The sequence below is a fragment of the Echiichthys vipera genome (assembly GCF_963691815.1).
Source record: "Echiichthys vipera genome assembly, chromosome: 1".
Lineage (NCBI taxonomy): Eukaryota > Metazoa > Chordata > Actinopteri > Perciformes > Trachinidae > Echiichthys > Echiichthys vipera.
The window spans coordinates 15,625,113-15,769,291 of NC_139826.1; the positions used below are offsets into that span (position 1 = coordinate 15,625,113).

Sequence of the window (144,179 nt, forward strand, 5' to 3'; positions counted from 1 at the left end):
ACACCCTGGACAGGAAGCCAGTCTATCGCAGGGCACATAGAGACAACCACTCACATTCACATTCATACCTACAGGCAATTTAGAGTAATCAACAAACATTACCATGTGCATGTCTTTGGACTGTGGGAGGAAGTCAGAGAACCCGGAGAAAACCCATGCAAACCCAACACAGAAGGGCCCATGCCAGGATTCGAACCAGGAACCTTCTTGCTGTGAGGCGACAGTGCTACTGTACTTTCATGCTGCCATGCTTCCACTCATCTACCCTATACTACCAGCTGTGCATATATGTGAATGTGAGCGAGTATGCATGTGTCCATCACGCCGAACATGTGTACGGTATATGTATGCATATGATGATATGTGCACAGATTTTCTGAGTTCTACTGTGTTTTTACCCTGCTGGTACAAACTGGTGATAGCCCTAGCTTGAACCCCTTTTTTATTTCTCCCCTGAACAAAAGAAACTAGAATTCAGCCCTCATTAATTTTAATTTCTTCTTGTATTTTCTCATTAACCACATTTTATTTAAGCAACTCCTAGGAATGACATGTCTGATTTGCAGCCCACTCTCTGGAGTTGGTTGTAACAGAACCAGTAATATTTCAGCCCACATATAATATTGCTGACCAATTACAGCAAGAAGAAGCTGACTCTAATCAGAGTGCCTAACACTTGAAACAAACTCCCTCTTCAGACGAAACCTTTGTCAGTCTTATGAGTTGCAAAATGTTGGGGTTTAATGAGCAAATCCAAATAAAAATGGAAATTTTGGGGACCTTTGGTCCAAGCTGAAAATGACTGACACTAGGAATTAGAAACTGACTTAAGGGAGCATGACCACTGTATATACAAGGTCAATTCCATGTTGGCTTTGACTATATCTCTGCTGTGTGCTATGCAACCATAAACTGCAGTCATTCAAAGAAAAATGATTGGAGTGTGTGCCTCTACCAAATGTTTGTTGTGATGGTACAAATTGTCCACCAGGAAGAGATGTAATCAGCAGAACGACCTGATTAGTTTAAGAGAAGAGTTTGCAGAAAGTGGGATGTATACAGATGTTTATTTTGTTGGTGCAGTCAAGTGAGCAGACAGATGTTGCTGTCATCAGATTAAGTATGCCATATGAGGGTGTCTGTTGATGTGATAAGGCAACCTCTGCAGCTTTATTAAGGAATAGTATGTTGTCAAAGTGGACCTATGTATTTCCTTGGGATAAGATATCCTAAGAAGAAATTAAATAAAATATATGTGTGATGTATCCTTTTATGTTCTGAATGTTCCCTGTTAAGGAGATCAAATGTTGACAGTAGAGGCTCTTTATTTAGTTACTGCTGCTGATGAGTATTACTCTACTTTAGGAAAGAGCCTGAGTATGATGGCCGCACTGCCTGGAGAGAGGCCTTAGCTCTGGAGAAAAGGGAAAATGGGAATAATGGGGAGACAGAGGGGAGGTTGTTCTGACAGGGAGGGATTGACGCACTCTTTACATTCATATATTTCTATTATGAGAACCCGGAAGAGCCCTTCTCCTCCCTTAGAAGTGTCTTAAAGTGTGTGTGTGTGTGTGTGTGTGTGTGTGTGTGTGTGTGTGTGTGTGTGTGTGTGTGTGTGTGTGTGTGTGTGTGTGTGTGTGTGTGTGTGTGTGTGTGTGTGTGTGTGTGTGTGTGTGTGTGTGTGTGTGTGTGTGTGTGTGTGTGTGTGTGTGTGTGTGTGTGTGTGTGTGTGTGTGTGTGTGTGTGTGTGTGTGTGTGTGTGTGTGTGTGTGTGTGTGTGTGTGTGTGTGTGTGTGTGTGTGTAGCCATTGACTTGCCCCGTGTGTATCTTGTGTATCACTTTACTGCGTTAAAGTGGCACGTAAGAGTCTCCTTTGTGTACATTTTCATGCCACGTATGTATGCACTACTATAACATATCTCTGTACAGTCCCTCATGGCCAAATGTATATACTGAATGTATTGTATGGGGACATAGAGGCATCAAGGTTCAAAATAAATAAAATTGGGTTTATGAGTTAAGGTGTGATATAATGTTTCAGTGATCATTTTTTCAAACATTATTTTTTGGAGCAAAAGAAAGCCCCTTCCTGTATCTTCACCATAGTTACCATGGTGAAGCCCCTCAACAAATAGCGAAGAGCGACCATTGTTTGAGTCAAGGACTAAAAGCTGCAGCTATTATCAAGCCAGTGCTCCAGCACGTGTTGTCCTCTATTGATTCTCTTTGTAGCACATATTTTTTGTCACTTCATCAAAGAAGGAAGATGTGTATCTGTCTGAAGCTTTCTAGTCCATATTTCCTACGATACAATTTGGTTTTTTTTTCCAATAAAGAAGTTTATAGCAGTGTTTTACAAATGCGGGCTATTTTTTCCGTGCTGTAAAGTGAGTAAATCATGTGTTTCTTGGCATTTGCAGAAAGTCTTTGCCTCAAGTAACATATTTAGAGGACATAGCTCAGACAAAAAAGAAGATTTTCACTGGTAACACTTTATTATATCGGTGTGTAAAATCATTTCCTCCAACCATTTGCTTAAGTATTAATTATAGGAAAAAATGTAAGATCCTGTAGAATTTTAAACAGAAGTATTACTCATTTCATAGTCAAGAGTATATTATACTAATTTTCAGGTTCTTGCTTGTATTTTGGGTTTCTGTTAGAACATTGTTTATAGGCTTTAATGTTAAAAAAATGTTTTAAAAAAAAATTCTCTCATACTGTCTGAATATACACTCACCGGCCACTTTATTAGGTGCACCTGTCCAACTGCTTGTTAACGCAAAGGTTTAATCAGCCAATCACATGGCAGCAACTCAATGTATTTAGGCATGTAGACATGGTCAAGACCAGGGCTGCCCAACCCTGCCTTTGGAGGACCACTGTCCTTTAGTTTTAGGTTTCTCTCTGCTCTAATACACCTGAATCTAATGCTGTGCATGTTATCAAGCAGCTGAAACTTGTCACAGGTTTGAAAATTATTAGACTCGAGTGTGTTAGAGCAGAGAGAAACCTAAAACATGCCGGACAGTGGCCTTCCAGGAGCAGGATTGGGCAGCCCTGGTCAAGACTATGTGCTGCAGTTCAAACCGAGCATCAGAACGGGGAAGAAAGGTGATTTAAGTGACTTTGAACGTGGCATGGTTGTTGGTGTCAGACGGGCTGGTCTGAGTAATTCAGAAACTGCTGATCTACTGGGATTTTCACGCACAACCATCTCCAGAGTTTACAGAGAATGGTCCGAAAAAGAGAAAATATTCAGTGAGCGGCATTTCTGTGGGCCCAAATGCCTTGTTGATGCCAGAGGTCAGAGGAGAATGGCCAGACTGGTTGGAGCTGATAGAAAGGCAACAGTAACTCAAATATCTACTGGTTACAACAGAGGAATGCAGGAGAGCATCTGTGAACACACAACACCACCTACTTTCTAGCAGATAGGGAACAGCAGCAGAAGACCACACTGACACTTTATTAAGCACCAGGTATGACTTGACACAGGACATGACTTGGACTCAAGTCATGAATTTGATGACTTTTGGACTTGAAAATGTAAAGAGACTTGGAACTCGACTTGGACTTTAACATCTATGACTCGTGACTTCACTTGGACTTGAGCCTTTTGACTTGACAAGACTTGCTACTTTCCCCAAAGCCCAACGATTAAAAAGTATGTTATTAAGGGCCGCTCGGTATCTTTTATTGTGTCTGTGCGTGTGTGTGCTGTCGGCTCAACATCCAATCAAATCAGACTCACGTTGTTTTGATCTGACAGCATCCATCCAATTAAATTGCAGGATAACCAATAAAGCGGAACTGTCAAACAACGCGTCAGGTGAAAAAAAAATGTATACAAAAGATAGTTTCGTTTGGGTATAAAAATTACGAAGTGGTGAACAAAAAACGAATTGCAGTATGCAAAACATGTGGGTCGATGATTACAGACGGAGACGCAACAACTTCCAACTTTGTTTGACATTTGAAGTCGCACAAAGAACAGTGCCCTTAGTTGAAAGTAAGCTAATGTGTATTGGCTAAGTACCTTTTCTGTGCCATGTTGTTAAATCAATGCGGGTGTTAACCATAGACTGTATAATTGAAATGAATGATCATTGTACAGTCTATGGTGTAAACTCATTGTTAACGTTACTTGCATTCATACTTATAAGCACGGTGGCATCATACTACGTCATCATCATGCACAAATGACTGACAGACTTTTGGCCAATTTAGTCTTTTGCAAATTCAATGCAGCGTGGGGCCCTGAAGTATAAAAAGCACAACCATGTTCATTGTTATGTTCATGTAGTTTCTAACACACACACACACACAGACACACACACACACACACACACAGACACACACACACACACACACACACACACACACACACACACACACACACACACACACACACACACAGGCAATATGAGATAAGACCAAGAGAGGACATAAACTGCTGTGGAACTAGTTGAATTGCAATATGCAATGGAAATACAATGTTGGCACTTTTGTACAAATAATTAGAGTCGTAGTAGAAGTTAAATGTTAAAAATGGCTGGATAATAGTGCAATGTCAGCACTTTTTTCCCTGCAATTTCAATTGCACTTATTTTAATGAATAAATAAATACAGATTTTAAAAGCTTACATGATCTGGGTAAATACTGTATAAAATATCACTCTGTGGTTGAAATGACTCAAAATTTTAGGACTTGACTGTCTTGACTCTGGACTTGACTCGGGACTTGAGGGCAAATACTTAAGACTTACTTATGACTTGCAAGACAATGACTTGGTCCCACCCCTGGTATTCACCCTCTGTGTGAAATCGTTTCAGCACATCTCCCCTCCCGATCTGATCTGAGTGGTCAGCATTTCCGGGTCTTCTGCATCTGCCCTCCATACAGATGTCCTGATGGCTCATTTAAGTCACAGTTTCTGAATACGGGCTGTGTGTATTTATCTGTGGATTGAGCACTTACTACCACAGTATTTATATAGCACCTCAACCTGATTTATAATCTCACTTTTTCACTTTCTCTTTCTCACAATATGGGACATTTAGTTCTCATTTAATTTATTGATGGGTATGTTTGTCTTTAGACTTCTTTTTTTCCTCAGCTGGTCATCTAAAATGTTCTCATTCAGATGATCTGCTGAACAAAGACAAAAAGACTTATGCCTATGCCAGAAATCATTTTCAATTAAGTAACTGGAAGTACACCAACTGAACAATGTGTCTTTTTTCCCTATGATTGTTGAGATAGGGAAATACCAAATCCATGTTTTATGGGTGCTTTGCTACTATGACAAAAACAATAACAATGTGTAGGTGATTGTTTTGATTTTTTGTATTGCCTCTATCCTATTTCCCATGCATAAGCTGTACTTTTTGCACTGCCTTATTTTCTGTGATAGTGGATACTTCTCAGCCGCACACATCTCTAGAATAGAAGCTATCACACCCCCATGGGGTTTTACTGCTTCATGTAAATCTAACTGCTCCAGCGTTTAGTTCTGTTGGAAAATTTAAAAGTGATATACCTAAAAAAGGGAAAGCCCTTAAAATCCTTCTCAGAACTGTTGCATTGTGACAGCACATTTTGGCTGAGAAATATCTGGCAGAGCACAGGCAGGGGGTTGATGAAAGGAAACGATGAACATTCACAGCCTCTCCAGTCGTTTGATAGGCAGAATCTGTAATGCGCACACCTCAAGTTTGGCTTCAGTGTTTCTGTGGCTCAAACTGTTAGCATCTACGTTTGTCTACGTGCCATTGTGAACATTTGTATGATGGCGAGTGAAATGATACACATTATTGCAGCATTTGTTTCTTTTTTGACCACTTTTCTTTGGAAGTAGCTGTGTAAATTTCTACATTAAACATTGAGACATCACAAAAATGCAAAAAGAGAATTAGTACAACATTGTTCACTTTCAGCACTGTCCACACATGCTTACACACTGAATTACTTGTGATCATTTCAAATTCAATTGTCATTTTAGATTCAGGAGTTTATTTTCCTAATATCACCCAATTCAATTAAATCCAGCACCTCAGAAAAAAAAAAAAAACGAGCAAAGCTGCTATTTTTAAGTTTCTCCGAATGGTTTGGGCATGGTATTTGCCTCTTCCTCTGATGCAGCTCTGTTCTCCTCCAGAGAAGCTCATCAAGAGTTAAAGCACCTGGGATGAAATGCATCAAAGACGCTTTTGTGGACAAAAAGAGTGCTGGAAAAAAAGGGAGGGAGAATAAAAGCGTGGCTTGAAAGCAATGAATGGCCCACAAGGGGATGGAATGGCCTCATGTCCATCAGAAGCTCATTTCATATTCCGCTCAGTCACGCTAGACAGAAAGCAATCTCAGGTAACAGACCTTATGTTAATACCACATGAGTTGCCTCCTTTCAGAAAGACAAAGGCAGATGAAGAGCATTATGCCAACCCTATCCTCTCCTCTTGCTGTGGCACGTCAGAGGATTTCAACTGGAGAGAATAGTGTTGGTATTGTTCCGATTGTCTGCGAAGGCTTGATTAGAGGAGGCTTTTGCACCGTTTCACAAAGTCTGGCATTGATGATTTCTATTGGCTTAGCATATTGCCTGTAATGACATGGTGCAGAACCTTGCTCATTACCTGAATCTCAGGTCACTATGGGAGTAATTGGGCAGATTTGTGCCAGCTTCAAAGCTCCAGCCTTGATTTATTAGGAAAGGTATCTCGGCACTTGTTTAAGCCATTTCCTGTTCCTGCTCAGAAGTGTTTTTTTCCACAGATATAACACAACGCCTATGACGTATGCATCCTGTGATGACTGCAGCAAAGCCAATTGAAGAGAGACTATATTCATCTAAAACAGAAATCAAGTGTGAGAATAGACAGACAAAGAGAAATATCAGTAAGTTTTCCTTGTTTCTGCTCCCTCTGAGAAGTTCCTCTGTGAAGGCGAGTGCCAGCAGCAGGAGCAATACTCCACAGCTCTCTCCCATACAGAAGCCCTGACAGGGATGTTTTTTCTGGTAATCCACAAGTGTGATCTAAATTGTTTTCTCCCAGCGTTTGTGAGCTAAGAACAAGTGGGGAAAAGGGTTTTGTCAGGATCATTTTACTATGTTTGTTTTGTTTTTTTAATCTCATCTGAGACAACAAGTGGAAAAAAGTTTTGGCAGGTGATTTTATTTTGTCGGGATCATTTTTCTATCTCTTTTTTTAATCTGTGACAACAAGTGAAAAAAGGTTTTGGCAGGTTTCCGCTGTTTTCACAGATGAAAAATGTTACACCTGTTCTTAATTCATAAACACAGATGAGAAAACATCTGGATCAGACTAAGAAACTGCACTCATGTTTTGGATTTTCCAAAGATATTTTGCTGCCATCGTGTTACTTTTATTCCTATAATTTTAGTGGGATAAACATACTCTAGTTGGTTTTGAAAGAGCCACGTCTTATATTGCAGAAGAGGTTTTAAAAGAGTCGACAGTCAAACAGTGCAAACTGTCCTTATACTGTACAACTATACTTATATACCAGTTCACAGCGTATTGCAATAAGGTTGGATATAAAGGATTTAATATCAGCCAATCCCCTTGGAGATTACATATATTCAATACAAATCTCAGAGTAGAAAACAAAAGACCTAAATATAGTGCGCCATAACAGCTTTTCTATACCAGATGTGTACACCATCGAGTGTCTCCATGACAACTCCACATGATTTTCCACAATAAATTGTTTAGAATAGCCTGAAAGCTGCAGTTATGAGGCTTGTGATGGTCATTGCATAAAAACAGACACATTGGACTACTGTTAAATGTATGTGTGCTGAAACACATACCACATCTAATTTAGCAGATTAACAAAGAAAACAAGTCTAAATGGAAATCAGTGCAAAACTAGTCCACATTACTACAGCTCGGTTTGATATCCCACTGTTTTTATCTGGGCAAGCGGTCTGTGTGTTTATTTGCTAGAAAGGCAATGGCACTTTTATTCACTATTGTGTTGAAACCATGGCACTGTTTCCTTTAGCACAATGGAAATGCTTTATTTTTAAAATACCCTTGGAGACAGTTGGAGGTGGAAATTGCCCGCAGGTGTGCATGCATATAAAACGGTAATGGGGACAGACGGACACAAAGCGCCATTTGGGTGCAGTGCTCATGAAAGGGCAATCCACTGATTGAGCTGTCACATTCACAGATGCAGTAATAAAACTAAGCAGGGCAATTACTGTAGATGGAGAACGGTAGGTAGCAGAGGGGGGCACGCAATATGTCCTCCCCTAAAATACTCTGATGGGAGACAATGAGACAAAGCAAATGTAGCCTCCTGTAATAAGGCTGGGGCGGGGAACAAAATGGGCGCGGGTGGGGGGGCTCAACTAATGGTAACAATGCCCTGACAAGCACAGCAACATCTCACTGGATGTTAATAAAGCCATCACCTTATCTGTGCAACTTCTTTTTGTGTTACTGGCAGCCTAAGCATATTGTCTTCTTTGACAAATAAAAGCCTGCAGCTACACACAAAACAACAATGTATCAAACACTGTTCATCAGAGGGCAGATCAAGAGCATGATGTGAAATTTAGGAAAGAAATAAACAAGCATTATGTCTGTTAGGATGACTTGTGATCATCAGTCATGATTGGATGGAAATAAACTACTGCATTGCCATCTAGTGTCCAAACATATAAATTACAATTGGGTAAATACAGTGGTTTTTGGAGCACTATACAGCATGAGGCCCATGTTTTAATATTGCAACCCTAAACTAGATAGATAGGTAGGTAGGTAGGTAGGTAGGTAGGTAGGTAGGTAGGTGGGTAGACAGACAGACAGACAGACATACAGACAGACAGACAGACAGACAGACAGACAGAAGTCAATGCCACCTATCAAACAAAGGTAAAGAGGCTCAGGGGTTAAGCATGATCCCATTTATTACATGTCTTGTCGCATCCATGGGAAAAAGCTGTCACGGCTTTTGCGGAGCTGAGATGTGATACTGTATGCAAATGGAGTAAACAAGGTGATAATAAAAAAATGTCTAGGCAGCAGGATGACAAGCCTTTTTCCTGTTCTCTTTCTCGCTCTCCTCTAGAAAAGCTTTTGTCCGTGGGATCTGCACTCAGAGTCCTGGGCCTCCAGCAAATATGAGCTCCAGGGCAGCCTGGATGTCACCTTCTGTGGCCTGCAGCACCCTCAGCATCAGCTCCTCATCCTGGATCCCCATGTCCCTGAGCTGCTGCATCTGGGACTGCCAGCGGCCCTAGCAAAACAAAAAAACACATTCGCTGAATAAGTATTTTATCAAAAAGACCAAGACCATTTCTCCAGAGCAGAGTATATGAAGCGCAACACATTTCCACTCCTGCCTTGTTATAGCTCCGCATACTGATACCCCAAAAAATACAGGTCAGTTACCATTTAAATATTATTTGATATTTCAAAGTACACTTCCTCCATGAACTAAAATGCGGGATTTAGTCTGTGAGTTTACAGCCTCACCTGTAGAGCAGACATGTTGGAGGCTTGCAGAGCCTGCTGTAGAGCCTGGCTGAAGAGATCGTTACTGACTGGGGTCCCTGCTGGCATAGGGGCTATGCCACTAGAGGGGTCTGCCTATTTTTCAAAGACAGGAAAGAAAGAGTAAAGATAAATATCTATCCATAGTAATGTGGCCAGGTTATGTGAAATCATGTTTTCAATACATATATAGCTCTCTAATGTTTCATATTTGAAAGTAAATTATACACTGCTTCAGTAGTTAAAGGTCCTATATTCTGCTCATTATGCTCAGGTTCGTACTTCTAGTTTGGGTTTCTACTGGAACACTTTAATGCAAAAAGGCCCAGTCTGCCCTGATTGGTCAGTGATTCCAGGTCATCTGCGCTCTTGGTATCTCTGCACTGTCACTGCAGCTGGGGAATGACTGTAGTGGCACTTTCTTCCAATATTTGTATACCTTATTTTGTGACATCATAACCGTAAAGAAGTCCTGCGCGGTAAAAGGCAAAGTTTCTGAACACAGGCTGTGTGCATGTCTCTGTCGATTGAGCATTTTCATATTTTTGCAGTATTTATACCGCACCTCAACATGCTTTAAAATGAAAAAAAGAAATGGAAATATCACTTTAACAATATGGGAAAAATATACATGCGTTTGTGAATCTTTTTCAAAATGTAAATACATCTCACCTGGCTTGAAGTTGTTGGAGTGACCGCACTGCTGTCAGGAGTGCTGGCGAGGGCCAAAGCCGTTGCCAACTCGCTCTGTGTTATTGGTCGAGGGCCTGTCGCCCCACTGTGGCTCAGAGACACCGGTCGCATTCCCACTGAGCCTCCTGCTCTGTTGGAGGGACCCGCTGGGCTCCCCTGTTACACACATGTAAACACACAGAAATAGCCCCTAGCATCATCAGTTTTCCTATACATGATATCTGATTTTGAGTATCAAGCAGAGTAACTCACAGACTGAAAATCTTCCTCATCGTCAGACATGCCCTCAAACATGAAGCCCCCTGACAGATAAAGAGTTATTAGTACATTTGTAGTGAAAACACAACGAAAATATTGCTTGGAAACAATTTTTTATGTTAGAATCTTGTACGTACGCCAAACGATTTTCTGCCACAAACAAGTTGTTACGATATCTGGAGCTTGTCCACAAATGTTTACAACTACCCTCTCTTGCTTGCCATAGATTCTGTCTGTTTTCACTGCACCATTGTCCTTGCTCACCTGGCATATCGCTGTAAGAACTTGCAGAGACATTGCGAGAAGAGCTGGCACTGGACTGAGCAGGCATACTGCCCGCCACAGAGTGCAGGACCAGGATGATGGCATTGACAAGAGCTGGGTGTGTACCGATCAATCTACGAAACAGACAGTCGGAGTTATAGATATGAATTTACCATCCACTTGTGCTGCACTCGCTTATTATGCGTGACATCAGAACCAATAACAAAGTAAAAGCCACACTCACACATCCAGCATGTTAGGGTCTGTGAACTGCACAAAGAGATCTTTGTCTTGGAGCACCCCTGAACAGATAAAAGGGTGTGAGGGGGAAATGTTACTATTTGCATATTTGTATGGTACAATGAGATGGGGTAATGGTATTAATAAAACTCAGCAGGTCTTACCTAGTGCTACTGGGTCTGACCGGAGTCCCGGTGTAGCCACGATGATCTGATCCAGAGACTCTTTATTTGTCAGCATTTTATATACCTACATTAGGGGAAAAGGCAATACAGTAAGTCCCACTTTTAAATGTAGCAGCAGCATCAGTAGTAGAAGATAAAGTAATAGTAACCTAGTTGCTCTAGAAATACAGTAGTAGCATTCAGTGATTGTTCATATATCTCAGTTTAGCCATATATGGGGCAACCATTTCTTCCCCACCGGGCAGATTAGATTCAGGTTATTAAGAAGCCTGCAAAAGATTTAAATAAAATAGGAGATTTGATGGTATTGGATAGTGGGACCTTGATGTTGTTTGTTAGTTGCCAAGGATGATATCCCACATAAGCATTTCTTCAATATTTTCAGGTGAAAAACTTTACTGGATCGTCTGAAAACCCGTCTTTCTATTCCCCTGTTATCTAATTTGGAAAGGGACTGCTATGTAAAGGGCATTATCTCAAAATTGTATGTTCTTTTGGTTGAGGGATCCTCTGAGTCTCTATTAAGATTGAATGCCTGGAGAAATTACATGACAAGAGGATTTTCCTTTTGGCAGACTGGGAAGCGGCATGTGCTGAAGCGCAAACTCAATCTGTCCACACTTGGCTCAGATTGCTGCGATAAAATTGGCTGATGAGGACATATGTGACACCAGAAAAACCAGTGTATAGTGGCGCTGTCCCAGACCTGTGTATTAGATGTGGACCGGAAAAAGCAACCTTTTTTCACTGTGTTTGGGCAAGTGATGAAGTGAAAGAGTTCTGGAAGAAGATTAAACAAGCTATGGAGAATATACTGGGCTTACAAAAAGCCTTCAGCCAAGTGCTATGTCTGCACCCTGATGAACATCGTTCTCCTAGGAAAGATATTGTTGCCTTTAGTCTTTGTTTGTTTGTTAAAGAATTGTCCAAAACTCTACCTCTGGAGAAGAGAGGAAAACACTCACTTCTTTAAACCTTTGGGGTCCATTTGTTCAGTGTTTGGAGAATTTACATCTCAGTAATATGATGAATAAGGAAGGTGAGGTATAAATGTAAGTGGTCTTCTGTAAAGGCCTATTTGACCACCTTTTAATACGTATTCTGTTTTATACATACTATGTCTTTGAGCTAGACACAATGTACAAAAAATTAAAGTATGACACAAATATAAGATGGGAACCCCTGTAGAAAACCGTTGTTGCGCGCATTTTATTCCTCGTCATTGGAAATAATTATTAATGAAGATAATGATGTTAAAAAAACTATATTGAGTACTATTGGCATTATAAAACTACTAACTATAATACCTAATTAACCATAATTAGGATTAGTGTCTATTGCAGATCTGACATAAGGTGAGATGAGGTACTCACTGATGGTGATACTGATACAGCATAGAGCTCAAAAGTGACCGCCCACTTTTGAAACAGCTATGGAAGTGATTTTCCTCATTAATTTACTCCATTGGTGAAAATCCTTCTACAAAGAGTTTTAAGCCTGGAACCAAGCCAATGAAACTACGCGATGATTTATGGCCACAAAACATTTGACTTGGTGCAAAAACAAATTTGGAAAATGGAAGAAACGGCAAGGGTACAAGACTGTGTACATGTATAATGCATTTCTGCACTTGAAAAACCTAATTCACTTTTCACTGTGTAAGGCATGAGAAAGCTTCCAAACCCGACAGGATACAGTTCATTGCCAATGTCAGATAACTTAGACAAGTTTGGATTGAATAGAGGATGGACTCCATGTCCCCACCTACCCTCCTCTAGCTTTAAGGCCAACTACAAATGTGCAAATACAGTATGTATGTATTGCAATTTTTACCCCCCTTGCATGTATAAGTTAGATTATGCAGTGTTTCCCCCCAAAGTCGCACCCTCTTCCCCCTGCCTGATCTGACGCTCCCTCCTCCCATGACACATGCGTTGAGAGAGATGCTGCATTCAACTGCCATGAAGTCTGAAGTTTCGCACTTTCAAATAGGCAAAATGTCGGAGGTCCAAAACTTCAGACTTCCCATGGCACTGGAACGCTGAACGAGCAGCTCTAGTGAAACGGAGCGGGGTTGACAGGCAGGAAGCTAAGCAAATCATTTTATTCAGACAGAATAAAAAGATTGTTCAGACTTTTATGAGAAATATGAGAATTGAATATCGATGAGTTTTAACACCTGGTGGTTTTCTTTTACATTTTAGTGTGCCATACGCTTATTAAAAGCATTTTAAGATTACAAAGGAAAAGTGTAAAAACGCCAGAAAGGTAAGAATTGCTTTAAGGAACAGTCCCTGTTTTCCTAAATATATAAAATTAAATTAGAAGAGTAGTTAAATCTGATCACAAGATGTTAATCTGGGTGAATTTCAGATATATTGTAAAGTCAGGTCTGAATAGAAGGAAACAAATGTACACCAGTACACAAAGCCTAAACCTATCGCCCCTCAGTTGTAACAGAAGGCTGAGATATTTTACCAAAGACTATCCAAATGAATACACATTTTATCCATTTTCTCAAAATGATGCTCCAAAACTAAGTCCCTAAGTAGATCAGGCAGGGAGGGGGGGCACCATGGGCAGTACCGTGTTGGCCGGTCAGTTTGAGTGTTTGTTTTTAACTCACTGAGTCTCTGTAGGCGGAGTTGAGAGAGTGGAGAGCAGCATGAAACACCCTGAACTCCCTGGCTGCGGTTGCTCTGTTCACAGGCTCTAGAAAAAAAACAACACATGTTCAGATTCAGACTTTCAGTTTAAAGATTTAACATAATGTATGTCAATACCCGGATGACAAACAGAGACCTGAACTGCTCTCGGACTCTGGCCAAGTCTTTTTGAGGATGTGTAAGGTGGATCCTGGTTGAATCCCACAGGCATCCAAAGTTAGGTCGTCCTTAAGTTTCCGCCCACAGTGGACCAGCTCTGACACATGAAAGGAAGTAGAACATTTTAAAGGACAAGTAACCAATACGTACAGGACATACACTGACATAACACAAACACACAGACGTTTAATATCATGTTCAGACGCCACAGCTGTATCATACCTATTAGTTCAGGATCTGGGAGGAAGTCTGGGATCTGTGCTGCAACGAGCTGTTTTAAAGTAGCGATTCTATATCCTCCAGGTGGAACATCCCCTGGCATCATTTCTGGAAAGTGAAAGATGGATTTGGGGCGATCCACCAGCTTCAAAGACAGGTGCCAGTCTGAAGACGCCATCTGTACCTTTTTACACAAACAGAACACGACTATAACACGATGGCTTGGACAGTAAACACAAGCTAGAGTTGATGCGTGATTACTGGTGTAAGCCCGGGGATCTTAACGTTATCATTGTGTATTGTAGTTTAACTATGTTTGCATTTGAAGATAGGTCAAAGGACTGATGACACTTCTATTATTGCTCAGTACCATATGGTATACTAAAATAAATGTTAGATGAATAACATCGATTGTTTTAGAGGAGGGACTCGGGACACTATCCCTGTTTTGACATGAAAAGTTATATTAGCAAATGCTGCTGCTCAACCACGGTTAGCTTTTCCTTTGCTAAAAAAATAAAAAGACAACACTGGCCGATTCGCTAAATGAAACGTTGGGTATCCGTAAAGTAGTTTAGAACAATCCCATGATACAATCAAAATAAATATCAAACATAAACGCCAAACCAACTGTAATCTTGATATACCAAAAAGATGAACCGCACACTCACCGATTATTGTTGACACTTGAATCACTTCCTGGTTTTAGTCACGTGGTCTATGTAACGTTTACTTGCACGGTCCAAACAAAGGAGCTTTGACTTCCCAGTATCCTTAACTGTATTTTTAACCACAGGCAACATTTCCCCCTTCTCTCTTGTGCGCCTGTGCACACTACACACACACACACACACACACACACGTACACACCTCGACACAAAGGGAAAACCGTTCAGGCAATTTAAATCACTGCCCCGGCAGAAACATTACATTATTGTGCCCATGCATATTTTTGCTTTAAGAGTAGAAGATATTTTTATATTTTTTTCCTGTGCAGCACACCACACACACACACACACACACACACGCACACGCACACACACACACACACACACACACACACACACACACACACACGCACACGCACACACACACACACACAAACACACTAATTGATTTCCCTGCTGCATATTCAAGATTTTCCAAAGTTGTGTCATGTCTCGGGCAAACGTCATTCCAGACAGTGCTTTTTTATATGACATTGCATGTCTCATTTGAATCCACATTGAGCACCGATTTTATTAACTAAAAGTGGTCTCTGCTTATTCTCTGCCACACATCCAAGCCAATGTAATGCAATAATGAACTTTTAAAAACTAATTCCGCAGACAACAACTTGTCCTAGATGGTATTAGTCAAATCACCGTATTAATCCAAGCCAATATTATTATGAATTCAGCCATATGCTTAGTACAGTATAATAGGTAAATGCGTGTTGACCATTGACTGTATAAAAAAAAGGTGCTGACTTAACGGCATAGGTTGCAGTGATACGTTTAAGGACTATATGATAAATCACTATCGGCTCTTTAAGCGGTAGAGACATTAAAAGTAATTGTGGACACCCACAAAGCGTACATTTATAATACAGTAGCCTATGGAGTGTGTGTTAAAATCGAGGTAGACGTGTGTTCACAAATGGTTAACCTGGGGGTCGGGACTCTCGAGACTCTTTCCTCCCCTTGGTATGACATCACTGCTGGACAAAGCAGCAAGGAGTGGTTTCTTTGAAGAGAAGCGTCCCAAATCAAATGAGCATACCCACTCACTCTGAAAACGCACCCTTAAAGCTTTATTCGCCGCCTAAACAATCTTTTATCGGGTCGGCAGTTCTAGTGTTGCTTTGTTGAGAGAAGATTGAACTACTCTGGAAATTAACATCGGCTGTGCTGGTCAGAAAAAAAGAGTCCCCCCCCCGCTGGATGGTTGGTTGTTTTTCTAAGTTTCGCCCATCCTGACATGGTAAGCAAATTGTGTTTGAAAGCAGACCACGACATAACATAAATGTTGTCATATGTAACGTCAGGCTAATGAAAAAGAAAACTAAACTTCGAGCCACAGCTGTCGGGGAGCAGACGAACCCCCTGAACTCAACTCCGGGCAGGGTAACTGCTGCAGATAGTTGGCTCTATTCATTCGCTCTCGGTCATGTCTGCTATTAATTTTGTAGTGTTAAAGCAAGACAGAGGCCCGCTAAGCTATAGTAACCTACACTGTTTCACAGATGATCAGGTAATAACATTTATGAATGAAATGGACTGCGCCCCCATTTGACAAAAAGTCAACACTGCATCAAAGCATTTAATCTGTAACGGTAACTTCCCTAACTCAAAATGGGGACATACAAGCAACAGTTCATGCGTTTACATTTACTGGCAGCGACGTACTTTATCCCCAGTGTTGGACTGAGGTCATATCAGTCAGTTTTTTTCTAATAAATTCTCACCCGGTGCTATACACTTTAACGTGTATAGACTTGTATAACTTAAGAAGAAAAAATAATCAGGGAAAAGTATGCTTTCTTCTCTCTCCCTTTGTGGATGGGATGAACTGTGCCAGGATAGGTTTGGTCACAGTGGTTCCCTATTAGAGGGTCAAGGCCCAACAAGGGGTCATAAGATATCTGAGGGGTCAGTAGATAGGCTGATTAACAGGATAGAAAAGTGACAAAAAAAACAACAAAACATTTTCTGGTTCACTGAACTATGCTATTTTTTTACAGACTTGCCACAAGCAGAAAGGTTTGGGAACCACTAGAGCTATTTTCACATATGGATCCCAAACAATGTCTGGAGAATCAAGTCTGGAGATAGTCCAGAGTTTCTTTTTCGCAATTGCCACGCACATTCGGGGATTCTCTGTGTCAGATACATTTGTACTCACTGCACATACTCTTTGGGTCCACTTTGGGTTAGACAAGGTGGGGTGGATAGCCCTGGATGGAGTGCAAAGGAGGCACGACATGACGTAGATTACACCGTGTTGACGGAGCCGGGTAAACAATCAAGTCTCTTGCCGTTCTTTGAATTAGTGTGATGATTTTGGTGTCAGTCCTTACCGACAGAAGTTCCAGAATCTTGTCCTCTCACCAGTTAGACTTTTTCGTTGCCGTTTTTGTGCAAATCACCCTTTTACTTCCCCAACATATGTTTGTTTCCCACTGCTGCTGTTGTCCACAGCGTAATCTAAACGTCATCAACACGCCTATTCAGTCTCTGTGAATACACCGGAGAATGAGTGGCACTATTCACTATGGGTGTAAAGATTCACGATATAAATTGAAAGCCGATATTAACGTTTAAGATGTAAAAGATCAACACTAGACTTGCAAGACTCACATCGATGTCCGTATAACATTAGAGCAGCGTTTTATGGTTGCTTGTGAGGAAGAATAACATGGCAAACACGGTTTACAGTGCACCATCACTTCTAAAATCTAAAGTTTGGAAGAAATTTGGATTCTATAAGAAGGAAGGAAAACAAGACAAAATTCGGGCAACCTGTAAGGTCTGTTGCACGGCTATAAAGTCCAGCGGCAGCACGTCAAATCTTAAAACTCCCCTCATGAGATGGCATGGGGAAAGCTACATAGGTGACAAGGATTATGTGGATGCTAATAACGTTACAGCTAGCACACGCAAGAAGACGCAAGACAAAGCAATGAATTAGCCACAACTTCGTGAAGTCTAAGGTAATGGCTCATTTTATTGCTTAGGACCTAAGACCTTACAGTGGAGTTGAAAGTTATAGTTTCCGTGGCATGATAAAAAAGACAGTTTGTTTGTTCATACAGTACTAGTCTTGTTTGTCTACCTGTGCATATTGGAAAAGTGACAAACTCAATGACATATTCTTCTGAAATCATAGATTTGTCTTCCATTTTTTTCCCATGCCATAATGTGAAGTAACAATAATGTTTTTATGTCATATCTATTTGTAGGTAAGCAACAGTGACACTTCGTATAGAATAAGCATATTTTAATTTATTATGGAAAATGAATGTCTTCAATAAACAAATACTGAGAGCTGTATCAGATTGCATCGCACTGAATCGAACCACACTAAATCATTATTTTAAAAATGCATCGTTCCCTGAATCGTATCGTAACCTAAGTATCTAGATACATATTAGATTGTCTTATAAGGGAAAGATGCACACCCCTACTATTGACATATGGACTCACTGTGGCATTGACACAAGGGTCTTTGAACTGTACTTGGGATCTGATTTGAAGCCCCACTCTTACATTTGCATTCTCACATGTAATATGTAATGTCTAGATAATTTCAGGCTCGCAATGCACATGTTGAAGGGCCTATAGGGTAGGAGATGCTGCACTCTAGGCTGCAATGAGAATCTGCTGGTAGGTTCAGTGTCCTATTAAATGTAGGAGGATGCTGTTTTTACCATGCAGATTTGTGTACTAGGAAATAATTTATGATATAGTGGAGAGATAATGATGTTATTTGACATGTGCAACATGGTCTACCGCTTTGTGCAGGAATGTGATTGTTGTTAGGCAGTTAATAGTATTATTTCATCTCGATATTATTGCACATATGTCAAGCTGCCATAAGATAAAGGTTACACTAAATTGGCTCTTGTGACTTTACAAAAGCAAGATGCTGGAGTAGCCGTCACGTTGCATACTGATCCTATACACATTTCTGGTCTTGATCAGCCTCAACTGCTAATTATCAAGGGGCTAAAATATACAGTCTGGTACTGTATTCCCTTGACTATTATTGAGTTCCTGTATGACACTGATGCATGCCGAGTGCGAATGGTAAATTGAAGTTTCAGGAATCGTAAAGAAAGTTACTAAGTAAAACTTTCACAGAACATCTGAGCCATAAAGTTTTCTGGGGAAGTTTATGGTGCTTTCCTTTCTTCAGTTTGACAAGCTAATGTATAATTTGACCAAGTAATGTATTGATTGAACTATGGGGAACATTTCCCTGCATGAAGTGAATCCAGTCATCCCAGAAGAGGGCTTGATAAATTCTCACTACTGCTGCCATATGGGTTTGAAATGCTCACTTTCATCCCATGATGCGTTCCTCGGTGCGGCTGGTGAATTCCAGGTTGGAAATGCCCCTATCGTAAAGGCATGAATGGTTCCCAATGGTTTGAGGAGCTTGGCAATGGTGCCAGACATATGCCAGTGAAACATTTGAGCCTGAAAGGTCAGTTAGAATCATTATATTAATAGAGTTTAAGACTGGCCTTGTCAAACAGGAGAGGATTGGACTCAAGAACAGTAGTGTCAGTAAAAAGACAAACTGTTACTGCCACAGTTACCGATCTCTCGGAAGAATACTGCAATGGTACAATGACCATGGCGAAATAGTAAATCTTAATGTTCTGTGATACTTCAGGAATCATTTCTCTTTCTTTTGACCTCAGTAAGAGGCTTAATAATCCTTAAAGCAGTGTCAAAATGAAATACACTGGTCATTGTGTCTCAAAAGCTGCCGACCAATCACTAAAGGAAATTCAAGACATTCACACTGTCAAACAGTGTCTTTTCCATTTTAATGGTCTTTAACTAACAGAGCACCGTTGCTGGTTGATTCCATGAACAGCATTGAATTCTGAATAAAGAGCCAGCAATAGTTTTGATACATGTGTAATGATTAACAGATTTTTAAAAATACATCTTTCTCCAGTTATAGTTTGTTGTATAATTATATTCTTTAGGTTGGAGGTGTAGTCAACTTGTTTTGATCTCTGACAATGAACTGAATCGTTAAAAGTTAAGTTGTAACATGAAAGGAAGAAAAATGCTTTTACATGCTGGCATGGGGTCGGTAAAGTACTTGAGTCATTCAGTAAAAAACCTTTGATGGTGTGTCGACACCACAGAGTCAGACTGAGGTTTGGTGTGTTGGCATATTTCAGATCATGCTTTACTTTGTAGAAGTTACATATATATTTACAGAAACCTTTCCCTTGTGAAGAGGATGGCTGAATATTTATTCCCACTTTTGAATGTCTGCGCAGAGAAAACCCCATATTGTCTGCCTCAGAGGGTAAATATCTTGGGAGATTCAGGTAGTGTTCAAAGCGTCTCTTTTGAGTTGGTCTCTGGCAGGCTAGGCCCTCTGAAAGTCCAGAGAGCAAATGGTGAGTGTGCTGATATAGAAACTTGGTGATGAAGCTGCACTCCTGCCCACATCCTCTCTGCTGAAGCCATAAATGGAGCCTCGTGTAAAACGTTTTTGGCCTGAGGTGGAGCTACAGCTGTTAGCAATTTTGACCAAAATATTAATCAAGAATATAATCGGCAACTGAAAAAAATAAAGTTTTGTAATGTTTAGGAGCTAACTTTTTCTGTCAAAAAAACTAGATTTAATACAATCAGTCTTCTTAACAACAGAAACTGAAAAAAAATATGCAAGTGGCAACATTGTGTGAAGTTACTTGGAAAACTAAATGCCATAACTCATTCTGCTACCCCCTTAAGACAATAGTGGTGGTAATAGACCCTATTGTATTGTCTACTAACAGCCATACAACAAAAAGAGTGGGAGAAGAATAATTTTGACCGTTTTCAATGCTTCAATGTGGAAGTAGAACTTTTTAAAGATCTAAAAACTTCTAAAAACACTAGTTTGGATCAAAAAAAAATTCACAAATTAGCACATTTTATTGTGGACATGGTCAAAATAGAACTAGAAGTATGTGGAAGACTGGTGAAACACCAGACTTTTGTCCTGACAGCAGATGTGGTGGTTGTCAAGTCACTCCCCTGTGTAACACTAAGCAGCCAACCACTCTGTCGGCTTATACTAATACCATTTTCTAATGGTTGCTGTTCATCTTGAAGGCTTAAATATGTGTTTAGTTTAACTTAACTTTTCCCATTTTGATGTATAGAATTTGAAATTTAGTGACTCCCAGTGGTAGTTTCAAAAAAGACACCCTCACTGAGAGCAAAGAACCCCTATAAGCACACCCAGTCTGACCCAGGGACACTGGGCACTGAGATGAATGGGATTAAAGCACCACCCCAGGATTGCCTAATTTACTACAACTTTTTTTCAATTACAATCATTTGAGAGTTGAAAATTATTTTATCAACCAAAATATTCATCTTTCAGCTCTCACACACTCTCTCAGGGCACAGACGCCTGCCTCCCGGGTATTTTTAGAGGAATCGAGGTATGAGCTGACTGTGAGGACATGGAGAACTCACTAAGAGGACCTGAGTGTAAAGAAACAGAAAGGAAGCAGGCCCATGTACTCTTGTGCTAAGAAATGATGTCACACAACAGTTTATGTCCCTGCGTGGATTGTTGTTCCTTTTCTGCTTATATGTTTAGCACATTCTAAGAAAGTAAAGATACCCAGAGATATCCAGTGACTTAAATGGCTGTAGAATCTGTCTAGATATATTTATTGGTGTGGTAAGAAGTCTTTCTCGGTGTAGACTCTCCATTTGGTTAAAATCCTGATTCTGTTTTATAATCCGGTCTTTAAGTCTGAGGTAACACCCTTTCAAAATACTATTTTTTGGGTCCAAATGCTCCGTCAAACAAAACAATCAAAAATGGCCGAACCTGTGAACCTTTTACGATTACTTCTTCAGTGAGACACATTTTCATCGATGGGAAAGCAGTAAAATGATAATTCTGTTGTTTTTCTTCACTCTTTGAATCTGTTTAAACAACAGGGATTGCAGCATTGCGGCATTGTAGAAGTACAAGGCTTGGACCGTCTTGGACCCTAGTACTTTGAAAGGATGTTACGTCACGACTATAAGACCAGATAGATAAATCTTCGATTTCTCAGTGGCCTTATTGTTTTTATGATAGTTTGATATAGACTAATTTGTTCATGTTGTCATGAGGAGGTCTGAAATTTGCCAAACTGCTTTGCATTCAACCCAGAAGACATGCAACAAGCAAACATGGACACTGAAACAGATAAAATTAATTTACTCTTCATCTTAGCTGTTGTACCGTTGTTATACCCAATTATTTTTAATAGGCGACTGTAGAATATTTTATCTAAAATACAAATATAAGTAGTTTTTGTCCCAACAAATACAGATACAAATAGTGACCTCTACCAATCCCTCCGAGAACAATCTCTCATAAATATTTCATGCGTGCGTGGTAGAGTGGAATTAGACGGAAAGGGATAGTTTTGTCTATCTTCTCACTCATAAAGTAGTGTTTTCCCTCCGGAAAGCAGAGAGGATGACTTAGCTGTTTCCTGTCAACTTTGGAAGTCCCCATTTGTCATCACAGCCCTCTTCTCTCTGAAAGAGAAAAGCCCTGAGCAGGCCAGAGAAAAGACTGAAATAGTCACCTTCAGACATAATTTCAGATAAGTTTGTAAGTCACAGAATAACCTCTACTTCATGAAATATGTTGGATTGTCTCAAACTCCACCCACCAGTGACCAAGCAAGCTGAAACAAAGTCATAGAAGACACCCCTCTCCTTTTCTGTCACTTCTTAATCACCCTTCTATCCACACGGCTCCTTATTTTGCTTTATGATTGTGTTCTGTGTTATTACAATCTTCCTCCTCCTCAGATGTCTGTGTTTTTTCCCTGCAGCTCTGTGTCTGAAGAAGTTGATCTGCGGTTCGAAAACCACCAAGGAAGACCATGCTGTCCCTCCTGCTACCTGCAGTGCTGGCCATCCAAGCTATGGGTGGGTGTTGCCCTTGTCCATGCCCTGCCATTAGAGCAGAGTCACCGCAGTAGGAAATGCCACTATCTTTTAAACAATACGCCCTGCAAGGCCTATTAGTTTCAACCTTAAAAGGCTTCAGTGGGCAAAACAAATGTTCAAACAAGGCTACTCCCAAATCAACATGCCAATAGTTAAAAAGTTATAAACCCTCCCCGTTTCAACTCTCATCTATCCGAACAAGTTGACAAAGAACATATTCTTATTCATGTAGACGTCCTGCCTCAAGGAGTAAAAGAACACTTTTCATTTTAAGTTGGGTTTATACAGGGTTACAACTCTATGATATGGGGAGTGTTATTTTTAATAGTTTTTAATAATTCAGCTTGTAAAACAGAATAGCTTTGACCTTTTCCAGACAGGTGAGGAATAAAGCTTGGGGTTAGGGTGAGGCCCTCGATGAAAAGTGCTAGAAGGGCAGTTTTTCTGCTGTGACTCAGGGTTTGCGGTGAAGAAATCATCCTCTTTTATTTATAACACTGGGAAGCAGGATGGCAGTCGATGTTGCAACTGAGGATTCATAACTTACACACTCAAAAGTTTTACTTCAGTAGAAGTGGTGCTTGAAGAAAAACTTGTGTCATCATAAAAAAGGAGACAAATAGCCTGTGCAGGCTTGATAACATCTCAAGACACGGTGAATAAAAGAAGGGAATTAGGCGTGTCAGAAAAGGGATCAACAGTGCATATATTTTAACACCACCATTTCCCACTTGGTGTGTTGCTGACACTTGATGTAAATTAAAATCTCTTAGTGGATGATATTCTTTTATGTTAATGTATAGCCTGAAGAAAGAGGAAGTCAACTTTGAAAGGATTCTCCTGCATGCCAAAATTAGATTCAGCATACTTTGGCAAACCCACAAAGCTCACAAAGAAATTTTATAGTCCAAAACACCATCATTTAAAAATAGCTATTTTTCGCCTTTTGTGCTCTCTGGTTGAGCTGACACAACCTCCTATCGGCCATCAGTGGAACATTTCAATCTTGAGTCAGTGGACCTTAAGTGTCTTCAGTTGTTCATTAGGGACCTATTCTCTCCCAGCACAAATGGGCCTGCGGCCTGCTCATTACTGGCTGTGTGGCATCCACTGCCTAACTCGCTCCTCTCACCAGGAGGGAAGAGGAGGAGGTGTCAGGCACTGATGGAGCTCTTTAACTCACGGGTAATGGGCTATTGTAGCTCACACAATGATTCAGTTCCTCTCTGCTTACTGGAGCACTAAGTGAATTAGTTGGAGTCTAGTTTGATTCTTTAGTCTGTACATGTAACACTGTAAGATGATACAAAAAAACGCTTTATGGAGCTTGTTTAATTTTGTGTAACATTAGTAACTTCAACTGTGCTTCAAAGAGTTTCGGGGTTTGGGTAATTTCAGATCAACGCAGATAAATTAATTCTGACTTAATTTTTCATTCAGTGTTAATTAATATATTTAGTGCAGTGGCATGTACTTGGTAATATTTTGACCTGACAAATGAATTCACTCTTTCAATTCTTTGAAATTATTATCTGGGTAACTAATTAATGGTCAATTTGGTTGCCTTTGATTTATAAACAGCAATGTTTTGCTTCTGTTGGCCACCCAAACTGAAACCCTACAGACTTGTGTAATTATATATATATATGTGTGTGTCTGTGTGTGTGTGTCTGTCTGTCTGTCAATATGATTCAGGGTCTCCTAGGTCTCCAGGTCCCTTGCTGGGATTACTGGCTATAATCTTCCTTGTATTCAGCTGTGTCATTGCTCGATAACTCCAGCAAGTGCCCATATCAGTAGATACGATTACACTTTGTGGTGTATGCCAACACACTTCCTAGCGTGAGAACAGTATTTGTGGAAGAAAAACTCACAAGGACAGCACATGACATCACTGGCATCCCAACGCAGTAACTTTGTCTCTGTAGCTCCCAGCTGTATACTGACTCAGTAGTCAGATGATGGATCATTCTCTGCCCTGATGTTACTCACACGGCACTGCACAGCTGTTGTGTCATGGCAGCAGTGAAGAGACTTGTCTGTTAGTGGTTCTTGTTTTTCTTTTGTTTAATGCATTATTAAGGAAGCAAAAGTGAGAAAAAATGTGCTACACCAACCAATTCTGGCTTTGACCCTTGACCATGCTGGTTGCTTAGGTTTTAGGTATTTTTTTACCACATTCATTATAACCCATGGTGGTTATAAATGTCAGTAAAATTCATGAAATGTCAATATGTATGTACAGTAAGGACCAAGCCACAACAGTACCTAAGTACAGTAACATCTTTGGCTCACTCCAGCACAGCACACGGCAGTGTCAGCCAGTGGCAGAGCTAACAGGAGGCTGTCTAGCTAATTGCTTGTTGTTGTCATACTCTCTGTTCAGTTAGCAAAGCCACTGGACTGCCAGAGCTCGCCATGCGTAGCTCTTAGCACCCAAACACTGAAAGACAATTGTATTCATGGAAATGCAGAAATGGAAAGCTGACCCAATTTCACTCTCAGTGATGGGAGCTGTAAGGTAATTCAAATTAATTAGCATAATTGGATAGAATGCATCTAGCATAGTAGGCAGCAGGCATACATCGTGGCAGGGCTCCAGAGCGTGAAATAGCCTGCTCATGCCTGCATCTCTGGTGTACTTTTTTAAAGGTCTGCTAACTACGAATGCCCTCTTCCTGTCCTCCTTTTCTCTTCACAGCAATTGATTCTGCAGAGAGGGGACACTTTAGCCAGTGCACAAATTCAATTTAGGGTTATTACCCCATATCAGTGATGTTCTTGCTAATTTGATTGTGTCCAGTGAAGTATCCTTTTAAAAACAACCGAGGACAGGCTCAACAAAGATTGGTTTCGCCGCAATGCATACATAATGACCAGTCTCTGTTGGCTTGCCTCTGTCTCACCGTTTCCCAGCTCTTCTTTTTTCTCACTGTGTGCTCATTGAAACAGTGCATTACCCAACAAGCACCTCATGATTATTTCAACAAGTCCTAAAAATGCAGCCTTGTGGGATCGTTAAAAAATTGATACGGTTAATATGCAGAGATTGCAGATCTGGAGGGGAAGAGGGGCCTGGAGCCATATGCAGGTTTGTTGTGTGTCTAGTGGGCTGTGATGAATGGGTTGAACAGATGCTGATCTGTGCTTGGAAAGCATCACGGCTACTGACTTGCTGAGAAAGCAACGCAGCAACTGACGCAGGGAGACACCCACCTCCAGGGTGTCGCCTCAGTGATGTGGCGGTGGTGATGTCAGGCATGGGGGCTCTGTCATCGAGACAACGCACAGCTGGCGATAAACTGACCCATGCTTAACCTCGCCTTCCTTCTGGTGCAGGAAACCATGAATCAGCAAAGGATGAATTTCTGAGAGCCAAACAATATTTTCGTAATCGACAGCGGATGGAAAACACCTGCCTCGTCAGAGGGATCAAAGGAAAAAATCCCGTCTTTCTCATCAACTTGCTTCTCTGTAATGATGGTCATAGTGTATGTACAGATCAATGTAGCCTTCCATCATGAGTAATTAGTTGCACTCAAGTTAGATCTGACCCCCTGACCCTCCTGCTACCTTGGCAATTCTTCCTTGTGCACCACCCCGCTCCTCTCTTTTCCATCACTAGCCTCTCGTTTTAAAGGTTCTCAGACTCGAAAGCCAGCCTTATCTGCTCACTGTTCTTCAGGCAGCACTATTATCTGACTGTCGGAGCCCATTAACAGGTTATTGACAGGATATGAGATGGCATACATCTATGAAGGAAACAAGACAGAGAGAGCAGAGATAGGGAGTAAGAAACAGAGCGAAAAAAAAGGGAAAATAGCACAATAGTGAGTGCCATCTTGATTTATGATATTGCTGAAAATAAGCAAGTCAGAGTCCTTGTCTTCCCTATCTGCCATCACCTGTATCTTCCCCTAAGTGACGGCACTCGCACTGCATGATGAGTTCCTGGAGCTAAAAATGGGAAAGGAAGAGATTATGTTCAGAGCTTAATGTTGAAAGTGACCCCTTTACATGGCAGAAGGCTTTAAGTCTCCCTTAATCTCATCCATATTGTGCCTCTTTCACTGAAGGGCCAGCTGAAAACCGCTGCTCAAGACACAGACTATTTTTCCCATTGCTAATTTTACAAACAAATCATGCATACTTAAAAACATTCCCATCGTTCCCTTTATGTTTTCCAGATGCAATATTTTCCGAATGGGAGTATTATGGATATTGACATCTGCTTCTACTCCTGACAGCATGAAATCAAAAGCTAGCTTTCCCCTCAAACTTTTACAGGGATTGGATATATCATAAGAATAATTGGTATGAAAGGACTCACAGATCCTTTGAGCAAAATCCTTTGATGTTCAGGTGGTGCAAAATGTCCAGAGTGAAAATCTGAAGAGCTGTATTTACATTCTTCAACAGAGGGGGGCAGTGTTGTAAAGGCATATTTCTACTGCTTGTCTTCTTTCACGACTAAACCCTAATGTCATTGCAGTCTGTTAGTATTGCACCTGTTTACTTTGCTGTGTCAATATTGCCTCCTCCAGTGCTAGTGCTTGTTTTTCCCCATGTGTGTGAAATCATATTAATAATTTCTCCCATGTCATAGGTTTCAGAAGGGCTTTAGACATATGCTTTAAACTTGTGTATTTCTATTTAACAAATGGCTCCACTGATTGTGTAAATTGCTCTGTTCACTGTCTGCTATTGAACAGTCACCATTTTTAGCTTTCTGAGGAGGAGAGGCTGTGAAGTGCTAATCTTGGTGTGGTTGTTGTTGGTAGTTGGACTGAGTCAAGTCGGAGTGAAGTTGTACTTGCATATTGAGCTGCAATGTCCTGAATTTTTGTATTTAATGCATTGCATGTTAAAGGGAGAGTTCTGATTTTCTGAAATTAGGTTGTATGAGGCACTGATCTATAGTTATTGTATTACCTACAGTAGATGGCGGTTGACATGCCCCCAGTTTGGTGAAGCAGGCAGGAATCCGGACATGGCTAAATAATGTACTGCTGTGGATAGTGGCATTAGTAACACATATTTTAGCCACCTAAAAAAAATCTTTATCTGTTTAACTGTAAGCTATATTCAGAATATTTTCATCGCTTTACCCTGTTGTCTGACACCCCTGTTAAAGTTCACATGGGGGAAACTGGAGCTGTTGTCTGGGCTCTGGTCAATGCCACCAGGCTCCATTGACAAAAACATTTTTTTTTACTTCACAGAACTCAGGAGTTGCTGATTAGAAACTAACAAAACTAACTATCCGATTGAGGCAGCAGTAGACCAGCGACTCCTTTCTTATGCGAACTGTCAGTGGATTCTGGTGGCTCTTACGGGGTGGCCAATGTCCGAAGGGTCAGCGTTTCGATCCCCGCTCTGCCCAACTTCTGTCATGGTTGTTGTGTCCTTGGGCAAGACATTATACCCACCTTGCCTCGTATGAATGTGTATGACTACTGTATGTTCGAGGTGGTAGGAGGACGCACTGATTAGCAGCCAAGCTTCTGTCAGTCTGCCCAAGGCAGCTGTGACTGCTATCGTAGTTTACCACCACCATGTATGTCTGTGTGAATGAATGGAACCTGGAATCTGTAAAGCGCTTTGAGTACTAAGAAAGGCGCTATATAAATCGAATCCATTATAGATAACGGCTTCCGTTCCCCCCACATAAACTTAAACAGGGCTTTCTGATGGCAAGGTAAAGCTGTGAAAATATTCTGAATGTGGTATTGACCTTTTTAGGTAGCTAAAGACAGCTACTATCCTCTTGCCTGCTTCTCCAAACTGGGGTGTGGCAAACCGCCATGTAGTGTAGGTTATACACTGACTACGGACAATTATCTAATCTTTGCTTATTATAGCTGTCTAAATGTCTGCTTGCCTATTGCGCGTGTGTTCACACGTGTGCATGAGTGCGTGCGTGTGCATGCGCGTGTGTGTGTGTGCGCTTGCGTCGGCCCGGACACCTGTGTACTTGCACTGTGTACATTTGTGTATTTGCCTGTTGCTGGTCATGCTGATGGGAACCTCTGCTCCAGAGCAGCTTTGTAACAGCATCTCCATTGTAGTGTCAGAGTACCTTGTGTCCAATTCCTCAGACAGTGTGTTGCTGTGGAGCTGTCAGGAGTCATACAGGTGTGGAATATCAATGCGTTCTCTGGCCTGTGGGTGTCGGTTTCTGCATGAAATTGTGTGTGGTGAGGGTGTGTGTGTATGACTGGATATTATTTGGAGTTTATTGATACTGCTTACTGATAAAAGCTCACTCACACTTTTACCCGTTTCTTTTTCCAACTCTGCAGTCGACAACTAAGGAATTTCATTGTAATACATGTCTAATCTCTTGTTACTGCTTCAACACAATAGGTTTTGTGTAAAACCATTCCTCTAGCTGTTTAGTCAATAAACAACAGCTTAAATAACTAACATTTAAAAAACTGACTTGCACTCATACAGAACTGATCATTTCTGGCATGAGCAGGATTAGTTTTTTGAAATGCAGAGTTTCTTTGTTTTTTTCCCCCAGAAGAGCTAAGCTGAGAGAATTTTGCAATGATCAACAGTTTGATACAACTCGACCACTGGAGCATGCCGTGGCTCATATGGATATAAATTTAAGATGATCAAAAGACTGATTTCAGAGTCTGAGAAAGACACACACTTTCTCTCAAGTCTTTTCTATCGAATTGGTTTAATTTGAGTATTTTAGGCTTGAAATGTGGCCATAGATAGTTTGATTTCATATCAGTTAAGGCATTCTAAATGTGACCTTTTTTCACAGTGGAAAAAAACTAAATGACCATACAAACTTGCGCAGCACAACTTCTCTTCCATCCATTTGTGTCCTCAGTATGTTTATTTGGTCATATAAAACCCTAAATTAACAATTTCCATCTAAATCAATACTTGCCCCCCAAGCTCATTTTATATCTCATTGTTTGTGTGTTTATGCTGTGCTGTAATGGTATGTCAGAGAAATTACGTGATCATTTGGCACCACTTCTTGAATATTATCCATAGCTCTGTGTACGTGTTGGTTTGTCTGAATCAGTGTGTGCTTGCTGAGGTCCTCCATCGGTTGACTCACTTTTGAGGCTGCAGGATGAGAAGTTAAAAACATTCATAGTACACAGGATGAAGCTTTCTGCAAATGCTGCTCTCCCAACACATTTAGCTGGGTGCTTGCTTTTGTATTGTATTTCTTGCCAGATGAATGGGTTCATTTTGGTACATTTTTTGCAGATTTTGTGTGCCTTAATTTTTGTCTTTCTTTAGTACCTTTTTAAACTTTCCTTACCCAACATTCACAATAAGTCTGATTTTTACAAAGTAAAAACTGTTAGATGTAAGATTAATGACCTAGGCATTTATAGAAATACACAAATTTATTCAGTGAAAGTACAAATACAGCGGAATACATTTAAAATTATTTTATTTATATTTTTATGAATTATAAGTCCATGTTTCACCGAAATTACTTCTTATTCAAGGTTTTAAAAAAATCTTTAAAATACACAGTTGTTTCTTTAAATGAAACATGAGGGATAGGGGTCTTTTGAAATGCACCTTACTGGATGTGGCGACCATAGCTATTCAGTTTATGCTAAAATTGTAAGAGCACATGTATTTTCTATAGAAATAAACAGAAAATCTGATGTGCTTCAAAGCTTTTGATGTAATCCCTTCAAAATACATTCAAGTTTGTTAAAATGTAAAAACCAACATATGTATGATTCGTTTTAGTTAATGTGTTCACTGCATGCACACATCAAATCAGTCAAATGACTGCCTATCTATATAACTAGATCAACTGCTGAAGGCTGTTAATCACAGTCCAGTTGTCTGATCTGTGCACATACTGTGGTTAAGCGCATGTAGGTGAATGCATGTGACCTGTATATGCCAGGATGATGTGAGGTATACTGGATTTAATTTAACAGTCTTGGAAGTCACCCTGCATTCCCCTCCCTATATAAGCTGTGATCCTCCTATTTGCTGTCTGCGCTTGCATCCCACGCTGCCTCTGTCTCACACTCAACCTCCATGCTTAGCTAGCTAGCATCACTATACAAATAGGATGGTAGAAGCCAATCAAGCAGCATTCCATGCCTTGCACACCTGAGGAAAGTATGATAGAAGGAGGTGTTGACAGTGATGGGTAGTCTTGAAAGTAGAGTGGAGCGCAGTGTGAAGATCACTTGCAGCCTTTTCTAGCCAGCCCTGTGCCTCACTGCTAAGCGGGGCCCGTTGCCAGCGCTTGCGAAGGCTGTAATGAGTTTATTTCATGTCGGCTGTGAAAGTGCCCGTCTCTGTCTCGCAGGCACTCAAACAGAGCTGAGGCCCATAAACACAAAGTGCAGTGTGTAAATCCCCTCAGCTTGACGTCACCCAGCCTGTCCTCTATGGCTTCTGAGCGTCTCTTTATCGAGAGGGTGAAGGGAAAGGCGAGATCCCCACTCACCCCTGAGAAGACACCACAGGCCTGGCTACAAGTTACAGGCCAGCTCCCTCAACAAAGGACCACTCATGTTGTAATCTTTAACCTCTGCTACTTACACTTGTCTCTTCAGAGAACGCATGTGTTTTCATGTCGAGATCAGACCTGAGGAGAGATGATCAAACAGTGAGCAACCATACAGATCATGCTGTTTGGTGTAAACAGCAGCAGATCAAAACCAGCCAAGTGCACAGTGATTTGCTTTGGCTCGTGGTATTTCACCTCTGACGAATAGGAAATCAGATGTGCGCTTTCCATGACGTCAGCCAGCCTAGCTTGCCCTCCTCTCCTGTCCAATCCCCTCCCCTCGATGCGATGCAAAATGTTCCCCTTGAATTCTCTTTCCAAGTGCAGGTCAGTGTCTCTACATAAGATCCCTGTGTAGAGCTGCGTCCTCCCTTGGCCTTGGAGCAAGTGGTAAGTCACCAGTAAAAGAAGCAGTGAGTGAAAGAGGAGCAGGGCAGAGATGTGGAATTAGAAAGAGAGAAAGTTTCTATCATTCTCTCCTCTCCAACAGGGTCCTTCTTGAGGGATTACTGTGCAAGGCTCCAACACAGCCTCCTTGGCTTGTTTCCGGATATTATCTTTAAGTGTGAGCTTGACGCCGTCCTCTGTTTCCCTCTTTCCCTTCCCCCTTTCCTGTATGCACTCAGTGATGTGAGTCATCCCAGGCTGCTCGGGGAGTGATTTAATTGCTCTCTCTCCTCCTCCTTCAACATGCACGTCTCAGAGAGGGCTGTCACTGACCCTCCACTCTACTACAAAAAACACCGGCGACCTATTCATTACGACAAAGGTTGGGCCACCTCCAAAGACAGCATAAATACACACTCAAGAAATGTGCTCAGTTATCCCTATTGCTGATGGCACAATACCGCCTGCTCCTGCCATGCTTTGCCCTGATAACTCTTCTGTATTGTTTGTCGTGCTGTAGCCCAGCTGACTGAATGTGGGCACAATACGGGCAATAGAAAACCCCCACAGCACCAGAAGAGCTTTTGTAATCACAGTAAAGGGGGAAAATCCTCTGCTGTTGTCATCATGATGGTCAAGTATTGTTGTGTGACTCGCACTTTGTTGGTATGAAGGCTTAGATTTGTTCCAGGTCAAAATTGTGGAACAACACTTTAATTTTCTAAATGTTCATCTTGTTTATTACGTTATTTTGATTTAAAACACTCATCTCACTCTGATTTTAGCTTGCTTCTCTAACCTTTAACCCACACTTTAAGGCTTTTCATGAGCAATTTGGGCCTCCACACCAAGGTTTGGATGGTGCATGGGGTATTTGGACAGCACTTTTTTTGTCTCGCTTCTCTGCACTTATGAGGTGAGTCAGTAGGTGGCAATGTTCCTACAGATGAGTAGGTTATATGGGGTTTGATGTGGAGAGGCTACCTAGCTGGGCATGGCCAAATGTGATTGAAAATAGGTCTGCCCATCCATATATGAATCCTTGCAGATGAAAGACTTGTTTGTTGTTAATAAGGGGAGTAATTATTGCACCTCCGCAGCAGTCAAATCTCCTTCACAGCAAAGTATTTCAACATTGACGTTGGCTGTGTTATAGACAGAGCTCAAAAAGGGGTGAGGAGGCTGAAATGCTGCCGTGATTATAACAATTAGAGAGGCTGAGCATGAAGTAGAGTGTATTGCTCCGGGGGCCAACTGGCTTTTTTCCCCATCCCCTGTGATGCTTGTGAGCGTCTCAGAGATGTATAAGAGCAGACAGAGATCAATGGAGAATGCTGACTCTTGAGAATACTATGGATGTACTCTGGACTGCCTGAGATGGCTACTAATCCAGAATGATTATGCAGTGTACTCTTTGCTCTTGGCCTAGTCTAGACAAACAATACACACAAGCAGACGCTCACACGTGTACGCACCGATGCGCAGAAAAATCAGCTGCCTTTGAGTAGACGCTTTTGATATGAAGCGGAGTCACTTTTCATTCCCCCAAAAGCACATACTCAAGAGTTTTGCTGCAGTGATTTTAAGATCGATTTAACTAAAGCTACACAGATGTTATTGCTTACATCGCTGAGTTTCAGCACACTGAGCCATCGCCAGGAGGCAAAGCTTATAGGAACATAAATAAAGTCCTAATGCTTACCTCTAGATCCCTCCTCTTCCCTTTTTGCTACATCCTGTCTCACCCACCCCATGCTACCACAAACAAAGTGGATGTTTCTGAAGCAGTAACCGCATATATTTCAAAATACTGCATTGATTCATTTATTTTTTCAAAGACATTCATATTTGAGTAAGTGTCAGTCAGCCACATTTGAACACAGTACACTGAATAAATGCTGGGATTCGGTTAATACTAACAGACCTGGGCCAAATAGGCTTTACTAATTCTGTTAATTGTCAATTTTAGACTACCCAGGTGACAAGTTCAGTGTCAAGATGATTGCAAGAAAGATTTTGAGCGTGTTTGTTTTCCATGACAACTTACCTGGCATTTTCACACATACCTCTCTATGTAGATAAACACACGCACACTTCTTTATCTAAATTAGAGATTATTTTTAGCTTTTTTTAAACATCACCCAAAATCCAAAGACATGCAGGTATAAGGTTAATTGATGACTCTAAATTGCCCGTAGGTGTGAATGGTTTTCTGTCTCTGTTCGTGCCCTGCGATAGACTGGCGTCCTGTCCAGGGTGTACCCCGCCTCACGCCCGATGTCAGCTGGGATCGGCTCCAGCCCCCCGCGACCCCGACAGGGACAAGCGGTTGAAGATGAATGACTGAATCACTCATATGTCCCGCCTCCTCTTTTACAGCTGTGATGGAAGTTCAGGTCCCGGAGCAGCCAGTGGTGGCGCTGCACGGCAGGGATGCCATGCTCAACTGCTCCTTCACCCACGCCAAACCCTTCAACTTGTCTGATCTGAGTGTCTTCTGGCAGCTGACAGACACCAAGCGCAGTGTGCATGGGTACTGGGGGGGACGCGACCGGCTGGCGGACCAGGCCGATCGCTTCGCCAACCGTACCAGCCTGTTCCCTGCCCAGCTGGGTCTGGGCAACGCTTCACTCCTTCTGAGTAGGGTGGTGGTGGCTGATGAAGGCAGCTATACCTGCTTCGTCAGGGTGCAGGACTACGGCAGTGCTGCTCTGCTGCTGCAGGTGGCTGGTGAGTAAAGCTGTGATGTCAATCTGTAGCAACACTTGGACACTTATAACCGAATGTGGACGCACACATTTACAAAAAACACTGCCCTAACCAGGGACGGACCACATATTAGCCTCAGCTAGACACCCCATGTAAAAAAACATTACATTTGCTGCATTGCTTTTCCCTATGGAACAATTTATATATAATATAATGTATATATTTGTGTTGTCCCCAATTGACACCAAGACTGATTTAACATGTCAACGTTAAAAATTAGAATTTACCTTTATTCTCTTTACAATCGATAAGTCATTTTATCAAACAAAAATGTCACAAAAAACACTACTCAGTAAGAGTAGTGTTTTTTTTTTTATTTAAAAATATACATAAAAATAAAATAATTGAGAAATAAATTGATACTAATTTAAATTTTCAGTTACAGTCCTAAATATATATATATATATATATAAAGGGATAATCCAGCAATTTAGTATTTAGCGCTTCCATCAAGTTGGGTGATTCACAAGAGACTGATTTAAACATTCAAGCCCAGATATCTTGACTTTGTCAGTGGTAGGGCTAAAGCCCAAGAAATTGCCTACATTTCCCATGATGCAACCTAAAAGTGCAAGATAATTACAATGGTCCCAAGAACTAAACAAATAAAGAAGAAATGCTGTTTAAAGGTTTCGTTCTGTACAGTATGTTCAATACATCCACTACACAATGGATTAATGCTGTTTCATTGGCTAATGTTTACGTTGTAGTTTCACTTTACACTTTGCATTGATTGTGTGAAGTGATTTGACCTCAGCACTTATACACACATATACACTAATAGCATGCAATAAAATGTATTATACAATTACCTATAGAGAATGGGATTTATGATTATTTCTTCTCACAAGACGTAAGCAGGTGATAAACAGTTTGCTCAGGGCTGCTGAGCAGTGCTTTTGGTCAATAAACGCTGATTGTGGTCTGTCATGGTCAATATCTGCTGACTTTGATTATAAGCTGTTGTTACGGTCAATCAGCCATTACTAACATCTTCTCTGCTGTGTGACTACATTGCCCGCCTTCACAACTGAGAGCCTTTTATTTATTTATGATGATACTGTCTGCCTTTTTCTTCCTTCTCCCATTTCTATATCTGCTGTGAGATTGTTCCTGTATTCTCTGAGGATGGATGCGCATTAGGCTGTGTTAATGAATAACATTTTTTTCTCCTGGCTGGGGAGAGGGAAAACAATGTCTCCAACAGTGACAAATTGGTTCCATTTTATGCATTAGATTTATAGATGTTCTATTTTTCGACAACATTTACAGTTACCGCTGTAGACTTCCTCCTTGCTGTGCAGAAAATGAAAGGAGTCCTTGATTGAAATCCGCCTGTCAGTCAAATGGACAGCTGGGGAAGTTGGTGTGTACCACGTTAAATCTGTCTTTGAGTCCACTTTTCAAAAGCAGCTCAGGCTAACTTATTTCATTTTGCCCTCAGCTCCACCTCATTGTTTGCTGTGCAATGATTGGTTCTGGGAATTCAGTAGCCTATTTCTCCGCTTCCTCTGTACTCATGTTTTAGCTCAAGGGATTGTAAAAGCGTGATTTCAGCCAAGGCGGATGATTCACCCCTCACCTCAACGCCTCTACGCTCTTTTCCATGCGATAGGGTGAGTCGTCCCAAATCTCTGAGCCTGCCAGTTGTCTCGTAGGACTGCCCACCTCCGCCTCCTGGCTTGCACAGTATTCCCTTTCTGGGGATGGCTCAGTGCTTTGGGTCTGTAGAGTGAGTGGCGTTGAGAGTGCAAGGATGCAGCATTAGGATGTGCCACAGATGCTGTATGTGTCTGTGGGATCTTAAGCACAGCGTTATGCTAAGCTCCCTAAATATAATTAAGAATTTAATGGGAATCATGTCAAACAGTTCCAGGGGTGACTCTCACTGCAGAGAATCTAACTAAATTCAGTTTGTGTCTGCTGCCCCCTTGTCCCCTTACCCTACCCATACCCCCCCACAACCCCTACCCTCCTCCTCTTTGTGTGCATTCTTACCTTTTTCCAGCACCCTACTCTAAGCCTGTAGTCACTTTGGAGTCTGAATCCAACCTGCGACCAGGTGATGAGGTGGCCCTGACTTGCATGGCCTACGGTGGTTATCCTGAAGCTGGCGTGATATGGAAGGATGGGGGCGGGCGCAACCTGACAGACAATATCACCACTTCATTGGTGGCCAATGAAGAAGGGCTGTTCTCTATGAACAGTGTGCTGAGAGTTGTGCTGGAGCCCAATAGCACCTACAGCTGCGGACTGATCAATCCACTACTGGGCGAGGAGGGCTACGCCTTTGTCACAATCACAGGTGGGTGTGGGTCTTCATCTCTCTTTCTAGGTCTTTCAGTCAACGCTGTCACCTCTATTCTGGGTTACTACAGTGTTTGAATGTTACCAGCTCAGACTAATCTTGTTTTCAGTCATGCATAAGCAGAGTTTCTTATTAGAGTCCGGTATGCTTTTGTAAATCAATCCATCAGTCAAATTTTATGCTGCGGAGACTCAACTTTTTTCTTGATCATTCTAGGTCTCAGAACGGCTCAACTCCAACAAAATGAATGAAAAATAACGCCCAGTAGTAGTTCAATAAGCATAAACCATCAGTCCTTGTGCATCGTTAAATTAGATCAGTGGGTGATCATTTCTCTGATCACAGTCAAAATAGCTATTCATCACATATTTCAAAAGACAATATAGTAATAAAAGATTGGGCTAGATGGAGTGATTGGTCCTCTAACAGCTATCTGCAGGAAAAGTGTGCTAACCAGAAAGTAGATTGATATGTTTAACTTTCTCTGATTGTTTGATGTCATCTTAAACTGGGTGTGTGACTGTACCTATGTTTTAGGTCTAATGGCCTCCTCAAGCCGCACACAATCACCACCCACCGCCCATGTCCCCCCGGCCCTGCTGGTGTACTCTATGTGTTAAGTGCAAGGAGAGTGCCGTGCAAGGTGGGCCAAGGCTGTGTCTCTAATGGGAGCAGCACTGTGTGAAATGGCTCATAAATAAGTAGAGGTGGCCTGAGCCTTCTCTCTGGGCTGAAGCTTGTGCTGGAGCTCGTGCTGTTGAGGCGGAGGTCGAGGCAGAGGTCAGGGAGTGCTGCTCCACTGGGCTGGGAAATGACTGTGCTGTCTGAAAACAGGATGGCCGATTGGCAGGGCGGCTTGCTGGACGGTTGAGGGAGGGTAGCCTTTCTAACAGTTTGGTTGGCCTCTTTCAAAACAGCACAGATAACCAGTCAAAGAGACCAATGGGGGAGTGAAAAGGTATTAAACACATGGTAGTGAAATATGACTGGAAGGTAACAGTGGTAAAATAGTCTCTGGCTGCTATTACCCTTTGACTTTTGTCAGATTGATGCACTACTTCAGATTTGGTTGGATTATGTGTATTATCTTTAAAGTAAACTTTTCCCCATCTATTTCCCTTCCACAAATGAATAAATCTGTCGTATTGGAAAGAAAATGTTGATTGAGTCATCTGGAGAATTCAGAGAAGGTGAGTCAGTGTGAAACAGTGACAATGACATTTTCAATTTTTCCTTTTCTTCCATCCCATGGAGTTTAAAACCGTACATTTTGAGCCAGACCTTTAAACTCTACAGGCGTCTGGTTCCCCGATAGTGTAATTTTTGACATTTCAACAACATCAGTGGCATAGCCAGAAACACTCAGTTATATACCAAAGTTAAATCATCCTAACTATTAGATGTCTTCACTGTGCAAGGCATGGAGGCTTGGTCTTTAGGGATGCAATGATGTCATCATCAGAGTCCAGTGTCTCTGTCATCTCTATTTGGAATAAAAAAGTAGTGACAAACCGTTAAAACTACTTGTCAACATAGATGCCCTGCTGTGCTGTGTATAGATCAGGCATTCTACTGTGCACATTGTCATAGCCAGTGTGACAGTTGCTCTTAGTGGTTGAATCACTGCAGGAAAAGGGCTCTCTGTTAGTGATGGATTGGCAGCTTTCTCCTCCTTCCTTTTTATGTGCTTCTTGTCAAAACAGTCTTTCACTGTAATCACATAAGGCGGCCTGGGCTTTGTACTGTTTTAGTTGGATGAGAAACATCTTGCATTGCCTCATCAGTCCCTGATTGTGTAGTTCTGAATTGTCCTCGATTAGGGCTGCGAGGTTAGTGCATTTACCAGTAGGAGTTTGCTTAAAGGCCAATGGCCTGGTCCAGATCCTGCTTCAGATGCAATGGCATCGAGGACTTGAAAAAGAGGGAGAGCCAGGCTAAGTGGATGGAGAAGAATGTGCCATCTGTACTAATATAATTTGTGAACTGCTTTGCATTTACACAAGTGAGTCAGCTTAATCCCCAACAATCTTCTTCTTTGACTTGTGAGAGATGTTACTTCAGCAGCAGGGAAACTTTACATGCTTGATTCAGCTTATTATTGATGGAACTAACAAACAACTATACAGCGTTATTAGAGAAGGACAGACGCCAGTTTGGAACCACCCAAGATAAGTTTGAAGAGATGAGAATTGGATACAAGGAGATTGGAACAAAGATAAGGTTGTTTAAAAAGCAGGAAAATTATAGGATATTTGCCAACTGGACTACATAGAAAATTAGTACAGGAGGGCAAACATTTTGATTGATGGGATTGCAGATGAGAAAGGAGTAAACTGATATAAATCTGAGATGGAAACTCAGGAGCAAAGTTCTTGAGATCACCAGAATCCATTTTAACACAAAGAAACACCTATGGAAACGACTTTTCATGATTCTTAGCAAGCTGTCGAATGATACAGGCTATGTAGAACAGTTAGGGACAATATGGTGTTAGAGTTGCACTATATGTTAAAGAAAACATCACTTCTATGGAAAGATATGAGTACTGACATTGAACTTGTATGGCTACAGATTAGCCTTCCATATTGTAAGCCTATTCTAGATGGTTGTTGTAGTCAAATGTGGGATAATATTTGGGAATAAGGGAAACTCTAGATTTAGTGACAGATGAAAGTAAGGCTGTCTTACTTCACGGTTACCTTAAAACTGATTTTTTTTTTTTTGTTTGTTTTTTTAATGGACCATTACATAAGAAGTCGATTTCTATGGTGGATGTTTGCAATCTTACCCAGGTTGTGACCAAGTCTAGTTAGAATATATGTCAGGAAATGTATACAAAAAGGTCCGTAGAGTGCAGTAGTGAAACATGGATTGATGATAAGTTAAAGATCATTAATGCTACAGGAACACTAGCAATCAATTTGTTGAAGCTAATGGTCAATCCAAATAAATGTTTAAGATGGGGTTGTTCCCCGTTAGCTGTATGCTCTCTGCTGGTGACATTGGAGTTAAGTACTTTATGTTAGATTTAATTTATTCACCTATTATTCCAATGAGTGACATTTTCCAAAACTTAGTCAGCACAGGCGCACGTGCACTATTACTACATATACTGGATAGAGCTGCGATGATTGGTTGATTAATTGGTTAGCCGATCAACTGAAAATGACTCTATTTTGAAAATCAAACAATCGTTTGTGGTTTGTTGTTTCTACCTCCAATTGGATGCTTTTCTTTGTTATATATAATAAGAAAACTGGAAATATTTTTAAACAGTTGGTAGGCAAAAACAATACATTTGAAGATGTCACCTTGGTCTGTGGGAAATTATAATCATCATTTTTAACAATATTTTGACATTTTAGTGACATCAAAAAAGTAGGAGGCACTTTAATTGATAATGAAATAATTACCACCTCATACTGGAATGATTAAATTCAATATTAGAGCAGTTTGTAAAGGCTTTAATTGTCATTTTCGTTCATCAGAGTGGCATAGCCCTGCTGTTCCCCTAAATTAGAAAAAAAAATAAAGGAACCAAATCAAAGAAAGTGCCCAAGAGCAAAACAGAGGGGAAAAAGAGACGTCCGGGCAAAAAGCAATGCATTTACTGAAGTGTGATGAAGTAAAGATCAAAAGAGGGATGACAAAATGAGCAGGGGGGGGGGGCAACACTTAATTCAAAAATTGGTGATCAGGGTTTTCAGCAATTGGATGTACATGAATAAGAGTCATTTCTCTGTAGGAGCACCCGCACAGCTTGATGATAGCCAAAGTTGTTAGTAACAGCACAGAAGATTTACAGTAGTTTATGTACTGTGATACAAGCGGGCTTGTTTGAAATGAAAATGTATTTGCATTTGTTTACAACAGCTGGTGTGTGCTGAACAGCTTCTGTAATTAATTTTGACCCAGCAGAACTCTGGAATAGTGGAGTGTGCTGAGTTTGAGTTGCTATAGGGAACACACTTGCTAGCTGTATACACTTACAAACACATCACACCACACTCGGGAGGTGGACCATTCTATTATAAGGATGGATGAAATCTGCTTAAAATTCTAAATGGACTATGAGAAAAAACAAAAAAACAACTATAAGAAATGAGAGAGTGGAGGAGGAAGAGAAGGAACAAGCATTTTAAAATTTCACACTCTCCCCAATCTCTGAAATATTGCAATAGTAATACAAATTTCCCCTAGGCAGAACAGGAGCTTGACTAGGTTAATTTTTGGGAAAATGAACCCTTTACCCACACTGAGTAGAGCACTATGTGGGCTGGCATGAGCTACTTTTTGAGAGACTGTGTTAAGTCATCTGTGTCATTCTAACCTCTGTTATAAGCACCATCAATTTAACTACCTCACCAGAAGCATTCACATGACATATGTACAAGCCACATGCACAATATTCTCAGGCATTTCAGAGACAGTTGTTTTTGTTAAACAAGCCCTGTGCAATGCTGGTCAGTTTTTAAGCTGAGCTCTGGAATAGGCTGTATATTTGTGTTGCTGGGGTATTGATGGCTTTTTCAGAGTGCAGCAAGGCTTAGTTGTGGGGAGATCCATAGGAACAGATGGTATTAATGAACAGTCGAATGATGGAAAGGAGCAGCTTCAGTCCTCAAATGAACCGTGGCTTGTCCGCTTGCTTGGCCAGCATGTTTGTGTACCAACCCACCTTCCTCCCTCTTCTCGTCCTCCACCACCTGTCTTGATGGCTTTCACTGTCTCACACTTCCAGCCTATTCTGACCACTTTGTTCTACTCAAAAAAGAATAATGTATTTGGAGTTATGGGGATCAAGAGAAGGACTCATCCTTGTCCTGAATGTGGAGCTTTAGCATTGTAGCCCATCTACTGTAGCTGTGTGATTCCTGCAGTGTGTTGTCTGATGGCTGGGTTTCAGGGCCTGTCACTAAACACCCCTTCCAGCACTACCCCCACTCCGTCTGCTTGCTCTCTCAATGAGGATGGCGCCATTTCCCCGGCATCACTCTGCTGGCACAGCATTTACAGTGAACAGTGTGCGGATGGAGATATATAGAGTGGAGAAAGGAAGGAGACAGAGAGATGAGGCAGGGAGATAGAGAGAGGGAGCTAGGGAGACAGGGTTAGGAGGGGTGAGAAGTGGATGACAGAAAGCAAGATGGAGACGAAAACGTTTGCTGAGCTCAGAGTTGTGGCACTATGGCCTGACAGGTGGGAGAGGGACTCGCCGAAGGGGAGGGAGATCGCCCCACATGGTCTGGAAGGCTTTTTGCTGAATTTTACTATCTAGCTGGCATTCTCCGGCTTTCACTTGGCAACACAGTGGCTCAGCAGTTAGCACTGTTGCTTTATAGAAAAAGGATCCCAGAATTCCTTTCCATCCCCAGTCCTATCTGTGTGGCATTGGCTTGCTTTTCCCATGTTAGTGTGGCTTTCTTTTCATCCCATGGTTTCCCCACACAATACAATTTCCTGTAGTTAATAGTCCTTTAAAAAAACAATTTCTATATTTTATATTATATATATATATATATATAATATTATATTATATTATATTATATTATATTTTGTTTGCAGTTTAAGATTACACATATGTATGTACTATTATGTGGTATGAACACATTGTGTTCTTTTAAACAACATATTGTCATGGATCCTCACCCAGCCCTGCATTGCTGCTAGACTTTCTCTGTACTTTTTTCCCATGTCTTTGAGACTAAATTCTTACTTTCCTTCAGTTTTCTGTCAGATCTTTCCAGGTTTCCTTTAGACCATCTAGAGTATTTTCTAAGGTGACTTATTCTACTGCAGGTACAGCACTGTTTTTTTGTGGGGCACATTTCCCCAAGGAGACTGTTTGTTACTGCGTGATTGTTCAGCATGTGCGTGATAAACCAACCTTCACTGGGTAAATCAAGGTTAAAAAACATCTTTAATTGCTATATAAACATTGACCTTTGCTGTGAAGATGGAATGGTAGGTGGTGCTGCATGAGAGCATTCAGCTATTCATTACACTTCTTTTTATTATAACTTCAGAGCTTGATCCTGACATCGCATTGCAATTTAAATAGCTACCTGCCATGCTTACTCCAGCCATAAAGCACACATTCCTCTATTGTTTATAAGAAGTCCATCAATGAGTGTTTTCTCTGAATATTGCCATGTACATCATTTTTTTCCTCAGAATCTCTGGAAATATTATGCGGCAGTTTGAAACATTTGTGTGTCTTAAATTGCAGTAAAGGCATTGCTGTGCTAGCATTGCCAAAAGGCCAAACAGAAAGATGCAGTGATGTGTTTGTTCAAAGCTTCTCTGTCAGGCTCAAATTGCAGCTATTGCAATTATTAATGAAATATTGACCACACATGTTTGTGCCTTTCTCTGGCACGATATTCTATCAACCATCTATCTGTCAATCATCTCCGGGGTAATATGGTGCACAATATCATGTTTTTGCTTCCAGCCTCTATATAACAAACCACTGTGCCGGTCCTTGTTCTCTACTGAACAAGGTCTAATTTAAATGCAATTAACAGACCCTTCGGAGAAGCAGAAAACAGCAGTATAAATGAATCTGTTGTCAGTAGACCAGCAAGCAGGCAACTTTCCCGTCGGAGCACTGTATTAATTAGTGTCCAGTGCACAAACAGGCCTTCTTTCTCTTGCTGAATACATGCTCTGTCTTATCAGGAGCCCAGCCAGGGAAAACAACCGAATAGACAGATGAAGTAATGTAGGCAATCTAAAATAAATTCAGGTAGGCAGCAATGGCACCATTGTAAGCACATTAATTCCAGGATCAGGATTATTAACTCGGGCCACTTGCTGCTGTCAGTGCTTAAAACGTTCTCTTCTGGGCCTTCAGTATAGGAAATTTTATCCCTGTATTATTGCCCAGGCAATGTTATTTGTCATGCTCCCAGTCTTACTGTTAGCGACTCTGAGGGATTGCTGGGTTGGATTCAGTTGTGGTGGGTACATTGTGGTCTGCGTACTGCTCTTTTAGAATAGTAAATTCAGAAAGATAAAATGAGCTCCACTCTTTTGTGCTGGAATTACTTTTTGCTTTATTCTAGTTCACTCTCTGCCATCTTGATTTTTCAGCATTAAGAATTTTTGTTTTGCTCTGGTTGGGTGTCAAAATGTTTTTTCTTTGACACAATTAAAAGCCACTGTGCTATAGTATTTCTTCCTGGATAATGCTGGTCTAGTGGAAACCTGTCTCTCTCTGTCCTCCCTCGCTTTCCTTTTCAGGACACTATTTATGATGGCAGTAAACACACAAACACCCTCTTTTGTTATTGATCTGGTTCATTTTGATTTGGACTCATAGCTAGGACTTTTACTGGGACCGGTGGGGCGTTGCAGTGTACATTTCACACAGCTCCCACTAAATCCTGTAAGAGGGATTGGTTTCGGGAGGTCTGGCGTCAGTCTTGGTTTCATGATATGAAATCATATTAGTTTCAGCTTTTCAGAGTCACTGGGAGAATAGCCACCAACAAATGGTTGGGCACACCTTCAAAGTTTGCTTATTTAGGTATTCAGCCTATTTACTTGATGTTTAAACTCTGCACCTGATAACACCATGAATTATTGTCCTGCAAAGGATGTTTGCCACCTCAGTAAATTGTTTTGTTCTGTGCATGCAAACAGTCCAAATTAGTGGCTGGCTACACACAAAGAGCATTGTCTAGCCATATAATGTGTTTTCAATTACGAGGCGTTGAGAGATTTAGCTTATTCTCAGGATAGGTAGCACTTTTCTTCGATAGCTCTAGAGACCAGTAATTGATTACCAAGTGTGAAATGGAAGTTAAGAACGGACTGAGTGTGGCCATGTCCCAGAGGAAAGGAGTTTTGAGCAGGCGTAGCACTTGACTCGCTCACCTCCCCCTGTACTGACCGCTTGACTTGAAAACCGTAAGCACTCGCTGACTCACTGCACGATAAGAAACACGCCTATTACAGGGCCCTTTATTTCAACCCCAGTGTCAAATATCACAGTAATGACTGTGATTAAGCCATGCTGCGGTTGTGCTCCTTATGATATCAGTTTGAATGGACAGCATCTCTCGATGACTCACATCTCCTTCAGGTTGCATTAATATCTTCTCATTGGCTCAGCCTCTGTAGCCACGCCTGTCCCCCCAGAGCCTGACAACTTGCAGCTCATTACAGACAAACTGTCAATGAGGAAACAAACTCGCTCCTCTTACCTTATTAATATTGTCAACTATGTTTAATTTCATCACTTGCCCTCCTCGTGTGTGTTGCTGCAGTAAGTGCAACTCTCTGTCAATGGCAAAGACAGCTCAGTGACCCACACCGCAAGAGTCTGTCATATCTATAATGTATCTGTCTCGATGCTTTCAGCCACTTACTCTACCAGATGAAGAGTGATGCCATTTGTAATGCTGGGTCGTTTTCCTGATGTGGTTGTTAGAGGGGTTAAGCGATCCAAACAGGGTTACATTGCTAAAAGTCTGTCAGAGAACTGCGGCTGTGTTGTAGAACCAAGAAATATGGTTCAACCAAGCTGAATGCCGATGTTTGGAAAGGGAGAAATTGAACCAATTGAACAGGTTTGCTGATGCATTAAATATGATTGAAAGGAATATTTTGACATTTTGGGAAATGTGTTTATTCACTCTCTGGTGTTGTTAGATGAGAAGATGGATACCACTTTAATATCAGTGCATTTCATATGGAGCTGGTAGTTAGCTTAGCTTAGCTCCAAGGCTGTAAAGCTAGCTGGAGTTTGCCCCAAAGGAAACTTAATACCTAACTTTAGATAGCTAATAGCACGCCGCTACCTGGAATATTTCTCTCCAACGTGTGCTCACTGGGCAATAAAATGGACGAACTTCAGCTTCTGTTGAGGAGAAACAAGGACTTCCATTCATCCTCTGTTTTGTGCTTCACCGAGTCATGGCTGTGTGAGAACATCCCGGACTCTGCGCTACAGCCGGCACTGTTCTCCCCTCCTGGAAACTTTTATTATTAACTGCAAACCATTCTACTCCCCACGTGAGTTCGCTTCCTTCATTCTGGTCGGTGTTTACATTCCACCGGAGGCCAACGTGCAGGACGCACAGCACACGCTCGCCGACCAGATACTGGAAGTGGAGCGGACCAACCCGGACTCCTTAGTTATTGTCCTCAGGGATTTTAACAAAGGTAACCTCAGTCATGAATTGCCCAAATACAGACAGTTTATAATATGTGCAACCAGGGAGGGGAACACTCTGGATCACTGTTACGCAACAGTCAGTAACGCCTTTCACGCCGTCACCCGCGCTGCACTGAGACACTCCACAACCACCACAACATGGTCCACCTGATTCCTGCCTACAGACAAAGACTAAAACTCTCTAAACCTGTGGTGAGGACATCAAAGAAGTGGACCAGTGAAGCTGCAGAGGACTTAAAGGCGTGTCTGGACTGTACTGACTAGGATGTTTTCAGGACTGCTTCCACCAGTCTGGATGAGTACACAGAAGCTGTGACCTCATACATCAGCTTCTGTGAGGACTGCTGTGTACCAACACGCACCAGGGTGACTTATAACAATGACAAGCCCTGGTTCACACCCAGACTGCGACAGTTGAGGTCTGACAAGGAAAGGGCTTTCAAAAGTGGCAACAGAGCAGAGTACATAGAGGCCAAGTACAGGTTTGGCAGGGCGGTGAGGGACGCTAAACAGCTGTACTCCAAGAAGCTCCAACATCAGCCTCAGATGGAGGCAGATCACCAACTACAAGCCAAGAGCCCCCCCTGCTGCTAACGATCAACGCCTTGCCAACAACCTCAACGACTTCTACTGCCGCTTTGAAGATCACCTGGACAGTACTCACACCACCCTCCACCACACTACCCACCAGCTCCAGCCCATCAGCCCTTCTCCCCCCACCACCACAATAGATCCTACGTCAGGATCCTGTTTGTGGACTTCAGCTCTGCATTCAACACAATCATCCCGGCTCGTCTGCAGGACAAGTTTTCTCGACTCAACGTGCCGGACTCCAGCTGCAGGTGGATCACTGACTTCCTGATGGACAGGAAGCAGCACGTGAGGCTGGGAAGCCTCACCTCGGACTCCAGGACGATCAGCACCGGCTCTCCGCAGGGCTGTGTTCTTTCTCCCCTGCTCTTCTCCCTGTACACTAACAACTGCACCTCCAGTCACCAGTCTGTCAAGCTCCTTAAGTTCGCGGATGACGCCACCCTCATTGGACTCATCTCTGGTGGGGATGAGTCTGCCTACAGATGGGAGATTGACCATCTGGTGACTTGGTGCAGGGAGAACAACCTGGAGCTCAATGCTTCGAAAACAGTGGAGATGACTATAGACTTCAGAAAGAGCACAGCCCCACCCTCCCCCATCATCCTGTGTGACTCTCCAGTGGACACTGTGGAGTCCTTCCGCTTCCTGGGCACCATCATCTCCCAGGACCTCAGGTGGGAGCCAAACATCAGCTCCCTCATCAAGAAGGCTCAGCAGAGGATGTACTTCCTGAGGCAGCTGAAGAAGTTCAATCTACCGCGGACAATGCTGGTCCACTTCTACACTGCCATCATCGAGTCCTCCTCACCTCCTCCATCACCGTCAGACTGCAGCGTATCATACGTTCTGCTGAAATGGTGATTGGCTGCAACCTCCCTTCTCTCCCAGAACTCTTCTCTTCCAGGACCCTGAGGAGAGCAAGGAAGATAGCTGCTGATCCCTCCCACCCTGGACACTATCTGTTTGAACCTCTCCCCTCTGGCCGGAGGCTGCGGTCCATCAGGACCAAAACCTCCCGCCACAAGAACAGTTTCTTCCCCTCTTCCATCAGGCTTTGGAATTCTGTTAAAGACACTTAACGGTCATTCGTTATATTAACGACATCTGGAACTCATACGTTTTATATTCATGTACCCAAATCACAGGTGTTATATTAACACACACAGCCCCCCCCCCCCCCTTTTTTTTTTTTCACTGGACACTTTAACTTGCACGCTACCACCTGCACTGGTCATACAAATACAGTCACTTATATTTCATGTATATAATTCAATGGCATATGTTTAGTTTGCTTGTGTTCATGTTTATATTTATGTAGGCACTGTCAAATCAAGTCAAATTCCTTGCAATGAAAATTGCAATAAACCTGATTCTTATTCTAATTCTGATTCTGATTCTTCAGGAAAAGAAAAACAAGAAAACAGCAAATGTCCAAATTCAATAAATAAAGCCCTTATGTAGGAGTAAACATGCAGGAATAAACACACCTTATTTTTGCGTTGTGGACTGTAGGATGTGTCATTCTCAATAATATATGTCATTTTGCATTCCACATATTGAATGGGTTGAGGCAGGATGTGTACACGCTTGCTAAATGACACATTAGACAGACCGACTGATGTCCTTGGATTTCATCTCAGTAAAGCCACGTGACAGAAAGTGATGACATTGTGGGCGCGATGATGTAACTGGTTATAGTTTTGAAATATGTGCTACTTCAGCAGAGAGATGACTTGCATCCACAGATAAAAGTAAGTGTGTCCTGTTTTGTATTGTGTACCACGAGAATAATTAGTGTCGGTACACCAATGCAGGAAAAGAAGCTGTCAAGGTTACGGAGTAAAAGAGGATTCACGTTGCAATCATGTACATTGTATATCTGCCACTGATTTACAAGAATATCTTAAATAATGTTTCTCTCAGTATTTTTGTGTTATTTATCATACATTTTAAAATGGGGGGGGCAGACAGCCTTTAAGACGGCAGCAGTGCGAATCATAATGGTGTCAGAATATGATAAAAAAAGGGAGGAAAAGAGGGCAAACTCCTTTTTGCGGTTGCTTCAAGGACTCCCTGTGATTTTGACTAGAGGTCTATTGTGTAACTAAAAGAAGAACTACAGAGAATGTCAGGAACTAATTGCTGGTTGAAGGAATGATTACCCATTCTCTAGTATTTGCTATTAAGCTGGGTGTGTTGGACACATAAGGCATAACATATAGAGTAAATTTGACTTGCCTAATAGCTTCTCAGTGCTTAAAAGTAGATTAGACCAGGGGCATAGGAATTAGTTTAACATTTGGGGGGGGGGGGGGGGGGGGGGCACATATAGGAAACCTGTCAGATCCGTTAATGGTCTGAACAGAAATTAACTGCAAAACATCATTTCTAAAATGAAAGCAGTGAAGATGAATAAGTTATAGAATAATATTTATGAGAAAGCTAGTGCAATATTAAAATCATGTTTGTTATATTATTGTTTAAATTAAACCGGTTTCACTTCTTATGATGATCAACAAACTAAAATCACTTCACCCTTCATATAGCACCTGCAACACTGCAGCCCTGGCTCTCCCTGCATCACCCTCACCAGCTGAACTTCATCTGATCTCTAATATCAAAGCAGTGGAGATGATTAAGGTATAGAAAAATACTTATGGGAATGTAAAGTGGTTGTTCCTAGGTGTGTGAGTGTGTGATCCAGGCCATAAACTATATGCTGCTATAAACAGCATGCATGCTTAGCAAGCATTTTCTGGGTAAATAAAAACAAAAATGACTCAGACTATTGGAGATAGTCGCATTTGTCCCACACAAAAATTAGGCCGCGAAGGAGAAAAATGAACAGTCACCCTTCAACTGCTCAGACTGTTTGGAAACGGCAGTCTGCAGCTTGCGAGTGGCGACTGGTCAGAGGTTATGATGAAAAGACAGCAGCAGCTCAGTTTAAGTGATTTCTTTCTCATGGGTAAGAAAAGAAGTATAGGGAATGTGAGTTGGTAATCATTTTGTCCAGGAGGATCATTTTCTATTTTCTGTCTAACGTTAGACTTGTTGATGTTAAGCTGATGTTGTGATTCAACACTCTTGCCAGGTAGACGTTATAACTATTGACATGATTAGCGAAAATATGGCTTTCCACTAACAAAGCGGTTTGACACAAAAAACAATATTTAAGATGATTTTGAAAGAACATGATTTTCCTATTAACTTAACCCCCGTAAATTGAAACCGAGTAACATTACACATCTCCCACATCTAAAGGAGTTAGTCTGTCTGTGTGTTTTTCACTTTATCTTACATTCATCTCCACTGCTTTCATATTAGATCAGATGAACCACTTACAGTGGTGACACTGGTGAGGGTGATGCAGGGAGAGCCAGTGCTGCAGAGTTGCAGGTAGGTGCTATATGAGGGGTGAGGTGATTTTAGTTTGTTAAACATGATAAGAAGTGAAACCGGTTCAATTTAAGCAATAATATAACAAACATGATTTCAATATTGCAATATTTAGACAGAATAAATTGTATATATGTTGTTACAGGGTTTTTGTTGTTGTTTGTTTTCTGTCTTATTTGTTAAACTAATGTAGTTTTGTATACTTTTGTACTCTTTTTTTTGACATGTCTGAAATAAATTCAAATTCAATTCAAATTCGCTAGCTTTCCCATAGGTATATATTCTATACCTTATTCATCTTCACTGCTATCGTGTTAGCGATCAGATGAAGTTTTGTAGTTAATTTGTATTAACGTTTTTATATTTCTGTTCAAACCATTAACGGATCTGTCAGGTTTCCTACATCCCCCCCCCCCCCCACACACACACACACACACACATGCCCAGTGTTTAACTCATTCCTATGCCCCTGCCTCCGTGTATATCTTGTGGTGAATGAGAGAATAACTGCCTTAGTTGTGCATTAGCTAACCTTGTTTTAATCATAATGTAGTAGTTTTGTGGAAAGTGCTACCCTTGTGGGACAATGGTATGAACATATTGCCCCTAACTCCTTTCTCAGCCAGCGGCTGAGCATTTTCTCAGGCTAAATGACTTAGCTACACACAAGTTGTGAGACTGTGATTAGCTATATTCCACTGAGAGAGAGATTTACAGAGTCATTTTTTAGTCTGTCCAAGATATCATATTTTAAAAGTGCTGGAAGGAGACAAAGTATATTTAAGCAATAAGCCATGAGAAGCTGTACTTGACAGTGGTTTTGGAACAGCTTAGAGGCATTGTTAGGGACTTTTCTAAAACAACTGTCAAAGCACAGCTCTGAGTAGCTTTTTGCTTTTGTAAAATGACTGCAATAGAAAACAAATGTAAATGTGCCATCAATGTTACATTGTAATATAATTTCTGTAATAAATAATTATGCTTTTGTCAGTTTGACAAGTGATTTTGGATTACAAGGTATTTTACACAAACTTCAAACTAAAGTGAGTGTAAGTGTTTTGCTATTTAAACTCAATAAATCACTAGTTTTTCTAAGAGGAGCTATATATATATTGAGCCAGCTGAGCTCATAATGGATATTGGAAAGATGCTTTGGCGTTTAAAAGCCTAAAATCTTTTAAGTGTCTCTTCTTTATAATTTCAGTACTAGCTTCCAGGTTGCAGTCATTTATTTAAGCTAGCAATACATCGTAATGCAAGTAAACAAACAACAAAGCTATATTAAGTCCGCCAAGCTGTAAAGGCACTAATCCGACTGTAAACCTTTAATTATGCATTGCCATTGTATTGTAAGAACCATATTTGAGGTTTCCAGACTTTGCTTTGTGTAAGATATGCATGGTCTTAAGCCATAAGTGTGGCTCATGGGCAGAGTGTGCAGGTGGGGCAGCATGACACAGATTACACCACCATCACGTAGCAGGTTTGTATTTTTGTCATAGACAACCGAGTTTCTTGCCGTTCCTTGAAATTGTATGACAATTTCAGCATCGGCCTTACAGACAGATGTTCCAAAATCTTGTTTTCTCTCACTTTACACATTTTCATTGCCATTTTCATCTCACTCAACCTTTTCTCCACCCTCGGATGTTCCTTCCAGATACGCGAGCCGTATGAAAGCAATGTCATCAGCACATCCACTCACTGTGAATTCTCCACACAATGAGCTGCTCCATTCACACATGGATTTGATCAGAGATTACAGAAACTTCTTACTAGGGAGCTGGCAGGGTAAAATCTGTTTAGTGTCCGATCCAACTGATTTAGAAATTTGCGTCTCACATAACGCTCTGCCCGGTAATGTCAAGGTAATTTCAGGTTGCAGTGCATGTGTGAAAGGGGCTTTAGAAGTCTCCTCCCACCAATATAGTATGCAAACATATTTCTTAAAATTTTTGTTAATAAGGTCTGCAATGTTTCTCTGAGCAGAGTAGTGATGATAGGGAAAGAGTTTAAAGCCTCTTGCTGGTAACGATCTGCCCTGAGAAATGTCCTCAAAAACGGCATCTCTGCTAGCACCAAGAATGTTAGAGGTGTTATTCAATAGCGAAACTTGACCCTTGACCTCCCTCCAACAACTGTGTGCTTTTAACAGTGTTTATTTACATTCAAACTAAGCAAATTATAGTGCATTTATTTGAAGAGGTTTGTTCTTGAGATGAACTGGAATGAGCTGACCTGCTCTACACTCTGCCTGGCTCGAGTGCTTTGAGAATATTCATCTGTCTCTCCAGTAACCACCAATGACTGCAACAGAGGAAAATGAGAAATGCTGTTTTATAATGAGAGCCTTAGGCAAAGACATACAGAGGCATGTCTTTCTAAAAAAAAATCTGTCATTATATATTCTACTAGTAATACTGCAGAGGGAGAAGCATACTAAGAACTTGAGCTCTTTGAAGAGGTCCAGGCAGTTCTTTAATGTTTTGGATAGAACTTGCATTGCCTTGTGATATAGCTTATACCCTGTCATGTATTCAGATATTATCAGATGAGTTTCCTGTGGGTTTGAGCTGTGGCTTTGTTTCCTCATAAACAAACATTGACATTTTAAATCAGACAAAACAAACAACAATGGCTGTAAAGAAAGAGATAAGGCAATTTTATATCTAGCACATTAGATACAAGGACTAAGTGTTGATGATGTTAAGTAATTTGCACAGTTCTGCAGGAATGTGCAAATTATTGGCTAGGGGATGTAAAAGTTCACAGTATGAATATAAGAAAATGATTCATACTAATCTTAAGAGATAAAAAGCAAACGCAATCTATTACAAACTGATGACTATTACAAAATATAGTGCAACTACTAGCTGTGTTCCTGACTTAAAAGAATGCTTGAATAGATTCAATAAGTGTCATGTTAAAGTTTATATCCTGGCTAATATTTCTCACCCACTTCGCACTATACTGATGTAACACAGAAGTTGTTTCAGCAATAGGTGTGCACTTCACAGACTGTCTGCAGAGAGTTTCAAGCTGCAGTTTGTTCTTGGTGCAATGAACCATTGGAATGATCACAATATAGTTGTGGCTCATCCACAATGCTTTACAGGAGTATAGGAACTGAATATTATTTATTGTCTGTTTTTATGTGTCAATGAAATATATATGTGTAATTAGCTGTGTTTATGTTTTTATCTGTTCACATTATTGTGTGAATACGAGCTGATAAAAATAACAAAGAAACAGTCAGTATCACAGTTTAAAGCTGCACTTATCAATATTGTATTATTGAAAATGGATAAGACTAATACATGTAATGTGAAAAGAATTGTATGTAGTAGCAAACCTACACAGAATTAACACCTCGCTATGCAGTTATACCTTTAAGGTAGCGACTGACATAAACCTCACAAAATGAAGTACTATATTAGTATCACTTTAAGGGTACGGAGGCCATATACACAAAACACCTTAAGGCTAGGAGTAGGTCCTAACTTGCTGATTTAGGAATAACTCTTGGAAATTAGGGGTGTTTCGCTCCTAATATTAGGGCTCTTAACTTTTTAAGATAAGTGTAATTCACAAAGCATTTAAGTGCGAAAAGTAGCCTCTAAATCGAGAAACTGAGAGTACATCAGGAACAACCTAACATGGCTGCTGCAGTCCACATTTTGGAGAGATTAAATGGTAGTAAGCTTTTAAAAAGGTATCGCCTTAATCAAGATGGCATTATGAACGTGGTAGAGTTGGTCAGGGATGCCATCACATCACCAACAAATAAAAAACACCCAATATCACCAGGGAATAAAGTTAGTAAAAATGTAGCTGTAGGAGAGAGAAAGGCAGCATTGGCATGCATGCAAATAGTTTGCCATGGTTCTTTTTTTGTAGAGATCCCAATTTTAAACTTTCCTTTGATAACATCTTTCCTTTCATCCACAAGTTGAGTGAGGAATAGGAGTTGGTCATTGGTCCAGTTTTGGCTTTGGCAGAGCGGATGTATTGGCATCAGCCATGGTTATTCTAGCCCTATAATGAAAATGCTTCTTATATAGGTCTACATATCCACTGATTGTCTAATGAGCTACCAGACTTGTCAGTACCTACCTGGTGGACAATAAGCTGAACATAGTTGACAAATACGTAGATTCTTGGTTTCATATTAAATCCGAGACACCACATAATACATTTTTATTTATAAATCTTTTTTTGCAAATTGCAGGCTATTTCCCAAAGTGTTTCTATCATAAATTCACTCTTAGGGATTCTCAGCCAATCATTGTGGGTATGGAAGATATGAACATGATGTCATCGATAGCAACAAAACTCGACCCCGCCCTCTAGTCTAAGCCTAGGGGTCCCTCCAACTCCTTAGTTGGTCTCAGAAGCTTTGTGAATAGGTTTAAAGGAAATTAATCTTAGTTATTGCTCCTTGGTAATACTCTAAGCGTTAATTTCAAAATGTTTTAGCCAAGAAGATGATTTTTTTTTTTTTTATGTAGCACTCTATAGATCAGCTTATTTGAAGCTACCGCACTTACTTAATAACTTGCTCTTTTGGTTTGTACGCTAATTGTTAAATGCACTTATTGGAAGCTAAATGAATTGTAATGTAATGTAATTTTGTGAATACGGCCCCTGATATCATAATTCTTTAAACTATACTCAGCCCTAGCTCTACGGAGAATATTATCAACATTTTTTGTTTTCTGGCCCACAATTTTACTGTTTGGTTGAGTCTTACTACTCTTATCTATGCCGTTACAGCAACAACAGACCGCTGTTTTCAGCAAAAAAGCTCTGATAAACCCAATGTACGCTAGTTGTCTAGCACCCAATTTCGTCAAGTCGGAGGTAAGCAGTGGAGTATAAAGAACAAGATATTTCTCCCAGAAGTTGGTGGAGCCCAAAAGAGAGTTAAAAAGAGATAGTAGTATATTGGATTTGCATTTGTCCAGGTGACTAGAAAACCCAAATGTGTAAATGAATAACTGTTTGCTTACATGTTTGCCATAATGGCTTGCTTAGATGATAATAATATGTCAATACCTCACCAGTCAAAAGAAATAATTAATACTGCTTTACGAGGAATCAGATGTAACTCATGTGAAGAATTAAGTTTGGGTGTGTTTAGCTGGATCAATGGGTGCGCTTTGTTTTAAAAGGCTCTTTCATTCTTTCATAGCTATTTGTCCTTGTCACTGTGCTCTCAGCTCCTCTATTTGCCATTATCAACTTACTCGGTTTTGGTACTGATAGCTGTCACTAGTGATTCTCTCCAACACGTCCTCAGCTCCTGCTTTTAAGCTAATTAAAAAATTTATACACAACACAATTTTGTAAACTGAGTATTGCACCCATGTTCCACCTGCATCGCAAAGATGGCCCAGTGAAGGAATGGAGAAACCAAAGAAAAAAAGAAAGAAGAAAATCAATAGTCCACTCTGCCTCCAACATCTTAATGCCACTCTCAGTGGAGAGGTATGTGTGGAAGTGATGGAGTCTCTGTCAGTTACTAGACATCAGAGGAGTTTTTAATTGAGGCCCCAGTGGGGCTGGGAGGGACACGGGAGATGTTGAGAGAGAGCTAGCCCAGCCGGTGTTAGATGAGGTGGGCAGACCAGCTGTGAGACGGTGTTGTTGCCCACTTTCATCCTTCTTCCAGACTAGGGCTGGGCAGTATGACATGAAATATACTATATCACAGTACATTTGAAATATTGATGGTATATATTTTTCCCCATAATTTCTATCTAATGTAATTCAAATGCAGGACAGACTCTGGTATCGTAACAATTTATGACCTGAAGTTAAAGTTATGATCAATTAACGATTAATATAGTTTACAGTGGCAGAGTTTCATACCTGGTGGAAATAAAGAGCTTATCACACTGCCCAGCTGTGTGTGTGTGTCTGTCTGTGTGTGTGTGTGTGTGTGTGTGTGTGTGTGTGTGTGTGTGTGTGTGTGTGTGTGTGTGTGTGTGTGTGTGTGTGTGTGTGTGTGTGTGTGTGTGTGTGTGTGTGTGTGTGTGTGTGTGTGTGTGTGTGTGTGTGTGTGTGTGTGTGTGTGTGTGTGTGTGTGTGTGTGTGTGTGTGTGTGTGTGTGTGTGTGTTTCAAGTTCAGGGTTTTTTCTTGGGTGAAATGTTTGCAAGTCTGTTTTATGTACCATGGATCCTGTTTGTTCACAATGTGCTTCCAAACCTGACTTGTTTCATCATTAGGACAGAGACTCTGCGTTGTGTTTTTTCTTCTCACAGTGCCAGTGCTACTTGTGTCAGAGCCCGAGCACATTTTCTAATATAGTATAATATATGTTTCCTCATGATTTGCTCCCGTCTCTATTGAGCTGTATGACCCCATTTCTTAACCTACCTTTTCTTAGCATGCAAATGTGTGTTTGTTTCAGTGTAAAAGAGAAACATATGCTCACTGGTTAACATGCAGTAGCTGATGCTCATGCTGCAATTTGACGTGACATTTTAAATGCATTTTGTACCAGAACAAATGGTGTGGCCAAATCCACATCAGGGCACATCCCTCTACCGGTGTGACGTTTATTCTGGTTATACTGCCCACCTCTACTCCAGGTCATTGTTTATATATTCCAGCACAGAGCTATTACACATTCTCACACTTCTCTGCCTGTAATGTAGCCTCTGCCTTGCTAACACGACAACCATGCAGTTGGCTCTGAGCTGTGTATTCAGTTAATTAGCCAGTCTATTGGGTAGGGGATTACCTTCAACTGTTAAGATCAGAAAACCCACTCTAACCCTGCCCCTGGCCTATCTGAGTAAGACTTGAAATCATCCCTTTGAATATACCTGAGACTTAGGTTTGCCCTGCTTCCCATCTGGACAAATCTGTTGCTGTCATCCGTTTGTCTGGTTGTGTGCTGTACTAATACACAAAACATGCCCTCATAGTTATTGACATTACTTCAATGATTCAGTTTCGCTTATTTTTATTCACAGCACAAAGCCATTTTTTAGGGAGAAAAACAGATGCCTCATCACATGAATTATTAATGCTGGTCACATATATCTGTATGTTCATATATATTTTAAATAATGTATAAATTGTAGCTAAACATGCACATGTATTAAAAGTCAGCAAGGGTCCATCTTAAAGAATTACTCCTACCAAAACCTATATGTGGAATAATAGATACTCATCCCCTATTGACTTTATGCGGCCCACCCATTAGTTTGTTCCATTTCCTGTTTTGTCTCTCTCTCTTTGTACAAAAAAATAAAGGCCTCCAGTCGACACAGTTCTCACGACCGTCCCCAAGCATGTCAAATCCCGATGCTTTGCACACGGAGCTGGACCACCTATCAAAACAAGAGACTTGGAGGGAGAGTGACTTCATCCTCTGCTCAGAATGCCATTTCTCCAGTATATCTTTACATAACAAATATGTGTTTACTATATTAATGTCCTTAATGTTGAGTATAGCCCCTTAAACTTCTGATTGTTATTGTTGTCTATTTTAGATATAAGTCAAAAGTCGTAGTCCTGGTTGATTCACAGTCTAAAAATGTTTGAGTTGGGAACACAAGTCCACTTTTTGCAGAGGTCATATGACCTCACATCACCACATACACCTCAGATATTGTATTAAAAAGTAAATTTTTGGCCCAAAGTTACGTTTGGCAATGATTAGCTCAGTGTTTCAAGTATAAAAGCAATTCTTACCTTTCTTGCAGTTAGATCACTCAGCGCTTCCCTCCAAAGTCTCACCCTCTTCTCCCTGCCTGATATCTGATGCTCCCTCCTCCCCTGACATGTGCGTTGAGAGAGAAATTAATGTGTTCAAGTGCCAATAGGAAGTTCTACGTTTTGGACCTCCAACTAGGCAAAGTGCACTTGAATGCCTGTCATAGTGGTCGACCTACCCTGAATTCCCCAGTAGGTGACTGAATAACCAAAAATAAGAATTTGTCAGAGATATATATGAGAATTGAATTTTGATGAGTTTTAAAAACTGTCGGATATCTTTTACATTTTATTGTACCATACGCTTACTAGTTAGCACTGTCGCCTCACAGTAAGGGGGTCCCTGGGGCCCTTGTATGTTCCCCCCCATGTCTGCATGTCTACTCTAAAAATTGCTCGTAGTAGTTGTCTGTCTCTGTTGGTCTCTATGTGCCCTGCGATAGACTGGCGTCCTGTCCAGGGGGGACCCCGCCTCATGCCCAATGTCAGCTGGGATCGGCTCCAGCCCCTCCGCGACCCCGTTAGGGACAAGCGGTTGAAGATGGATGGATGGATACGCTTATTAGGAACATTTTAAGATTAAAAAAGAAAAGTAAAAAAATGCTAGAAAGTTAAGAATTGCCTTTAGTGCTCTGATGCTAACTAATCGGTATAATAATTCAGAACATGAAGATATTACCATGAATTGCATTCTTCAAAAATGATCTTGATTTGTCATGTCATGCTCTGATTTATCAACATGAATTAAAACAAATTGTTTCACCCAATTATGAAATATAACATATTTTATTGATAATATAAATTGCAATAATAAGCTTTACTGTGACTCTATATTTTGGATGAAGTAATATTGTATTAACTTACGTTTTGAAGGTTCACTACACATTGTTATGAACCCATGATAAAACACAGAATCAAACATACTGTCATCAGTTAGTATGCTGTGGAAGAAAGTCTCTAATTTTTGTCCTCTCTGGCTTTCAGTGGGAAAATTTTGTCAAAGCCAAGTTCTGGAAAGGCTTGGAGTTTTCATCTGAAATAATCCTAAATATTCAATTACTGACATCTGTGATATTCAAAATATTTAGCTTCCATTTCCAGTACTTTTGACAGACATAAAGATACCACTGATTTACACTGGTACTTTCTGTTTTCTTGCTATGAAGTCACTTATTTTCCAACGGCCCTATGGCCTTGTTTTCTATGACTTAGCCACAATGATCCAAATCCATATCCCGCATTGACCTGGTCCGTCTCTGTCTCTTTGTAACCTCTCTCAGTAGTGTGGGTGGGTGGCAGGAAATTATTCACCTGTGGATCAATCAGATTAAAGTCTGTTTTACAACACCAACTCTAAATTCTAAATCCATTGCGCTGCGCTGTGCTATAGGCATCAGGACTACGTGCCAATTTTCCACTAAAGAAAGGTCAGTAGCAGCCTGACGTGTCTGAAAGACAGTTGAGAGTGGACTCATACCACAAAACATCATTGTGATTCCAGCCTAGTCCAGCGTTTACGTAGTTATCAGCTCAAAGTCTGCTTGCTTTCAAACCCACAGCCCCAAACTCATTAACTTGCTTGTTTTTTCCCCTTCTCGGGTCGCTCGGTCACTCACCTGCTTACCCCATCCCTCAAACCTTTACTGACTCACCAACGAATCCACCTTACTCTCCTGCTCACCCTCCACCACTTCCCCCACAACCACCAGATGGCTTTTATAGTTCTCCCGCTGAGAAAAAAAGAGGGCTGTTAGAAACTTTATTCCTATAAATGCAGAGCCATTACTCTGTTTTAATGTGCACGTCTGCACATCATACACTTGTGTTTGCCACGAGCCTTTAGCATCAAGGGAAGGGCAATAATGTCGGACAAATTGTGTAAGTAAATGGGCTCTAGGTCGTCCTAGAGACAAGCGCATTGCCTCCCTGCATGCCAATAAGACAGTGAGGTAGCATCTCGCTGAAAAGCAATTTATTGAAATGCAAAAAGACGAGAGAAGGCTCAGGGCAGAGATGCTGACAGGACAAAAACATGTCGCCATCCATCTCAGTTTGCCAAGTTTTCTCTCTACAAGTAAACTCCTTGTCCTCTCCGAGAGAGGAAAGGTGTTTCCTAGAAATACTGCAAGAACAACTGGTGTGCTCATGTGGTCACAAGCCTTTCATGCTTGGTCTGAATGGGAAGGTTTCAGAGGTTTTGATGGACACCTTCGAGGTTGATAATAAAGGCTGGTAATTGAAACTGAAGCTGAAACAAATTCAAAGTCATTTGTTCATTGTAATCCTTATATTCATGCTCATGTTTTTCATTCTGGCTAATCCGTGTCCTCTGACAGAGAGGCCATCTTTTTTTCCATTAGCACCGTTGTTATTGTTTCTGCCAGTCTCTTTGTTGTGAGATCAGCAGCGCTACACAGAAACTGAATAAAGAAGTTTAAATCACCAATGACGGGGAGGCAGCCTGCACTCGCTGAGGTGGTATGCATCAATCACCTTGCCAGTGTTGGGTGAATGTGATTTAAGTGTGAGCTCCTGTTTTGTCTCACTGAGTTTTATATCTCATTCACTTTACTGTTTCTACCCTGCCTTACTGTATTGTCTGAATGAATGTCTTTATCTCTGCCATGTGACTCATTGTTAGAGAGATATATAAGCCTATTTCAAGTCATGGGCCTGGATGTGCCTCTCTGGTCTCCAGGGCTGAATAGGCCCTCCAGCAGGGCTGGGCCCCGCTGCTGCTCAACCCCTGGGCTAGCCTCTAGTCCCCCTCGCTCTTCTCTGATCAACACTGCTCCTCTACAGGTCCCCTCCTCTCTTTCTCTATTTCACAACCAGGCAGAATAAGGTCAGGTTGTTCATCTTGTCAATGAAAGAAAAACCTAATTGACTTTTCCTCTCCTCCTCCTCATCCCTCTAGCTTGTCTACAATGAGCCTTGAGGCTCTTTTTAGCCAGAAGTCATCCTTCTGTCAAGGGACATTATTTTCCTTTGGTCACAGCTTAAGACTCTAGGTTTTTTTCTAGGCAGGTAAAACTGGGCTGACAGTTGGAGAGAAAGCAGCTTTGATCTCCACTGTCTTCACGTTGCAGAACCAAGATGACAGGCAAGGGAGTCTTAGGAGCACTTTATTCCACCAAAGGTGCTGGAAAGAAAACACTCAGGCTTGTAAAAATGCCTGCAAATCTTGGCTCTCACATTCAGTGAAGCCCAAACAATACCTAAGCTGGCCCCTTGCGAGTCCCCAATAGTGTCTTCCAGAGACTAAGGGAGCCTCATTTCTCACTGGTGATGTGCCCTGTGTTAGAGGCTCCATATGGAGGTGGTGTTTTATCATACTCTTGCCTGCCCCCATTAAATATCTATTTTTACCATGGAAGCCTACTGTAGCCTCCTATGATACACAAAACACCTTTGGTGAAGCACCACCCATAAGGAGTAACAGAAGAGGATGTGCTCCAGGTGTGGTCGATATAACCTATAAAAAAATGGTGCAAACATTAATTGAAGGTGCATTTGTAGCCACCCTTTTTATTACATATCATTTTTAATATAAGTTTCATAGTGCTCAACAAGGAAACAGCTGCAAGGGATGGACACAATAGCACATCACATTATATGTACACTATAATAGAACATAATACAACAGCACCATTTCATAGCCTCTAAAACTGCCATAGTCTTGACTCACTCCCTCGAAGAGTCAGTTTCAATATAACCTGAACATTTTAAATAGGATCATATATTGGTTTTGCATTATATTGCATAGGTGTTTTTGTAATTGTTTCTATCTACTAATGCATGAGGCTGATGTGACCACTACATGTTATTTTGGCATTTCATATGACCAAAACAAGTATTGATGTGAATGATTAAAATATATGCAGCTGCAGACAGTGCCAAAATGCAAACACTACAAAGCGCAGTTTAACTGAATCTAATAACTGCTGCAAACCGTTTGAATGTGCTGCAATTTCTAGCTTTCATGTGGGAGTAAATTGTATGACAAAATTAAAAGATACAGTATACTGAATCTATAGTGTCATTTTATGTATGCTGACGGAGTACATATATGAATGCTCTTACGCTATTCATGTTATGTTTATTAATCAACTGCCATTGAGTGTTGACATCAGCAAAATTCGAAGGCTGTAGATACAGACAGGAAACCTAATGAGAGTGTGGCATTTCAATCGGTTATTATGATTGACTTGTTTCATTCTCTATCATATCATGTCAACTCATTGTAAACACTTTTTTGATGCATGATCTGATGTGTGCTACACATTCATAGCATCCAGAAAACGTGTGAAGGGAAGTTTGCTGCAGCTCTGAAGTCTGCAGACGAAGGTAATGTGACAGTGCAGCCCAAAGCACTCCATCCTTACCCTTGCACCGAGGGAATAGGGAAAGGGGAAAGAGAGGATAGGTAAACAGAGCCATTAGAGACAAATCTATTTCTGAAGAAAACAAAATCACATCATCAAACAAGAGAAAAAGAAAAATATGATCCTGCAGCCCTTTGGGCCCCAGCGTAGCAATGATAGCCGACTATAGCATTTGTCTTTATCAGTCTGCCTTGAGGGAGGGAGAGTGTGGTGGGAAGGTGTGAGAATAAAAAGAGAATGAGAAAGACAATAGAAACAAAGAGCAAAGCCTCTTTTTTACTCGTCACAAAGAACTAGACACATTTGTTACTTTTAGACTTGTACAATGTGAATAGCTTGTGTATGATTATCCTCTTTCATACATATTTTGTGGCACTCAGATGGTCATTCTTTAAATATAACAGTGAAGGGCTCGGTGGACAGCGAGCCACAGCACCATCAGTCATGACTAGCCTGAGGAGTCATACGCAGCTTCATCAAAATGACAAGATTGACTTTCCAGATTTTATCCTTTCTCTGTGACATTTATTCTGCTTTGCAGCAGCACCGGAGTCTTTTATAGCATCTTGTGAATCCAGAGACTCTCTTGATATAGATATACCTGTATATGGTTAAGCAGACTGCGGTGACCTTAAAATTAGATTATAATAATCGCATGAAATGTATAATTCTGTATAACATGTAACATACAGTAATATCTGCCCTTGTAACTATTGTCTCTTTATTATATTGGGGTCATTATTCATAATCTGCCGTTTAACCAAGGAGAAATAATAGCAACAATCTACAGTCATGCTTTGTGGGGGCTGTACTTAGGCACAGTGGTGCTTTGGGTTACATACTAATGTCATCATGCTAACATGCTTACGTTAAGCGGGTGTAATGTTTAACATGTTAATCATCTTAGTTAAGCTTTTTAGCATGCTAACATATAAATTAGCAAATTAGAACTAAGCACGAAGAACTACTGAGAGGAATGGCTTTAATTTCAGCAAATATTGGATCATAAACTAAGGTACTGAACATTTAACAATTTTAACATGATTATAATGCCAGATGAAATGTCAGGGGATCACCAAAGTTATAACAGCTCATCCTGAGAAGGGTACAAATCCATACCTATTTTTATAGTTACACAATTCACTCAAAACACTATCATGTTTGTGATAGAAGAACATTCAGGGTCCAACACAACAGATTGGCTTTGCCATCCTGAGAGCCATGCTGCAATCAAGGCTAAAAACAACAGCAGTACAAAGGTTGAAATTACTTTTTAAAATGACCCCTTTTCTATAATTGGTGTGAACATGTCCTTACTCCTCTCCTCTATTTCCCTCTGTGGCTTTTCATTAACTTTGTTTCGTGGGACAATGAGGTACATTTGCTTCTCAGCATCAGATGGACTGGATTTCCATCTGAGAATTGATCACCTCCAAAAGGACGCCTCTATTTGCCCTCTATCTTGGCCGGGCTGTATGTCTGCATAGATGATGCCAAGCCCTTACGGATGCTTCATCATTTCCTCTTTCCAGTGCCAGTCATTTTTTAGTTTTTTTCTTTATTATTATCTACCCAGAGCGAGCACTCTCTGAGGGAGGCATGTTTGTGCTACAGCTAGGCACACAGCTATTTAGTGGCTCGACTGTTTTCTTTTCTTTTCCCTCTGTTCAGTTTGAATACTCAAGGGAAATTTGGCTGTGTCTCTGATATCTTTTTCGTCCTGCTGTGTTGACCAATTTTTATTCCTCCTTATCAGTTTGCCGTTTGCCAACATTCTGTCACCCATTTTGATGTCTAATTGTCTCCAAAGTAATTTTAATGTAGTCCAGTCCAAAAGATATGCTATCATTGTTTTAAAAAATAAAAAAAATCCTATACAGAAATATGTACTGTGCTTTTTTTTTACTGTTCCTATTTAAATATATCACTGATTTAGAATATTTTCTTCCCATTCAAGTTAAAAAAAAATGTATTGTAGACATTAAGAAGTTATAGAATATTAAAGAAAACACATCAGAACTTTAGACATCCGAGCAATGCATAGCAGAAGGAAGGGGGTGGGATAGTTAGCGCCAACATCCTCTTAATGCTGTGCCAATGCTGTTTGAGTGAAACGACAACATAGTCTTGTGCGACTGCTTAGCGATCTGCCATCTGGACTCCATTGAATGACGCAACAGTCTTAATTGGACACTAGTAAAGAAGCTCTTACTCCGTTCACAAAGGTTCAAGCTCATTTTCTGACAGTCCCACCGTATCTGAATGTCAAACCTTGTACGGAGATGATAAGACGGAGATGATGATGTTGGCAGTAATCATCATCATCATCGGTGTCATCATGTTGCACTTCATGTTCTGCAGTCTGGATTATTCAGATTACTGTACAACAATGGACTATCAGCAAAATTGTCAAATGGTGAAATAATGGTGAGAGATACAGCTATGGCAGTTGTGCTCTTATTTTAGCTCTGCAAGAGTGAATAATGAGGCTCTCCCTCCCTTCTCCCTCTGCCCTTTGCTTCAGGTCAGAACATTGCGTTCCCCCCGATGGCTCTGTGGGTAACTGTTGGCCTGGCCGTGTGTCTGCTGGTGCTGCTCATAGCCCTGGCTGCTGTCTGCCGCAGGAAGATCAAGGAGAGCTGCGAGATGGCCAGGAGAGAAGGTACAGGGAATAGAAGAGTGAGGGGTGGACAAAAAGGGGAGAGGTGGCTCTGCACATTCAGCACCAGTGTATATTCTCACACAAGGAATACAATTAATTGATGATGACTCTCTTGAGAATCCATGTTTAAGATTAGCTAAACGCATGTTTTTGACTTGCCTTCATTAGGGACAATATGAAATGTGTATGCACACACAAAAGAGTCATGAAATTATTTCCATTTTCTTGGACTGTATTGACCTGCTGCACACAGTTCAAGGGCTTGCTGAATAATGGATGTTAACCTGTCATGCCCTCAGGCCCTTTCAACCCTTCTCAGGGCCTTCATTAAAATTCAGAATCACTCTTCACATAGTGGGCCCAGTAGATGATACGTATAATTGCGACATGTTGCCTAGATCATGTAGGAGGAACAAAGAGAGCGGAGAAAGATAGAGCAGACAGCAGTGATGAGATATTAACTGCTCAAGGAACTTTAAGAATCCAGAGGGAGTTCTCCTTAATGCGTATAGGCAGGATCTCGGATGGTGGAACACATATCTTCAGCAAAGAGGAGCATCATTACTCGGGTCCAGTAATTAGCGTTGCAGAATCGCTCAGGATCGCCGCAAGTGCAAAGAGAAAAAGTTTTGAAATGAGATGGATAGTGCAGAGCCACCAGCTCTGCTGTAATGAGATCCGCTCAGAGAGGAGGAGACATTTAAATAAAGGTCAGCCAGTGTCTGCACTAGGGCCCAGAGGTTTAAAAATAAATATGGAAGTGACACAGGCTCAGAGGAAAGAGTAAATAGCTCCATGGAACATATGAAATCAAATGAAATGAAAAGAGAAAAATATAATGCAGTCCCTCCCACGGGCAAAAAGGCTCATAGGGTTGTGTGGCCCTTTTCTTCAGTGGGGTGGAAAAGGAGCTGCATTTCCTGCCTACAGCCCTCACACCAAAGGCGGGATTGATTTTGTGGTCATCCACTGTCCGCTCTATTGAAATGTTAAGCCTTATTCTGTCCCCCTGCAAGCAATGCTCCTGCAGTCTTTGGTACATTATTTTCTAAGCACGGAGCGTGGAGTGGGAACGCGGACTGATTCCCATATCATGCAGACTCTTATACTCCTGATAGAATGATACTGTATGAATACAGATGTGGAGGGGCTTAAAATAGGATTGGTATGCACATATCCAGCACTGTGGGGAGGGTAGGAAGCAGGGAAGTGCAACCTAATTGTGCTTGTCTTATCTTTTAATGGTGTTCCCGGGTATGGCCAGATTGAAGTTGACTCTCTCTTCACTGTGTCTGGGTAGTGAGGGTGGAAGGGTCAGTAAAAGTAAGTAAGTGAGTAAGTCATTTTTCTTACCTGTCATAATGTATGTGGAGCACCCAAATGTGTATCGTAACAGAGCAGAGCAGCCTGTGAAAGCTCAACTCCAAGGGCAGTGTTGTATCTCAACACCAGCATGGTTCTGTTCTCTCTTATTTTTTTCTTTGCTTTCATCCCTCTATTCTTTTCATCCTTACATGATAACTAAGTAGCTGATATATGTTTTAAGTGACCTATCCATGGCTGCTGTTCCATTTCTCCAAAGCATATTTTACATTTAGATAAGCATATGATTTAATCAGACTTGGAGCACTTGGAGACCGTGTGTAGGTAACGTGGGACAGATCTCCCCTGTGTGACAGATGAAAGTCATGACTTATCCCTAGGGGTTTTCACAACAGTGGTGCACATGTTTCACAGGGGTTAACCCTGCGGACCAAATGCCGTTGATTGATCACCTTTGTGTGCACGTGACTCAAATGAAATAGCCGACACAGATTTATTTCACTCCCGAGTCTATGTAGCGAACGCTCATAAAAACAGACATTCATAAATTCCCTGATCAAAATATTGGCAAGAGAAAGCTGTTTATCATGTCGTCTTTTTTAAATGAACAAAATTGTTTCATTTTGGTCGTCAAGAGTCAATATTCAAAGGGAAAGAAAATGAATTAAAACCTACGCAGCACAAACACTGCTGTCATTAAGCCTTATGTCCTAGTATGGACAAAGGTTTTAAAAAGAAGGCTCTGCTGTTTCTAGGGTGCAAGCATTAATTAATTACTGTAGGCCTGCTAATCAGTATATTTATAGTGCTATAGGTTTACCAAGAGGCCATTTGCTTTTGCTTAAATTTGAAACAGCTATGATGTCACAGCAGTGTTTGAAGGGATTTAGCAGCAGCAGTGCTGCAGCAATCCGCTGTGGGGGAAACACAGAGGCAGAAGGGAGGATGATGAGGAACAGTAACACTCTTCTGGCTTCAGTGGGTAGCTTTCTGTCCCCTGACTCTCTTGTCTTTTATGTGGTTTGTCCAGCTTTTGTGCTTAAGCTAACACCACTTTTTACCCCTACACATCTGGGATGCTGTCAATAGGGGTATAACATTGTGCAACATACAAGTGAAGCAGTTCTCACTCAATGCCCTGTGGATGCCCTCATCCTCACCCTTACTTTAAGGTGCCTTTAAATGAGCCTCACTCTCCTATCAAAGCCATTCCCCCCAAGGTATTACCACCGCTGCCACAGTGGTACTGTTGGACAATTCAGAGGTGCTGAAAGAAGCAGTGAAGGCAAACAGGCTCACATGTATATAAATGTTATACCAAAGTTCTGAAAATGTGAATTTGTATATTGCATTTTTTCAGGGTGCTTTTGTAGATTTTACTCTCAAGTCTGCACATTATTTACGGGTTAATTCAAAATGTATTCCAGTGATTCAGTTGCCAAAAAAATATCATCTTGTCTGCAAGAGAAAAAAACAAGAGAAAAATAACAAAATCTTAAGTTATATGACCAAAACCATATGTTGGACTGATTGACGATAATGTTTCGATTTCTGAGATATGGTCAGTGGTTACCACAAGCTTAGGAGATTTTCACACTATAGCATAAAATACAACAATAAATACCTACTTGTCAACTTTGTAGCTTGTATGTGTCTTGAAAAAGGTGGTTTCTAACAAGTGGCTAAATGGGACTACAAACATCATCACGGCAAACACATGAAATCAGTTGAGAGCTTGTGGTAGTGATGTGTCATGCGTCCGTGCTGAAGTGCATGTGAACATCAGCTTTTTATTTCTGGCGATCGCACTTCAAAAATCATACAAGTGGTTTTGATTTGTGAAGATTATCCTGCTGAACAAAATGTGTAGGTATCATAACCTTTTGTTTTTCACAGAGCTTATTTTCTGCAAAATTCTAAAACCAGGGCGATGTTAACTTCCATGTTGGCCTACAAAAATAAATTATCCATGCAGCACTCTATTTACTGTGAATACTACAGTACAGCGTGTAAATTTATACATTCTAATTACAAAATACAACATGAGAGAGGAAGACAAATGTGGTAGCGGTAGACTTATCCACATGTAGTTTCAATCTGAAAACTCAGCATGTTTTACTGCTGTAATAATAAGGATTATAGTCTCAGATGTCAAAGTCAAAGAAAATCAGCCAAATGTACTGTAAAGAATACAAACTAATAAATTGTCTTGCCCTGACATTTCATTTTGTTTAATTATGTGTTTAATCTCTTGTACCAGTCGTTAAATATTGCATCTCAAACCCAATTGCTGTCAAAAATGTATCAAATTTAAAATCAGTCGCTTGGATACTCCATTTCAGACCTATTTTTAGTTTGTGTGCGTACATGCATGCCACGTGTGTAAGTGTGACAGCCATCACTGGGTTGCTTCCCTAACTCTGTTGACAGTGGGTTTTCAGAGAGCCAACAGCTAAAGCCTAATGTGATTACTGTCTTTGCGAAAGGGCTGGATAGGAGGTTAAGGGGTGGTGGGTATGGCTCTAAGTGTATGTGCGTGTTTGTGTGTGTGTGTGTGTGTGTGTGTATATGATGTGACATTGTGTTGAGCTTTGTCGTCATATAGCTCTCACACCACAGCTTGTCCTTTGAGCTGTGAAGGATCAGCTCACCATTGGCTTGTGATGAAGTGTCTGCATTGCATGCCTGCCTTTGTACTGTGGCTCCCACTGATAATGGCTCCTCTGTTTCTCCACAGCTGAAGAGGCCAAGGAACTGGAAGAAGAGGAGTCAAAGACAGGTCAGCCAATCCACACCTGGTCAAGTCTCAGCCTCTCGTGCATCGGGATTCTGCTGTATGTTTTAGCCAGCACTGCTGCACGGGTGCTCGTGACAAATGCTGGTTAGGAAATAGCTGAAACTCAGCTTGTTATAGTTCCACATCCTTCAGCTCAAACCGATATTGAAATATTTAAATATGTTTAATCTTTCACATTCAGCACTCTGAGCAGTGTAAACATGCAAGGCTGTGAACAACGTCAGGAACAGGCAATGGTGCATTTTATCCACTGAAGGGCGGATCAGCAGGCAGACCTGACTGAGTCTGTAAACAGGGCAATTAATTTGACACGTGCAAAATCCCATTCAAAGTTTGATCTGAAATTGTTTAATTACGTTATTGAGATGAACTGTGCAAAACACTGAAGTTGCAAAAATATAAAATAACACAAAAAATACCCACATTTTAGCTGGTCTTGTTTAAAAGGAAGTCCAGGTGGCAGGATGGTAGGGACCCAAAAGAACAAGTAACTGAATGTTAAATTTGTTTACTGAAGTGTTAGTGAACGCTGATGAAGCATGAGTGTATGTGAGAAATGAGCTCCAGGCTCCGGATCTGCTCAACACAGCAACCCAGTGGCATTACTCTTCCTTGTATGTGTGTGTGTGTGTGTGTGTGTGTGTGTGTGTGTGTGTGTGTGTGTGTCAGTCAGAGAGAGGGGCACGGGCGCACAAACTTAGTGATGCCAACAAGCTGTTTTACATTATACGGTGACCCAAAGCTACAGCTATAACCGTGAAATGTATCTTGTCTATAAATTTAAAGGTAACAAGTTCCACAAAAAGGCCAACAAAAGTGCTGCCGTGCCCTGCACTCAAATAATCCTGTTTACTGGGCCAAATTGATTTTGCCCTGAGTCCTGGCTGAAATGTGTTATGCATATTATTGTCACTTGGAATACATTGCTTTGAATTTTTATGATGCATCATCCAGGACAGACATCACCGGTGACAGAGTTTGACAAGTCACTATTCTTTCAAATCTAATTAGCTCAAATCATTTAACAAAGGCAATGGTCAGAAAGAGCTATATTCCATATTTAGAAATGTTGCCCCCGTCCAGAATTTAGCATTCAAACAAGGAAATAAAAATAAAGAAGACTAAGAGTTTACAGCCACAGTAGTAGCTCTGTGAGGTAATAAGGTAGAGTGGTGCTTCAAGCTAAATCTTGATGGCAGCATGCTCACATGCTCACACTGACAATGCTAACATAATATGTAGCAATACACAAACGGCTGTTTCATGCAGTTAAAATGAGGTGTTATCTATACGAGACCTTAGTTTACTACAAAAATCTAATAACATGTGTTGTAGCTAAACAGGACCAAATAAGGTATAACCAGATGAGTCTGGACACTGGAAATGAGTGTCACTGCGTGTCGTGTATGCTTGATTGTGTGTGCATATCACAGACTGTATAAAAAATGGACGTAGCCTATCCGTCGAGGTCCATTCTCTCAACTTGATCCAATCGTACTCGCCTCTAGGAGCCGCCATCTTGTCAGACTTTGACTCTTCCACACTTCCTCTTACCAAAAAAGGGCGTTGATGTGACGTTTGGGGGGAGGGAGGTATGTCCGTCTGGCTGTTTACTAAATTACAACAACATTTTTAACATTTTTAACACTTATAACTTATCGCTCCTTCTCACTTATCTAGTTTGTACTTATTTTATTCAATCTGGTGCTAAACTGCACAGCGCGTATTGTTGTATATTGTATATACCTACGCTTAACCACGACGTCTGTTGCACTCTGTCACACTTGGTTCATTGCTTGAATAATCTGACGTTAGCTTTATTTTGATTTGATTTTTGTTTATGCTTATTGTTACTCTGATCCTTTTCCGCCTTTGTATCAAAACTGTTGCACAATAATTTCCCTCGGGATAAATAAAGCTTCTTGAATCTTGAATCTTGAATTGAATTAGCAACATTAGCACCACCGCCTGGGAGCTAGGCTAAAAGAACACGTTACTAGATAAACAGGAGTGGGAGTCAATGTTGAGATTTTTTTCCGGGACCAGGAAATTTCCCATGTCTCTAGTGGAGATTACACCAGCACCGCAAGTCAAGTACGGGCACTCCTGTGTCAGTCCAGTGGAAAACACACCGGCTCCGGGAGTGAAGTGCAGGCAGCCAGCATTTATGATCTATGATTTAAACTGATTTTCAACACAGTACCATGCCCGTAGAATTGAAAACACCGACCCTCACAGCCCGAATCCTCCCGGTGCTCCAGATTAGCATCTAGTGTATTTCAGTAAGCTATATTGCAAGTCATGGTGCAAGTGCAACTATTTAATTGACATAACAGGGCTAACACGTGTTCCTAAACCATCTGTTTGTACAGTTGATCGAAGAGCAAACCAGCTTGTCACTTATAGTAACACCACTACACCATGGCCGCGGTCCAGGTCCAGATTATGGAGTTAACATGCTAATCCTGACAACTAGCCTCCGAGGAGAAGTGAGGGCCAGAGGCTAGCTGTCACTCAAGAGGCCGCGCACCTAATAATTCATAAACTTTAACCAATAAAATAAAAACTAGCCTGGTACAAAGAAATTCGCCCCCCTCAGTGTTGTCATGGAGATATGACCTAAACATACAGACTAGAATGTTTTTTGTACCAGTCCAGTTAAATAGGTTTAATTATGCTGTTTCTATTTCACAAACTACTCCTTGTGACCAGAACTGTAGTTTTTGGCATTTCCGTAATGGATCAACCAGGAAGTCACTGTGGTGGGGGCTTGGTGCGTACGTGTGTATTTTGCAGGAGGGAGGTCTGGAGAGACAGAAGCCTCTGTGAAGTGATGCTGTTGGCTCTTGAGAAATGTACAGTATCTGTTTTTCAGGGGCATATTTTGCATCTTGTTCCACACATTCTGTGAAAAGTATTCTATGAGAGAGGGCGTCAATGCAACGCAATTGTCAGACGCTTGCATGCACTATAACAGACAAGATTACAGACAGAGTGACTGAATACAGGTGCAGTAGCCATGGACAGTATGAGAAAAATAATGTGATTTCTGAACATTAAAGCATGTAAACATGTTCCAGTAGAAACCTGAAATGAGCCTCACAATTAGCATAATAGTTCCCCTTTTATCTAGTTTCTACCCGTTGGTTAAGGGGGTTTTCTACATAACCCCCTTAACACTGTAGCGTGTCGTTTTAACACTTGTTTTTGTACAATTTAAACAAATGAGAAATAACAGTAATATGATCCTTTAGAGGTGCTGGTAAGCGAATTTGGTTACCTTTAGATGGAGCCAGCTAACTGTTTCCCTGTTTTCAGACTTTGTGCTAGCTGTGCTAACCAGTTTCTAGCTGTATAGTTTTATATTTACTCTACAGACACATGTTACTCTTGGCCAGAAAGCAAATAATATTTTTTACCCAAAATGTTTAACTATTCCTTTTATACATATTCAGTATAGTTCAGCTATTTCAGGAGATTCCTATGACTTTACATTTGAAAGAAGTCATAGGTTTTGCTCCATACTCATATTTTGCTTTTCATAATACTAGTGAACCATGACAAACTACTTCTATATGGGTTTTTTTTCTGATAAGAGCGATGTGATATTTTGCTTACAATGACCTTATGAGTCCAGAATTAATTTTGCCATTAGCAAGCAGAGCAAACTTCTTCTGCCTGCCCAGCCTCAGTGACTACCCCTCACAGCAGTTCTCCCTCAAGCGTTAATGTCATTAGAGTTATTCATTTGACTCCTTCTTTAGTCTGATTTAATTATTTAGCCTTTATGTGAACGGCAAAGTTAATACCATGTGATTTTAATAAGCAGAGAGGTGAAGGAGAGTCTCTGAGTGAAGGGGGACAATGACTTTCACTCTCTAATTCCTTTCTCATGAATCTTTCAGAGAGATCTGTGCAGCCAGGGGCAGGGTCCGCCATCCTGCAACTAGTGGGACTTAAGGTTCAGCTTTAGCTTAAGGGACAGGGCAAAGTAGAATAGAGCTGGGAGATGTATGCACGTACTCCTACAATAAGACAGCAACTTGCAGTCACCTTCGCTCTCTTTGCCTCTCGTCATCGTCTATGCACCTGGTTGATCCAGGTGGACGTTGTGGGTGGTGAGCTGGTGAAGTCAAGCTAATGGCTCTGCCTTCTGAGATCACTCTGTAAGCACTCCAGACAGGAAGCTTTGTTTTGCCATCTGGTTCCAATTGCGCTGACAAAGGCAGAGGTTCCTCCATGAGACAAAGGAGCTGAAATGAGCCCCACTTTAATAAACCCGGGATGATGGGGAGCCACGTTTGTGTGTTATCTTAATGAGCTGTCCAAAGGTGAGCGCGCCTCCCCTTTCAAAGCCATCCTGATTTTAACAATAACCATGATAACTAGGGACCTGGGCTCATTCATTTGCAATGGGGTAGCATCCCTTTGTTGCCTTTACAGTGGAGGCAAATAATGTTTAACAAACAGTGGAGCTCAATTCTGGATTTAGGTGCTAAAGCCAAGAGCACACACTTACTGGTCTACACATGCTCACACATGGAAAGGAACCCCCACACCACACACAGTAAGAAGCACTGTTGTACACTTATCTACATCCACATGCGAAGATGTGCAATGAGTACAGTTCTTGCTGGCTTCATCCCTCACCTCCCCACCATCTTCCTGAAATGTGTTCAGTAATCTGAGCATGATGTGCTGTTTAGAGGGGGCTGCAGTCACGCAAGTGCAGCTCCTCCTGTCAGAAGCTAGCTTTAGTTTGTGTGCACTGGCCCCTGTCTCCCTAAATCCTAGACTCCGAGGAGTCAGGCCTTAGCAGCAAGGCCCTGGAAGAGAGTGTTAGTCAGTGACCCAGTACTTTCATAGACAAAGAACTGTCAGAAAGAAGAAATTTGTCACACCCTATGAAAAGGGAGCTCCATGCGAAGAACGGTTTTATTAACCCTACTTAACTAAGGCAAGGTCCCGGGAAGGTGGAAGATTTGGGAATATCGGGCCTTGTAAAGTTTGATAGCACAATCAAGCCCCACCCTTCACACTTTTCTGGTTCCTTCATGTCAAGGCCACCACTGAAAGATGGATAACAGTTGCTGAATTCATAGTAAAGCTTCAAGCCCAGATGCTCATCACCTGAAATAATTTTAAGAAGCTAGCTAGTTAAGGCTGTCTAAAGGTGACTCTTGAGAAGACAGACAGAAACAAGGACAGCTGTACCAGAGTCAAAGTCACCTCTGCTTATTATATCCCCCTCTGTCCTGTCTATTGAGTTATTCACAAAGCAGTGAAAATACAGCACCTTAACGCATAAGGAACATAATATTCACCCTATGCCTCTCATGGGAATCAAAGTGTAGCATCTTGAGTGAATGAATTAGGTTGTTGAAATATTTAGGTATGGAGTATGGCTGTGTGTTCCTTGGAATTGCATATTTTTTATTTATTATCAGGGAATATGATCCATTATACATAGTGGATTAGACTTTAGTTAGGAAATTGTTTGATTTTGTAAAATATTTGTTCCCTAATCTTGATTGATTGATTTTAAGGGCACCTTATAGAGATTTTGACCACTAGTAGCACTAAGGAGCAATGTTTTTATAAGCGGGGCCAATTTGTACATTTACAGGCAGCTTATTTCACATCCCGCAGTTGGTTTCATACTATTCTGCTGACAGCCGGTGGCAGTAACACACCAACACATTAAACAAGCAAAGGCAGGAAGGAATAAGAATAAGCAAGTAAACAGGGATGTAAACAATGCACTATTTAAGATATATTTTTTTAAATTTTACATTTCACATGGTGAATGTTGAAGAAGGTGCACTCTTTTGGGGAGAAACGTTGAATATAAACTTTGCGAACAACTCCACATGGCATGAATTTGCTATCTAAGCCACACAGTATATTTTTTCAGGTGGTAGAGTTATAATGGCACGCTGAAAAAACTTTCTGGACACATGGCATTACCAGACCAAGGCTTGTTAAAAAAGTTGCATACAGTATTCTTATACCATAACCCAGTTTGACAGACCTGCAGGTCACTAACACACCATTCCACATTACTACAGTTTGAATTGAGATGGCCCTGGAAAGCAGCCCCCAGGCAGCTCCTGTTGACATGCCCTCCCTTTTTCACTGGCAGCACATACTCAGCCACTAGGCTCTCCCAACGGTCACATATTACTGACTAAAGATATGTAAATAGAACATTCATGTTGCCTTCATTATTAGATGTGGGTCACTGGATAACTTCAAGAGCGCTAATTAAAAGAGCTCCCAGCACACCATTGCTTAGTAGTTGCGCACATATTACTCAAGAACTGCACTCGTGTTCCTTGCTGGTTCAGCACCATATAGTAAGCTACATGTTTACGACTATTTTCTCCAAGGGTGAACCCTGAGAGATGCTGTTTTGGTGTCGAAGGCCAAAAAAACTAGTTGGGTAATAATGGGAATTATAAACCTATCACATTAATCATATACGTACATTTAGGTTTGTAGCACTGAATTCTCTAATTATGTACAAATAATTATTTCCTGTGGGCGCTTCTTCCTCTTGTTTCTATATATTTCATACCTTCAACATGTGATGGATTACTTCTACATGAGAAAGGGTTAGATTCCTAAAGGAGAATGCCAGTTGCAGAGGAACTTTCTTCTTTCCCTTGACTTGGGTTTGGGAAGAAACTCATCAAAGATGCAGATGATACTTTTGCAACCTCTCAGAGGTTGACTGCTAGTCAAAAAAGGCCACCTGATCCTTGTCAGAAGAGGTAGAAGAAAAACAACAGCTCCTAAATCATTTGGAATAATGAGTGTTCTCACATTTAATAAAAGCAGTCAAACCACTCTGTGCTGTGCATCACAACAACAGGCCAATCCCACTGCTGGCTGATTTGCATATTAGACAAAAGTAACAGTGGAAAGAGTGCTTTTGTGAGAGGACAGGGGTACTTCAGTAGTGAAGTCAATCCTTTTCCTGGGATGAATCCCCCTGTACAGATGCCATTTACATCATCCTGCTACCAACACCCCCCATTCCCCCTTCTGTCATGTAATCTATGCTCCTCTGACAGCACAGCCAAGGCCCGGTGGGAGAGTGCCTATCCATCTCACTACCCCAATCTGCCTCCCCTGTTTGGTTCCACATGAGCACTCAGCTGCTGTGACTAATTAAATAAAGCGCTGTGCCCTCTGCTTCCTGTTAGCCATGGCAAGGTTGGTTCACAGAGATGGAGCAGAGGGGGAGGGGTGCTGAAGGAGGAGGGGACACACTAACAATTACTGAGCCTGTAATGATGCTTGGGTCCATGCGACAATAGACAAATGCCAAATGAATGTAGCCATGGCTCAGACTACCTCCAAATGTGATTTGAGTGATTAGATCTTAACACATCCTAAATGTGTCCTGGGTGCATTCATGTTGATGCTGACATGACAACTTCACAGTAGTTCTTTTAATGACACAATATTTTGAGCTCATCATTGTTTGTTATTTCTCTTTCAGCCATGACATTACTGAACAGCTAAGGCCAAGAGAATAAAGGTGAGTGTGACAGCAATATGGACATCTATTTGTCTTTAAGTACCTCTGTATCTTTATGTGTTGCTCAGTTGTGACTGTTTTTTTTTTTTGCTTGTCACAATTGCATGGTAATCTCAGCAGTAATGCTCTGGTGGACACAGTGCCTCTGTAGGCTATGGATAAGTGCTTCTGTAATGAGGCTAGGCTGCATTAATTCAGCAGACAGTCTTGAACATGCAAAGTCTTGACATTTTGATTTTAGGAATCAAAGGGTGGCTGATATGACATCTATTCCATTTGATCAGGCATGTAAACATAAATTTCATGGCCTACTCAAAGACACTATAAGAGTCTGATTAATGGTAAACATTTAAGGTGTGAGTCGTGTCCGTCTAAAACTATGCATATCGAGTGTCATCCTTGTTAAGTTTTCAATCTGCTAACTTTTGCTTCTGAGGAGCTGCAGCAGGACATTTTGGTGGTAACAAAGCCTTGCATAATAAGTTTAATAGCATCATTTTGCTAAACTCAAGCAATGTATCAATGCTTTTTCGGTTTATATGTGTATATTAGCACACCTCATTCAAATCAGGGTGTCTGCAGGGTCTTAAAAATAATTAAAAGTTGATAAATCAATTGAGCAATAATTAAGGCCCTTAAAAAGTAGTGAAATGTCTTAAACCCCATTTTATGAGGTATTCAATTTTGTCAATATGTATATTTCTCCAAAGAGGTTGTACACTAAAGTAAGCATGAATTTCTTCATTGTCTGGGCGTGTAGTGGGATTCTGTGTAGTTTATTTATGGAATCCTGCTAGATCATCTAAAAAGGACAATCGTTAGCGCACTCGCTCACTGACCCATCGTCTCACAGCTGCTTGATAAAGTTACACAAAGGTCCCTTTACACAGATATATAGTAAATCTGAAGAAAAAAAAGTATGTTGGTGATGTAGCTGGTTAGAACTCGAAGTGGTCTCAAAATATTTGGAAAGGTTCTTAAAAAAGTCTTAAAGGTATTAAATTGAACCTCAGGATTCCTGCATACACCCTGCAAATATACAAGTATTGGAGAAGAAAAAAACTGTCTGCAAGTAATATACGCTTAGTTATTTTGAGAAAAATATTCCTCAGAATAATAGGACTAGGTAAACTCTTTGTATGTACTGTGACCACACTTTCAGCACCATGGGCAGCTACACTTCTCACACAATGGAAGAAGGTGGTTGAACCAAGTAGAGCAACCTCATTTAAAATGGACTGTTGCTTGTTGACATTAATATATTTCTTTTTTATTTATCTTTTTTTTTAATTATCTTTTTGTTTAACATTGTTTTAATAGACGGTCCATATTTGACTTGGGTATAAATTTGGTACTGGTGCTATAAATTACCTGCCTTGAACTGTACTGGATAGTAGATGAACGAGAGGGAAGGGTGTCGATAACTGGGAACACAGACAAACAGAAAGTCACTGGATTCTTACTGTGCGACGTGGAAAATCATTATGTAATCTAGGAAATTATGAAGCCTCATCGGTGCAGCCGCATTACATAGACAGACTCCTGATATCACTACATCCTCCTCTGTGTGTGACCTCCTGTTTGGTGCACGGAAATGTGGAGGTGGACCATTTTGTTGCAGTGTGTTTGAATGCCCCATTAGTGACCCCTGACCAGTGTAGACTGGTAAGTCCTCTCTGTTTTGGCTGCTATTCACACCCATTTCCCAGACCCAAAGACATCTACATGTTCATTTGACCAGGATGAACCAGGATAGTTATATTTTCTACTTGGAGTTAATCAGTTTAAACTCTGTTTCTGTCTTAGGGCCCTGATTTATGTTATGCTGATTGTATTGTGTAGCACCTGGTGTTGGGCATCATTCTTGTTTAGATTTTTCTTCGGTACTTCTTCAGTCTCCAGTTGTGAAAAGAGCAAGGAAGTTAGTGTATTTTTCCCCCACTTATATTGTCAGACTGGAGGATGACTGCATAGCTATATTCCCTATTTTTTAATGATTCCGCTCTAGTAGCAGGCTGACCTGGACCAAGAGCAGCAGCAGTAATACAGCGGTAGGAGGGCAGGCATTTTCAATAGAAATGGGAGCCAGGGTGCTGGCAGCGTTGGACTCTGTGGCTCTTGGGGAGAGGAATGGGACACTCCCTCAGGACCCATGTTCAATCAACCATCCCCAGCCTGTCAGACACTATATTCCTCCACATGGACCTCTATAGGCCAGGAAAGCCTAAAACCTTGGAGCTATTTTGGGAAAGCTACATAACTGTAACCAACAAAGGACAAGAGCATTTTTTTTTCATTTAAGGCTCTTTTTTTCTGAAGAGAGAAGCATTTTCCCTTTTGTTGATACATAGATGTTTTGATGCTGGATGCTGGTATTTTTAGAAACATTTTAGAGGCACTCCATCAATTTTGATTTGACAGATATTGAAGATTTTTGTCACGATGGTGCTGGAGAATGGTGTAGTTGGTCTGTGTTCTGTCAGAAAAAGAGACACAATTTGATAGATTTAGTTATTAGTTGGTGAATATTTCCTGCTGTCTTAGACAATTTAAAATGTAGGGAAACCAGTGCTAGAAGTCCCCACAAGCTAAGACTTAACAGCATCTTAGAAGCAGTACAGATTTAGTGTACTGTGTATATCTGGTGTCCATGTCTGTGCATGTGTGTGTACAGTATGGGCACATATCTATTGCGGAGGAGGCAAGTATAAACTGGATGACACTGCTGCTCAGTTGCACCCCTGTCTATGAGTCACACTTACTTCACTACTATCTCACATTAGCATACAGTATGGACCTACACTGTATCTGTTCTTCACCATTCCTCCTACTCTTACTTCAATATCCAGCGGTTTGATGTCAGTTGTGTGTATATTTTTTTATTACAAGGTTGGACAGTAACAGCTTGTTTTTATTATACCCCAACTGGTCATTGCCATAAAGCCGTTGCATGAGTGAGTATAAGATGATGGAAGGTGTAGAAAGTAATTTCCTGTAACTAGCCAAAATAAAGTCTGGCCAGTAGGAGTCAAAGAGAGGACATTTGTCATTACTGTAGTATCCACTGACCTTCACAGAGACTGTTATTGCTAGGTAATATCCTGCAAGCCCCTCGACCTCTCTGCTGCTGAATCATCCTGGATCAATTATTCTAATATTTGTGTGGCAGTTTTGCTATCGATTAATGCATTTATGCAGAGTGCAGCATATCTTATTAAATAAAGCAATGCTCTGCATTTAATTAAGTTGTTTTAGAGTGTGGCGGCACTTTGTTTTCATAAACCTTTGCCTTATCGATATGTGTGTTCATTTGTGACTTATGTTCATCCACTCAAACTTTTATTGTTTCATTACTGGCAGCCCAGCACAGATAACATAGCAAATGGCTTTCTGCAGCACACTCAATATTCTGTAGATTGTTGCCATCGTTAGTGGCTCAGACTCGCTGTGTGCTGTACTACATACTGATCATTATGGCAACTTTGTGGTTGTGGAATCTTAGACAAAAGCATAAGAAGTTGTGTTGAGTGAATAAAACTTGGCTGGAATTGGCTTGTTGTCTTTGCTCTGTTCTTCTACCAAGAACAGAATTCACAAAGGAGACATACGCTCACCGGCCACTTTATTAGGTACACCTCTCCTGCAGCAACTCAATACATTTAGGCATGTAGACATGGTCAAGACGATGTGCTGCAGTTCAAACCGAGCATCAGCATGGGGAAGAAGGTGATTTAAGTGACTTTGAACTTGGCATGGTTGTTGGTGCCAGACGGGCTGGTCTGAGGAATTCAAAAAATGCTGATCTACTGGGATTTTCACACACAACCATCTCTAGGATTTACAGAGAATGGTCCAAAAAAGAGAAAATATTCATATGCTGCAGTTCTGTGGGCCCAAATGCCTTGTTGATGCCAGAGGTCAGAGGAGAATGGCCAGACTGGTTGGAGCTGATAGAAAGGCAACAGTAACTCAAATATCCACATGTTACAACAGAGGAATGCAGGAGAGCATCTGTGAACACACAACACCACCTATTTTCTAGCAGATAGGGAACAGCAGCAAAAGGCCACACTGACACTTTATTAAGCACCAGGTATGCCTAATAAAGTGGCCGGTGAGTGTATTTTGCTCATTTACTACTTTATAATTTTTGGGTTTCTTCGATTACATGTTTACATGCTTTAATATTTACTGTAGACATTATTTTGCTACTGCTACTACTACTACATACTGACTGTCTGTCTGAATATACCTGTATCCTACCTCTGACTGAAATGACTGAAAAATGTCTCTTCAAGCCCCCCTCCTGAAAAAGCTGTTCTGATTGGTCAGCGTGCCCGGGTGTTCCGCATCTGCATTGTTGTACCATCATTGCAGCTGGGGAATGAGTGGATCGGCAGTTTCTACCTGTGTATAGTATACACGCAACCTAGGAGAAGTCTACAGGCACAGTTTCTGAATAAGGGCTGTATGCATTTCTCTGTGGATTTAGCATTTTTTCACTTTGACCGTATTTATATAGCACCTCAACCTGCTATATAATCAAAAATGCCATTGAAATCAAATTTCTTTTATGGACGTATGGTTGGTTACACAATTTACAATCCTCTTCATACTGACCCTGAAGAGTTAACTTCTTCAGTCGTCAGTTTGCTGTACTATTCACACTACACAACTTGCTGTCTTGTTGTCGTTTTCACACTACATGACTGACAGGCGACAGGGGGTCACACACTACTAGCTTCAACCTGTTCTCATTCCAACTCTTCACATAATTCCTGGGTAGCCCAACGGAGACATTCCACACTGTAGCTTTTAGACCGGGGGAATGCGTGGTTAACGTTGTGAATTCAAACAAGCTCACAGCAGATGATTTTACAGTAGAAAAACCTTTGCGTTTGAAAATGATGCTCAAATGTGCCTTGTGTGTCTGTATCAAACACGGAGGGCTGCGACAATGCACCCGGCAGCGGCAGCTTCTCCTCCGGCCAGGAGATGAGCTGCACATACAGTAAAGTGCCTATTGTTACAGGCACCCCCTCCCCCTGGTCCCCGACAGCTCCAGATATTTAACCTGCTAGATGGAGTGTGTCTTTGAGTCTCTAGCGAGCTGCTCAGCTCGTGTTTGTGAACACTTCACATATCACGCTCCAGCACCGACACGCAAGTGCTGAGCCAACTCCGATTTGCCACCGATCTGGGACTTTTGTCGGTAAACTCCAACATCTGTTGTCAAGTGGAAAATCCGGACTAAAGTCCTGTAGTCTGTACTGGCAGTCACAGGCCAAGAACGCTGTCATAAATGTGGGTCTAAATCCACAATACTTGTTCTCCGTAGAACATACTGCAACCATCAGCCAAAGCTAGTGGTTATCTTATGAGTTTTAAAAATGTCCTGTTTGTATTTACCAGTGGAAGGACAATCACTAACACTTGAAAAAAATGCTGAATATCCGTCTTGTTGTTCTTTGGGCACTGGAGTTAATGTGTCACACCACTGTCTTACTCTCCTGATATAAAAAAGTAATATCTTTGGGGAAACGTTGTCTAGAGACACCTTACAACTTTCTTGATACATTGCAGTGCAAGACCTTGTTTCATAATCTGCAATGATTTTTAAAAGCGTTTTTTTGTTCTTTTTATGTGTAAAAGGGCAATAAAGAATGGTATTGTGCAGAACCTTGGCCTAGACAGAGATGGCATAGCAAATGAGAAGAGAATAAATATTCAAAGGCAGACATGAAGGGAATAAAGAAAACTCAGTGAAATGAGGAGCAGCATGGATGATCGCGGTCATCTACCCAACGACTTTCGATGAATTCCAATGAGAGAGATTTCATTTTTTAAAGATAGGCCCTATAGGTGCAATTAGTGCTACATAATAGCCCTTTACCAGTCCCTTCAGCAGGGTTGTGAAATATTGATTTAATTCACCCCTATATATCAAACTTAAACTCTGAAGAATGTATCTCGTTGTCATAGTCGTTTGCAGTAATAGCTCAGGCTTTACTCTGTCTAAGTTTTCTAAGTACAGACTGCATATAGCGAATCCTTTCTCAGGTGTACAATGGAGTGAAATTTGAAAGGAGGAAACTAGTCTGAATGTGTTTTAAAAGCTTGCTGCCATCAGGCACACACGATGGGATCTGAGCTCTTGGATAATCAGGTTTTTTAGTTAGTGGGAAGAAAAGTGAAGGACTAGGAGAGACAGAGTGGGGCTCTTCCAGTTCCTCTCTGCTGTATGTGGCAGGTGAGGCCCTGCAGACGCTGATGATGTCAGACAGGACACTTACGTTGGACTCTCTCCAGGGAGGTGTCTTGAAGTGGAGTTTGACTCACTATTCCAGTATCTCTGATCTCTGCATTATTTATGCTTTTGTCTCAGCCATTTATCAGCATTTTTATACCTTGCAGCCTCATTCTACAGTACATCTTCTGTGATGGAATAAGCCGCAGCAATGATAGTCTCTGAGGGAAGCCAATAACTGAATATAGTAGCTCATATTGATATCAGAAAACTGTGGAATGGACAAGTGTGCAAGAGAAGTCTCTGCATACTGAGAACCTTGGCAAACATCCATTCACTTCAAAATAGTGCATTGAAAAATACAATATAATGAGGAAAATGCTGTGCTGACTCCCCTTTCTTGGCTTTATATTAATTTTTAGGACATGGAACTGGTAATATGTTAGCTGTGATAGGAGTTGCACAGCAACTGAATCACTGATCAATGACAGCTAATGAACACGGCAGGAGTTCTGCTCTGTTTGCCTCTCGACAGAGAGCTGCCTTCTCCAGAGAGCTCTTTTTCTCGTGTTTTTGCCAGAAAAGCACAGGAGCCTTCATTGAAACCAACTGCCTCTGGGCTCAATTAACTACCATAGATTACTCATAATGCAGATGAGAGGCTGTGTACAAGATCAGCGGTGTGTTGATGTTGAAAAACACACAACTGGTGCATGCATAGATACTGACAACTGGGACACTGTGATTCTGATTTATTGTATGGCATCATGTATAGTTGATAAAAACTGCCCCATAAAAAAGGCTGTAACAAGCAAAATAATGTACTGTATCTACTTCAATAAAACTGATTATCCCAATAATGAAAACAGATATTATCTGCACGCATCTATTCTCCGAGGCTATTTTATAAGGCTGTATGCACCAAAGTATGGACATCAGCTAGAGCAATGAAAACTGATGTATAAAAAGCATAAGGCTACAATCAATCTCTCGTCTCCACGATAACCTGTAATTCTGTTCGATGGATTTGGATACATGTAGACACAAGCAGCAACCCCTGTGACCCTGCAGCAGAATTAATGCAGCAGATGTATGTTTTGTAATTTGTTGTGGGCATGGTGATGACATGCTTTGCTTTGTGTGTGGTCACCAGGCCACGGCCCTTGTCATAAAAAAATGTATCATCACTTAACTGTCCTCACCCAGGCTTACACTGTCAGCTTACCTGCCTACTGAAACACTCTTTCTAAATAGTTGTCAAATTCAAGAATCTGCTGATTTGGCTACATAATATCTGAGTCTCTCTCTAAAAGTTCTGAATTTTTGCACTTTTGAAATGTTCCGTTCATGGAAACTAACAATGCCTATCTAGTTTTTAAACCTAAATGAGTTTTGGCAAAACACAATTAGTAGTTTTTTAATGGATCCTAGCCCCTATTGTTTACAAAGGATAGCTATTGAAGATCAGCTGTTCAGCACCAGAGAATGTACAGATGGCACAAACAACAAACATAAATACTGAACAGCCATCCCCCACTGTGATGGGAAATATGCTAAACATGTTGCCTATTGAGCGGAGAGATGACTTTTATGTGTAGTTTTCTGAAGTGTGCACACATTATCGTTATTGTGTTTTCGGGTTGTTCATCCGTCCATCTTGGTCATGTGAACGCAATTTCTCAGCAACCCCTTAATGGAATGTCTTCAAATTTGACACAAATGTCTACTTGGACTCAAGGATTAACTGGTTAGATTTGGGGTGGGGTCAAAGGTCAAGGTCACTGTGACCTTAACATTTTATATCCAAAAAGTAAAAGGTCAACCTCACTGTGACATCATAAAATTTCTGTCCATTATTCAGTGCCATAACTCAGGAACAGAAGGGGATAACGAATTGGTGACACACCGGTGACATTTTGGTGATTGTATAGATCTTCTGCGCTGCCGGATTGAAGATGTGTGAAGCATCTTAATTTTGCCAAAAATACACTCAATACCTTTATTAAATTCCTTCAAAATATTCACTACACTCTCTATATTATTTAAGTCTGGACAGACGTAGACCTTGACATATTTAAACTGACGGTTGGCGGACTGTAGAAGTAAATAAACTAATGAAATAAGGAGGTCGTGATCAAACAAGTAATTCAAAATTAAAATGCTCTTGATGGAAGTAACTGGATAATGTTGGTGTAGGTGTTTTCTTTCAAATGAAACAATCAGAAGGTATTCAGGCCACTATATATAACGTATGGCTTTTTTCCATTGCTGTCTTCACTCTGCTTTGTTTTTTTAAGCAATTACCTGATTGTCTGTGTCCATCTCGCGATTTTACAGACTTGGACAGTGGCAATAACAAGTTGTTGAGACATAGCAGGCTGCCAGTGATTTTGTATCAGGCATCAGTGACTTAATGCTATGAAATGGGTATCACACAGTTTGTTTTACACATCAGCTCCTGACTTTTTAAGCCCCCCTCCTGAAAAAGCCCAGTCTACTTTTATTGGTCAGCCTTTCAGTGTCTTCCACACTTGTTGTCTCTGCACCGTCATTGCAGCCAGGGAATGACTGTAACGGCACTGTTGAGGCACTTTCTAGCTTCATATAGTGTAGCATAATACCACTAAGATTTTAAATGTACATCTACTATGGCTTGTGGTTGTTTTTGCGATGAAATAGGGCTGAATGTAAACTCATCGACACACTACAGTCCTTGCTCAGATGTGCTCAGTTAAGCTTATAGGGTGACAGTCACCTTCATGCTGCATCAAGGAGCGGCGCAGGTGGAAGATGGTCTTTTGGCGTGTCGCCCTGTGCGACTCTTAATATTCATCCAGATTAACATACTGAGAATATAAGTGGTTTAGGGTAAATGATTGACTTGCCTCTTGAGGCAGCCAGCATCCCAGTATGAGCACAGAATAAACTGACTCTTTCCTTTCCCCCCTTCTACCTTTCTCGTGGTACCGAGTCACCTTGCCTTTGGGGCTTACCACAGGAGTCTCTTCAAACGATCCTTTACACTGAAGTGAAGAATCAAGATTAATGCACTTTCACTTTCATGTCCCACCCAGGCTCCGGGGGGAAAAGTCTTATAATTAACACTGGGGGGCTGCAGGCCGCTTTTGGAGAGAGGTCAAGGGTGGGGTTCCTCGACCAGAGAAAAAGAGCTAATAAAGTGTGAGATTTTTAGAGTGTGATGTATGCAGCTGATTTGGAATAATAGAAGAGTGGTAACAGAATGACCTGTCAGACACCTCACTCTGGCTTTTTGTTATTGGGACAAAGTGTAGGGGCCTGTAGCAATATCAGCTGCATTACTGCAAAATTCATAATGATCATTGTTAAACATTGTGACTGATGCAAATTGTCAGGCAGACGACTGCACTTCTTTTTTTTCCAGTCCCGTATAGGCCTGCTTCTGCAGAGATTTCTACACGTTTCTGCAATATTATTTCCTATTAAGTAACTGTATGCGCCCTCCTGCTTGGAAAATCAGACACATGTAACCCTTATTAAATGTATCCATCTAAAGAAATGCTAAACTTAACATTTAAAAGAATGGCTCTTTAATTACCATGACAAGAGTTAGATGAGAAGATTGATACTAGGGAGGCAACAGTTGCAGCCCACTGTTCGGTACGTACTTCGGTTCTTTGGTTTCCGTTCTTCCGTTTCAGTACACATTTTGTTAGTAACGAGGAAACGATGTTTTAACACTTTCAAATGCAAAAGTGCTTCTTCACAGTGCTAGGCTCTGTGCTTTAGCCAGTTCCATTTAAATGCCTTTGTTGTTTTTTAGAGGTCTGGAATTACGTTAGTGCTGAAAAATGTGTGCGGATCGTGCGTTTTCATTATGTGACGAAAGCCTGCATTTCTAACAAAAGGGCAAGGCTGCAAATATTTTTGCAATTAACATCGCCACTGCACTTGTTTTTTTGTGTTTTTCTGAACCAACAGAATAGGCTTGTTGGAAGGCATCAGCAGACAACTGCGTCAGCTGTTTTTTGACTGACGGTGGTACCTGCCAGCCGTCCTGCTTCCAGACTGTGTTGCTCGGTGGTGGCGCCGCATATATGCGGTAATAGTGGAAGTGTTGGGCGACATATGTGAAGCAATGCTTGCAGACTTGCTCTTAGTGTTTGGATATTTACTCGGCAGGGAGGCGTTACTTAAAAGCATGATGCATTTATGTGCTCCTCTAAAGCTTCGACAGCCAATTCAGAGAGAAATACGAAGCACGGAAACATGAAATTTTATTGCTAAACCGGAAAAAAACTCAATTCATGGCGTACATTCCAGTTTAATATTATATTAAGAAGCGTGGCATCCCTAATTGATACCACTCTCATGTCTAAAAGATAAATATGAAGCTACAGCCAGCAGCTGGTTAGCGTAGTTTAGACTGGGAACAGCTAGCCTAGCTCTGGTAAAAAGTAATACAATCTACCTACCATCACCTCTAAAGCTGCCTGATATCAGACAGAATTTTCAACTCTTTACACTCCATTTCCATCTTCAGTCTGACATTTCCTCCACTCTTACTGATTTTCACGGGGATGTGTGATTCAATGTTCCCTAGCAAATCACTCAAGACCAACACATCTGCCTGGATCTAAGTGTACACTAATGTACGCATTAGTGGACACTAATGCGTAGCCATGCCAACATACTGGTTTTGCCGGGGTTCTCAGAGTGAAGTGGAGCAAAGTAAAAAACAAATGTCATGATGCCAGACAAATCTGGGGTATATATTCAGTAGCTTGTATTTAGCCATGAGACATGACATGAGAATGCATGGTATCAGTTTCCTCATCCGACTCGCTTTAAGAATGCATTTTTCCCAAAATGTCAATCTATTCCTTTAATAATCCATCTTTAGCTGAAAAAAGCATGATAAAACTTTTTTTTTTCAGATACTACCTTCAGCAACATTGAACACATACACCACACAGTTTACCCATAGGCTATGTACTTCAATGCATTGTTAAGCCTTATAATAATAGCCTCTTATAGCTCTTCCCACGCTGATAATACTAACCATTATTTAGATATATCCCACACCCCACCATTTGTGTTCTGCAGTTCCCATGGGATCATATTTCCATTCCAGCTCTCTACTGTATATTGACGCATGTAGGGCATTTGTTGAAATGTAAATGCATCTATAAAAGCAGATCGTTGTTCCTCTGTATGAGTAGTATAATTATCCATTCTTGCACAGAGAAATTGTCATGGAGTGTTTGATCATCCAGTAATGATCTTTAAGTATCACCAAGGTTTAGCTGCTTCCTCATTATCCTGAATACTGTTCCAAGGTTATTCCCAAACATTTACTTTCATAGTCTCATGCCTGCTGTTTATCTTTGATAGTTACTTTCTGTATGAATTGAGGTGTGATGTTCCACAAGTATATGAATATAAAAAAAGGGTGGAAGTTACCAACAGGGAAAATGAAATATGGCACTTACATTTCAATGTAAATGAGGAAAGAAATGGGGCACAGTTTGGATTTACAGCGGTTCATTAGATTGAATCCACTGTGGCGCTGTATCTTTCACGTAAACCATCTCCTATAGCCCGAGTAAATTAGTGTGCAATCTCGTGTACCTGCTGTAAATGAATCTGTCCATCAGCTTGTGTCTCAGGTGTTGCAGGAATGGTTCTGCCTGCCAGGGCTGTTCTGGATTTCTCAGACGGAGAGAAGCTGTTTGTTAAACACTTAAGTTGGAGTTTACTTTTTGATTGCCTGTGTCAACAAAACCAGAGAAAAAAAGTCTTATTTGTGGGGGTTGTTCCTGTTGTTTTGTAAGAGTCTAAATCACTGTGCTGCAGATGTTCATCCAGTGTCTCTGTAAAGGTCTTTTATTTCACCTCCAAACTCCGGACTCAACAGCTAGCATGACTCCTCCTTGAAATACAGATTCTTAGATCACTCATAGGGGCACGTAGTGGTATTTGAATCTGATGATAAAATGCATGTGTGATAATTGTGCTGTGTTCATTTGGGTGATGGATACGTTTACATAAGATCATTTTTTCATATTCTTTCATGCTTTACAACTTGCAAAGACTCTTATAATTTAGAATGATAGAATTGATTACTGTTTTTGCTTTGACATGCTGTCACTGTTAGCAATGCCCTTAGGATTTCATTTATGATTTTACCACATCACACCAGCCTGTCATGCTTAAAAATGTAACCAGGTATGTTCATGAGAGTCAATCAGGAGGTAGGAGAAGCTCTCTAACGGAACTCATTTTTAATTGCCTGTGTTTTAAATATCAGGTTAGACACTGTGAACGCTTAAACACAACACATGTGCACAAAGATATTCAAGTTGACAGTATATCTAAATTAAAAGTAGATTCTTGTCAAGAAACAGCTACGGTCTTAATGGGACACATAGCATGATCAAATTTTAAATGAAAAAAAAGAAATAATTTTATAAATAATTTACCTCTCAGGGTATTTACTTTAGTTGCCTCACCAGGAAACACAAATTAAAATATCCGTACTGATAGGTGGGCCCACTGTTTTCATTTAGAAGTCCAGTTGCATGCAGATATAGCTGACTGACTTGAATAATGTATCTAAAAGCTGGACCTCCAAGCATATAGTCAACTATATTGCTTTTAAAAGCTTCAAGTAGAAGAGCTTCATGTGTGACATAATTAAATTCCAGCCTAGTTAATTCAAACTGTTTAATGATGCAGGGAGAACAATTTATTTCGCTGTGCCAGTGGTGGGATGGTCTGCAGGGGCTACGAGATAGGAGAAGCATTAGAAGTTCAAAAAAGACACTTGTGATACAGAGAGGAGCATATGTAGGTGGAAAGAGACTTGAAGGTTGACGCTTCCTTGGAAACGCAGGTGTGATTGTTTACTTAAAAGTCCCATATTATAAAAAGTGAAATTTTCTGTCTTAAATTATATAGCAGGTTGAGATGCCATAGAAATACTGTGAAAGTAAATAGGGTTATATCAATTGTCCAAAGCTTTATTCATGACATTTAACTTCGAATTTTAAATCAACCTTCATTCATTTAATTTAAACCTGGCATTTCTGCACAGTTGCAGATAAGGCATAGGCTACTCTAATAATAATAGTATTATACTTTTTTGTAGAATTAGAGGGCAGTGGTGGCAACGTATTGTTTTTGTGAAATTACTTAAGTCGGTTAAATTGGTATGAATGAAGACTTATTTTGTATTGATCGTGTGAGAGGTAGTGGCCTTTGCAGGCAGACTTCTGTTTCTCATTCAGTTGTCAATTCAGATGTGTATTCTTCCTCTATAGGAAGGCAGATCCAGTAATCGGCCTCTGGTTTAGCAAATGAGGTGTGTGTTAAATAATGTGTCAATCAAACTCAATCCAAGCTTCAAATGTCAAAACATGACATTCGGTAAAAGTAACAAAACGTTCAATCCACAGAGAAATGCACACAGTCTGTAATCAGAGACTGTGCCTGTAAACGAGCCATCAGTTTACTGATACAATATATATATATATATATATATATATATATATATATATATAAGATGTGTAGATAGTGCCACTACAGTGGTTTCCCAGCTGCAATGATGGTGCAGAGAAAGCAGATGCAGAACACGAAACACTGACCAATCAGAGCAGATTGGGCTTTTTCAATAGGGGGGTCTTAAAGAGACGGGGAATTAATACAGATAGACAGTATGAGAAAAATAATGTGTTTTCTGAATATTAAAGAATGTAAACATGTTCTAGAAGAAACACAAAATACAAGTATGAACCTGATGAGTATAATATGGGACCATAATGTCAAATTTGCTTTGTTTGTTATTGTCTTTTTTTATATATATATTATTTTTGAAAATAACGGTAGAACATGTGTAAGTAATCTGCCTACGGTCTCCAATTTAACCAGGGGGATAACCTCTGCTTGCTTTCATTATTAAGTTAGCTGTTGGTTACTGTGACCATCCTACAGTGTTTCATCATCTTTTTTAAAGCTAATAACCTCTCCCACGGTGAACAGCCTGACAATATAGTATTGTGTTTTTGTGTCTTTTTCCAGGAGTCGGGGCCAGACGCCTGGTAGGAGATGAGTCTGGCGGGTAATCCTGCTCTACCTATCCATCAACCTGGAGACTATTTCCAGTGTCCCCTACAGAATGTCAAAGCCTCGCTGAACAGAAGATGAGTCCATCATCTTCTTTTCTAAGACTTTCCCTCGAGTTTCCATCAAAACACATCATGTGCTATTATTTTCTATTGCCCTCCCTCCCTTTTCTGTCAATGGAGGGCGGCGGCAGTGAATGAGTACAATTGAGTCGGATGTTCTATGCAAAAGAGAAGCTCTCTTTGAAAACTACAGGATGTGACAGGATCCTTTCTCTGTCGTTTAGATCACTCTGTATGGGTTGTGATGGGGCATGTGCCAGAGATCTCTTGTCTAATAGGAAGTGAGACACTTAAAGAGATGACCCTGCGTAAGTTGCCACCAGTGTCTCTCTGCCAGAGAGAGAGCCTGGCTCTCCATTACTCCTGCACTTCCTAATTAGCGTCTGTCGCTGGAGTAACTTGTACCTGTCAGTGTGTGCTGCTCTCCTATATTCAGTAACTTGAGGGAATTGAAATTGAATGCCAGCTAAGCTCCAACACACTGCAAATTGTGCATGGGATGCACCCTGATTTTCTCACTGACCTGACAGCCTTATATGTAAGAAATTGTTTTTAATGACTACATGCTATCTCAGCAAGTTTCGACTGCTGGTGTGGAATGTTTGATCTCTCCCAGACTAGGGGCTGTCCTGGTAGTTATTGCGTTTTTTTTAGGTACTTGAGCAGGTCCCTGTGCCATATGTCCATGTATGAATGCCAAAGCCATTTGTTTCAGATAACCCAGTGCCTATTTACATTAAAGAGACGTGGTGAAACTGCCTGGTCATTGGTAATTATTGGTCCCATTCCCGGGGCCACTTTGTGCTCGTTCAGGCAGAACAAGGTCGAGTTTATTACAGACATTTCTTCACCCACAGGATTAGCCATGCTGCTTAAATTCATCCTTCCACTTTTCCATTATTTGATTTATCTGCTACTAGACTATTCTACATAATAAGTGAAACACGAATTATGGTCAAAGCAATACAAATATTTCATTTACATGCAGATCAACACTGACATGTTGAATTGTTCCCAGTTAGACACAGTCCTATTTTAGGGCTAATCCCTCTTTGTTTGCTGATGCTCAGTCATCCCAAACATTTTACTTGTTTTGAATAATGGATTTTCTCTGTGATTGTTTGTTGCTGTCATACGAGAAATAGCTACATTGCATCAAGTCTGACTTGTATGTAAGTAGTGCAGGAATACCTCGCCAACACACACATGCACAGGAGCACACACGTACACTGTGCTCTGTTCCTAAGCTGGATGAGACTGTTGATCAAACCCCAGGCTGTGCCCAAATGCACAGATCTCTCTGTACAGTAGCCCTTGACCTTGCTGTGTGTCCTCATGGCCCAGACACCCGCCTGAAATTAAATTACAGATTAGTGGCTCCAGGCCCACAGAGGGGTTTATTTGGTTGGCCCCTCTCTGAGAAACGCTCATTCTCTCATTCAGGGACTGGAAAAAATGTCATGGGATTTAAGAAAGAAAATGCCAGCCTTGAAGACATTTTCCTCTGACTGCGAGCACTGGAGCCAATGGTCCCCTAAAACGGAAATGTCTGCAAAAACTAAATCTTACATTGTAGTTAAGAAGGGATATGGGGCTAGTGTACATTTGGGATTTTCAGATGTGGGAAATAGGTTATTGGAAGCAAATTAAAATTTAAAAAAACTGAAGGAACTTTGATGAAACAGAAGCTCACTGCTGAATGTACACTTGGGGGATTTAAAAAATCATTCTTGTGAAACAAAAGAAAGCAAATGCCAAGCCCTCATTAATTTAAAAAGAAGCTTTTCAAAATCCTTAATTACAAACTACATTATTCAAACAACATTCAAATACAAGTGACCATCATTTGGCAATCAAAAATGAATCATAAATATGCAGAAAAGGTAAGGTTGAGGCAAACACTTGAGATTATGTTACTCACATAATTCACTGATTAAATTGTCAATAATTCCAACCCACATTTAAAGCAGTTAATGGGTTGGTGTGGTGTTTGTATAAGTCCAATGGTCCAATGCTCACTGAAATTTAGAGGTAGCATAGTGCATACAGTCATTTGAGAAACACAAACAGATTTGTACTAAAGTGTGTGCTCACATAGCCCACGAAAGTTTGCAGGTATTCAAAATTGTCTACACTCCACAAATGTACAAAAGACAGGATCCAAAAATTTAACAACTAGAATTCTAACTCAGGTTTTAATCAGTTGAAAGTGACACTCTCTCTCACACACACACACACAAACACATGGGCACACTTCACACAATGTTGGGAACACATCGGACAGTTATTTGCGGCCAAAAAACAGACTGAACAAACACTCCAGCAGTCAAATTCACTCAAATAAAGTGAAGCAAAAATTAGCTTTCAATGCAGACAGGATAAAACAGTATCTTGAAACAAGAGAGAACACCAGCACTCCTAGTTTTCAGAAGGCTCTCCACACCCTGGCTCAGAATGTGCAGTCGATATATATTAGCGCTTATGCTACTCTGCATTTGACTTGATTTGAAAATGAGATCCCAGTAAAGTAGTCACTGAAATGGTTCCAGATGTGGTCCTTAAATTTTAACACACAGTAAATGCTTAGTGTGTGCTTTAGGAAATATCATCCTTGATTTTTCCCTGTTTTGTTTAGCAGATACTTCAATGTAAGCATGTACACTTCTTACATCCGTTCACTACTACATGAATTATTTCTCTATTAAAAGTAATCTTAGTCAATAGAGAGGTGGCAGCTGACACCTCGTGGCCAATGTTCCAATTGGGATGGGACACCTGAGGTCAGTATTCTGCATCCAGGGCTCTGTCGGTTTCATTCTAGCAGTCTAATCAGGGACTGATTCACACCAGGGATGCCAAGTGAATGCAATTAAGTAGATGGTAGTAAAGAAAACCAGGACCAGGATTGAAGACCACTGTGTAATTGGTTTATTCATGGAATTGTGGGATACTCTATCACAAGTTATCAAGGTGCATGTAAATAGCTTGGGCTATGGCCAATAGTCCCTTACCTCAGGATCTAAACATGGTGTGTACACACTTACTGCAAATTCTGCTCACCGTGAGCATCCTTGCATAATTTTTACGATCTGTCTGTTGTTCACCGCTTAAGGAGAAAACGCTGCCAGCATTTTACGCTGTGTTTTATTTCTCCTGAGGAGGTTCGATAATGTGTTTGGTATGCAGAGGGGGGAGGGAAACATAAAATGGGCAAATCAGCTGCGTTGGTGATATACTGATATGGGATTTTGAAAGCCGATACTGTGACCGATATTACTTTTCAGAGAATATTCATGTTACACATATATTACATATATGAACTTACATGAATTAAATCGAATTTAATCGAAATTGCAATTTCATTCTAAACATTGTGCAAATTCAGCTACGGTAACATCCATAATAACTAAATTACTAAATTTCTGTAATCTCACTGGCATCTACTTCTTACCCACTAAAACTGATTAGTCTTCTCTCAATCTCTGAGGTAAGTGAGTATGATTGTACAAAGTTTAGGTCAGCAATGTAGCGTAATTGTCAATGGCTCCGGTGCAAATATTTTTTTCTTGGGCCCTCAATCCCAACACAAGCACACACATGCACACACAACCACTTCAGACATTGCTATCACAATGGAGAGACTCACCAAGCAACTCCCATCCTGCAAATCAGTCTTTGATCAGCACCACGGACAGCAGCCTGAGTACCAACTTTATCCACACTAATTTAACAGCCTGTGCTTGACTCAAACCACCACTTCCGTATTTCTCTCTGAAATAGCTTTAGTCAGCCTACACTAACTAATTGGCACAAAAGTAGCTTACACAGTTCATTCAACATTGACACTAAAATAACTTTTATTAAAAATGGTTACTTTGAAGACTGTGTGAAACGGTAAATGTGCCGGAGGGCCCACCTAAAAGTAAGGCGGCAAAAAAGACTTGTTTGAAACTGCCTCGATCTGTCCAATGGTTGAAACCTACCAGCAGCCCTAAAACTCAGTAAATATGGCAAAGATAAGACTTCAGGATTGTTTTACTATTATGCAAAGTCATGCTAGCTGCTTCCCCTGCTTCTTTATGCTCAGCTACGTTGACTGCCTGCTGGCTGTAGCTTCATATTTCTAAGGGATAAATCGTGTGAGTAGTATTAATCTTCTCGGCTAACTCTCAGCATAAAATGTGAGTAAGCGTTCCCCAAAATGTCACACCATGCCTCTTACTCTTCATAAGGTGACCAAAAAAGAAAAGTAAGATAAACGTGCACCACTTCATTCACACTGCCTGACAGACCCAAGGTGAAAACACTGTAGAAACCACTTAAAATCATTTTTATGTTCAAAATTCAAAGCTAATACAGTATATGCTATAGGACTTGTGTAGTGGTAGTCTAATGTTTCTTGTGTGATAGCAGCTTTGCGTAAATGGGTCAAACACAAGTAGTATGTGTTCATTATAATCCAACATGGGGTTTTGTGAGTTAAAGTAGAATCAGTGCAAACACTAGAGCAAATTCTGACAAATACACTTGATGTTTCATTAATCATTTCATTGGTAAGATGGCACATTTGAGTTTAACACTGACCTGTAATTATAACTCCTTATTAGGCCTGAAACTATAATATGTCAGATAGTAGAAAAGAAAAGACTGTTAGATCTTCAGAAAACCTTTCTACGTTCCACCTGTCTTTTTAAAAGCTGTACGTCCCTACTGGTATATCTTCAAGGACAAAATAGGAACTTTGGAGGTTAGATCAAAATTCCTTGAGCAAGTCATGATGATGTGAAAGTAAGAGAAGAAACAAAAATACTTGAAAGAAGTTGAATTCATAGCACTCTCATCTGCCACCCTGAATGGCAAGCAGCCTTACTGGGCATGAAATGTTGACGGAAGGATTTAAGAGAGTAAGATCTTTTTTTTTTTCAATTTCAAGTTACTGTTTCAAGGACATGCCAAGCTACAATGAAAGAAGAAAAAACACAATTTGGTTGCTGAAAAGTAAAGCCTTAATGCAAAACTTTCAATAATACCAGCTGTGAATAACCACAGGGATTTTTCCATAGCCTTCAGGTTGCACTGTCACACCAGACCTTTTGATATCTCTACCATTAAAACATGGCATAAAGACAACTAATACTTGCAGCAGTGAAATAGAGAATAAGATCATGGATTGGAACAGCAGTAATAATATGATGTGCATTTTACTGTCATGGTGAAGAGGAAGCTGAGCCTGAAAGAAAAGCTCTTTGTTTACCCGTAACTATGTGTAGTGACGGAAAGGATACGGATGCATATTGACAGCTCAGAGTTGCTATCTTGAATCAAAAGTTGAGGTGAGCATCTGATCAGGATGTCTACCTCCGGAATTCTTCCCAGTGGAGGTGGTCAGTGCATGTCCAACTGGGAGAACACCCCTGGGCATCAAGAACACAATGGCCGCTGCACCAGAAGGTGCTGGAGAAAGTGGCTGGGGAGAAACATGTCTTGGGCAATGGATCCAGGTTTGCAGTATGTCCCTCTGTCTTTCAACTAACACTGTTTCTATGAAGGGTTTTGAATTTCATTCAACATTATTATCAAAAATATATAGAGTGTCTGACTGAGCCACTCGGTTTTTGTTCAAAGGGAGCTAAGCCAAACACTATGACAGTAGCAGGGAGATAAACACCTGGACAGGGCATTGTCTATATTGTATGTAATACATTTTTTCTGTTATTTCGGGTCAACAATATAAACAATGTATAATTAACCTGAATTTTGAATTGCAGCTGGATACGAAAGACCCAGGATATTTTCATTACCTCATCAGCATATATACTATACGCAAAAATCGAGAACAATGCACTCTATCAGTATGCATGAATTCATAAATTTGCACAGACTGCCCACTGACAGACTGCCCGACAGACTGCCCACCGACAGTCATCTGTGGGCACCGACTGCCCACAGATGCAAACTGCACCTGACCTTTTTTAATGTGCGGTACTTATTCTGTTGAAACCTTGGCCACTGAAATTGGCATCAATCCAATTTTTGGCTCCTGCAAAATGAAATAAAATGTCTAAATCCCCCCTGCTAACTAAACTTGGCAAGACAGTTCCTCAAAACACCATAATTTGCCAAACGAATGAGTCACAGCAACATGCCCTCTACACCGACATGAGCGGGTGCTTTTTTTTTTATTTCAAGTAGCACTTATGTTCTGTGCTCTGTGAGAAATGCTTAGTGAAATTGTGCCATGCTATAGATGTTAGTATCTAAAGACGCCAGAAGAAATGGGAGAAAAGGTCAGCTGTTCGTGGTTTATTATTGAGAATCAACATCAAAGGCATGCATGTGCAATGGGTACAAAGGGAAGTGGAGCTGTGCCCATTGAGCACAGAGGGGTGGACCCCCTGGAGTGGTATATTGTATAATATGTAGGTGTCTGTTAGCTGAAAATCCCTTGATAGTACAGTAAACATCAAAGGAAATACCTCAATAACCAATGTACATAAAGTCAAAGATCCAACAAAGGGACAAAGACGGTGTGCATGGAGAGCAGTCATAATGTATTAAGATTTTTTCACTTGAATTTGCAGGCAGTACACTACTATCACATTCAGACCCCACACACAATACCCACAGTTCTTTCAGATAGGCAATATGCGAATAGATATACATATAGTTAGCTTTTACATACGTAAAGATGACCTCCGGCTCAAACGGAACCAGGAATCAATTCCAAAGGTTCTGCAGCTAAAATATTCAAATTCATGATTCAATGTTTTCGGACACTCAAAACCTCTCATTTATATTTAAGAAAAACAACTGTGTCTGTTTCAAACTACACCCTTTTCCCATTTCTGTATGTTTGGATTCTAATAAAATAAAAGCAATTCCTTGTAATGGCATTAAAGTTCAATCGCAGCGTACCTGTATATGTGTCACATCATGTTGGGGAATAGGATTATTGTTTACAGTGGATACCTTCCACCTTATAGGTCCTTCATCTTAGGTTTAGTGTTCTTAGGGAGACTGTGGTTTGAGTTCCATCTCCTCTAACAATTAACGTTTAGTGTCTTTTAACCACGAGGGCGATCTCTCCATATAGTCTCACCATATATTTCTCCATAATAGATTTAGTGACCTAAACTTCACCAGACCTCAAACATAGAGCTTACAGGTTAAAGAACACTCATATGATTCCCTTTTGGAACTGTTGTATGGGTTGATTTTAGAGGGCACTTACAAACACCCACGTCTATGTATGAAAGCTTTTTTAATAATACCATCTGAGCACCAACTCAGCAAACAAAACCACAAAGTACATCTCTCATACAATATCATACATCATCTCAACATCAAGAGCTGTCAAACTTAGTCAGAGCCGACTCTCATATTTCTTCTTCACTGTCCAGCAAGAAATAAAAGAAAAACACAATTTACAAATAAGGATATAATGATGTTTAAAAATAATAATATCCTGTTTTGAAATAAAATTTCAAAGTTTCCCCCTGACCTTTGTGAGGTGCACTTCACCTTATTCTCTCAGCCAATATTAACTGTCCAGTTTTCTCACTAGGCTCCACACATAAGATCTGGCTCGGATAACTTATTCCACAGACAACAAGAAAGAAGTTGCATCACTATCTATTTTACTATAATTTGATGGTTTATACAATGTTCCACATTTAAGTTGTATTAGGCAGAAGTATATGTCTTTTTCCCCTCAACACCACCCCAACTATTTTACCTGATAGAACTTGGTTAATATTATATAATAAATGCACTTTGCACACAAATGCCCAGACTTTTCTCTTCTGTGTGTCTATATCCAGAATATTCAATATAAACAAGATTGATTTTATTTTTCTCTCAACTATTCTATATGTGCACCAAGTGTTAATATTTCATAAACAATGATCAATCATAAACAATGATCATGAGTGCACAGAAGAGCAAATAAGTAATGACATTCCCGGTTGGTCAATGAAAACTGCAGTTTTTATTTGACTCTAAATTCTATTTAAAATCTCCTTACCTTTAATCAGGATGAAGTGATATCATGCTAGACTCCATTCCCCTTTCAAAACAAATTAATCAGAGAATAAAGCAAATCACTGGCCCAAACTTGGAAAACAAAAGACACTGCATAGGCAGAGGCTTATTTTAGCTGCTTTGTCAGACTCATTCAGTTATGCTGGGCTAGGCTGTCCCTAATTAAAGTGTTCTGCTCTACAGAGTCCCAGACTGGTCCTGAGCATGCAGAAGCTGTCTTATTCTTTCCATCCATCACATCTACTGTAATTACTTTTGTTTACAGTGGAGGAAACGACAGCTGTCTGATTAGAAGTTATTGAGGAGATAACTCATAGGTAATTTAGAAATGGCGCTCAGCTTCTCTCCTGGATGCAGATGAATCATTTCCTGTACGAAGTGTGGGGATGATGTAAAGGCGCTTGTGGAGAATGACCCAGACAAATTCCCACAGGGCTGTCAAATCTCCAAACTGTTTTCCTCTAGAGCCCTTTTTTCTTCCAATGGTGATGATGGTCTCTGTTTTCCTGAGGCAGAAATAAAAAGTTTGCTAAACAGTGTAATTCGTTGTTCTCATTGTCCATTTTTTTTCTCAAGTATGTTTTCATTTTAGTGAGGTAGCTATGGTGATAGAGGATAATAATTCTATTTTAATTTTGTGGATTGAACGCAAATCAGCAAACTGAGAACCAACTAGGAGCCCCTTAGTGTCATGTTCTATTACTCAGCGTTTTACAGTTTGCAGCATACAGTATGACTAGTTATCACAAGATTGTCATAAAAAACACATCTTTGTGTAAAATGGATGCTGAGATGTCCATTACTGATATACGTAGAAAATGTATGGGCAATATCAAAATGGCAATAATGCAACTTCTACTCCCAATATTGTAAATTGATCCTACAGCAGCAATATGATATTGGATTTGTTCTATTCAGATCAACTGCAAATTTAGAAAATACTGTAGATATTGAATATTGATACTTGGTTTTCATTCATTCATCTTCAACTGCTTGTCCCTATTGGGGTCGCTGGAGCCGATCCCAGCTGACATTGGGTGTGATACACCCTGGACAGGACACCAGTCTGTCGCAGGGCACATAGAGACAAACAACCATTCACACTAACTTTAGAGTCATCAATTAACCTAACGCATGCATGTCTTTGGACTGTAGGAGAACCCAGAGAAAACCCATGCAGACACGGGGAGGACATGCAAACTCCACACAGAAGGGCCCCAGCCGAGAACCATGAACCCTCTTGCTGTGAGGTGACTGTGCTAACAACCACACCACCGTGCCGCCGATACTTGGTTTTGTTATTGTTATTAAGATTTTGTGTATTTCAAGTAATGAACATAATTTCTATACATTCAGTTAAATGCAGCAAGTGTAATTATCCCAAAGCTGATATTTAGCTATTGATGTTAAATATATATAACAATATATCATGTCAGTTACAATATTTAACAAAACACATTGTCATTTCAAAATAAATTATACCGCTATTCTTTTGAACATATTGTTATATTTTTCCTGTGTGCAATTCGATGCAATCTAAATCAATATATTGCAAAACCATATTGTGCTAAATTAGCAATCAATTGGAGTCACTTTTCTGGCCATCTAATAATCACTTTAAGCTCTGTTTTACTCGTTGTAGGAAAGGGAAAGGTGAGGTCCTATGATGAATGGTTTATGCGTTAACAAATTAATTGACCATTGACCCATTAGGCTAATTGATTTTTCCTCATTGATTTTTCACCATGCCACTATCTACAGGATTTTTATTAAACTTTGGTGAGGGATTAATACCTGTTAAGTACGACGAGACGCTGGTCTCTGTTTTTTTTACCTTTTATCAACTGACTTGCGATGACATGTATAGCCGCATGTCATCATTCCGTCACTGGCTGTCTGGATGGTGGTAAATAATGTGGGCTTTGTAGATAATTGGCAGTTTTTCTGGGGAAAACCTGGTCTTATTAGGAGAGATGGTATTCATCCTACTTTGGAGGGTGCTGCTCTCATATCTAAGAACCTGGACGCAGTTGTTAGCGGTCTAAAACAATGCCAACCCATTGTTGGGATCAGGAAGCAGAGTCACAGTTTAATACAAAACTCTGCACTGCCCTTATTGCAGGTGCCCAGGAAGCAGAGTGGCAGTCTAACACACCCCTCTGCGCTCCCTGTGGAGCATTTTCCAGCTCAGTATAGTATACAAACGCTGTGTGCCGCAAGATCATCTAAATTAACCAGATCAAATTAACCAGAGTGTTGATACAAATCAACACCAAACTTGCTATAATGCAATAAAATCAGAAAATAAAATGTGGACTTTTAAACATCAGATCTCTGTCATCTAAAGCTGTTTTAGTAAATGATCTGATATCAGATAACCACATTGATTTACTCTGTCTGACTGAAACATGGCTGTGTCCTGAAGAATATGTTAGCCTAAATGAATCCACTTTTCCCAGTCATATTAATACTCATATTCCTCGAGGCAGTGGTCGAGGAGGAGCCGTTGCAGCTATTTATGACTCAGGCCTATTAATAAACCCTAAAGCTAAACTAAATTATAATTCATTTGAAAGTCTTGTTCTTAGTCTTTCACATTCAATGTGGAAAACTGTGCAGCCAATTATACTTGTTATAGTGTACCGTGCTCCTGGTCCGTACTCTGAATTTCTATCTGAATTCTCAGAGTTTCTGTCAAATTTAGTCCTTAAATCTGATAAAGTAATCATTGTAGGAGATTTTAATATTCCTGTGGACGTTGTTAACAATAGCCTTAGTACTGCGTTTATCTCTCTATTAGATTCGATTGGTTTTAGTCAGAGTGTACATAAACCTACTCACTGTTTTAATCCCACCCTCGACCTTGTTTTTGCTCATGGTGTGGAAATCAATGACACGAATACTATTTTATCAGACCATTATTTAAGAACTTTTGAATTCGTATTACAGGACTACTCACCTCTGGGCAAAAGTTTCTACACTAGATGTTTATCTGATAGTGCTATAACTAAATTTAAGGAATCGATTCCATCTGCATTTACTTTAATGCCTTATCCCAATATTCAAGATTCCTGCACTAACGTTAGTTTCTCTGACATTGATCACCTTGTTGACAGTGTTGCAGGCTCACTACGAACAACACTCGACTCTATTGCTCCGTTAAAAAAGAAGATAATGAAACAGAGGAAGTTAGCTCAGTGGTATAACCCACAAACCCGTAAATTAAAACAAGTATCGCGAAAATTAGAAAGTAAATGGCGCTCTACTAAATTGGAGGAATCTTGCTTAGCTTGGCATGAAGGTCTAAAAACATATAGGAAGGCCCTCCGTAATGCCAGAGCAGCCTATTACTCATCTTTAATAGAGGAGAATAAGAACAATCCTAGATTTCTTTTCAGCACTGTAGCCAGGCTGACAGAGAGCCACAGCCATGTATTCATATAACCCTCAGTAGTAACGACTTCATGACCTTCTTTAATGACAAAATTATAACTATTACAGACAAAATCAACTCGCTTGGCACCAATTTTTCTTCAAACCCAGGAACCCAGGAACCAACTGTACGACCTGATATGTTCTTGGACTGCTTTTCTACAGTCGACCTTAACAAATTAACATGTACTATTTCAGCATCAAAGCCCTCTACTTGTCTTCTAGACTCTATTCCAACTAGGTTACTTAAAGAAGTGTTAGCTTTAGTTAGCACTCCTGTATTAGATATGATTAACATGTCTTTATTAGCAGGTTATGTACTACAGTCTTTTAAAGTATCTGCAATTAAACCTCTTCTTAAAAATCCCAGTCTTGATCCTGAGGTACTAGCCAACTATAGACCTATATCTAACCTTCCTTTTCTCTCTAAGATCCTCGAGAAATTAGTTGCCAATAAGCTGTGTGACTTTTTACATAATAATGAGTTATTTGAGGACTTTCAGTCAGGATTTAGAATGAATCATAGCACTGAGACAGCACTGGCAAAAATTACTAACGACCTTCTAATAGCTTCAGACAAAGGACTTGTCTCTGTACTTGTTTTACTAGATCTTAGTGCTGCCTTCGACACTATTGACCATCACATCTTGCTACAAAGACTGGAGCATCTAATTGGGATTAAAGGAACCGCACTGAGCTGGTTTAAGTCATATTTATCAGATAGTTCTCAGCTTGTACATGTTAATGACAAATCCTCCATTCACACTAAAGTTAGTCATGGAGTCCCACAAGGTTCTGTCCTTGGACCGATTATATTCACCTTATATATGCTTCCCTTAGGAAATATTATAAGGAAGCACTCCATAAACTTTCATTGTTATGCTTATGATACACAATTATATTTGTCGATCAAACCAGACGAAACCGATCAGTTAGATAAACTTCAGTTGTGCATTAAGGAAATAAAAAGACCTGCAATTTTCTGATGTTAAACTCAGGTAAAAATGAAGTCATTGTACTTGGTCCCAAAGGCCTACGAAACTCAATAGCTAAAGACATTGTTACTCTGGATGATGTTGTGTTGTCCTCCAGCACCAAAGTAAGGAATCTGGGTGTTATTTTTGATCAGGATATGTCCTTCGATTCTCACATAAAATTGTGTAATATTGCAAAAATTAGGAACATTGTGTCTCAGAAAGATGCAGAAAAACTAATCCATGCATTTGTTACTTCTAGGCTGGACTACTGCAACTCCTTATTATCAGGCTGCTCCAATAAGTCTGTTAAGAGTCTCCAGTTGGTCCAAAATGCTGCAGCTCGTGTCCTAACACATATTTCTCCTGTATTAGCTTCTTTGCACTGGCTACCTGTAAAATCGAGAATAGAATTTAAAATCCTTCTCCTTACGTACAAAGCTCTTATTGGTCAGGCTCCGTCGTATCTTAAAGAGCTCATAGTACCGTATTACCCGACTAGATCGCTGCGCTCTGAGAATGCAGGGCTACTCGTCGTTCCTAGAGTCTCCAAAAGTAGAATGGGAGGCAGAGCCTTCAGCTACCAAGCTCCTCTCCTGTGGAACCAACTCCCAAGTGTTATTCGGAATACAGACACTGTCCCCATATTTAAGAGTAAACTTAAAACTTTCCTTTTTGATAAAGCTTACAGCTAGGGCTTACGAGCCCTTAGCAATGTTGTTATTTTTAAGCTGATTTTGTTCTGCTTAATTATGCTGCTATAGGCCTAGTCTGCCGGGGGATAATACTTTTCCAGATACTCTGAGCTTCTCTCCTCTCTGTCTGTATCATTCATGTCTCATCAATGCATGTTACTAATTCAACTTCTTCCCCGGAGTTGTTTGTGCTTTGTCGTCTCGCAGGTCTCTGCTGATCTTGGTGTTGCCTGCTGCCGTGGTCCTGCATGACGCTTCCTGCTACTATTATAATTCATAACCTTAGCTGTGCTTGTTTCTACTATTCTGCTGTATTAACTGCCATAACATATAAGTCATATTCAAATTACTATAGATATTATTATAGTTACTGGAAGTGTGTCTGTCTCTGTCTTTGTGTCTGTCTTTGTCTCTCTCTGTCCATCTGTCCGTCTTTTCTCTCTCCTTTTCTTCCTCCACAACCGGTCAAGACAGATGGCCGTCCTCCATAGAGCTGGGTCTGTCTGCGATCCTGCCTGTAATAGGGAAGGTTTTCGTTGCCACCATATTCTAAGGGGAAATTGTTGGGTCTATGTTTATCATAAATAAGTCATAGAGTGTGGTCTTTACCTAGTTTGTAAAGTGTCCTGAGATAACTTTTGTTATAATTTGGCACTATAAATAAAATTTTATTGAATTGAATTGAATTATTTCATCAATTTATGCTTCTCATAAAACAGTGACCGCAGGACCCCGGGTCTCTCCTGAGGTGCAGGCAGCAGAACCATGTCGTCAAGGATTTGTCAGAGGCCAAACAGTGGACCGACACTCTCTCAAGAGGGGACACTTATGTTCACAGTCACACTGCAGTTCAGAGTGACCTCAATCCGATTTCTTTCGCTCCTAAGTGACCCATATCTGATTTGCTTTTGACAGTGTGAACAGCACAAGTCGCATTGAATCTTACATTTTTTAACCAGAATCAGGTCACTTTTAAATGTGGTACTTTTCAAGCATTTGGCGAATACTGGTTTATATATAAACTTTAAAAGGTAGCTTCGCGCTGTTGACTAAAGCTCAATTTAATCTGCCAAGATAAAATAAGCTTGTCTTAAAAAGCACAAGCAATTCATAAAATATAATTAATCAAATAAAACACTGAACTTCTTTGAAACAAAGTCCAGGAGAAAGTTACTTGTAAAAGATGGAGACGGAATTTAACTAGATAGATGTTACAAATAAAAGACTGTACAATGGACAAGACAGGACGAGACTAAAGACAAAACAACACTGGAGAAGACACAGAACTAGACAGCTTGGGTCTGCTATCTTTAAGTCCAGCTTCCAAGGTGTGGCTGGAAGGACATTATGCATTCATTTTCGCGCTCAAACTTGGAGAAAATCCCCTTTCTGTTGTTCTCAAAAGGAGAGATCTGGGGCCTGTTTCACAAAGCAGGTTTAGTGAAAACTCTGAGTATGTTAACCCTGAAATGAGGGAAACTCTGAGTTTTCCGTTTCACAAAGGGAGGTAACTCAAACCAGAGACAGAGGGGTAACTCTAGCCTGTTTCACAAAGGGAGGTAACTTAAACTCTCGGTCAGTTACCATGGTAACATGCTCTCTGAAACTAACCTGGTCGGGACCAGGTTTTTCTCAGAAAACCTTGAGTTTCTCTCTGTCTCCGCCCTCTTTCAGCCACACACGGTGTTTCATTTCCTCATTCATTCAGTCAGCGGGCGAGTTTTGGCGAAGTATAGTTCTGCTATAGTTCCGTCTGTTTTTTCAGAAAATCACTGCAAATATCAGTCATTAGAAGTTATATTAGGTGGCGACTATTTCACTACCATGGCGTGTCCTTCTGATAACAATCCCGTGGATGAAGCTGCAGCATTACTGCGCAGATAATTATATATTCGTCGGGAGATGATTATCAGACTATTGATTATAGATGTTCTTGCATTTCCAGGCAATTCTCTTTTTGAGCGGTACCGTTTCATATCACAGCAGATATTCTGTGTTGCGCTGCGTTTTTTTGCAAACGGGAGTTTTTTATACAACATTGATATGTTGTATAAAAAACAGCCACTTACGGTAATATTTACTTTACGATGTAAAACCTGCTCAAAATGAGGCGTCACCATGAGACTGTGCTGAGGTTTTACCTGTTTGAACAATGTTTTTATGTTTCGTCTTAAGCTGCTGCCAAGTGCGCTTCTCCCCCGCGGGGTTGCACTTAAATGAAATAAATTAATAGGCTCCCACTCATGCAGTTCCCCCTGTGATATTACTGTGATTGCAACAGGACTACATTTAAACTTATGCACTGACCCGAGCCGCAATGTCCTCCAGCACCGTCTCCCTCTCTTTTGCTGCAGCAGCGGTGTAAACCTGCTTAAACTCTCCGTATGAGCGCATTAATATTTCCAATTCCAGTTGTAGCGTAGCCCTTCGCTTCCCCGTTGCCATGGTGACTCGTCGAATCAGGGCTCCATTGATGCTGTCTTTTTTTACTTGTGGTGCACGCGCTTAACTCCAGGTCAAACTACTCTGAGTTGATCAACCTAACGCAAATCTGCTGTTCTGGAACCGAAAACTCAGAGTTTCCTATCTCAGAGTAGATCAACTCAGAGTTCAGGGTTAGACTCAGAGTTTTTTGAACCTGCTTTGTGAAACAGGCCCCAGTTTTCACTTCTTTTAACTGACTCTCAATGTTCGTAATGTTTACAACCAAAATCAAATGAACTTGGGGTTTCTTTTGCCATGGCTCATCAATTCATACATTAAAACAAAGATTACCTTAACAATAATAAGCCATTCAGGAATAAAATAAACCTAAGAATTAAGCATCAGTTATTATTAAGCACAGTAACACATAATGTGAACTTTCTCTTAGTTAATAATCTGTGGGAGTACATTTTAGGAATTCAACACAATAACACTAACACATACATATGTTAAAATAAAATACTGTGATAGTAAGCTAAATATATTTTGATAATATGTTCAAATAAAATCCCTATATAGTATACAGTATGATGGCATGACACATTTCTTCAGACTTTGTATGAAGAGTACAATATAAAAATACTCTTGTGATGTGCTAATTATTCATGTCCGAAAGTTCAGAGTCGTTTCAAACAACACCTATTTTTTTTACAGATTAATACAATTCACATTAATACACAATTTACACTTAATTCAGTCTTCATTTTAGAGCATACAAAAGTGTGTCTCTTTTGTATCAGATCAGATAAGGAGTCCCACAGGTTGTTCTCAGTGAGAAGGAATGTGTCTCCACAGTCGGGAGAGGAAAGAGGGTGTCTTGATCATTAGCAAACTGGTTAATTTCACTTTTTGACATGGTAAGTTAGTTCAACAGCATAAATCTTCCTCTTTTCTGAAAGTGGTCTCACTAAATGCATTTTTTATGGGCTGACGTCCTTCTCTTCAGTCTTTGATGTGTTTCAATTCTTCTCAAAGGTCAAAGGGTCAAGAGAGTTTAGAACGGAGGAAGAGAACATAGCTAGACCAAGGACAGAGAGAGTCAAGGGGCCCAGTTCAGGCATGAGAGGTTTCTGATCAGTTAGGGGTGTCATTACGAATAGTGTCCCCTTCTTGATGATGACACAAAAGGCACTACACTGGTCTTCAACAGTCTGTAAGAAAAATAACTGAGCCTTGTTTTATGTTTGACCTGTCTGTCTGTGCTCTGGTAATAATACGGGTGCTATACCAGTAGGTTTATTTGCACCTTATTCAGCTAGAAACAGCGCTGCTGCTGCTGGGGTCGGGGTTGATGAGGGTGGAATTTGCGGGTTGCACAATCAGAATAATCTTTAAGATGCTCGACGGCTCTGTAGAGCTGCAGAGTTGCGTGACTTTTCTGTATAAGAAATGCTAATTGATTGAATTGTTATTTTTCATAAACCACACCAAAGATGGCAGTGAAATCAGATCTTCATGGCAGTCAAGACTCCCGTGTTGTCCTTGAGAGCTGAGTGGGTTCACTCAATTAATGGCTGTAATTGCACTGTTTGGAATATCAGCACCACAAATGTTACTTTGACAGTAATTTAATTTGACATGTTAATCAATCATCAACATAGCTGGAGCACACACACTAATATGTTAACAAGGGATATAAATAGCATTGATATAGTATGCAGACAAAGGTGTACACAAGACATTGTGTATGACCATAATGTATTTAGTTTATTGGTTTGCTCTTTTAGCTTTAGCTATTGTGCCATGGATGTTTTTCTCGGAATTAGAGTCAGAAAATAAAAGGGAACATCATAAAATAAATAGTACCTAATAAACTATTGTGTGGTGTACATGTCATAGTACTTTGAGTTATTTGTACTGCCTCACTAGTGTTTGCTTGCACCACTAATGTGTTATTCAGTGCCTTTTCATGTGTGAATATTATAGCTCAAAACCAGTTTCTATGAACTTGCTGTTTGTACAACAGATCCCCTCCTTTGCCAAAGTGTTAGATTAATTACTTTGCTTTAATGGGCCCCACTACTGGGTACTAGTAATTAAAAGATAATGATTGGTCCCTTTGAATGTTACAAATAAAGATGCAGGAACTCATTTGTGTTATTCAGGTTGTTCAATAAAAGATTAGACCCTGTGTGGGAGTGGGGTTCGGGGTAAGGGTGTCGGGGCTACTTGTTTTTTCTGCCAAATTATCCATGCTTTCCTGTGGTGTAACTCTGTTCTCAACAATCTATATCAGATAAACTTTGGATTATTACTCTGGATGAGAATATAGAATAAAGACAGCTGTTCATTGGCATTCATCTCCATGTCCCTTTCTCTAGGAATAGCTGTAGAAAAAGTCATTTGAGTTTTATATTCAGGGCTGGTTCTTTTTTCCTCTTCTTTTTATTGGATGTTGACAGCTGTGTTTGGTGATGAAATTAGTCTAGCCCTTCTCTGCAGGGACTATTGAAACTCCTTATGAACCCCCTTTACATGTCGTTACTTACATGCTTAAAATTGCAGTAAAGCTACAAAAAGCAAGGAGGATGTCATGGATGGAGGATGTCATGGTGTGTTTGGTTCATTTTTTATTAATTCAAGAAAGAAATGCAAAATGTTAAACTTCATGTACCTCTGTGCACCAGGAAACTATTTACTGTTTATATCAAACTTGAAACAGTTATAAATGCAGAACAACACTGCAAGTCCAGCGACAATGTGTTGGGATTTTGGGAATTCTCCTGAATTAATTAAGTTGTCCTTAGTTTGTGATCCCATTGTGCTTTTAGAGTGATGTGTATACCACTGTGGAGCAGGAAATGTTGCTCATGTTTCTAGATAAGTCTGATAAATGAAAAGAAAGCATTAGGAGCTCTAGAGGGTAGAAAGGAAGCTAACAGCAGCTGGCCTTGGCAGAGATCTCAAAATCTCAGCAAATCAATCCATAAGTATCTGCATGGGTAGAAAGCATTATGTGGTTAAGACAATTAGGGGTTAAAATTAAAGCATACTCTGATTTACAGCCATAGGTAACCAACTATGGGGCTCTGCTTGGTCAGAGTTGGAGCCAGTGTGGGACCAAGTTAGGAGTAGCCTACTTCACCCTCAAAATGTAATTTGTATATCAATTACTCACCCCATATTACTTTGTATTCTTGAAAAAAAAAAAAAAATGTGGATGCCTCCACAGTGAAAAAAGAACAAATACATTATGTTTGGTATACAAATGATCATTTTGAGGATGAAGTGTTCCTTTAGATCAAGAGATACGTTACCTGTCATACAAAGTATATGTTAAGGGTATAAATTGCTATAGCAACAAACACATACATTGATTACATGGTTTCTGAGCACTGTTCTTTGAACAAAAAAATTTGAATTTAATTCTAACACATTGTTTTCAAAAAATTAATACTTTTTTTTGCTTCAGACAAAAAACATACGATATGTGGTGTTAGTCAGTGTGGATCAGATGTGGTAGGTAGCTTTTGTCTTTGGAGAGAGTCAGGCTTGCCATTTACTACCAATGTTTTCAGTCGTTATGCTAAGTTAAGATAGCCAGCTGCTGAATGTACCCTAATGCTTACCGCACATATATGAGAGTCCTATTGATCTTCTTATTATTGACGCTCACTGGTTAGCAGGGCTCTCCTCAGCACATAAATTTGGGCTGTGACGAAACACTGCCATTATGGGAGGATTGAGCCCATGGTAGGTTTGTTACACAAATCACAGCGTTATAGTACGGTGGCCATGAGGGGCAAATCACTACAGCAAATAGAAAAACACAACAGCAAATTCTAAATCACAACGACAAATCATAAAACAAAACAACAAATCCTAAAACACAACGACAAATCTGAAACCACAACGACAAATCCAAAACCACAACGACAAATCCAAAACCACGGCGACAAATCCGAAACCACAATGACAAATCTGAAACCACGACAAATCCAAAACCACAACGACAAATCCAAAACCACAACAACATTAACTTCTACCAGAAAGGGTAGGAACCCATCTCGCAGAGGATGGACCCTCCTGATTGGACAGACAGACTGTCGGTCCTTTAACAGGAAATTAGTTCTCTAACTAGCTTGCTAGAGGCTAAACCGCATCCCTTCATTCGGCACCAGACAATTTGGATGGACTAACTTCAGGTAAGTTAACGTAACCTTATTTGCAGCTATTTGCAGTGTCTTTGCTGTTAACATGGATATAGTGATGTATATTTGCATGTTTTGATTGGCAGACAATCGCTTTTGCACCACAACATCACTGCCCTCCGCCGTTCAATTATTTATAATCGAGGTGATAATGAGATCAGATATCTGTCGTCCTCTTTATTCTAGCCATGTGTTTTACCAATACTTTTGTTTCTTTGAACGTGCAATGCATGATTTGCCATTTTATAAGAATGCATTTTTTTGCTTCCCTCTAGTATCAGAGAACCCTCCTTCCAATCAAAAACCAAAATTAAAAACCTCTCTGGAATACCGGAAGAAAAAAGCAGAGGAAAGGCAAAAGTTTTCCTTTGGTAAAATGCGGGAAAAGAAAAAGGAAAAAAAGAAAGTCCAGGTACCTACGGTGTCTTTAAGACAAACATGGAGTTTGGCTTACAGAATTCTCCAGGCTTTGGGTGTATTTAATGTCGGGATTTTTGTCCAGTCTGCAAAAATGCAGCTGATAAAGATTGAAGAGTGCATGCTCAGTTCAGTTCAACTTATTCATTATTGCTGTTCATTACTTGGTTGAATCAAAAATAAACAAATTTGACAATGTTTTCAAAACAGTTTGTCCACATGAGTAAAGGTATGTTTTCATAAGAGATATGAAGAATTTGAAAAAGCGGAATTCCATTTTCAGCATTTGGGCCTAATACTCTCTTTACACATTGCTCTAGGACACATTTGGGCCTTACTATACATAAAACTAAGTTTGTTCTGAACATTTCCATATAAACACTTGGGTCGTATGTTGTATGCAAGAATGCTTTAAAGGGGAATTTACAAAAGTATGCAAAATCAAGAAAATAACCTTAGACCTCGCCTGACCTTTAAGAGTTGGCTGCAGTAGTGCATATTTATAGGCCAGCTATTTCTTTCAAAGTGACAAATAGTTCTGTGGCTGACTCCCAATCATGTGGCTGCTGTAATCCACTTTGCTCAACAGTCTGTTGAAGATAATCCTGGATGTCTGCATCACTGCATATATGAAGAGTTTGCCTTGACTCAGGAAATGTATCTAATTCCCTGTCTTCAATAGCCAATACACAGTCCCTTGAACCAAACTTGCAAAGTGACATTATTCATCATAAAGGCAAAATGTATTTCCAATATGTGTTGTGCAATTTATGCTTTAATAACCATTGCATTTTTGTAGGAATATATATAGTCAATTCATTGTCAGTTAATGTGGATTTATCTGTGAGGCAAGAGATAGAGTTCGTCAGGAATTCCCCCAGGACGTGATGCAAGTCTGGAGGGTCTAAACCTGTGCTTATTCCAGAGGTCCATGCTATCATCCAGGTCTTTTTGCAGAACATCACTGAAGCAGAATCTCAGTAAGTCCTGATGTTCATGGCTGCCATTAAAGTGTCCAGAGTCTCTCAGATCTCCAAACAGGTCCATCCAAAATTGAGCCCTAGGAATACAATTCAAAGTTAGGCTACTTATTTTACACTAGAGGAAAAGATTATGACTATTGAACAGCTACAAGTAGGCTACTACAGAAAGCATAATAGTGCTGCTGTCAATATCCGTAAAATAAATAGGTGGAAAGGCACTGCATGGCTCCTCCATAATGCATGAGTAGATATGAATGCAGCACCTGTCAATCAGTCTACCTGAGATCGCAAAGAAACACAAGGAAAGGGTTCGCTCTCAAACAGAAAATAATTAACACAACACTAAGATATTTCTATGCGGTCTGTTCATTTGGCTATGACTGTACTCTGACTTTAATAATGTGTTCTGCTTAAAAGTGATTTCAGTCTACGGACAGAGCCTGCTACATCGCCCAGTTTAATATGGACAGCTGTTTCTATCAGGATCATAATGTGCAAATATGCATAACTATTTATTTGTGGTAACAGCAAATAGTAACAGCAAATACAGGTCTTTTTAAAACTTAAATGTCCTACATGATTCAATCGAATTTGCAATTTATAGCGTGATCAGTCATGACATATGCGTGATTACAGCATATACTTTTTTATATTTATACGGGACAGATTAGAGCCCACCCAGTCTGTTTAACCTGCTGAAATACATTTTTATTTGACTGAAATCACTTTTAGGCAGATGCATAATTACACTTTTATGCGGCTATAGCCGTAACAGTGGTTCATTTACCTTCCTTTTCTCAGAATGGATCACCACGCCTCGATACGTTGATTCCCAACAGATGATCCATAACTGTGGCCATACGAGCCTGCATAGTAGTCCGTATGCTCGTGTCTGACGGTACACTGTATGGCAGCCATGGTGCCATTTTCGGTTCCATGGTCTGTCCTCAGTCTCATAGGGACCACAACAACACTCTTGACACAATTAATATAGTTGTGGGCGATGACCGATGGGTTGTTGTTGGTAGCCCCACAAACAAGCCACATGATCCTTCTTGAAAACCCGTCTATACATCCTGAGAGTGCCAAGCAAAAGGGTTTCAGCTTATCGTATCCATCTACATGCCATATGTAGTTTGGACCCATGGAGTGATACGTTCGCCTCACAAACCTCCGGCGTTTTCTTGCATCCGTTCCTTGTGGATTACGTTGCTTCAGCAATCTCATCACTGTGTGTTGTTTAACACGTAGCTTGTGTTTTTGCTGGAGTACTCGTCCGTTGTGAATAGTTGCTCCTTCTGCACAACCCTGCTTCTCTCAAACGTGACTTCAGAGTGCGTATACTCATCCTGATGTTGTGATTGGTTGACAACATATCAACTATCAGGTTGTATGTATGCCCTGCATCGAAATAATTCCTAATAATAGCCAAAGTATCTTCGGAAGTATTCGTGTTTTCATGTTTTAATAGGCGCATTTTTCGTGTTTTTCCTTCTCTTCTTCCTGTTAAAGGACCGACAGTCCGTCTGTCCAATCAGGAGGGTCCATCCTCTGCCAGATGGGCCCTACCCTTTCCGGTAGAAGTTAATGTTGTTGTGGTTTTGGATTTGTCGTTGTGGTTTCAGATTTGTCGTTGTGGTTTCGGATTTGTCGTTGTGGTTTTGGATTTGACGTTGTGGTTTTGTATTTGTTGTTTTGTTTTATGGTTTGTCGTTGTGATTTAGAATTTGCTGTTGTGTTTTTATATTTGCTGTAGAGATTTTCCCCTCAGGGCCACCGTAATATAGCCTACTGAAACTGTGTAAACAATGGGATGTAATAATGCAGTTATCATGATATTATGTTCAAGAAGCTGGCGACAGTTCTACATGTAACTAAATGTGTTACAGAGGGTTTATTTTGTTTAATGTTTATAACTAGCGACCTTAGCTCGAAGGCTAAGCTAACTTGTAAATTTTCCTCCATGAAGCTGTGCCGAACAAGTGATGTGCTTGACTGTGAGCTGACCAGTCATTTCCGTATCATTGTCCAGGTACTTGTGTTTTTGTTTATATATTTATTTTTAATTAATGATGTACACAAATAGTGCCAGTATGCGAGGATTGAGCCCATGCTGGGCCGAACGAGTGCTATGCTTGACCGTGAGCTGACAAGTCATTAACGTATTATTGTCCAGGCAATAAAAGTCCGGTTCTGAAGCTAAGAGAGTGTCGGTCCTTCTTGCAAATAAACAACACAACGCAGACAACTGTTACACGGACCTACAGCATGAATAAACCCTCAGAGAACTATTTTGAGAATTTAATGCCACAAACCCTCCCTTGGAATCCACAGTTATCATTGTTAAGTTATAGATCATGCAGTCAGTAGAGCTGTGGTAATGTATGTTTGTGGTTTGTTAGTCATAAAAGGCAACCTATTTACCCCTATGTGACATGCATGTTTACCATATTAAATTTGGCATGTCAGTTAGTGCATCCAGTAAAGAAAAATTACATTTGATTTTCATCATTTTTTCATCACCAACACATGTGATGGTCAATACTTTAAATTAAATGAAATGTCCTGGCCACAGAGTTCTTGTATTACTTATGCAGCACTTATGCAGTGACGTCTTCTTTGTAACTGACAGGGGAATTATGAAAAGAGATGGAAGGATTTCTCACATATGCTTAGGCCTGATCCACTTTGAGGAGTCACAGAAAGTGAGAAACTATGCAGGGACTCGTGAACAAAACAAGTAATTAACGCCTGGTAGTTAATACACATGGCAGGCAACATGTTATGAGATGACTCAGCACTTACACACTTGCATTTGCATCTCAGCAGGAGAAGAGGCATGAGGCGAAGGAGAGCACTGCTGCGTTCTATCCTTCCAACTGTTTGTAATCACTGGACACACTAGGGACCTGAAAGAAAGGTTTCTCAGTTGTATGACAGCGTCTAGCCCTGTGATGTAGAAATATGTTCATGAATCTTAATTTTTACCACTGACAGATCTAGCCAAATAATTTGATAATTTATTTAATCTTCCGCAGAAAAGATGCGCTTACAGCCAAATGCAAAAAATGAAGTCAAAGAAGATTTTTAATCAGCCTTCTGACATTAAAAGAAACTTCTATCCTTAGATACTTTTACACAGGGATATCATCAATCTGTGATGTACCTTATGTTCCATATGTTTGTGATGAATGCTGCTGTTCAATGAATCAGACACTTTCTTGAGTGACTGCCATTGAAAATCAGAGTTTCAAAAAATGAAATAAAAATGAAACCGCAAACAGTATAATGTCACAAGAATATACACCCCTGAAATTGTGAATACAGGTGCATGTTTTGCTTTGCTAAACTGATTCTGGGGCTCAGAGCTGTGCGGGGGGCCTTGAAGATACAATTGTAGGATATTTTAAAGTTTTAGGGCACAGAGTGAGCCCTTTACATTGGTCCCACAATTTCTAGAAGTGCCCCCACGTAAAGACTGTGGATTCCGACTTTATGCTCAGCAAACTCTATGGAGTGAATATAAAGCCAATCATATTTAGCCATGTATCTTCAAATAATCACATATTTAAATACATTTTTATAAAGTGGTCACACGTGTTAACAGTAAACCTTGTATGCCCACATTTTATGCACAAATGCACACATTAGTAATGAAAAAAGTATGGTATTTCTTGCACTCAGTAGGCTACATGGTAGATGAGATGTAAAAAGTTGTCATACCTGCACAAAAGGTCACATTGATTCTGTGAATGCCTGTATTGTAAATCATTCCAAATCTGCCAATCTCTCTCCCATAGTGACTGGGCTTGAAATCCACCCAATCACCAATTTTTAAACTGACCTTTCCTCTTGCCAATCAGAGGAGGAAGTTGCATCAGTGGGCGGTGTCAATTGTCCCTTGACCTGCAAGTGCGACATGCAGGTCTCTGTACACAATACAACTTTTTCTAATTAAGTTTCACAGATAAAAGCTTGGTACTAAGGTTAGGCCACTACAGCATCCTTGCAAATAAGTTAGCTAGATACCAAGCATGCACAAGTGAGCTAAAAAGATCCATTTTTTTTTATTCTTTATTTGCAATTTGAACAAATATAATACAAACAGAATAGTATGGCATCATACTTGATAACGATATATGTGTGTAAAGACAATTAGTTTTCCTTTCAAAAAACAATACACATTAAATCATAATGACATTACATGTGAATACTTGATAAGATACAAAGGCATAGAGAAAAAAAAGACAATAAATAAAGTAAGAATAGATACATGTAAAGAACTTAAATTAAGACGCTGGCTATACTGTTATAAATCTTTAAAAAAAAGTCATGTAACTTATCTGTGGTATAATTACATTTCTTATTATTGATAATCTGGATAGAGTCAAAATAGGTACAAAATTCAAATTTGAAGGGATGAAAGTTTGGTCGAGATTTGGAGAATTTAACTTTATGGATATGATGCTTCCCTTGAAGAACTAGTAAATTGACAATCCACTGTATTGTTTTGTCTTGGTTTTCATAACAGGTAATGACGTTTTTGCCTCCAATTTAATTTAAAGTGTTTGTACTGAATGTTAAGAAAGCTTTCAACTTTTTTCCAGAACTCCAAAGTACACTGACACTCCCAGAATAAATGCATTACAGTTTCTTACAAAATTCACATTTGTTGTCCACATCTGCAAACCTTGAAACAAATTTATTGGTGGGGTAAATATTGTGCAAGATCTTATAATGTAATTCTTTCAATTTATTGGGGATAACAAATTTATATAAAAGAAGCCATGTTTTTTCCCACTGAATATTAGAAAAAAAAGAATTCCAAACAAATCTTCCCCTTGGAGTGATTTTTTCTTTGCCGTAAAAGTAGTTCCTTAAATGTTTATTAGAACATTTATGACTTTTAATATTTATTCCATTAACAAAAAGGCACGGGTCTAAATGCTAAAACGATCCATTATTGATGACGGATAAGCCTCGTGACATCTTTCCCTCTTGTTTGCTCTGGTGGTGAGGTGAGGGAAGTTTCTAACCACGAGAAGGACACGGTCTCCCTTTTCTTCTGGAAACTGTTCAGGACCCAGGTGAGTGCACAGGCGCTAACTTACTACGAGGTGTGCAGTGTAAAAAAATAGTCTAAACGTTTAATGTTACACAAACATTTACTGAACATATTAAATGCTCCTCCTAGCTAACGTTGGAAGATGTGTTACATTTGTCACGATCAAGCAATGTATATTTTTATAAATATAAGCAATATCTGTTTAACGTAATATATCAGAAATTGAACATAAATAATGCATTGGGTACGTATCTTTTAAATATTTTTAAGAGTTAAAACTTTCCTTTTTAATCTTTCTTTTAAGTAAGTGTTATGCTAAAACAATGTTCCGTACTCAGAAAGAAAGGACTGTGTTTGAGGTTGGATCCATCTCTGTAAGACCTGTCCACGGTTTGTCCGTTAGACGGTTTTCATTAACGCAGCTCTTTCTGTGGTTGTATCTGACTGATTTCCTGGCGGTATTGTGTACACAAGTACCAGCAACATCTCATAATATGAGAATCATTCGGTATCCTGGAAATATATGATGGATGGTAGAAATGCATTTTTGAAATATACCTTAAGAAGATTGGAATCATTACACCAACGTGGGACATTATCATTGTAGTTTTGACTTAAAGTCTGTGTGATGGAAATTCAGTAGGAAAGCATATTCTTTCAAACACTGAGATGGGAGCTGCAGAAACAGGTTATTGTTAAGAGCACCCCCAAGTGTCTCAGTGAATGGCTTTTTGATTTCAATACCAGGCAAAATAACAGGAGCTTTCCATCAACTGCATATGCCAAATCAACATCTTGGGGTGATTATGAATATGTTTCCAGGAGCAAAAGCTGTGATGGTAGTTAGACAGAGTGTGTTGATAATTACACAGTGGATAATGGACAGAGGGCAGTAGCACATTGCAGGAGGTGCTGGACCCAATGGGCCATGATAATTAACCAAAATCTTAATGACACTGGGTAAAATGATTCCCTCCCTGACTCGTATATGATAAATATTTAATGTTTCATTACAATAATGATGGGAATGCAAAATGCCAAACCACTAACTGTCAAACTTTTGCTGCTGTTGTCTTGTAATTAGAGGAAGCTCTAACTGTCTCCAACTGTCTAATTTCCCAGTGCAGCCTCTGCCAACATTTAGCACTCTCATGAAAGAGTGGTGACAGGGAAGGGAATTGTGTGTAGAACACAGTTGGACTGCACATTGAAGATTTTACTATTAATTCAGTATTTGGTATGCACTGGTGTATGAATGTTTATCCTTTTGACAATTAAAGAGTTACAAATCCTAGACCCAATTACAAAGAATGCAGTCCTATGTGTACTCATGTTTCCAGGACAGTTGTCTTTTGCATGTGAGCCAAAGTTAGCTCTTTCCTCTGGATAGAAAAGTGCTTTAATGTAACATGAGCAATCTATTACCTTTCAGAAGTGACTTTTTTACAGTTGTGGCCAGATGGACAAATGAGCGGGTACCTTGTAGAAATGACAAAGTGAACCAGAGTGGTCTTATACAAACACATTAGTCAAGTTATTTTGACCTACTCGCCTCTGTGTAAATTTGCTTTACACAGTTGAGAAATCCCATTTCAATTTCCGTCCTGGCTGCTTTAAACCACATGTACACCAGGGGGAGTGGTGATCAATACACTGTACTTAGTCATCATTATCAAGACTTATATCCCCTTCAGCTCAGGGCCTACTAAATCAGAGGACCACATTCTTCCCGCCCAGTGTCTCAACCACGACTCTTGAGTCACATTAAGGTCTGATTTACGTATCTCTAATGACAGGCCGCCCTTAATTGGCTGATGCCGCAAAAACACAGCCACTGCTGAAAAAGATGATGACCATCTAAGGCTCAGTAAGATCTTCAATCCGTCATCCATATCAAGCCACGCTCACATTCCCAAAACTGTTTCTTTTTGTGGTTTGTGGCCATACCTCATATGTTGAGAGATGCCAGAGGCAATAATGATTCTTTGCTGAGATGTCTGATCCCTTGCATCAATTCAAGGTACCAGTTACGTGACGCAGCAAGGTCTGTAACTTCTTTTTCCTGAAGTATTTGCTGTCAAACAGTGGACTCTGATGACTTCTTCCTCTCTTGTTTTGGTCACAATCCATTGGTTCCAGCGCTGAGAGGCTCTCGATATCATTAGCAAAAAATAATTTGGTTAGTTTAATGGAGTGACTTAGACTAACAAGTTGTTGCAACAAGAATACCCTGAAGTGACTTGCGATGTATTACCACAGTAGTAGCGGCTGCTCATTAGCTCCTTGCAGTGTTATTGCAGTTAGACTCATAAGAAACCTGCATAATATCCATGCACGGCTGTAAAAGAGAGACGGCTGATAAATTGCATACTAACCAGATTAACAATATGTCACACTAAGCCTCTGGCAAACGGCAAGGGAATTGGGAAGATTCTAACCTCCCTGGGAGATGAGAAAGATATAAATAGGATCCTTGAAGCACAATTTGTCAAGTTACATGAGCAGAAATGCATTCCCCCTTTCCACCCCAGCCTAAATATGTAAGGGTCCTTTGAAGCAGATTTCATCAAGTCCTTATCAAAATGGTGATGCATCTATGAAAGCATTGACAAATATGTAGTTTTAAGGTCACATTCATTTGAAACCTCTAGTTTGTGAACTGTATTTTATACTGTCTGCCTGTAAATTTGATGCAGGGTATGACAGTATTCTACAAGACAAACACAGGCTATTGCAATGTCATAATGTATTCCATTAGGCAAATTTATGTCTGGCAGTTTAAAACTCATATTTTTTTGCTGTTCGAAGTGAAATTGGATTGTGCAATTCTGTCAAGGTCAGTGACCTGGCTGAAATCTTTGGTCACCAATAAATGTGCAATGAAAAGCACCAAGGACATTGCAATGACACTTATTTGGTTTTGGTTTACTGCTATAAATAGTGCATACATAGAGGAACTTTTCAAAAGGCACATTTCAGTATTTATAAGGCACTACATTATTCCAAACGTGATAAACATTGCAGAGCACATAGGAATGCAACTAACAATGATTTTCATTGTGGATTAATCTGTTAATTATTTACTTGATTAATAACTAACTTGTTTGGTCTATAAAATGTTAGAAAATAGTCAAAACTGGAGATCTGTGTTTTCCCAAAGCCCAAAAAGAGGTCATCAAATGTCTTAGTTTGCCCAATACGCAAAGATATACAGTTTACTGTCAAAGTAGAGAAAGAAAACACATTTAAGAAGCTTGAATTTGACATTTTCTTCTTAAAAAATTGCTCACATTCATTTTTTCTTTTTTTTTTACAACAACAAATTGAGTAATCAATCAATCTTCACAGCTCTAGCAAAATAGATGTTTTCTGTCAGCCATAGTTTGCTGAATGAAAATATATAAAATGAATCCCATTTTTTTCACATGAAGATGCTGACATGTGACCATGTGTTATGCCGAACTCCAGCGACACATTGAAACATTTTTTCAAGTTAGCTCTCATTATTAAGTGCCATTTTGATGAAAATAACATAATTTGGAGTGCCTTTGAAACCTCTTTCTGAGCTTAATTTACTAATCATTTTGATCCTCATATTCTGCAACCAGAGACGTATGTTAATTATCAAAAACACTCACTGGCCTGGAAGTTCAGTTTGCTTTTCATCAATTTAACGCTTAAAAAAACAAAAACAAAAACAAAACAATCAAGATTTGGACAGGTATATTACAAGTAAGGGGATTGGTGTGGTGAAAAGACATTTTAATAAACCTGTTTTCTTTAGAAATATCAATGATGACAAACACAGAGTGGGGGAGCAACAGAAAAGTGCTCAGGAAAGCTATTCAGAAAGACTAAGACTACCATGGCTGGTTTACTTGTATTTCAGGTTGGTACTTGTATTTCAGTGTCTTTCACTAACTTAACGTTTCATTCAGTGATTTACATTGCATTAGATTCCTCAAGTCTTTCTCTATTTGAATGTTCTAAAAGTTAAAGTAAATGTTTTAAAGTTCCACTTTTTGAGAATATAATGGGATTTATCTTTGCACTCTTTGTAGAAAGAGTTATATGGTAAACTGCAGGTTGGTTGGTTTGCTCCTACTTATCTGAGGACCTATATCCTTAACTCTACCTTTCTAGTGTGCTTTTGGTAGTCTATACTGTACCTGTTTACTCTATGTCGTAGTGGCAAATATAGCTTGTTTTGCTTCCTGGTGTCAGCGGAGCTGCAGCATCTCGGTTTTCTACAGGGCAGCAAATGAAAAACGTGTGTGTTCCAATGACGTTTCAAGAAAGCCAAGCCATGCATTTAGAACAGGATATTGGCTGGAGGGGAGCTGTTTGGAAAGTAATTACATCAAAGGCTGTTGTGGGAATATTTGCCACACAAAAATTGCTGCTGATGATAAGCAAGGCCCCACAAGGCAGTAATTAGGGACTCCTGCCTTATGGCCAGTGCATTGTGGCTCTTTCTCATGCTAAATAATTCTTCTTACGTTTATGAACCTGCAAATGTATAGGAGCTATGATGAGTGCTGAAATCTATATGTGTTATTGGAATAAATGTTTATGTATGTCTGAATCGCAACATAATTTTGTGTTGAAACAGACTTCTATCTTGAATCTAAGCAAAACTGTAGTGTTGTGCATGGATAATTTCTTTGGAGCTTTCTGCTAACCCCATGCCTTATATTATTGTAGTTTAGTAAAATAAGGTGAGCTTTGTGATGTCGCTGTACCCTTGTCTTTTACTGTGCTGTAGAGCCAAATCAGTTGCTTCAGAATGCTGAGATGCTGCTGACCCCTTTTGTGTGCATGTGTGTGTGTGTGTCCTCAGAATGTTCAGCAACACCCCCCTAAGCATATAGAGCCTGTCAGCGTGTGTTGACCTACATAGCCACTGTCGAGTCATGGATCTATGCCTTACATAGTTTTGGTTGGAAATGATAGCATATCCTGCTTGGCCTTCAATGTGACATCAAGATAGTATGTGTAGGAGGGTGATAAGCCTGTCTTCACAGAAATGGGATACAATTTTGTGTCCATTTTTAATTTTATTTCGTCCCGGTACAATTCTTGTCCATGTTGGTCAGAATATAAACAACAGTACGTGAGGGCAGTGACATCGTCGGCTTGAGGGAAGGGATGTCATCGGCTTGAACTCGTTGCTGTTTTGCTGATTGGATGTCCCGGAGTAATTTCGCCTGTAAAGTTCAATATTTTTGTCAGCATTTTTTTAAATTAGTGTTATTGCTGTGTCCAATATCCTATCAGATTAAATTTAATTTATCACGTCTAGCCAAAACCAATAGGCCTTTTAGTCCAACTGATTTGATTTCATGTACGATTTAACCTTTTTCTTATCATTATCTGATAAAACACAGGTGCCAACTGACAATGTTATCTTTACTCCACCTGTTCAACTGACTTTAGCAGGCTAGAAAACAGACACTTGACTGTCCTACTGTTATTATTTGTGAACTAACCACAGGCAGTCAACTGTCCTATTGTTATTACAGACACCGGAACTAACCACAGACACTCGCTACAGTTGAAGTTCATGACAGCTCATGGCTGCTGCAGAATGAAACACGTGTAAGAAAATGCAGATCAGATTAATTCACTTATCAACCAAAGGTGCTGCAACTCCGTTTCAGCCCACTTTAATCCCTGGTTGAAGAATGTAGTTTTAATGTGCGGGTTAGTCCCACTCTTACCCACTGGGTGTGTGTGTTTGAAAGAGAAAAAGAGAGGTGAGACAGAGAGAAGGGGAGAAAATGTGGAACGTGACGGAAATAAAGTGAGAGTTTTTAGTTTTTTAACAACATTTTTGTCTAGTTTTTTTTCGTCAATGATTTTGAATGTTTATAATTATCGTTAGCGTTTAATGCGAGTGCTGCTGTCTCATCGTAGTCTCGTCATAGTCATGGAAAAAAGGTTGTTGTGGAACATGTTTTGTGTAGTTATATTTACTTAATCAACAAACAAATTTGTCAGAGAAACAGGCTGAAATTCCATCATCATTTCCACCATCCTGTGGCAGCTGGCCCATAGAGGGCTCTAGGACGCTGCCCCTCCTGCTTTAGATTGAAATGAATTCACTTTTTATTGATTTTAATTAATTAATTATTTTCATCCTATGATTACAATTGTGTGGTCAATTAGTAGCTTATAATGCATTTTCTGCAGTAAAATTAACAAAAAGCAATGACTGCATGAAATATTTATCTCTTCTCTTATCTATGTCTCTGCCGAGCTGAGCCAAGCCGCTTCTGAAGGGAGGAAAGCTGGTCTCGGGAATATACAGATCTCGGACGATTGAGGGCGGTTTCTTCCACATACAAGCTAAAATTAGCGCCCCAAACCACTCCCCTAATCTCTCCCCAAATCTCGCCCGTTGTATTTCTTATTGGTGACTGACAGCCTACGTGTGACCGGAAACTGAAACGATAGTTGTCGTGGGAGGGACCGCAACATGGAGCTGACCGGTGTTCTGAACAGTCAAATATCTCAAACTAAATCTGTTTAAGAGAAGATCACTAACAAACGTGTTAAACAACTTAATACAATCGACCATTTAATAGGAGGTTTGTAAAAACTTCACAGCTAACTCTCTGTTGTGATGGGGGAACAGGAACTACCCTGCTTTACTTTCCTCCTTTTCCAAATCAAAATAACAGATGAAGCCTGGATAAATACTGGGACAAATGACCTAAAGCACCTTTCTGAAGAAAAAAATATATTTATGAAAAAGCGAGATATCTCATTGAAAAAAATCTGTAAAATGAATTGCAAAATGAAATATCGAAACATCTAAGAGAAAAGGTATGTTTAGTTATGTTCACTTCGGCAACAACAATGTTCATCATTATCTTAAAGCGATGTTTTTGAGGTTATTGATAGGAACCAAATAGTGTACATTATATTGACACACAATCTTCTCTCTGTTTCTTGCCAGAACAGATTAGATTTTTGTGTTATTAAGTCCATTTTATTTATGACACAGCCCTCCCTGAAATAAATTCCACCAGCTGCCGTTGCCACCATCCTGTTTGCCCACACACACCATTTATGTCATTTTGTGCTGAGACTGCAGTTGACAGTGAGTGATGACAATCAAGAAATTTAGCTAAAAGAAGTAGCCATTCAGTGAGTGTAGTATGCAAGTTGTATTTTATTCCACTACAGAAAATATGATTGAATGCTGTCAAATTTGCATGAATATTGCAATGGTTTGCGATCCCACTGCACCACTGCAGGCTTCAATAATGACCAATCTCCTGTTCTCCTAGGATAAATTGTGTTTTGTTGGAGGTACAAACTCACAAAGCAGAAATACTGTATGCAGCACCCCAAATATGTTACACAGGAAGATGATGTCCCTTATTATGCCTTCATACACTTTCACACAAATGTCTAATTGAATAAAGTGATGATATTATTACATTTTTATATCTAAAAGGTCAACTTCACTGTGACATCATAATGCTCTGCAAAAAAACTTTTCTGGCCATTATTTAATGGCATGATTAAGAATGGGAGATTGTGACCATATTTAACATTTGGTAAAAGCTTTTAAATAATAAAATGACAGGGAATTCAAACGTGTTCAACCAATGTTTTACAGCTGCTCCCATGACTAGTCACAGCAATGGATCAGCCTGCTGCTTTTTAAACGTCATAGTCTGAAGACAAGTGTCTTACAGTTCGGACACACTTTAAAGTGGGTAGCCCTGTTGTAATGGAGATGCAAAGCCCTGCCATGCTAGGCTAATGCACCGAGGTCAAGCCAAGCCAGCACATTTATATGGACAAGGGGCTAAAATATCTGCAGCAGACTGTTGCAACACAACATGGTCTGAGTCTCATCAGTCTCCTATGTCCCTCCCTGAAGAGGGCTTCAGAGTTGTCAGTCCAGTTTTTTATTGATTTTGCCCCATGGTACTAGCATGAGTCAACCCTCTTAATTTCCTTCCCCTAGATGACAATCAGGAAAGGGAGCCTCCTTTTCTTTTGGTAGTCTACCACAAGCTCATTAGTTTTGCTGATATTGAGCTTCAGGTGATTGTTGTTGCACCATGTGATGAAGCTCTCTATCATTGCTCTGTAGTCCTCTGTAAGTGTAAACAACAGGCTTCTCACTGGAAATTATTCACTGGAATCATACATGTCAATATAGTGATAATTTAATTTAGCCAAAAAATATACGTAACATATTTTATTAAATTACTTCAAAGTCTTACTTACATACATATAACATGAGTCTGGAAAGACATGGCTGTAAACTGCATCTTGACTGGTTTGTGGACACATACAACTGCATGGTGGAGATTATTGTTGTTTACAAAAGTGACCAAAAGACACTGTATTATTCCAATATTATTCATATATGGGTACATTTGCACGTGAAATATTACCAGTGTTGCATATACTGTTATCAAAGAAATCCAGTCTGTTAAAGGCATCAAAGTAATAAACTGACAGGCCTGCATAATAATCACAATAAAAAATAGGATTTTAATTTCCCAGGGAAAAGGGTGTTTCGGGTTTTGCTCCAGGAAAAAAGTGCTGTTAGATATTTTAGAGGGCTCAGTGTGCATTGATCCTTATATAATGTGTGTGAGAGTGATTTTCGTGTATTAACTTGAAAATCTGCATGGAATAGCCACACAGTTGGATGTGTAGAAAAGCACAGGAGGTCATGGACGTATTCTACCTGAACTTGTTGCAGAGTTAGAAGATTTAATTGATGCTCCTGTACGTGTGAAACGTGCAGCACAACCCTCAGATGAGTTCAGATGTTGTGCACGTAGTATTTATACTTTAACCTGTTTAAAGTATAAACCCTCATACGTTTTCCAGGAAGTTTCAAGTACTCATTAACGGTATCCAAAAGAGGACACCTGAGGCTCTGTGTGAAACAAAATTAGCAACCAAATCTGTGAAAAATATTTAGTATGAGATCATGCATCAGATAAAAGGCAAAATTAATTTTTGTCATCACACAATATTAATCAGGACAGTGATAGCAAATTATTTTCTGAACGTACAGTATGTGTTACAAACTAGTTTGGTCTAGGGTTTTAAGTAATGTCTCTTATCCCTAGTCCTGACCTGGAGTGAGCTAAAGAGGTTAAAAACAACAAAAACATACAAGGGCTGCTTTCGAACACCAGCGAGATGGCTGCCGTAGGTTAGCTTACCAGTTAGCAGGCCCATTGCTGGATTAGCAGTTGGCTTGTCTCTCCATGGTGGCTCAGCACTGGTCTAACTCTCATGAGCAGTGTTTCGTCATTTTTCTTCAGTTTAGGTTGTTGTTGGATGGATCCGCAAAAGACAATGTTGCAGTTGTCCATGGACTGGAATGGTGTGACTGTGGTGTGGTTTGAATAGCTTCTGCCACCGTTAGCGTCTCTGTGATGCTTTCACATCTGCCTCAATAACTTTCCTTCCCCCAGTCCCTCTGACAGTGACAATTTTATCACTCACACCGCATAACCACACCCACAACGATCCCTCAACATGAAACAACCCACAACAGACAAATGAAAAAGAAAAGAACACATTGTGGGCCTGACTCCTCTTAGTATGCAGCATCAATACAATTAAACATTTATGTAAATTTTAATTTAAAACACTTTTCCATTTGTATTATTTAGAAATGTTTGGTAAGAATCAGGGGAAATATTTGAGTGGGTCAGTATGGACCCTTTGATGTCTGTGAAAATGTATATCCAAATGAACGGGTTTATATGATGTAAGAGAGGACTACACAGTGCCTTTTATGAGAAAGAAATATCTGCATGGGCAGTAACACAAGCACAGATTTAAGCCAAAATTGCCACCCAATCTCCACTGTATCACCTCATCTGCAATAACCAAACCTCAGCTGCAAACTCCACGCAGTGTCATCAGTGTCAACACCAATTGAGAAATGATGATGTCATCTGAGGGTGTCATTTAGGTGACCTTTATGGCTCTAATAGCCATGTTGTTTCCCAAATCTTTCATTAACAAATCAATAAAACCCTTTCTGCACATGTTGTTGATTAAATGATAAAACTTTACTTTTACTTCCGTCTTTTACTTCCTCCTATAGCTCTTAAGGCTTGTACTCCTCATTGCTTCACCAAATTTTGAACATTATGACTTTAAAAAAACTATTCCTAACTACCCCTCAATAAGAAGTCACATCTAGAAGACCTACCAATATAGTGGGTGTATGTATACATTTTCTTATTCAGGGTCTGGATTAGGATGGTATACTGTTACATATCTTTAGATATAGCCTTTGGGCTAGCCATTATGATTTTGGTGACACTATGGAACATGTGATCCCGACAGTAATTAGGATCTGCATGCAAATGGAGTTATTCGATCTCTTTGTGTTGCAGTGGCACCTAGGTTATAATTAGATAACAGTCTTTTGAGTGGGCAACATGAAGATAGTTGGTTATTCAATCAGATAATGTTGATTTTGATTTTATTCAATATTAAATAATTTACTTCACCACAAAGCTTAATATAGCATCATTTTAAACGAGACGCTTCCTTTCCAATAGAACATTTTTCAATTACTCATTTGGGACTCAAAATGTACAGACTTTAATGTCCAAAGAAAAACATGCATGTTGGACATATAGTACTGTTTCTGTGGAAAAAACACAGGCTTGAAAAGTTAAAATTACATTGAATGTTTTTATTTGTATGAAAAAAGGGATAATAAAAATATTTTATCAGACTTTTTGTTTTGGTACTTTTTTTTAAAGTTTGTGAGCATAAGCATAACAGTACTATGTTAATGTGAAAGAAGGAAATTATGCTTCATTATTTAACAAAAAGCTATTATTATTTTTTTTAAGGTTAATATGTGTGTTTACAAGGTTTGTGTGTGTATGTGCTAATTTGTACCAGGATAAAATTGTGTATATGTGGGAGTAGAATCGGGATCTGTGTACAGAAGCAGCTGTTTTTCTCAGGGGGCATGTGGCACGCTCAGCAGTGTTTGGAAAAGGATGCATGCTGTGCTCACTGTAATTGGTGCATGTGGTAAAGCCAGTCCTTGCTGAGGTCCTTTGTGCAGTTTGTTATCCTGCATCCTCACCTTCATCCCAGGGGATTGGAATCCAGGTCGTTGCACTTCAGACATAGTAACTTGCCTATAGTGACTGAAGGGAATAGAGGGAGACAGATTACACTCAAAGACACTGATTTTACCAAAGCAGTTGCTCCTTTTGAGCTCCCCACTTTACTGTGCATGTGTATGTTAGTCACATTCCAGATCCCACAAGTTTAATCACAAAACTGATCAAGTCAAAGTTTCATGCTATTTTTCTTCTTCTCTTCTCTTCAAAACTACACATTTGTCTCACGACCTCTGAGTTTGACCTTCAATTCTACTCAAGTTTGGCGACTCTTGAACAGTCAGTATCTGTAAAAATAATTGAAGCAAGAATGCATTAAGGCTCTTTACCACACACACACACACACACACACACACACACACACAAACATACATATATACAGTGGGTACGGAAAGTATTCAGACCCCCTTAAATTTTTTACTCTTTGTTAAATTGCAGCCATGTGCTAAAATCATTTAAGTTCATTTTTTTCCTCATTAATGTACACACAGCACCCCATATTGACAGAAAAACACAGAATTGTAGACATTTTTACAGATTTATTAAAAAAGAAAAACTGAAATATCACATGGACATAAGTATTCAGACCCTTTGCTCAGTATTGAGTGGAAGCACCCTTTTGAGCTAATACAGCTGTGAGTCTTCTTGGGAATGATGCAACTAGTTTTTCACACCTGGATTTGGGGATCCTCTGCCATTCCTCCTTGCAGATCCTCTCCAGTTCTGTCAGGTTGGATGGTGAACGTTGGTGGACAGCCATTTTGAGGTCTCTCCAGAGATGCTCAATTGGGTTCAAGTCAGGGCTCTGGCTGGGCCATTCAAGAACAGTCACAGAGTTGTTCCGAAGCCACTCCTTCGTCATTTTAGCTGTGTGCTTAGGGTCATTGTCTTGTTGGAAGGTGAACCGTCGGCCCAGTCTGAGGTCCATAGCACTCTGGAAAAGGTTTTCGTCCAGGATATCTCTGTACTTGGCCGCATTCATCTTTCCTTCAATTGCAACCAGTCGTCCTGTCCCTGCAGCTGCAAAACACCCCCACAGCATGATGCTCCCACCACCACACTTGACTGTAGGGATGGTGTTGGGCAGGTGATGAGCGGTGCCTGGTTTTCTCCACACATACCGCTTAGAATTAAGGCCAAAAAGTTCTATCTTTGTCTCATCAGACCAGAGAATCTTATTTATCATAGTCTGGGAGTCCTTCATGTGTTTTTTGGCAAATTCTATGCGGGCTTTCATGTGTCTTACTCTGAGGAGAGGCTTCCGTCGGGCCACTCTGCCATAAAGCCCTGACTGGTGGAGGGCTGCAGTGATGGTTGACTTTCTTGAACTTTCTCCCATCTCCTCACTGCATCTCTGGAGTTCAGCCACTGTGATCTTTGGGTTCTTCTTTACCTCTCTCACCAAGGCTCTTCTCCCCCGATTGCTCAGTTTGGTTGGACGGCCAGCTCTTGGAAGAGTTCTTGTCATCCCATACGTCTTCCATTTAAGGATTATGGAGGCCACTGTGCTCTTGGGAACTTTAAGTGCAGCAGAAATTTTTTTGTATCCATGGCCAGATCTGTGCCTTGCCACAATTCTGTCTCTGAGCTCTTCAGGCAGTTCCTTCGACCTCATGATTCTCATCTGCTCTGACATGCGCTGTAAGGTCTTATATAGACAGGTGTGTGGCTTCCTTAATCAAGTCCAATCATTAGAATTAAACACAGCTGGACTCCAATGAAGGTGTAGAACCATCTCATGGATGATCAGAAGAATTGGACAGTACCTGAGGTAAATATACAAGTGTCACAGCAAAGGGTCTGAATACTTATGTCCATGTGATATTTCAGTTTTTCTTTTTTAATAAATCTGTAAAAATGTCTACAATTCTGTGTTTTTCTGTCAATATGGGGTGCTGTGTGTACATTAAAAGGAAAAAAAATGAACTTAAATGATTTTAGCACATGGCTGCAATTTAACAAAGAGTAAAAAATTTAAGGGGGTCTGAATACTTTCCGTACCCACTGTATATAAAGTGTATATATGTGGTATATATATATTAGGGCTGCTCCCTTATAGTCGACCAATCATTAGTGTAACCGAAAGATCATTGGTCGGACCAGATTTAAATGGTTACTCGGTCAAAGAAAAAAAAACAACCAACTGCGCCTTATCAAAATAAATCAAATCCTATACAGTACGGCCATGTGGGAATTTATAAATAATGCCTGGCAAAACGAACTCCCTGCACGTTTCCCCCAGGACGGGTCTTGAGTCAGATTTGCAGTGCACAACAGCGACCCTCTTCATTGCAGTAATCTGAAATACCATCATTACCTCAGCAAGTGGCTCCGCTATGTTGGAAGTGTGGCTCACCTCCATGGAAAAAGTTGAGTTTCATTTAGGGATGCACCGATCGAACTTTTCAGTCTTGACACTGATACCGATACCTGGGCTTTGCATTTCGGTCGACACCTGATACTGATACCACTGTTAAATTAATAAACTGTGCACCTAACCATGTATCAATATTTTGGGGCCAGAAAAACTGCAGTTAGTAAATTTGGCTGTGTTACAACAGATGATGATTCAAGGTGAGACTACGAGCATTTTCAACTGACAGGTTGGAAAATGTGAATGTTACAGGAAACTGTTACTAAAAAAATGTGTTTTTAGACCAATAATAGTTACTAACCTACGTTAGCCTAGTAATTAAACTCAGATTCATAAACATGCTGTGCAGATTTCCCAAATTTCACTAATATCACTTCCACAAAAAACTATCCATATGTGCATTTTTTTCACCAAGCGTTTATAGAAAGCCAAGGGGAACTGTGGCTTTGCAGTGGGAATCGTTTGTTCAGATGTCAGCCCTGTTCCATTTAGTGTGGAGTTGGGATTAGGTGGAGTTGGGAATTGGTGTGCACATCTTTATGAGTGCCTTGATTTACTCCTACAATTCAATAGGGCTGGACCTAAATATTTTACTATGTTCTTTGGATAGGTATTCTGTTTTTAATTTTTGTATTTGGATATTTGTTTTTTTATTCTTAAAAAAAATATTTCCCCAAGCTAGGGCTGGGTACGCAGCATAGAGCTGCTAGAGAGCACCCTCAACTTGTTGTTCTGCTACCAGCATTAGCTGCTCTGTTTAGGCTTGAAATATGTGTATGCAGGCTGAAATTCACTGTACTGTTCAGAGAAATTACTACTAATTATCCACTGAAACACTGGAACACTGTGCCGTCCATCTCAGGTGGAAACGGAGACATGTCTGTCATAGTCACATTACAACCAAGCAGTCTGATGTGTATAGAGACTTGTGTGGTTTTCCTGAAGCAGACTGGTGTCATTTTCAGGTGAATGAATGAAGATAAAAGCGGTTTACAGCCACACATAATGCCATTGTGCATAGGGCTGGCCGGCCGGTTCCTCCACCCAGCTTCATGCTGCTGCCCCCCACAGCTGTAAAAACGTCAGCGGGAACTGACATTCCAGCCATATATCTGCTAAGAAAGTGCCTTAGATCGGCAGCTTGGGGGCATTTTGGACATCTACAAAATGACCAGTGAGTTGTTGTAGAAGATGGATATCCTTTTTGAAAAAGTGTGCTGTCGAAAAGTGACTACAAAGGGCCCAACACTTCAAATATGCTCCATCTTCAAGATAGTCATTTACCCATTTATGCTCCAGTCAAGGTAAAAAAAATAAATAGATGTAACTAGGTAATGTAACATTACTAAGCTAGCTAAAAACAGTTTAAACTAGCGAGAATCGTTCACAATGTGTTCTTGTTTACTTTCTGAATCTCTCAGGGATATGTAGTAGTTAGTTGGATGTAACTCCAGTTCTATGAATATGTGCTGACCCCTCTATTTTCAATATATAGTAGACTGACGTGTTTATGTACAGGACCAAAAGAATGTTGTGAGTTTTCCCTTCTATAGTGTCGAATAAAAGAAATTCCCCAATAACTAATCATGAAAAAAATAAAACCTTGATATTTCCTCTGACAATTATCATGATAACAAAATCTAACATTGTGACATCCCTAAATATGAGTCAGCTGCTGACCTTAACACAAACACTGAAAAACCTCTAGTAAGAACCTCTCAGTAATGAGATTATTAGTGACAATAGACACATAGATGGACAACAAGCAGATGAAGTCTTTGCAGTTGCTTTACAAAGCATATTATTCTGTTCGCTGCACAGCTATACATTAATATGGATATGTATAATACAATGACAAACAGAGAGATTTGGAAAAATAATGAAGCTATAGTGTGAATATAAATGAACAAAGCATAAAAACACAATATGCTTTAGAGCATAACAGACAACAACTGTTCTTTTCACTGTAAATGCACAACAATGGGATCTCACAAAATCCTCCCTTTTTATGTTCAGATCCAAAAACTTACGTTCTCGTTTCAATAGATGGGTTCTCACTGTGTGAATATGCCACACTAAATGGAAAATTAATGTGAATGAAACACTCTTCTTGGAGAAAAAAGGATGAAACAATCAACACCAGAACAGTAGTCATATACTGTACATGAGCCAAGCAATGGCTGTTTCCTCATATGGATTTGCCAGCGCTAATGATCGGCAAGATATCTTTTATCACAGCTACTGATTCCACCGGAGATTATAATAGAATGTCCATTTTCCTCATGTTTTCCATTGAGTCCCTGGCAGCTGGTTGGTCATGATGCTCCCTCTGTGCTTGTCAGATTACAGGCAGCATAGACCCTGAAAGCAGGAGACTATTTTTAGATGGCTAATAAGAATTAATTTAAGGTGGCTCTTTCAGTTAAAACAATGTGTTCAGTGAACGACACTGTCAAGGCAAAAAAATGGGGAGAAAAATGAGCAAAATGATTAATTACCTCCATGTCTTTGTTGACTATATAAATAATATGAGAATAATAAAAAAAATGGGTCATCTTTTACTTATAACCACATGTGAAACATTAATTGCTTGCTGCGGTTTTCAGTCATGTCACACTTGAGCTACAGTAACTGGAAATGTCTATTGTATCAAATAAATATTTCAAGCTTCGACATGATAAGGCCCTCTTCCTCTGTGTCTCCTTTCCAAGGCGGCTCTCTGATACCAGATTTCTCTTTGCTCAGAGACGTTATGATCTGTGTGTGACCCAAAAGCCACATCTAGATGCACTGCAGTTTCACATGCTGCGGCCAGCTGTCATATGTAGTCTGATAAAACACATCTGAAGCATGCAATATTTATCACAATATCCACAAAGCTGCTTCCATAGACACGATTGTTGAAAAAATACTCTGCCGCTTTCACAATAAACCATCACCATCTATAACAGACCTTACTATACACGGATGAAGAAGTTCTTTTTGCCAATTGAACTTAATTATATATAACCCCTTTCAAAATTCCACCAGGTTAGAAAGAAACACATGAAATACGGTAGCTTTCTCAAGCACCGATCCAATTAAAAATAACTTTGTGACAAGGCAATAGCACAATGCACAATACTTTAGCATCAGCATTATTTTTATTTGAAATTAGACTTTCCAATTGTACCTGTAATTGTTCAGTACATACAGTTCAATATGTGACAACACAGAATTTGAGCATTTTCTCTTTGAGGTATGAATAGTACCAGATGGCCATAGCATTCAGTTTTCTGCTCATTGTAAATGAAAGTTTTGGGAAAAGCAGTGTGTTTTAAAAATGACCATAAATTCAAGCCCATGATAGTCAACTAAAGAAGTAGAGTTTAAAGCAGGACACATTTGTTCCTTTCACGTTTCATCTACTGCCCTGCACAATACACGTCTTTAGAGGCTGGACCACAATACTAGGGAGCAAGTTTCCCTCAAAGTGTTTGTTATATCATCTTTGTATGGTGGTGCGGAGAAATTTGTCTGCTGAATCATGTAATTTAATTGCATTATTGTTGTAAATGTAAAAAAAGAGTCCTCATACGTAGTAGGGGTGAGGGGGAAAAAATCGATTCCTTGTTGCATCGCCATGCAGACGTGGAAGATTCTGAATCAATTAAAAAATGTCAAAAATATATTTTCTAAATGTAATTCAAAAAGTATTGTTTACAGAACCCAAAAGGCGGAACTCGGAAATGCCGAAGTGCAACGCCCGGATAGTCTGTGGTGTTGCACGTAACAGAGACAGTGTTGGATGACCTGTTTTTTTATTTTTTATTGACTGCTGTGGTGACAGTGTCACCAATGTTAATGCAGGTTTTATTATGGAGAAGTGTTAATGCCACAATACTAGAAGCGCAGTGTTATCTCGTGGCTCGACATGGATTATCGTTACTTCAGAAGGCATCGATACAGACTGTGGTAGGAATACACACTCGCCAAACACAAATGATATTTTGTAATGAAGTGTTTCTGCTGAGAGCACAATGAATGTCCCAGCACCCGTTTCTATCTGAAAGTTTCAGACAACACCAACAATTGAATGAGATAGAGAGGCAAAGTGTTTATTTCCTGGTTTCTTGACACATCTGTCTCAAGACAAGAAGAGCACAGTTAATCTGACAAACACCCTCTGCATTAAATATGTACTCGTAAGATTCTCATCTATTTAATTGTCTTTTAAGTTACTATCAATCAAAGAGTGAGTTAAAATAATCGTGATTGATCATATGACCCACTAATGAAAGCACTTCTACTTGTCTTGTCTTGCCATGCCAATATCCGTGTCTTTAGCAACTTTCCCTCCCTAGATGTAAATACACCACAATGTTAGTGATGCTGCTGAGGTTTGTCTGCTACCATGGTCTGCTAGCCTCTTCACTAACGGTTATGCTACGTTCACATCGTTTTAACAAGGCTAGAAGTGTAATGGGAACATGTGTGTGTTTTTATGGATTTAAGAGGCTTACATATAGACCTTTTCAGAGTTGTTAACATAAACGTTCTAAATGTGTCCTAGTTTATTTCCTGTTGCAGTGTATGTGAATGACATCAGCTGACGGGAGGCTAACAAGGACCAAGCCAGTTGCCTAGCAATGGAATTCCTTTAAAAAGGTCTATAGGGGACGGAGCGGATGTAGAGAGGTGAATATGTTTCAATAAAGTTTACAAAAGATCAAAAAATAAATACATACAAATAGTGAACACACATAGTGACCGTGAACGTGACAAGATGGAGGGCTCTGAAAGAACCATTAAAAACAGGCTCGCCTGCAGTTACATCTTTTGCCATAGAGGCAGCTAGAAACAAGGTATCTCAATTCTTATGGAGTACAACTTTAAAACCTAGCGTATGGAAGCACTTCCAGTTCCAACAAACTCAAAAAAGGCGAAACAAATTACAAACTATCGCAACTTTTATTGCCAAGGATATGCGTCTGTGGTACAATGTCCCATCTCGAAGATAGTTTACTGACACAGTAATCCGCACACTCTACAACAAGATCAAAAACAAAGTCATGGAATCACTATAGAAAGCGGCTAGGATAGCTTTAACCTGTGATGCATGGACATCTTTTGTCACAGAATCTTGTGTCACTGAAACTGCGCATTTTATCACAGATGAGTGGCACCTAGCGTCTCATGTGCATCTTTTTATGTTTTTCAGAATATGCTGAAGTCTGTATTAATTTACTACAAGTATTGTGCCACAGGCAGACTTTACTTTTTATGTAAGTTCTTTGCAATGCAGGAATATATGCTGGCAAATGTAACCTTTCAGTTGAATGGTCACATCCCTTTCATTCGTTTTTATTAATAAAATATATTGGAAGTAAATTTATTGTGGATCATTACTAATATTTTGCTAAAAATGTACTAATAGTCACAGTGTGAAAAAGATTATGTATAGAAAATACAATGCATCAAGATGCATCTATAATCGTTTTCTAATCGCGTCACAGCCCTCTGAATTGTAATCGAATCTTGAGGTGCCTAGAAAATTTCCCACCCCTAATATATAACAACAAATAGGTTGTTTATCCAAATCAACCCATATTACTTGGACAAAGACAAGCCAGAAATACTTTATAAACGTATGTACTTATATTAAAATAATTTCCCCCTGGGGTTATTAAAGTATTTCTGATTATGATTCTGTTTTTAAAGGCCCTGAAACCCCATTTTGGTCATAATCAGTCAATCAATCAATCAATAATAATGCTCATTTTTTGAAACCAACTTTGCAGAGTTTAGCATGCACACAAAACTAAGTACTTGGTCAAGATTAGGAGATGATCAGCTTCATGGTTAACAGAAACCACTGTTTGAATACATGACCAATGCAGTTGAAACGATGAGTTTTTATAGTAGTAAAGATAAGAGTTGTCCCTCTTTAGGCTGTAAGGTGAAGCCCGAAAAGTCTTCTAGAAAATGATTTCTGCTCTGATGTCTGGCATCTACATAATATTAAGTTCATAAAAAAGTCTAAGCTACTGAAAAAAAGTTAGTTGCTGAAATTCCAATTGATTATCCATGTGTCTATGTTTTATGCAGAATTTAGATTATTAGATTATTTAACTACAATAATGGTTTTCAGAAACATGATGAATTGTGATATGTACATTAGAAGTAACCATAGCTGTATGTAATGACAGTGGGCAAAAATATTAACATGCAAACAAATTTGGTCCGATAATACTATCACAGACATATTGGTATCGACGTTTATGCAGTCAGATATGTGCTGATATGAAAATTTGTTTTTAAAAAACATATAATGCAGAGAACTATGCTTAGGGTGACTAAGAAATGGTGTCATTAAGTCGTTTATACAGCAGAGCGTGGTCAGCAATTGACTGATAGTGATCATACAGTACTGAATCTTATCTTCTATTTTATTTTTTTATTTATTCTTTATTTTCTCTGTGTTCATTTCTAGAATTGGTTGACAATGTAATACATTGTATATATTATATATATATATATATATATATATATATATATATATATATATATATATATATATATATAATGTTAAAAATATTTAATACATTTATTTGTTTAGGAAAGCAGCCCCCTGAGTATCATTGCAGACGCATATATGCAAAATCAACATAGAAAATGGGAGTGGAAATTAGGCTTGTGCATGTACGCCCAGTTTCAACAATGATGGACTTATAATAATTATGAAACGAAATCAGGCATACGTGGGTTGCGATAGCAATAAGTGACACATGCAAGTTGGGATGGTGCTGTTTGGAAGACAGAAAAAGAAGGCAGCTGTTTCACAAACTTTCTCAAATTTAAGTACACTAAAATGTGGACCAAATGTACATGCCCGGGCAAATGAAACGGGCTCTGTGGATTCCTCTGGTTCCCAGACTAAGATTGTGCTAGACAGTAGCGCTCTCTGTGACCCAAGAGATAGTTGCCTGTAGAGTGATGATTCTGATTAATATCAACTAGGGCTGCCCCTGATCAAGGTTTTTTTTGTGTTGACCAGTGGTCGTCATTTAGAGCGATTAGTTGACTAATCAGCGCATATACACTCACTTTATTTGGTGCACCTGTCCAACTACTCGTTATCACACATTTCTAATCAGCCAATCACACGGCAGCAACCGCATGCATTTAGGCATGTAGACATGGTCAAGACTATGTGCTGCAGTTCAAACCAAGCATCAGAATGGGGAAGAAAGGTGATTTAAGTGACTTTGAAGGTGGCATGCTTGTTTTGTGCCAGACGGGCTGGTCTGAGTATTTCAGAAACTGCTGATCTACTGGGATTTTCACGGACAACCATCTCTAGGGTTTACAGAGAATGGTGAGTGTATATACAATAGTAAAAGGAGTCCTAGGTTAAGAATGAACAGAAATATCTTTTACATGTCATGGATGATTGTAAATAAAGTTGTCATCTAAAAGTAATATTTCATAAAAACAATCTTTTAATGTTCACAAATCTTGTATGTTTTAAATTATTTTATATTGTTAGCATGCAAAAGATCAGTTCACTGGTATGAAGATGTAGGGGGAATAATAAGCAATGCAAATTGAAATCACTATAATAAATGCATGATTTACAACAACAACAATATAATCTGATTAGTTTCACTCAAAGCCTTTTGTTCGTATTGTTATGACAATCTGGTATGCTGAGGTTGAGTGCTAAAGCAGTTTGCATATATCATAAATAAGCAGCAGCTACAGAAAACCAAATGGCTGAGCTACAACAATAGTTACCATGTCTCAGAAGAATAACTTGTGTGTATTATGGGAATTCACTAATGTGATCAGATCTAAAATGATTATAACACAGCTGTCATGAATTTTTTTTCTGCCTTCTCGCTTTTTTTGTTGAATCAAAATGTGCCATGATGCCACAACTTCACCTTGAAGTGCCTAAACACAAGCTGGATGGCTAGCTGTCAAGCTTGGAACCAGCCTTCAGGAAATGTAGCTCTAGTGAAAAAATATCTATGAAGGGTTGTGAGCGAGAGAGCGGTTGCCATGGTGACGCATTGGCAGACAGATCGGAAGGTGTTGGATGTTGGTTTCTATGGGCCACAGGATGTCAGACTGGATGTGGAGTAACCTGGGCTGTAATTAGCGTTGTGAGGTGTGTTGATGGGCCTCAGTACTACACCCTGGCCTAGGAATGAACCAAACCTCTGTTCCATAAATCCCTTATATGCTCAAAACGTGGACCAGAATTGCATTCACTGAGCACAGATTTTACAGGCTGCTGTTCATATGCAGATGAGTGTGTTTAATTGTTGCAGCGCCTAATTCCTAATGTATGAGAGGAAAGAGGAAACGCATTCGAGGATATGTATTCAAATGAAATATTCAAGGCTTCTAATGAAATATTCTGTCAGTTTGGAGTTTCTATGGGCAACTCTGCCAGTGGATCTGCTTTTAAGAACAGAGGCAGGCTGCTTTAATGAGCCTCTGGGCAGCCTCAGCCAACCTTTTAAACTCTGTCTGTTTGTTTAGTGGCCTTTATATTTCGTCTGGTATGGACTTTTCACTGCAGGATGATGGACCAGACATTGCATTAATAGCTAGTAGAAATCCTTTGCACCCCATTTCTGTCTTGACAATGTATGCAGGGTGAACATCCCGCATTTTTAAGTCAGCTTCCACATCTTGATCTGTATTTCCGATATGCTCAATCACAAGGATAATCATGTCCTGTGGGCATAGAATATATTGTATTTTTATCTCTGGAACATATTTTCAATTAACAGGGAGATGGAAATTGATACCCCATCAAATATGATAAAAAAAAAATGGGTGATGATATTCTTACAGTGATTTTGATTTTTTTTTTTACACTTTACTAATGGGCATATCCAGATTGCTTAATTAGAGACACACTGGATATGTTAATTATGCCAAGAGGAAAGGAGCTGGAGTGTTAAATTACTTCCCAATGCAGTGGCTCATCCACTAAAAACAAGAGGCCTTTTAAAGATTTGAAATGTAATCACAAGGGTACAAAGAGAATTTAAATAACAGTGGCCTTGATTGTGTCTTTAGGTCAAACGTCAGAGAGGAAGAGCGATTTTTAGTCTAGGGAGGTGCTTATCAATGCTCGCTATAAAACATTTCCTGTTGAGCTTTAAACTATTGTTTAGTGGGTGTACTAATGAAGCATTGAGACATTTGATTTCGCAATACAATCAAAACTATTTAAAAAAGATAGAAGAGCTTGATGCCATATTCCCATCTGAACAATTACATGAAGTTGTTTTGTAGGTACTGAAGACCTTTGTCTGAACATGTGGCTAGGAGGCTGCAAGTGTGACGAGGGTATGTAAAGTGTCTTGAGATAACTTTTGTTTATATTATATATATTTGGCACTATAAATTAAATGGAATTGAATTGAATTTCCACTAAATACTATTTCAGATCGGATTTGATCAAACTAACTAGGACTTGCTCACGGGCTGGTGTTGTTGCTGTTGCATACAATGTAGCTTTTTTACGTTTGTTTTATATTTTCACTCCTGACACAAGGCACAAAGTCTTGAATTAGTAGGGACACAAATCCCACAACTGACAATTAAACGGTCACATATGAGATGTGTGCTGGTATGGGGTAGTAGAAAGAGCTTAACACAGGTAAGACAGCAACTCTCACAGTCCTGTGTGTTTGTTTCTGTATGGAGCTAAATGCCAGTGGCCACTGACTGTCTCTATTAAAGATTTGTGCTGTAGTAAAAAGTCTTGGGATGAGAATTCATCATATTTTGCACCAGGCATTTTACTTGTACTAGATGAATTGGAATAGACCTATTAGCTTTAATTTCCCGTATCACATGCATTTTTCATACACTGCCATACTGGTGCATAGCTTAAACAACCGCTCTCCAATAGGCAATATAATATATAATATTGTTTGCTGCAAAGAGTTCTATAGTTTGGGACAAGCTGTGAGTGCATTGAGAGTGGACCTGTTAACTAGACCTACTGTATCTCCACAGCGCTGTGTCAGCATTCGAATACGGTCTGTTAACAAGTTAACAAAAGGGGACTAAAGCGCTCTGGCTTAGTTTTCCTTCTTTAAACCAATCATGACAGTCTTGAGTGGCTCTACGTGATGATATTGTAAGGAGCTTTATACGTGCACTTTACTTCTGGTAAGCCAGACAACTGCATACCCTTTTTACACGGTTATAACTGTTAACACAACAATCAATCACCCACAAATAAGTCTCTTTAACAGGGAAAAATACCTTGGCACACGACAATTTGTGACACATTACACATAATAATACACATTACACATAATTGTACATTTACAAAATGAGGAGGTTATATCAAGATCATCCAGATAAATTACAGTTACAGTACCATGACCAATAGAGGCCAAAGATAATTTATGGTACCCAGAAACATCTGATCACTGTCAGGGATAAAATCTGGGAAATATATCCATGATCCCTGGTTTTGAGGAGACAGTTGAGGAGCTTGGTACGCTGAGAAAATATGCGGGTGAATGGTATAATAACATTTTTACTCCGTTCAGTTTAGCTGTCACTATACTCATATTCGAGAACACTGTGCTCAAAGTTCTCTGACCTAATTATTCTGATTGATTATGATTAAAACAAAGCAAACAAACAAAACAAAACTATATAATTCAACAGTTATCTGTTATGTGTTTTTTTTTTCATGCTCATTTGTTTGGAGTCTAAACATGTTTGCATCTGTAATACAAATGTTGCTTCAATGGAGCAACACAGAACCTAATTAATCACTGCTTCTATTTATAATGCACTTTAATAAATCTGCATCAATAGAATGAAATTACGGATAAATGCTTTAGGTGTTTGGTGATTAAAGATGATTTTCTTGGGTCTAGGGCTAATGGAATAATTTGAAGGATATATCGTAATGTTATTATATCATGGTATATTGATTTATCTTTACATTTCTATATAAATGCTACTGAATTATTGTACAATAACTGTACTAAAGTACAAGTTTGAGGCTTTTCAGATTGAGCTGAACAATGGGATACATCTATGAGAAGCACATGAAGAAGAACGTAGCGGGATCGCGCAGAGCTTTGTGACCGCGCCTACAGGAAGTGCATGGAGCAAGTCTCCCAGTGCACTGGTATTTGACGTGCTGAGATGCTAGAGAGGACAGTAGTCGACATTGGCCACTTCTACCATGAATTACTTTTTTTTACATAGGCTTATACTCAAAGGCCCACTAAATATTCACTTGTGGGCTGGCTCCATTTTGGTTTTGCCCGCGCGCATGTAGAGTTATAATCCATACATCTATCCTTTATACTGTACATCCCTAATTGGGAACTATTTAAAGAATAAAAATTAAAACAATTGCTAATGCAATGCACACCCTGCTTGCAAGCCTAAGAATATTGAAAGTTATTCCAAATACATTTAACTTTAAAAACAAAGGGAAACGGGGAAACTATTTCAGTTCAGTTCAGTTCCATTTTATTTCACAGTAAACCAAAAAATTGCTATTTTGATTCGATTTTGAACTGGAATCGATATTCTGTCCAATAAAGCCACCAGCTCAAAGTATAAAATTCACTTATCAAAGCCACTATGCCATGTGTCTTGTTTTGTAGTACTGTTGTGTACTTCTTGCCAATATATACAGCATCAGTGGGACCTCATATGTTGCAATAGTTGTTTGAGAGTGACTGCATAGTGTTGCCTTATTTATTTGTGGATATAGAATCTCTCCCTTGTGTTCTCGTCCATATTTGAGGTTTAACTGTTCCCCTCCAATTCAAGCCCTCCATCCTTGCCTTAATAGGACCAGTGGTGCAGCAGATGAAGCTTTACCACAAAGTGTGTGTGGAAAATGAATAGTCCTGAGGTGCAGAGTGTTGCATGATGCTCTTATAGGTTAACAAATATTTAATGTGTCCTTCTGAGGAGAGAAAATACATGAATAATGCATGTATTCAAACTAGTGTGTTATGTTAGCTGGATAGTTAAGTGTAACTACAGACTTGTGATGAATACATGTTTGGATTATGTGAAAATAGATGACTTTGTTAACCAGGTTATCAACAATATGCTGAATAATTGTAGTAAAGCAACAAATATATAAATATAAGATATAAATATATATATACACACTATATATAAAGTGTATATATATGTATGTATGCATGTGTGTATGTGTGTGTCACTGTACTTCACTGTACTTCTCGTGCGCAAAGCAGTAGACCCTCTATTGTCTCACAGTCCTCTGTCCCATTCACAACTCCATTTGACTGCAGCAAACACACAGATAACCTTTTTAACTGAAGAGGAGGAGAGCTGCTACGTGTCCCTATGTATGTTTAACAAGCATGATGCGCGAAGCGGCTCTGATGCAATCCAAATCCACTTGTACGGTTAAAGTTGCTTTGCACGCGGCGCTGCCTTGAGCCACATTGCGGTTCTTTGCACCGGGTGAAAGATAGAGCCCTGCATATCTAACTATTAAAGATCTTCTTCTACGATTTCAGGAGTGGAAATAGTAGTGTTTTATTCCTGACCTGACCCACATTTTTTTTTTTACTCAGTGCCTTTTGTTTCTCAGGTCCACCTACCTCAGCATCCCTGCACAGGAGACGTAGATGCTGCATTGCAATGAAGACTTCTATTTGACATTGATGCCCCTTTGTGGTATTATATGCAAATTGACTGGGATGAAGACAGAGGCTGTTTGATGTGCAAATTATGATTTTGGGGCACTGCAAATGTGCACACCACTGCTTTTTTGTTAATTGCCTTCCCTGTGGAGTCAAGAAACTTATTAGAGAGAGATTGAATGTGAGCCTAAAGAGAACGGGTTTCAGCTTTCATGGTTTGAACCAGTGGAGTGTTTACAGCAACACAACACTGAATAAAATCATATGCTATGATTTTAGAGGGTGCTCTACATTTTTTATGGCAAGCAAAGCCAAATGGCCAACTTCCGCAGCAACAAACCAGTTGCTTTTTTTCCCCACTTATGTCAACTATTCATGGGTCAACACTGAGCAGTGCGGCTGAGCAGTGTGGCACAGGCTCAGCTCAGCTGCAGAACATCTAGAGATTTGAGGTCTCCCCTAATTTTTTACTGCAGTATGACTTTTGATAGTCATATTGACATCATAACGCGACTTTCACTACAGTTTCAATGTGTATGCAGTAGAAACAAATGAGTACACCCCTTCTGAAGATAAAGAAATATTTTATATCTTTATCTTTAGCAAAATAGTTTTTTATTCAACATATAATTAAAGGGACACTGTGTAGCATTATTAGTAATTTATTACCTTTAAATCAACCCCCAAACCAATTTTAGTCAAAAGCAACTGGACTTGGCCTGTGAATGTTCTCATTCGTCCAGGTCATCGTTATCCTCAAAGCAATTTCAGTCAAAAACAACTGGACTGGTTGTTTGTCTAGGAAGACGTTTCACCTCTCATCCAAGAGGCTT

The 144,179-nt window shown here is 40.0% G+C and overlaps 3 protein-coding genes across 4 annotated transcripts in view; 2 read left to right on the forward strand and 1 right to left on the reverse strand.

Annotated features, from left to right (window-relative positions):
• The window catches only part of shf (Src homology 2 domain containing F), a 101,720-nt gene extending 100,160 nt beyond the window's left edge, over positions 1 to 1,560 (forward strand). For both annotated transcript variants that reach the window (XM_083936656.1, XM_083936657.1), the window contains one exon: positions 1 to 1,560. This exon is cut by the window's left edge and continues 1,800 nt beyond it. The gene's annotated coding sequence lies outside the window, so the exon portion shown is untranslated.
• Positions 1,561 to 8,815: 7,255 nt separating this feature from the next.
• On the reverse strand, positions 8,816 to 14,911 carry ubl7b (ubiquitin-like 7b (bone marrow stromal cell-derived)). Its single transcript, XM_083912279.1, has 11 exons — positions 14,885 to 14,911; positions 14,217 to 14,397; positions 13,972 to 14,091; positions 13,796 to 13,881; positions 11,149 to 11,233; positions 10,989 to 11,046; positions 10,745 to 10,878; positions 10,475 to 10,524; positions 10,202 to 10,378; positions 9,512 to 9,625; positions 8,816 to 9,272 (listed from the first exon to the last, which is right to left on the reverse strand). The coding sequence occupies exons 2-11, from the start codon at positions 14,389 to 14,391 to the stop codon at positions 9,132 to 9,134; spliced, it is 1,140 nt and encodes a 379-aa protein (XP_083768405.1). The 5' UTR covers positions 14,392 to 14,397; positions 14,885 to 14,911; the 3' UTR covers positions 8,816 to 9,131.
• Positions 14,912 to 15,940: 1,029 nt separating this feature from the next.
• On the forward strand, positions 15,941 to 91,671 carry cd276 (CD276 molecule). Its single transcript, XM_083915969.1, has 8 exons — positions 15,941 to 16,175; positions 22,783 to 22,879; positions 34,191 to 34,541; positions 36,589 to 36,885; positions 64,701 to 64,838; positions 68,899 to 68,940; positions 76,466 to 76,504; positions 90,810 to 91,671. Exons 2-7 carry the CDS (start codon positions 22,834 to 22,836, stop codon positions 76,486 to 76,488), a joined length of 897 nt encoding a protein of 298 aa, XP_083772095.1. The 5' UTR covers positions 15,941 to 16,175; positions 22,783 to 22,833; the 3' UTR covers positions 76,489 to 76,504; positions 90,810 to 91,671.
• Positions 91,672 to 144,179: the final 52,508 nt, after the last annotated feature.

Excerpts from the sequence above, each read along its gene's own strand:
- ubl7b (XM_083912279.1), bottom strand. The coding sequence starts at position 14,391 with ATGGCGTCTTCAGACTGGCACCTGTCTTTGAAGCTGGTGGATCGCCCC. Across the intron at positions 13,882-13,971 it reads AGAGTCCGAGAGCAGTTCAG|AGCCTGTGAACAGAGCAACC; the intron begins GTCTCTGTTTGT and ends TTTTTTTTCTAG. Across the intron at positions 11,047-11,148 it reads GTCAGACCCAGTAGCACTAG|GGGTGCTCCAAGACAAAGAT; the intron begins GTAAGACCTGCT and ends TTATCTGTTCAG.
- cd276 (XM_083915969.1), top strand. The coding sequence starts at position 22,834 with ATGCTGTCCCTCCTGCTACCTGCAGTGCTGGCCATCCAAGCTATGG. Across the intron at positions 22,880-34,190 it reads GCTGGCCATCCAAGCTATGG|CTGTGATGGAAGTTCAGGTC; the intron begins GTGGGTGTTGCC and ends CCTCTTTTACAG. Across the intron at positions 34,542-36,588 it reads TCTGCTGCTGCAGGTGGCTG|CACCCTACTCTAAGCCTGTA; the intron begins GTGAGTAAAGCT and ends ACCTTTTTCCAG.